Raw genomic sequence first — 121,896 nt, forward strand, 5'->3', positions numbered from 1 at the left:
TACATTTTTGAGGACAGTTAAAGCTTCATTGTAAGAATGGCATTGACTTGCGTATTCATATATGGTAGGTGATATGTAATTGATAAGAAGACAAAATTTCTCTTCCTCATTAGTATTTGTACTTCTAATAAAATTTTGGAATCTGTGTTGCCAGTGATTCCAAACTGTAGATGGATTGTTTGATTCTGGATTCAACTCTAGTATATTTGGACATAGAAGACGATCCATTCTTCTTGACCTAAGTATATTAAATTGTAATAGAAATAAAATTAGTTACCTGAACAGAACAAGGCTTTAATATACTTAGGAATGATACTTGAACATGTTAGAGGATTGTGTACAAACAGTCCATTAACAAAAACATAAATAACATTATGATTTAACACTTTAGACATAAAGTAAAGAAGGAAAGGCAGAGTATCAAATATTACAACACTCTAGTTCATATAAAATGCAAAGTCTACTTGCAGTATCCAAACTCAATTGTAGGCCTATATTTGGTTCACATAAATGGAATGGCTGCTATTTGGATTAATTAAAGTAAATTTTGCATCAGCCTTATTCCGGTGACCATAATTATTGGTTATTCATTTTGTAGTCAACTATGCTGAATTATATTAATTTAGATTGTTCATCCCTTTTCCTCTGTACGGTATGTGTATTGTGCTTTTTAGATGATTCGCTAACATATATTATGTTGCGTCTCTTGTTTACTATTTTATTGTTATCTTGCAAATAATGTCTTGGCAACCAATTAACCCATAAGGCCCATGTTAAATTTCCAAAATTTTAAATTCAGGTAGAGAAAAACCCTGTGGTCCGATTTGTACCATTTCAGATCTATACCTTTCCATGGTTGGTTACTATAATTGTGCTGAATTTGGTGCAGATCGCTTCTAGGAGGAGTATTTGTAAAACAAAAGGAGGAGTGTAGTATAAGAGCTTCGCTCCGCTCAATTATTATTACCTCTTGTATGTAGAATTTGCTTTGCTCTATTTTTCTTCTATGTCTTCTTTCTTCATTATTAAAAAAGAATCATTTGTTCAGAAGACTTATTTGCATTGAACATTCATAAAACTCGCCAATTCAATGACCTCAATAACTGTTTACCAGTATTATTGTTGTGAGGGGTTGGGGTCAACTACTGGGATCGTAGAAATAGTTTTAACATATGTGTAAAAGCATTGTTGGTTGCCGCGCCAGTACTGGGATTGCGGAACAGAAATATCGTGTCGACGCCGGCAGTTAAACAGTGTTGGTAGTGCAGTGATTAGAGCACCCGCCTGATGATCGTGAGGTCCCGGGTTCGAATCTCCTGGGGGCCTTAACTTTTTGCTTCTAATTTTGTTAGAATATGATTTTGTCTTAACTTCACTAAATAGTTTTTTTTATCTGAGCCATTTATAATTTTATTTTGGGATAAGAATGCATTTTTTATAAATATATTAACTTTTTGTTTGTTGTAATCATTTCCTAACAGCGGATAATTGAGATATGCTAATTGATTCTTAAAATTATCAATTTGTTTAAGTATAGGCCTATAACTTAGGTCTAGTTTTATTTTAGCGGTTAAAAGTAAGAAATATATTGTCGACCACTTTCAACATTTTCCTTTTGTGCAATAAAATGTAAGCCTATCAATACGACTATTAAGTGGACTAAAAAGAATAAGTGAAAACTTTAGGAACTGGTTTACGTTACATTACATTTATAATAAAACATCAAAATAAGCAGTTTGCTTAGCCCTTAACCTTATTTTTCCTAGTAGCTGGAACCTATATATTTTTTCAACTTAACTTTGGACTACTATGGCAATGTTAAACGACGTTGTTACGTATCTTCTCATGAATTTGACAGAGGAGCATATAGGCCTAATTTAATTAGTGATTAATTTTTGTCGAAGTGCACACAGCAATATTAGTGTCAATCCTTTGGGATTTCATTGTCTAAGTTTAGTCTTAAACCTTACCTGTAAACCAAGTGGTTGTGATTTCATTTCGTAAAATTATTTTGTATTTTTAGCAACAGCACATTATTTACAAAATTACTTGCAAATCAAGGGCGGTGTGATTTTTGTTGGTATAATTATGTTGTAGTGTTTTTTAATGACCTCGTTTTATCTTCTCCTTCTCCACACAACATAGGCTTAGGCCTAATTAGTTGACTATAGTAGAACCTCTTTAATCCGAACTAACTGGGACCGGGGATAGTTCGGACTATTGAATAATTCGGATTACAGAACATATTATTGTTTTTACATAATAATAGCTAGGGAAAAGTGAAAATTCCTAATAAAGTAAAATACAATGTTTATTAAATACAGTAGTAAACATAGGGAATAAACAGTACTGTCCATTACAATTGAAATAATTATGGTGCGTATATCACAAATACAGAATACAATAAAGAACTACTGTACTGTGTATAGAGTAAAGCAACGAGGCGTTCGGATTAGCGGACGTTCGGATTACAGGGGTTCGGATTAAAGAGGTTCTACTGTATTCATTGTTGTTAAAAAGAACCGAACGATTATAAAATTAAATATAAACGGCTTTAATTTAATCACTCAATATAGAACTGATTGTTAATCAATTCGTATTACATGCAATATACTAATATGCTCTTTAGTATTCATCCGATTTGTTCTTTTGTACTGTATTTACAATGTGGTAGATTTGTTGACTAACATATGTCGAGATTCTTGTTTACTTTTTAATGTTGACTCACTAATAATGTCATGGCAACCAATTAACCCATAAGGCCCACGTTAAATTTCTAAAAGTTTGCATTCATGTAGGGAAAAGTCTTATGGTCCGATTTGTACCATTTCAGATTTATACCTTCCCATGGTTGGTTACTATGACTGTGTTAAATTTCGTGCAGATCGCTTCAGCCGTTCAGGAGGAGTATTTGTAAAACAAAAGCAGGTGTGTAGTATAAGAGCTTCGCTCAATTAGCGAATTTCCCATATAGGGAATAAGCTATTACCGTATTGCTCTTGGTAAGACCTGGACCAGGGACCGATTTACTTTTTTGTTTTGAGGTCCCTAGAGGCCAAAAACACCATCCGTTCAAATTCATATATATATATATATATATAAGTAGATAGTAATGTACCAATCCTAGACCAAAAAAGGAAGACTTTAATAATTTAATGAAATTTGTTGTTTTTCAATACTAATATGTTAAATTTTTGCCTCTTTTAGGCCAATTTCTAACATTTTCATATTTTTCTAGAAAAAGTATACAATTTTGATGAAATTTTCATGAATATGTCTATATTTTATATAAAATTGACTACAAAACAAAAACTAGTGAACAATGTTTTATAAGAGTAAATGAAATGTGAGTATCTGCTGTTATCAAATCTGCTGATAGATAATGTTGCACTGTAAATAATCCTTCCGTTGTTCAATTATTGAAAACTTTTAACAAGTTTTATTCTCTTATTAATAATCTAATTATAATTATGAAAACATATTTGAATTTAGAAAAAAATTCTCTTTAATTTAATATCTCACAGTATATGGTTTGGATTTAAGGTTTAATTATCAAATAAACTATTAAATTTATGGAATTTATTAAGAAGTAATCAAGTCACTAAAATTGTGACTCGTTTAATTGATTAAAAAAACAAGTTTATAAAGGTTTATTTAAGGTTTAATTATCAAATAAACTATTAAATTTATGGAATTTATTAAGAAGGAATCGCGTCGCTAAAATTGCGACGCGTTTAATTGATTAAAAAAACAAGTTTATAAAGGTTTTAATTATCAAATAAACTATTGAATTTATGGAATTTATTAAGAAGTAATCGCGTCGCTAAAATTGCGACGCGTTTAAATGATTAAAAAAACAAGTTTATAAAGGTTTATTTAAGGTTTAATTATCAAATAAACTATTGAATTTATGGAATTTATTAAGAAGTAATCAAGTCACTAAAATTGTGACTCGTTTAATTGATTAAAAAAACAAGTTTATAAAGGTTTATTTAAGGTTTAATTATCAAATAAACTATTAAATTTATGGAATTTATTAAGAAGTAATCAAGTCGCTAAAATTGGGACGCGTTTAATTGATTAAAAAAACAAGTTTATAAAGGTTTATAAAGGTTTTAATTATCAAATAAACTATTGAATTTATGGAATTTATTAAGAAGTAATCAAGTCACTAAAATTGTGACTCGTTTAATTGATTAAAAAAAACAAGTTTATAAAGGTTTATTTAAGGTTTAATTATCAAATAAACTATTGAATTTATGGAATTTATTAAGAAGTAATCAAGTCGCTAAAATTGCGACGCGTTTAAATGATTAAAAAAACAAGTTTATAAAGGTTTATAAAGGTTTTAATTATCAAATAAACTATTGAATTTATGGAATTTATTAAGAAGTAATCAAGTCACTAAAATTGTGACTCGTTTAATTGATTAAAAAAACAAGTTTATAAAGGTTTATTTAAGGTTTAATTATCAAATAAACTATTGAATTTATGGAATTTATTAAGAAGTAATCAAGTCACTAAAATTGTGACTCGTTTAATTGATTAAAAAAACAAGTTTATAAAGGTTTATTTAAGGTTTAATTATTAAATAAACTATTGAATTTATGGAATTTATTAAGAAGTAATCAAGTCACTAAAATTGTGACTCGTTTAATTGATTAAAAAACAAGTTTATAAAGGTTTATTTAAGGTTTAATTATCAAATAAACTATTGAGTTTATGGAATTTATTAAGAAGTAATCAAGTCACTAAAATTGTGACTCGTTTAATTGATTAAAAAAACAAGTTTATAAAGGTTTATTTAAGGTTTAATTATCAAATAAACTATTGAATTTATGGAATTTATTAAGAAGTAATCAAGTCGCTAAAATTGCGACGCGTTTAAATGATTAAAAAAACAAGTTTATAAAGGTTTATAAAGGTTTTAATTATCAAATAAACTATTGAATTTATGGAATTTATTAAGAAGTAATCAAGTCACTAAAATTGTGACTCGTTTAATTGATTAAAAAAACAAGTTTATAAAGGTTTATTTAAGGTTTAATTATCAAATAAACTATTGAATTTATGGAATTTATTAAGAAGTAATCAAGTCACTAAAATTGTGACTCGTTTAATTGATTAAAAAAACAAGTTTATAAAGGTTTATTTAAGGTTTAATTATTAAATAAACTATTGAATTTATGGAATTTATTAAGAAGTAATCAAGTCACTAAAATTGTGACTCGTTTAATTGATTAAAAAACAAGTTTATAAAGGTTTATTTAAGGTTTAATTATCAAATAAACTATTGAGTTTATGGAATTTATTAAGAAGTAATCAAGTCACTAAAATTGTGACTCGTTTAATTGATTAAAAAACAAGTTTATAAAGGTTTATTTAAGGTTTAATTATCAAATAAACTATTGAATTTATGGAATTTATTAAGAAGTAATCAAGTCGCTAAAATTGTGACTCGTTTAATTGATTAAAAAAACAAGTTTATAAAGGTTTATTTAAGGTTTAATTATCAAATAAACTATTAAATTTATGGAATTTATTAAGAAGTAATCAAGTCACTAAAATTGTGACTCGTTTAAATGATTAAAAATATAAGTTTATAAAGGTTTATAAAGGTTTAATTATCAAAAAGAAAATTCTAATGATATTTGATGTATTACAAGTCCATATTTCATTTTAAATAATTTTAAACTTAAACATGAAATCATAAAAATGTTAACAAAATGATAATCTTAAGATAAAAAGATAAGTATTGATTTAAATTGAAAATAAATATCACCAATGAAAAGCTTGTTAAAAATTAATGCTATTTCATATATTATACAATTCTGTACGATTAAAGATAATGGAAAAATCTACAAAAACAAATTTGTAATATAATCGTTGTAAATATAATCTTATTGAAGGAATATTAGTCTATGGCCTATTTTGTTTGGTCGATCTTTTGATGAAAATAAGCAATTAAATAAAATAATAACCAATTGAATGTTAGTAAAATGCAGTGCGGATTCACATGATTATTTTGATTTATTTTAACTAGTTAAATTTTTTTTAAATATATACTTAAAATGTATAATCAATGCTTAGGTCCAAATAGAAGTAGAATGAAATCAACAAATGGATTGAACTACATAGTGTCAAGTCCACTAGACTAGATGACAACATAAAAGATCAGATAAATGGTACTATGATCGTCCCATCCTCAAGGTTTTCCGTTAGGAGCGCTAGTGTTTATCAAGCAGCCAACATTCTACAACTAAAATACTCTTGTTTCATGATATTTCCCCACTGTTTTTCTGATTTGAAATATGGTATGATTTATGGTAAAATTATTGTAAAACTATGGTATGGTACTGTATTATAGTATTAAAACTTTTAAGTGATATATCTTAGTTATTTTTTAATTAATTTTGATCAAATTTTGTATACATAATCTAAATGTATGAGTTAATGTTTTGACTTATGTTAAGGGTGGTTTCATCCCTTATTTTGTATTTTATTTATAAAAATTTTAAAAAATGATCAGATAATTCCGAAACTTAAAAATTATGTTTAAAATCAATGTTTTTATTAAAATTTTCCAATTTAGGGTGAACTACCCTTAAACTAAAAACCTTAATAACTTTTTCGTTTTTTAAGATATTTACATGAAATTTGGTATGGTATATCTATATGATAAGTAAAAATTTATTAAATAATGAAATAAAAAATATTCACATCCTGTGACCTTGAAAATAAAAAAAATTTTATTTATTAATATTTTTTAATGAAACAAATTTTAAATTATTAATATTAGTCTGTTTATTCATAAAATATAATAATACTTTGAAAAAAAATTATTAGTAGTTGATAAATGACAATTCTATAATAATCTTATTTTATTTCAGTAATATCATTTTACTTTCTCCCCTATACCATAGTATATGGAGAAAGTATTGTTTTCGTCCAAATTTTCGAGTTTGAGTTTTGAGTGGATATATTCATTTTGGGTCCCCCTGGACCCAAAAAAGTGGTTTTCGAAGTGATGTGTGTGTGTGTGTGTGTGTGTGTGTGTGTGTGTGTGTGTGTGTATTCACCGAATAGTGGCATCCTTCACAGGCACACGGTCGTACTGTGGCACCTTCAAAAATTGTGGCACCTTTTTCAGGGTGCCACAGCTAATTCGATCATTTTTGAGGTTTTCCAGCATTATTACGTCGTTTAAACATCACATGCCACAATTGAGTATTTTTGAACTCGTTGATGTGAGTTTAAGTAGCGCAGGTACACACCGAATTGTGGAACACGAAACCATACAGGTAGCTAGCGCGCCTCGCGCCGTCCGCCGGAACTATAACTTTCCTAATGCTACGTTGCCAATTCTCGCGCCAGCCTACACTCGAAATAGTGGCACCATGCCACAATTCAGTATATATCAACAGTGTGTGGACAGGATGCCACTTAATGAGTTGTAGAGCTTGAGCAGTGTGTAGAACAGTGCAACAAGCAACTAATAAACTAATAATACTATACTGCCACGTACTATAAAACAATTTAAGTACCATAAATAATATACTTTTGCTCCGAGTGGTGAACAATGTTTTACATTACAAATAATTTGTGTAGTAAATAATAATTTAAATTGATTAAACTCACTCGGTGATGTAAAGAAACCCTTTTAAAATAATAACATTGAGTGCTTAACTTAAAAATATAACTCTATGGAGCCAACGATGTTCAACGCTAGAAATCAGCTGTGCGCTTGAATGTTATTATTATGCTTTTAAAGTATTTTCCTACCTAACCTAGCTTTTGTTAGTAAAAGAACGTTACTGATAGGAGATGAGTGAAATGGATAATGAAAAATATTGTACGTAAACCCATGTTTATTGTCGGGTCAGGTAAAATCTTGTACGTTACACGTTACGCAAGAGCGTGCTGTTTACGTCACTTAGGTGAATTATGCAACTCGCTTCTGCTCGTTGCACAACATTCACCTGCGCGAAGTAAAAACGCTCTTACTACACTTGTAATGTAAATAGCTATTACGCAACCATTAAAAAATTGATTTTTGTTTACAAACATAAATTGGGAACGTAGTTATTTTGTATCAATTGAATTTGTACACTGAAACAATAACAATGTTTGAGGTTAGAACGCTATATAAGTTGTCCTAGACTGCTTTTTTTATCTTACAAACTATTTCGTGCTGATACATATATTTTTTTAACATTTTAGTCATGTTGACAAAATATTTTGCAATTACATTTCTGAATCAGTCAGTAAAGGTAGATTTCGATGCATCATTGCTGAAAGTTATGTTTTGCTTCTCACTCTCAGAGTATTCCAAAGACATCTAATGTTTCAATCCATGTTCAAATGTTATATGAGGTAAACATATAACCGAATCAATTAAAGTACTTAAATTAAAATACATATTATTATCAACACGCATAATCTAGTTCAGATTATAATATCATCTCACAATCATATTTGTAAAACCTACTGTGGTGTTTTAACCAGTCCCCACTAACAAAAGCATAAAATGAAAGGTCCTAAAGAGGTTAACATTGAGTCATAACAAAAGTAGTTTAAAAGTTGTAACCGTGATACTGTAAATAATTTGATATTGTTAAGATATTATACGATCGTTTTACAATTTTGTCAATCTATCTGTTACTTTCATACAAATATATTTTTATTATTCAATGTTTTGTTTTGTAGAACCTTTAGTATTCTCAACTTTATTAATAACTAGTAGAATACCCGTCCTTCGTACGGGGTTGGCATATAAGTAGAACATGATCATTGCAGTGATGGGAGAGGAAACGGTTTAAGAAAATATGGTCTTTTAATTTATACGGTATCCTATAGTGTAGCACACATATACCTATAATAAAAGAATGTGTTTAATGGTTTGCACTGTAAACGAAAACCTATCACAATAGTTCCAAACATGTTAATAGGGCAATTTTCTAACATATTTTAGTGAAATTATAATCAGGCAAACGGGAATTCGCTCAGTCTATAGGTTTGCTGGGGCAGGGGGATTATATTACTGTTTACAAACAAATAAATCAAAAGAATATACCTCAAAACTCAGGATAAGGACCTAGGTTGGTAAGGCAATATAGAATGTTGATTATTTCCTATATCCATCGAATGATTTCTTTTACAATGAATTATTATAAAAATAAATAAATATTATTACAACATTACACAAAATTAAGTATATTTAAGTATATTAACAAACAGACTCAGTATAGTTAGATCATAAACAAACGAAATACTGTTACCGAAACAATCCTATAATAATGAAATTACATTTACATATGGTTTGGCAGCTCTTTTAGGTAATGTTAAATAATGTTTACATTCAGGCTAGTGACATCATTATTTTAAATTTATAATCCTTACCCTCTCTGTTCTAATATTCGTGCAGTATTTAATAAGGTTTGAACCAGCTGTGTTGAATTGTGAAATCAAAATCAATTTGACAGTTAGTTAGTTCTGCTTTTTAAAAATTTTTTAAACTTACTAGGTTTGTTCTTTGTTACTATGGATACCATCAATCAATATTTACTTTTAAATCTCTCATCTCAGATTTTTGAAAGCACACGGGGCAAAGCCCTAGGTGAATATCGAAGCGGCAATAGTTCTATATGTATCCTCGGAGCTGTAGCTTCATTTTTGTGCAATTTGAGCATAGTCGGATCAGTATTTTTTGTGATTAGCCCATACAAACACACACACAGACACCCCCTCTTCTTTATAATAGTATAGAATATAGAATAGAATAGATAGATAGATAAACCTATTTCAACGTACAATATCAGTTTTAGGAAATTCCTAGTAAGGTTGTTAGAAGTATATTGGCATCCGTGAAGTTTGTGTAATGTTTTTTTTTTTTTTTTTTTAAATCCCTGTGGGATATATTTAACTTCATTTATTATTTATTTAATATGTTTCTACTTCTTGAAATTCTCAGTTAACTGGGAGGCGGAGCAAACAGTTTGTTCTAAAATGAACTTGAAAATTTTAAACAATCTTTTTCTGTTGGTTTACTTAAAGTATATAATGTTCTACTATGAATGCAAATCTTTAATATAGTCTAAATTTCCAGTCCCACCCTCAAAAACTATGATATTTAGTAGTTGAATCTTTATAACGTATAAACACATTATTTTTAATCGGTCATCAAACTGATTCTTGAATTAGTTGTTGCAAGAGTACGCAAAACTGCAGAGAGTCCTTGAAAATGCTTGTGCAATGATATAGTTTTCAATTATAAAAGAAACCCTTCAAAAAATTGTATTAACAGGACCAGAGGACCAATATGCACATGGTATTTCATTTGTATAAGGCAAAAAGTTCAAATCATATTAACTCATGATTGCCAATAGATTTTGGGTTTCCTTAAAACAATTATATAAAACTGTCTGCAAATGTCAATAAAACTAATTTTATAAGAGATTGTAGATTCTTCTGTTGCTCTGTAGGCGACCATTTTGGTCACACAAGGAAGTCCAAACTTATATCTTAGTTTGAACAACGTCATCTTGATTTTACATTGCTCAAGATACATAATCGACACATAGGCTTTAAAAAAAATAAGTAAAGAAAGTAACTAGTGATGGACCGCGCAGACATAGGAACAGTCTAGACTTGCCTCTTACTGACGTTTTCCAAACGAATATAGAAGTTAGATCTACATTCTTCATTTTAGGCTTAAAATAAATTTGTTTGTGGGTAAGAGCGAATGAGTAAGCATGAACAATAATTTTACCCTTCTCCCCGACACGCCACCATACCACAGCATCTTACTAGCAGAGCTCAAGGTCATTGACGTAATTGTAATGAACTAAATTTAGACTTCCACCCCCCAATGTCACCCATGGGCCCTAAAGGTTGGTATGTAACAATTCATGACGGTTGAACAATGGCCTTTAAAATACGCTTTTAATTTGTTTTCTAGCGTTTACCGTATCTTAGAAAAAGTTAGTTTACAATAATTACAAAAACTTGTTGGGCGAAAGAAAAATTCTGAAAAGCTACAAATTAATTTATAATATATGTATCTATATCGTATTAAAGTGTGTTAAAGGTTAAGCGTTTGGTTTAGGCCTACAATGTAAAAATTTTCAAAGTCACAAGATGGTTTCTGAAACTCTTTATACAACTCTCCTTTATAAAAATTTAAAACAATATTATCCAAGAAATTGAGCTCTTTAGCCAAAAAATCCACCGTTTTTTTACTTACCTGACGAAGAAATAAAAACAGTAGCAGCCGACGAACTTTGTTATGTCATATTTTAAAACTCATTTAAAAGTACCGACTTTATTTCAAGATTTAAAATAGAAAATATAAACTTTTGAGCTTTTAATTAGAACCAATAGTGTCCTAGACTAATTGACATCTTTCACACGAAGTGTCAACGATTTACCTTTAGTCTAAATGTCAAGTTATTTTGAAGCTGGACATTGAGTTTTGGTGCCGTTTTCATTGGCATCTACCACTTCTAACCTGCACTCTAATTGACATATTTCACACGAAGTGTCAACGATTTACCTTTAGTCTAAATGTCAAGTTATTTTGAAGCTGGACATTGAGTTTTGGTGCCGTTTTCATTGGCATCTACCACTTCTAACCTGCACTAAGATGGCGGACCTGGCTTCAACTGCTTGTATGTTAGTTATATAGACGTGCTCCATCTATTGGTCTTATGTGATCGTTGATTTAAACTAACGGAATTCTGATGAAAATTTGATCATGAATTATTAGCAGTTTTGCAGGGATGATTAACAATAGTTTCTTTTATTTTTATTTAAATTGCTTGTTAGTTGGCAACAAATCTTAGAGATGTGTATACATTTTTTAGGACAAAATTGAATTGGCAGATGCCATGGTAAAGAAGCGTAATAGAAAATGTTACTGTCGCCTCATCCAATTTTTACAGCAGTCAGCTGTTGACATGCTAGGCGAGCAACCGCGACATTGAGGACGGGGAACAGCTGATTTCATGTTCCTAGTTGGCAAATTGTCTGCTAGCTACTAACGTACACATGCATAAGCCATCAGCGGTAGCACCAGTAGCCTCAATGAATATATAAACACTTGTGTTAAGGTTTAAATACAGTAGTCAATGTTATTACTGAATTTGATACTATACATATTGTTACTAATATATGAAATGGAGAAAAACGTTACCTTAAAAATACAAAATTTCCTTAAAATACAAAAGGTTATTGGTAACAGGACAAATTCAAAAATTGTAAATTTAAAATTCCCTTGTTATTCATATAAAGAATATTGTAAAATGTTGTAGTTTGCTTGTTTATGGATATATTTTGATCAAACTTGGCAAATTTATTCAAACAATTACAAAACTATTTGGATCATGAACGGTACTCTAGTTTTCCCAAGGTAGGACACGTGAATTGGAATTTTGGCGTTGCAGGCACAATGACAGTAACAATCAAACAAACGTACAGATATTGACACAAGACTCGTTTCGGCTATCTTATTATATACAACGTAGAAATAACCAAACACTTCATGAGTCTACGCAATGTACAGACAAAACAGTAAATACTTTATAATCTTATAACTAACTATCTGCCCATGCTTCGCAACGGGGTGAGAATCTTTGGGTCTCTAAATTCACCGTAAAAAAAATAGTATATTTCGTACCTAGGGCCTACAGTGAGGTTTTGCCGACTCGATATCGGGTTTTAAGTTCGGGACGAAGTCGAGAACGTGAAACGATCGAGAGCTGCAAACCCATTTTGGCTCGTGGTACGAGCGCTATTTTTCACCCAAGCATGTTTTGCAATATAACGTCCCTCTTATTTATGTGAAATATTTTGAGGAATCAGCAAAATCAAAAATAACAATAAATAGTTGTCTAGGCAGCTGTGACAAAAAACAAGTCTATTGCAATGCCATGGATACAGCTTGTGCATTTAATATACATTAATGTTTTAAGTAAATAGGCGAACAAGTGATTTTGCGGCCCTAGGGATGTAAACCCCTGCTCGGTCCCCATATGACGATGACAGCTGGCATGGCCAGCAAAACGAAACTTTCAGCCACCAATATAAACCAGCTAAATGTATGTAAAACAGCTAAAAACATCATAGTGAGGGTGAAAAATTCGTTACGCATACTTTTACATTACCATGAATTAATTATTGCATACAGAAAAAACGGAGTCATACTTATTGCGTATTTTAATGTAAACTAGTGGCTTGTAGGGACATAGTCCCTAAAAAGCTACGGAAACAGGGCCGGACTTAGGACTTCAGAGGCCCCGGGCGAATTTGCCGATGGGGCCCCCAGTATGATTATACGAAAACAAATACAGTACACAATGTAACGCATATTACCTACATGCACACTAATTTTAAATAGGCAATTTCAAGGTGAATTAATATGTAAACCTGTTAGAATAGTACCTATGCTGTATTTTGCATAAACTAATTTTATGTAATATTTTAAGCCTGAAAATAGCTACAATGTACGGTGTTATGTTATGATTTGTTCTTGTTTTAATTGTATTTATAAAATTTTAACATACCTAGCAGGTACCTACACATTTTTTTGCAATACAATGTAATATCCTTTGCAACAAATAATGAAAACTATAGATAAAATAAAAATAAAATAACACGTACTTGTAAAAGGTTTAATTTAATTTTTTTACTGTAATACACATTCTATTTGGTGCTTGAATGAAAACACAAATAAAAAATAACTAACATTAATTAATGGAATAAGTTATATTTAAACACGTGATGTAAGTCAGAGATAATGCATAAACTTTTAAAGCTTTAATATATTTTACAACTTACTATAATTTTACTAACAAACCTTTTACTAAGTTTATAAGATACAAGTCAAAACAATTTTAAAGTTTACTTTTTATAGATTAATCATTATAAGGCTTAGAACATAGTATTTCCCCTATAAATAAATGTCACTTCCCACTCTGATACGTTGGTCACGTTTGCATGGCAATTAAAACCCCCTTTTCCTACATTTCTTGGCTGCACTAAAACTATAAAACCATAAACTATGATGACTTATGTTTATTTTCATAGTGGTTTTGGCATGGAATTCTCGTTTGTATAATATGTTAAAGTCCTAGCATGAAAAGTACCATTAAGAACTTTAACGAGTTTGAGTTTTTTCTTGACGAGTAAAATGTTACAATACAAGTCTAATAACCAATCACAAGCTAACCATTTATATAAGTAACTGAAAGATGTTTAAATGTATTCAATATATCAGATTAATACAACACAAACATAACATTCAATACAACATTAATTTGTTCTTTGTAGTGATTGCAGAATTATTAATAAAATACAACACAATACAACAGTACCACAATGTCAACCAAAAACACACTGGGAGTAAAGTGATTTAATTGTTTTGGATAGGCGATAAGGCATTGTATGTATGTGTATGCGCGTGTGTAAGACAGACAGGACTAGACAGGATCCCTTATCAGCTCATTATCATTTACTAGCAGAGTACCTGTCCTTCGTACGGGGTTGGAATATAAGTATAAAATGCTTATTGCAGTTATACTCAAGCTTTGCGTTTGCAATAAGGGAGGACACAGTTTGATAAAAATTTGCTTTTTTAAATTTACAGTATTCTATAGCATTACACATCTACCATAGCCTTAATGTTCTACCACTTCACCTAAACAATAGAAAAAAATAAATTACCGGTATCAACAATTCGCAAAATATCACAAATTATTCATGAAATGAAAAACATAAACATAACCGTAAACAATCCTACTTTGACAGTTCTCTTTCCGAATCACAGTTTTTTGTTGCTGCTTATTTCAAATTAGCTGTTTTCATAAATACAAAAAAAAATATAGTGCTGCACCCTGTTGGTAAATCTTATAACTTTTTAATGCTTTTCCATATCATAGAACCAACTTTTTTAGTTGAAACAGCTGACTAAATTTTCCCTTTAAATATGAATACTCATAAGGTTAACATGGGGATTTACAGAGCCACTGGGGCGGAGCCCGAAAGGATTTTTGAGATAAGAATACGCCTATATGTTAATCGGGAATGTAAACTATCATCATGCCAAATTTCAGCCCAATCCGTCCAGTGGTTTATGCGTGATTGAACTTCAAACAAACAAACAAACAAACAAACACACAAACTTTCACATTTATAATATTAGTAAGATTGTTGCAGCTGCTTGTTGCTTTTTTACGATTTCAGTCGACAACGCTCGCCCGCTCCCAAATAATGTAATTTTTGTTAACATCAGACGATAGTCCCCTGTCAAATGTACATATACAGGCTCCCGTGTGCTCCTTCATGAGGCAGGTGTGGGAGTAGTCTTAATCTCTTCGTTTGACCTTGGAGAAATACAATTTCGATGGTGGCACTCTTAAAAATTGTGCGTTTGAACGCCGAATGGTAAAAAACAAAATGGCCGCCATCGCAGACTTGTTTTCTTACTTATATCAGTAACCGTTAGGGTTACAAAAGAATTGTTGATACCAAAATGTAGCAATTTTAAATCTGCACAAAAAATATGATTACAGTTTTCATGTAGGATCAACCATTATTTCATAAAACAGATTTTATATTTTTCATAAATAAAATTAATCAGGGTGGATGTAATGTCCCAGGACAGTTAAATATTTCAAAAAGTAATAAAGGGTGTTTCAGTGAAGCGTTGTGGACTGTGCAGATTCAGATTCTATGTGCAAAAATAAGTCAAAAATGTTGTATAAATTTGTTTCGATTTCGGCTTAGTTTAGCCGTAATCCGCCATTTTGAATTTTTGAAAATAACTCATAACTCAATAGCCCTTGAAGATATTTTTATGAAACTTGGTATAAACTTTAAGTCTAAAACTATTAACATTCTCCGAAAAAATCTTTGATTAGGCTCATCGAATTTCAAAATGGCGGCCATTAAAAGTTTTTAAAGTCAAATTCCATGAAAACCAGCAATTAAAACAAAACTTTGAAACACAATATGTAAAGTCCTTTTTATTACAAATCGAACGACACTTTATTTGCGAAAATCGGATAATAAATCAAAAAGTTATGTAACTTTTATAACGTTTTTGTCACTAGTTTCTATGGAATTTAACTTTGTGGTGTTAAAATGACTGCCATTTTGATAATTAGCATTAATAACAAAAGTTACATAACTTTTTTATTTATTATCCGATTTTCGCAAATAAAGTGTCATTCGATTTGGAATAAAAAGGACTTTAAATAATGGGTTGCAAAACTTTATTTTAATAGCTGGTTTTCATGGAATTTGACTTTAAACATTTTAAATGGCGGCCATTTTGTTTTTGACCCACACCGTTCAAACGCACAATTTTCAAGAGTGCCACCATCGAAATTGTATTTCTCAAAGGTCAAACGAAGAGATTAAGACTACTCCCACACCTGCCTCATCAAGGAGCACACGGGTGTACATTTGAAAGTGGACTACGACCCTAGTTGTCATAAAATGTTTATATATATATTTTTATCCTACTGCCGCTGTATGATTTTGACTCTAACGACTAAATTGAAGACTAAAATTTTGGCGTATAACTTAATTACTATTTTACAACACCTTATAATTGAATGGTTAATATAATAGGCCCTACTTCTGCCCCTTAAAATCGTGATTGGCATATACTTAAAGGTAAAAGAATAACATCTAATAAAACATAATATTTTTCAAAAGTATTAGAACTCCATTGAATCTCCATTTAACCCAACACAATTGTACAAGTTACGTTCTACGTTAGGACAAGAATTTTCATATTATTTATTGTATTTTTGCCCCAAGCGCGGGACCCCCTTCAACTCGATCGCCGCGGCCGTACGTTTGTGTGAACGGCTTCATTGAAACTCAAACTGGTCCATTACAGCCTAGCAGCTATGCTCGTGTAAACTAGGTCTAAGCGCGGGGCCCAGTGCAACCCTGAGGAAAAGTCCCTTAGAGTCAAGAATTTTGGTCCTAGTAATACCTAAAAATTCACCTAACAATAACATTAATTATAGGATAACGACAATAAAGCTGTTAAAAAAGAAGGCCATTCGGTAAGTGTCTGATTAATTTTTGAAGATATTAATAAAAACTACTGTGCAAGGGCCCCTTTCGGGGCCCCCTAGGCCCGGGGGCCCCGGGCGCTCGCCCCGTCCGCCCCTATGTAAGTTCGGCCCTGTACGGAAAAGGAATTATTGTTGGAATATTTAAACAAACTCAGAATCAAATTATCTATATGTCAGGATAGGCCTAGATATCCCACTACAACATATCTTTTCTGCAAAAAAAAAAAACAAAACAGTTTGTTGTTTGTCTTTGTTTGCTTTTGATGATAACGTTATGTTCAATAAAGAATTTGAATGATTCCAGAGGTTTAACTGCTAAAGGCAGCAAACATGTTTATGAATAAATATTGGTTTATTAAGGTAGCTTTGGTTTTTTGGTTAATGCTGATAACAAGGCTTCCCCGATTGAAATACAGTATTGGAAATTGTCTTCGTCAAATAAGAAAAGGATAAAAATCGTGTGTTGAAATACCCTACCCAGTTATTATTTCTAAGTCTATGCTCATTTTGTAAAGGTTTAACAAAATTATTCTTAAGTAAAGGCATCCCATTGACAGAACTTGGACCTAAATTTGTTTGTGATCAACATTAAAAAAACCACTATTAGCCTAGTGTAAGTATATGGTGTTAATCCTCCTAAAGGTGCGATTGATTTACATATTCTACCAAAAAAGGGCCTAGTCAACGTCTAATTACTAACTATTTTGCGGCTAGTTAGGGTTCCATTACCTAGTTATCGAAACTAATCACGACATAAATATTTTTGGTTCGTTTAAATACCTGTACGAACCGACTTCATCTCCATTCCCAAATTGTTTTCTAAGAGTAACCGTTGAGGTTATTCCACTTCATACAAAATATTGATTAAACACTACAATAAATCTCAAATATAAATGTTAGTAAATTAAAAAAAAATGGAATAAATCTTTTACATATGTTTTGAAATAAAAACAAAGAAGATCTTCTTTTAATCTTGAAACGTTTCTTAAATCTTGAAAACAATTTATTTCAACTTTGACATAACTAAAAAGTCTTGATTATTAAAGGTAACGTTATCCCTTTATATAGTTGGTTTTATATAGTATACATTTCATTGCAGAATTGACTGGCAAATGAGTAATCCAAATGTAAGCTTACTTGCTAATGATAAAATCACGATCAGCTGGATTGAAGTAAACAAAAATCAGCAGTAAATGCCTTCTAATGCTATTCTTATGGAGAACATTGTACGTTATAATATCTAATTTCGTGTTAAGATTTTGGGAATTTCACTATTTTTCCCGCCGTCACGGGATAAAGACCTTTAATTTGAGCCCTCTCACGTCGTTCTACGACTTTCCAGTCGCCCACAATTTTGACGCAAAGAATCGGCTTACGTAATTAATATATAGATAGAATAGATTTCTTGTATATTCCCATGAAACTGATAATTTACCCAGCACATTAAGGCCTTTATTCCAAGTATCTCAGTTCGTAAACCATACATACAATGTGACGATAAAATATCAACAAAATAGCATGTAGTTTTATGTAATCCTCACGACATTTCATTTGGTCCATTGACTTTAAATCCAATAATTGTAAAAATTATTGGAGCTTTGAAAAAAAACTTCATATACAATCCTTACACTAATAAAAGACGACGTCATGAGTGCGGGAAATGAGCTACAGCGGCTAGGGCATTGCCACATGAATACAGAACGGAATGAAGGAACTAGAACGGAGAACTGGCAACAGCGCACGCGAGAAGTAGGGGGGGCGCACACACCGCTCAAGCACTACAACGCATTAGTGGCATCCTGTCCACACACTGTTGATATATACCGATTTGTGGCATGGTGCCACAATTTAAAAACTGGAATGTTAGATGTTAAAATGGAGTGTTCATTAAAAATATCGATGCAGACATGTTTCTACCACCTTCCTTCATCCACTGGTGGCCGCAGGTTGAAAGATGCCACAATTAGGTGTTTGCGAGTATTCGGTAAAACCCCGTATGTGTGTGTGTGTGTGTCTGGATGTGTACAGAGCTAGAGACTACACCTGTGGTCCGATTTCGATTAAATTTGGTATGTAGGTTCTAGTCCATGGTATCTCCAGGCGTTTTTTTTAATTTTTTTGAAATTTTGATTTTTAATGGGGATTTTCCCATAAAAAACCGGAAAAATCGGATTTTCTCAAAAATGGCCCGAACGATTTTGATAAAAATTTAGTATGTTGTGGCCCTTTAAATTCTGAACAAAATGGTACAAATCCCATTTCTGTAAAAATTACGGTTCAAAAGTTATGGTAAATTATGTTATTTTCCCATAAAACCCCATAAAAAACGAAAAATAGGATTTTAGACAAAAATCCGGTTTTGATTTAACATAGTACTTATGTTATGGTCCTTACAATTTTGATAGTTTTTCATTTTTTAGAAATTTTTATTTTTAATGGGGATTTTCCCATAAAACCCCATAAAATAACGGAAAAATAGGATTTTCCCAAAAATGGCCCGAACGATTTTGATAAAAATTTAGTATGTTATAGTCCTTTATATTCTGAACAAAATGGTACAAATCCCATTTCTGTATAAATTACGGTTCAAAAGTTATTGTAAATTATGATATTTTCCCATAAAAACCCCATAAAATAACGGAAAAATCTGATTTTCCCAAAATTGGCTCGAACGATTTTGATCAAAATTTAGTATGTTATAGTCCTTTAAATTCTGAACAAAATTGTACAAATCCCATTTCCTTATAGCCTATTTACTCTCACCGCTTACACATGATAAAGGTTTATTTTGAATGTACATACTATCAAATTTTGAAGTGTCATATAATTGATCATTAGTTCTACCTTTTTGAAAACCAATTATTATAAATTTTGGATTATAGATGTTTCGATAAATATTTGTTATATCAAAACTAACTGTTTTTCCAGTTATTGTCTTTTGTTCAATACATTGCCAATGATTAAAGTGAAATAGTATTTTTTCTTTTTTAGTTATTTCATTAATATATTGAATTTTACTTGTAGTTTTATACTCAATTATTGGAACTCTAATGAAAAAGTCATCAATAATTACTTTTCCAACACCTGGTAATGTAGTATCATCAAAAGTTCCATCAACTTTTTTAGTTTTCCATCTAAAAATTGCATCATTATCTTCAGATCTAACAAAACATATATTGAATCCTCCTTTGTATATAGGAACATTAACATTTTCAAAGAAACCTAATCCAAAATGTGATAGATTACCCACAGCTTCAAATGTTTTTTTGAAATCTGATTGAAATCCATTACAAATGTTAGATACTGCTTCTGTTTTGGAATAAGTAACAGTACCTTTTATCGTACTTAATTGTCCAGGATATTCGATTTCCTCAATTAATTTATTATGTTTTCTAATTTAAATTTTTGAAAATAAGAATGGTACAAAATTATTATTCAACTTTACATTATCTGTAGCACCATAGTCTTTATCATCAGATTTTTTTAATGATCCTGAAATATAAAATTGAAACTTAGATGAGCAAAATCCATCACCAAAATCAATATTAAATTCAGTTTTTTTGTTAGGTTCATTCAAATGTAGTTTAGATAATGGATAAAAATTTTTATATTCAGCTCTTTCAATTTCATAAGAATTAGCCATTTATTAAAGAAAAAAATTATAAACTCAAAGTTTTTTAAACCCAGTAAAATTTTTGTAATAAAGAATAGTTTTATAAATCTTTTTAGAATAATTTAATCAATCTCGTCATAATCCATTTTTTCTTTAAACTGTTCAATATTCAGTGCATGATCTATGATGAATTTTGCTGATATATTTTGATATTGTAACACTATTTCCCAATCCAAATCATTTTTATATTTATCAATAAAATCTTCATCTAAATTTTGATACTTACAAACCAAATTAATATAAGCATTAAGTTGATAATTAATAAACTCATCAATAAATTGTATACTTAATGTTTGACATTGTGCAATTTTTTCCCAATTTAGTTTATTTTGAAACAATCTGATCATATCTTCATTCAATTCATATTTTTCTGAAATAATATTCCAATCTTCATTGGTCAACATAAATTGGTTTCTGATAATAAAAAGATCAAATGAGTTATAGTTTGCCATTTATTAGGAAGAAATTTTTGCAAAACAACTTTTCTTTGAATTACATATACAACATTTTGCTTTAATCATATTTTTATTTTTTAATTTTATTTCTTGAATGTCTTTAGAATTGGTTTTTTGTTTACATTTAAGACAGTAAATAAACTCCATTTATATAGTAAAAATTATTCATCTTCTTGGTTTTCTGTATTAAGTTTATCTTCTAATGTAAAACTTGCTATTTGTGCTAATCCAGCAGTTACTAATCTTATCACTTCAGCAAGTTTACCTTCAAGTTGTTTTTCTAAATCTTCAACATATGTTTTTAGATTAAATAATGAATTAACCAATTCATTTAAATCTTGTTTAGTTTTTGAATGATCATTACCAACCTTAATAATAGAATTTAAAACTTCATTTAACTCAGATTTTATGACAACGTCATAGTCGTTAATGCTTGGTTTTACATTAACAATCCTTCTAGAATTAATACTTAAATAGTTTTTGGACAGACTAATAGCATTAACCAAATTATTAGTTTTCTTAATATGATTTTTTAAATCCTTATTTATATCATTAAAAATAGAATTTAATTTTGAACTAATATAATCATTTTTTACTTCAATTAAATCTTTTTTCTGTCTACCAAATAGATCAAATATATCTAATGAATCCATATTTATTAAGAATTAATTTATTGATTATGTTATCAAATCTTATATTTTTATTCAACTCATTCAATACAAAAACACACAAATGACCACATATAGGTGGATCATCATAATTTTGAATTTGTGAATCATTAAAAAATATATTGTCTTTTCCTAAATATTTAACAATTTCCTTAAAAGGTTTATTAACAATTTTTCCATAAGAATCAAAGTAATACTTAATTTTATCTTTTTTATAATAACATATCCAATGAGTTCCATTGCCAGAAAAAGAATCTAAATTAACTATACCACATTCAAATTTATTAACAGTTTCAGGAAGCATATCTCTCATAAAAACACCTCTAAAATACTTGATATTATTACATAATGTTTCTAAGTTAGCTAATGTTAATGGGTTGAAATTTTTTTCTTTATATATTTTAATGTTTTTTTATCTAATCCAGATCCTTGAACATTTTCTAATTCATGATCTAACCAATTAATAAAGTCTCTAAATTTAGGAATAACATTGTCTTTTACTACTTTAGCTCCTCTTCTAACTTTTGGTGTTAAACTATTTATGCCAGGAATATAATCAGCAACATTTAATGTTTCATTTAATAAACCACCATCTTTTATTTGTTTAAGTTGATTATAAGAAAATACAAGTCTTAATCCAGTATTTAATTTTTTATGTTTTTCTATTTTTTTAAATTGTTTTTTAGTTAATAATAATACATCATTACCATTTGAAAATTGATTTATATCAAACTGTAAGGTTAAATCTTTATTTTTATTAAAAGCAGATTTAATTTTAGATTTTTGATAATTAGTTAAACTTACATTTAATTTCTCCATTTATATATGTTAAAATTTTAATCCAACTTCTAATCCCATACCTAATTTTCTTTTCAACCACATAGCACCTGATGTTGGTAATGCAACTAATCTTTCACCAATACCATGATCACTAGATGTTGCTATATTCCAAGCTTTTTCTTGTAAAATTTTATCAGCAATTTTATTTCTAGATTCTGTATCCTTATGATCTCTATAAAATATATCATGTTCTTTAGCAGCTTTATCTAAATCATTTATTCCAGGATCACCTCTTTTTAATCTTTTTTGTAATTTAGTTCCAGGTCCTAGATATTGAAAACCAGGTACATGCAATTCAAATGGTAAATTATTTATAAAATCATTTAATAATCCTGAACCTATAATAGGTGATGTTATTGTTGACAAAATTCTTTTTAAATATTTTATACCATCTGGTTTTTCAATCAATTCATCTAATTTGGTTGAAATAAAATCCTTAATAGCCCTTTTTTCATTGATAAAGTTATTATTTCCAGCTTTTTCTTGAGCATATATATAATTGATTATACTTTCCAATTTGTTTAAAACATCAATATATCTGTATTCAATTTTATTTTCTGTATATTTTCTAATACCAGATCCTTATCAATTTAATATCAACTTTTGAATAACATTGTGAAAGATAAATACATGATATGTTTTTATGTCTACCCATTACAAAATACTCTTTTATTTTATTTTTATTTTCTAAAATACAATCATCAAAAACAATTAATGAATTTGGTTTACAATCATTTAATGAAATTATATCTTCACATGAACCAAAGAAATTTGCAACTTTTTTGTTAATGTTCATTTCAATATTTTTAAATCTATGTTGTAATTTTATATATGCAGGCTGCTCTAGTGATTTACTAAAAACATATAAATTTGTGTATGGTATCAATCTTTTATAGATAAAATTTAATAGTAATATTGTTTTACCAGAACCACTTGATCCTATTATTAACAATCTAATTGGTTGATTATTCTTGATTTTTTCATCATATGTATCAAATTTTATCTTAGTTTTTTCCTTTAAAAATTTTTCCATTTAAATAAGATGAAATTATTTAAAATTACAGGCAATTCTTCAAAGATTGAACTAAGATTAGAACATCCAATTCATTTAGATGGAAATTATAGTATTGGTCTTTGTGGATTTTATTCAGATAATTTTATGTTAAATGTACCAAATGATTATAAAAATGTATATGGTTTTACTATTAAGGATGGTAAAAAAGAAATAAATCAATATTTTAATTTAAACAGAGGATATCACACATTAGAAACTATAAAAGAAAACTTTAAAAATAGCTTAAAAGAATTCAAAAAGAAAGCAGATAATTTTGATGAAAATGAGTTTTTATTAGAAAATGATGGTCCTCTTATTGTGATAAAATCACCTGTTAAAATTATTGTAACAGCTATTATAACTGATTTATTAGGTTTAAAGGATGAAATGACAGACACTTTAATTAAAGGAATTAAGTTACCTAAATTAAGATCTTTTGATGTTTTAGAAATCCATTGTAATTTGGTTGAACCTAGCTTTGAAAATCATAATGATCACTCGCATTTACATAAAGAATCAGAAATTCTATATACTTTTTATCCAAATGTTAAATATGGTTCAAAAATAAGTGAAAAACCAAATCAAATAGACTATGTTCCTTTAAAAAATATTAATAAAATTCTAAATATTGTACTATACTATTCAAGATAATGAAGGAAATTTGATAAATAATAAAAATTGTAAGAATATTGTGTATTTAAGATTAAAACCAAATTTCTAACTTACAATTTTTATTAATGACAGGTTTATATTCACTAATTTTAAAATCTTAAATTAATTACATTTTGATCATTTTCCTTAAAACTTTCTTTAACATATTGTATTACTTTATATAAGAATGGTTTTATATTAAAATTAAAGGCATTGTGATAAACATAATATCCTTTATATTTAAAAAGATAAATTAAATATTTATTTGATAATTTAGTTTTAAACAAAAACAATTTTTGATCATATTCACTGTCTATTAATTCTTTTGGTATGATTATTATTTCCATTTATTTATGTTTAAATTATATTTTTATGTCCCCAAGGTAATGTATCAATTCTATTTTCACATACAAATCTTTTATCATCCTTATTACTCAAAGCTAATTTGTTTATTCTAATAGTATACAATTCATGTTTATAACTTCTAATACATGTCATTGTTCTATATTGTTCTATATCATCAAACAAGCATTTCTTAAAATCACTCATATTAATTGTCTTATTTACAACACTTTTCTTGATACCTTTACATTTTACAGGATTTTTATTGTTAAATTCATAACTATATAATTTTGATCTTAATCCACAATATTCTTCTAGTATTTCACCATTTAGCTCATCTTTAAATTTACCAATTACTTTTTTATTTTTTTCAGTGTAACACTCATGATCTTTTTTATAATCACTTGTATCAAACTCATTTATATTTTCTTTAATAATTTTATAAGGATCTTTCTTTAATTCCGCAAAATAACTATCAGTGTCCATATATAATAATTTTGCATTTGGATCATATTTCTTTAGCTTATCATAGTAAAATTCATACATTAATAATTTTGATAATTCTAAAACTGAAAATCCCACATATATGGGTTTATCAAATTTAACTTTTTCTTTAATCAAATGTGAAGCAATACAATTTTTATCAAATATACTAAAGGTTTTAAAGTTTGGTTTTTTAGCTTGTTTTAATGAATATTCTTCATCACCTAATTTTATATTACATCTATTCCTTACATTTTCCATTGTTTTACCAAATACAGAATTATTCATTAACTTAAAGAAGTCTTTTTCAAAGTCTGATTTTGATTGAGCTCTTAATTTTGTGTTCAGTTTTATATATTTTTCCATATAGTTATCTTGATCAAATGCTATTACTCGATTTACTCTTTTTAATTCTAGACCTTGTTTTAAGTAATATTTTAAGTTTCTTGAATGAACCACGTAGTCTTTTTTATCAAATAAAGTAGTACACAACTTGTTATTATAATGTTCAGGAGCCAAAGGTAAGTCTTTATGTTTATCATGCAATTCTTTTGGATATTCTAAATCAACATCTAATATATAACCATAATCAGCATTTTCATCTAATTCTAATATAGTTTCTCTCCATTCATCAGTTGTATATACATTTGGATTCATCCATTTAATATCTTTATATGGTAGTTTTTGACTTAAGGCCCATCCATATAAATTGTTTGCATCTACATATAACATGTAATTTTCAGGTTTATTAGGATCATAATTTTTAGTATATCTGTTATTTGCTTTACAATACCTTGTAACACATTGAGAAATGCCACCTCTTATACCTTTTTCAATCATCAAATACATATCATAATCGCTTATCAATTCTAATTCTATTTTTCTTAATTTTAACATAGAGTCCCATGCTAATAATGGTGATGTTAAATAATGTGCAGGATCTAATTGATAGTTCTTTAAACAAACTGATCTAAAATTTTCAAATATATCAGCTAATAACATCACATCTTGAATATTGTACAAATCAGAATAATTTCCAAATGTTTTAACTTTTAATTTGTTCCAAACTTTAAGATAGTATTTATAATCATCATCGCTAATATTTTCATCAGTTACAGAACTATAAAACTGTGCTTTATCTAATATTTTATCATAATTTAATTTTTTAATATCATCTATAAACTCATAAGGAAATATACCTTTAGAAGATAATATTTCAAATGTTTCATCATCTTTTTCAATGATATCAATGTTCTTTATAAATTTATTCAAGTGTTTAAATTCTTTCAGATTTTTAGCTAACTTGTCAATTGATGAGGTCATAAATCTAAACGTATCTACAAATGAGAATTTTACAAATTTTCTAGGTTTATCATCTTTAAATTCATAACCATATCCTGAATTAACTGAATAATTTATATATTTTTCATCAGTATTTGCTATTAAATCAATTTTACCATATTTTTTAGCTAATTCTTTAATAAACAAATGTGTATCATAGTTTCAACTATTATGACAAAACACAGGTATATTTTGTGGAAATTTTAGATTTAAATTACAACTTAAATGTGCTGCACCTCTAAATTTTCCTGTTAAATGACAGTGATCTCTTACCTTTCGTCTTGTGTCATTATCAAAACCACTAGTTTCACAAATATGACAAACACTTGCTTTATGATATTCAATTTCTTCATTTTTAGTTAAACTCATAGGCTTTTTGTTTTTTGAATTATATTTTTTAGCTATATACTTTGAAATCTCATCTAAGTATTCAAATAATTTATTTGGTACATTTTTCAACTCTTCATCTGTTTTTGCTCTATAACAAATTGGTTTATACATTTTATTAGCCACTCTAGAAACTAAATAAATTGTGAATCCATAAGGTATATGTTTCTGAATTTTATTTGTATATGAGTTGTTTGGATTATTTTCACAAGTATTAATCTTTTTCAGAATGCTTTCAAAATCCATATAAATTACATAAGGATGTTCGAGTTTTTTATAAAAATTATTAAATTTAACAGTTTCGCCAGGAAATGGCATGATTGGTCGACAAGGTTCAAGAGATTTACAAATAATTATTAAATGATAATTCAAATCACTATTTTTATAAAAATGTGTCAAACATCGTCTACAAATATATAGTTTATGACCATCTTTTGAAACTTGGTTAGAAACTAATTTACTTAAATCAGTTATTAGTATATAATGTGAGTTGTCACCATCTTTATAATACAACAAATCAATGTCTAGTTTTGCATCATAATTTTCAGATATTTGTAATGGAACAATCTTTTCATCTTCATCAATTCTATAAACATTAATTGACATGGATTGATAGTTATATTTAGGATCAAATGATCTTTTTTCAAACAATTTTATGTCTTTTAATGTTATTGGATAATCAAAACCTTTAAAAATTTCATCATTTATATAACTCTGATACTGTTTAACCCTATCTGGATGATCTAATTTTCTATTTTTATATTTATCAATCGCACATCTAAATGCATAAATGAAGCAATATTCATCTTTATTTTTAAAATTTATACAACACTTCTTGTTTTTGATTTTATTTGGTAGTTCAATATATGAACCAGCATTTAATGAATTAACTTTATACAATTTGAGATTTAATTCTAAACATCTACTTAATGACCAACCACTACCATTTGATGGTTGATTCAAATTTTCTCTTAATATTAATTTTGTAAACTGATCATTTATAAATTCATTAATATTAAAGATATCTATACTCCTAAGAGCAAAATACATTGTACTGGTTTGATTTTCACCACTAACCAATTTTCTTTGATATTCACATGTTAAAGCTAATTGTCCTTTTATATTTTTAAATTTTTGTTTTTCAATCAATTTTTGAATTTCACTTCTTTGTGATTCTAAATAATCAGATATATCCAAACCATCATTTGAATTTGTTAGAATATATTCTTGAAAATAACCTTTTAATGAAGAAGCTTCTTGAATATTTATTATATTTTCTTTTGGAATTGGTTTATTTTTAAGATGATCAGTCAATAATTCAGTCAATTCCTTTCTAGTTTTATTTACAATTTTAATATTATTTTTAACAGCTAAATCTTGAATAAATTTCAATGATCTATATTTTAAATTATTAGGATTTTGTTTAATTTTATTTAGTCTTTTAATCAGTTCATTTCTTACTAAATTTATATAGTTTCTAACAGATAGTTTGTTAGCAATTTCCTTTAATTTTTCTTCTTTAAATAAAGAATAGTTTGTTGGATCATATGCATTTTTTATTTCTTTTAATTGATCTAGATTTTTGTTTTTATAATCATTAATATAATTTTGTTTACACCATATTTTTAAATTATTAACTTCATTTTCATATTTTATTTTATTTTCTAAATGTTTCTTTGAGTTGTAATGTCTTGCATAGTTTTTAGAATATATATTTTTAATACAATAAGGACATAATATATTTTCATTTCGTCTTTCCATTTAGATGAGAAAAAATTCCATTATTTAATAAAAATAATTTTTACTTAGAAAATATGTTTTTATAAAATATAAGTAATATACCCAAATTAATGATTAATTTATTTTTTCTAGAGTATTTTTTTAAATAAAATTAGTAATCAACTAGTCAATTTATATTTTCTAGAGTATTTGTTTTCAATAAAACTTTTATAAACTAGTTTATTAATTCATCTTATTTGTTATATTTTCTTTATGAATTTTAGTTTCTAAATGTTTTGAATAGTTATTGACCCATTTAATACTTCTTCCACATTCACACATTTGTGGTTTTAAAAACATATGTCTAATACATTCAATACAAATTGCCAACTTTTTATCTTTACTATAGTAATTTTTATGAAAATTTGATATGTCTTTAATTTCTTTACAATTCAAACACTCTTTTTGATTTATTTCAATTACTTTAATATTATCAAATAATTCCTTTTTATAACTTTTATAACATTCTTTACAATAATAATATAAACCATCTTTTGCTGATTTCATTTTTGAAAATTCAGATACATCTTTATATAAATTACACCTTATACATTTTTTCTCCATTTATATAGTATTAAATTTTACAAATTAGTTTTCTTCAATTCATAATCATAAAAACTACCAATTATATCTTCATCATTCAAGTCTTTAATACTATATGTAACAGGATTTGTATTATTAATTCTAGAAACAGCAAATATTTCTCTTGACCAATTGTTTTTATATTTATTTGAAAAAGTTGATTTTTTGTTTCCTATTCTAACTCTATCATTTATTTTAAATTTAGATTTTGTAATTATTTTTGGTGGGATATATTTAAAAACTGTATCTAATAAATCATTTTCATTTTCTTTATTTACATCAATTGGTTTCATTTTAATTGTTGAATGATATGAATTATTATATTCTTTAACTATTTTTTGAAGAATATCAATCCATCTAAAATTTTTATTAATTTCAAATAGAACTTTCATTTTTTCATTTTGAGTCCTGTTATATCTTTCAATAATACTTGATTTTTCTTCATTTTCTGTATGATACAATTTAATATTATACTTCTTTAAAACTCCATTAAATTCTTTGTTTATAAATTCTAGTCCTTTATCTGTATGTAATAAGTTTGGTGATTTATGACCAATTTTTATTGCATCTTTTATTATTTGTTCAAATGCTATAGATACACATTTTGCATCTTTTTTCTTTAAAGGTTTTGACCAAACATATTTAGAAAATGTATCAATAACATTCAACATGTATTTATAACCATCATTTTCTTTTTCATAATTTTTCATAATGATTAAATCAGCTGCCCATAAATCATCAATACCTAATGTAACTATCTTTCTTTTTGGAAATTTTTTTCTTATTGGAGCATGAATTTCTTTAGCTTCAATTATTTGATCTTTTTTATTTAATTCCTTTTTTATTATTAGTTTAATTTCCTTTTTAATTATTTTACTTTTATTTGTTTTACATATTGAACACTTCGTAGCAATTCTAAACAAACCATTCTTCATTTCAACAATTTCTGGATTGTATGGTATTTTTGTTTTTTAGTTTAGAATATTTTTAGTTTTCTTCTTACATTTATGACACTGAATAAGTTCTTCCATTTAGATATAAAAATTTTATATATAAATGTATGTATGTTATAGATGTCATAATTTTAATAACTTTACAATTATTGAAAATTGTATAGGATGTAATATATGTAAAAGAATTATTTCTGAAAAAAAGATTAATAGACGAAAGAATAAGAACAAACATCTTATAAATATTTTAAGAGAATTTAATCATTTTCAACCATATCGTACACAACAATTAATCAATGAAATCTATACATTATGTATTTTAGACAATAGTTTTGAAATAACACCTAAAAATATAAAATTATTCTTAAAACAAAAAAATTATACAAACTGGATATTTTACTATCAATTCTTAAACAAAATATTCAATATTGATTTTGAATTAAGTTTTGGAGATAAAAGAAATATTACAGTAATTTTTAATGCATATTTCAGTTTTACAAAAAGAAATATATCATTTAAGAAACTATTACCAATGATTTTTAAACTTTTAGATATGGATTTTTATATAAAACCAGATTTTGATGATAATTTTTTTAAATTTTTAAAACATTTATCAATTTTAAATGATCCATGCATAATATATCAACATAATGGTTTTTCTGATAACATAAGTGATACATCAGATATTATTAAAAAAATAAAATATTCATCTATCACACAACAGCGACGCGTTTAAATGATTAAAAATATAAGCTTATAAAGGTTTATAAAGGTTTAATTATCAAATAAACTATTGAATTTATGGAATTTATTAAGAAGTAATCAAGTCGCTAAAATTGCGACTCGTTTAATTGATTAAAAATATAAGTTTATTAAAGGTTTATAAAGGTTTAATTATCAAATAAACTATTGAATTTATGGAATTTATTAAGAAGTAATCAAGTCGCTAAAATTGCGACTCGTTTAATTGATTAAAAATATAAGTTTATAAAGGTTTATAAAGGTTTATTTATCAAAAATATCTTTTCATATATTTCAATTATTAACTGTATAAGATTTTTATAATTAATTTTTTTGTAATAAATGGATCTACTAGAAGAGATTAATAATATTGGAGAATGTAAATTCAAAGAATATAAACCATTAAAAAGTTTAGAATTGAATACAAAATATAAAATTGAAAAATTTGAAAAAGTTAGAGATAAATATGGACCAACAATTATTGTTGAATTAGAAAAATATAAAGTTCATTTTCCTCATAGATTTATTGGTATATTTGATGAAAAAACAATTAAAGAATTAAATAAAAAAGATTTAAACTTAATTATTACTGAAATTAAAACATTCAAAGATAAAGAAACTGTTTTAGTTCAATTCGTATAAAAAATTTTAAAATTTTACTTGTTTTTAAAAACATTTCAGTTTGTAGTAAATTTTATGTAAAATATAGACATATTTATGAAAATTTCATCAAAATTGTATACTTTTTCTAGAAAAATATGAAAATGTTAGAAATTGGCCTAAAAGAGGCAAAAATTTAACATATTAGTATTGAAAAACAACAAATTTCATTAAATTATTAAAGTCTTCCTTTTTTGGTCTAGGATTGGTACATTACTATCTACTTATATATATATACTAGCTGCCCCGGCGAACTTCGTATCGCCTAAGTTATAGGTTTCCCCTAAGACAGACCGATGGAAAGAAAGTACCGTTACGTTTAATTTTCAAGATGATCTCGTTCGCATCGCTCAATCACGTCCTGGTTGAAGTTCGTTCGCTACGCTCATTCACCTTCACAGAACAGAACCAACTTGTTTAATTGAAACAGCTGTTAAGATTCATTAATTCCATTTCTCATAAAGTTAACATGGGAAACTCCAGAGCCACTGGGGCGGAGCCCTTTTAAGAATTTCGAAACGGGAAATAGTTTACGTCCGATTCGCATACCTACAGAATTTACACACCAAATTTCATAACGATCGGTGAAGTCGTTCCGGAGGAGTTTGCAGACAAACACTGTGACACGAGAATTTTATATATTAGATATATATACAGCAGAACCTCTTTAATCTGAACCCCCGTAATCCGAACGTCCATTAATCCGAACACCTCATTGAACTGTACTCTATACACAGTACAGTAGTTATTTATTGTATACCTACGCACTATAATTGTTTCTATTGTAGTTTACAGTACTGTTTATTTACTATGTTTACTACTGTATTAAATAAACACTGTAGTTTACTTTATAAAGCATTTTTTCACTCTTCCTGTAACAATTAAGAGCCATTTTAGCCACATTTTTGCTATTCTTATGTAAAAACAACAATATGTTCTGTAATCCGAACTATTCAATAATCCGAACTACCCCCGGTCCCAATTAGTTTGGATTAAAGATGTTCTACTATTTATTTATATATATGTGTCCGTTAGCACAATAACTCGAGCAAAAATGATCCGAATTTTGATGAAATTTGGTGCAAACGTGTAAACCTACATTTATTATAACGAATTCAAACCAGTATGATCGGACTATGGGTTTGGGGGTTTATGGGGGGTTTTATGGGGTAAAAATAGGGTTTTCCTACAGTTACCTAACAATGTACATGTTCTCTCACTGATTTGAGAAAGTAAAGTGGTCAATTCGCTCATCAGTGAGACAATGTTAACATTGTCTCACTCCAGATTTGCAACGTGAAGGCACAAAATAGTGAGCGTGTAATATGCAGACAAGGTCGTATGCGCGCGAAATACATTGGCAGCAATGGCTGTAATTCAGCTGGTCAGCTGTTGTACTGTTGTATCATTACATGTCATATTAAAAGTTCACTTCCGTGTAAAAATATGTTACGTTTCTTTACTAATTTATTTGTTTTATGGTAACTGTAGGAAAAATATAATGTGCAACTCGAGTGCAAAGTGCAATGCGATTGCCTCACTTGAGAAACCGTTCCTCACTCGCCCACGGCTCGTGAGTAAGGATTTCTCTCGAGTGAGGCAATTGCTCACTAGTTGCACAAATAACTATTTCCCATTTTTGACACAAAAAATACAAAATTTTACAATTTCTTTCCAAACCATTTTGTAGAGCTTAAAAAACAAATAATTTTGTATATTTAAGCGTTATTATGCGCCTAATGGTTACGGAGACAATTCCAAAAAACGTTACATTTAAAATTCCCATGTTATTCATATGGAGAATAAGTCAATTGTTTGTAGTTTGCTTGTTTATGAACATATTTTGATCAAATTTTGTAAATACCGTACATTCATGATTCATTTCTTACTAAACTACAGTATTAACATTTTACAACAAAAAACACTTTTTTACTCTCCCTGTTGCAGCAAGCCTAAGTACTCGTTAAACTAATTCTATTTAAATCTAGTACCTGGGGACCGAGCTTTGCTCGGGGAAAATCATTAGTTTACTCTGAATCAGTATTGCAGATACAAAAATCCATTCCCAAACAAACTCTACACTGCTCGCCTTTACTTATTCCTTCAGCACTCCCTACGTCGTGAACCTGATTTTCTCTTTCCCATTGCATGTTAGGATTGCAGATACATTAATATAATTGCCACGGACAGTTCCCACACTCTGCACTGCTAGCCTTACTACTTCCTTCACCACTTCCTACGAAGCGGAGCTGTTTTCCTCCCTTCCCATTGCATTTAAAGATTGCATATACCTTAATCTAATCGTCATAAACAGTTCCCCACTCCGGACAGCTCGGCTTGACTACTTCATTTAACACTTCCTACGTCACAGACCTGTTTCCCTCCCTTCTCATAGCATTTAAGGATTTGAAATACCTAAATCTAATCGTCATAAACAGTTCCCACACTCCGGACAGCTTGTCGTGACTACTTCCTTCACCACTTCCTACGTCGCGGACCTGTTTTCTTCCCACCCCATAGCATTTTAGGATTGCATATACCTTAATCTAATCGTCATAAACAGTTCCCACACTCCGGACTACTCGCCTTGACTACTTCCTTCACCACCTACGTCGCTGACCTGTTTCCCTCCCTTCCCAAGGAATTTTAGGATTGCAAATAACCTAATCTTATCGTAAAAACAGTTCCCACACTCCGGACAGCTTGCCTTTACTACTTCCATCATCACTTCCTACGTCACGGATCCGTTTCCCTCCCTTCCCAAAGCATTTTATAATTGCAAATACCTTAATCTAATCATCACAAACAGTTCCCACACTCCAGACAGCTCGCCTTGACTACTTCCTTCACCACATCCTACGTCGCGGGCCTGTTTCCCTCCCTTCCCATAGCATTTTATGATTGCAAGTACCTTAATCTAATTGTCATAAACAGATCCAACACTCCGGACAACTTACTTTCCTTTACTACTTCCTTCACCACTTCCTACGTCGCAGACCTGTTTTCTGTTTCTTTCCCTTCCTATAGCATTTTAGGATTGCAGATAACCTTAATCTAATCGTCATAAACAGATCCCGCACTTCATACTGCTTGCCTTTACTAGGCCTACAATGTATCGAGCAATCTTCAGTATAATCTTTGCTCAATAGTAACAAGTGATGATTTCCCTTTTGTACTGTATTTGTAATTTGCTAGTATACTGTGGGTAGTTGGCTTATAATGAACACATGCTACAACTTCAAGTCTTTTGTTTACTTTTTCCTTGTTATTTAATTCAACCGACATGGTTACTTAGCAACCCATGAGACTAATGTTAAAAAAAAAGACTTTCACTTTAGTTTTTCTACGTAATTAGATTTTTGTTGGCAGTTCTAACTGCATGAAACTCGTTTTTAGGCCAAAAATAAACTATTTACAAGATTTGAAGAAAATCGTCGGAGCCGTTTTTGAGATCTCTCTGCAAGCAAGCAAGCATACATACAAGCAAACATTGCTCGTATTAGAGTATAGGATATATATAAAATCCAATGTATGTTTGTTTGTCCTTTATGGACTCCGAAACCTCTCAACAGATTGTAATGAAACTTTCAGGCAAGCATTATTAAAGGATGGTTTGTGTGAAGTTTGGTGCAGATCCGTCAAAAGGGCTCCGCCCCAGTGGCTCTGGAGTTTCCCATGTTAACCCTATGAGTACTTATATTTAAATAAAATTAAAGAATCTTAACAGCTGGTTCAACTAAACAATTTGATTCTGTGATGTTCAATAGCATTAAAGAGTTAATAGGTTTACCAATAGGGTGCAGCACTATTATTTTTTTAAATTTATGACAACAGCTAATTTGCAACCAAAAGGTGAGTGAGCGTAGCGAACGAACTTCAACGCGTAGGCTAGTTAGCGTAGCGAACGAGCCAACCTGAAGGCGAGTGAGCGCAGCGAACGAGCTCCAACCTAAAGGTGAGTAAGCGTAGCAAATGAACTTTAACCGGGACGTGATTGAGCCATGCGAACGAACTCATCATGAAAATGAACGAGCATTGACATAAAACCACATTAGGACAGGACGACGTCTGTCGGGCCAGCTAGTAGGGAATAAATGTGATATTTTTAAGGAGACATTATAGTGTAAATCCAATCAGGCAAATGGAAATTCGTTAAGTCTGCAGGTTTGCTGCGGTGGGGGTATTTTTTTTAGTGTAATAGAAATCACAATATGGTTGGTTTGAATAGTATATTTCGTACCTAGGGCCAAAATTGAGGTTTTGCCGGCTCGAGATCATTTTTTCAGTGTGGGGTACAGACACAATTTTTCTCCACACTAACAGGCAACACAACGGCAACTTTAAGGTTATGTGAAGAAATATTTAGAGGAACCAGTAATAAAAATAATAATAAATAGTCGCTAAGCAGCGGTGACAATAAAACAAGTCTATTCCAATGCAATGCATGGATACAGGATACACCTTGTGTATTAAATATTATACATTAATGTTTGATGTAAATAAACAAAAAGCTGATTTTTGGCCCTAGAGCAGCAAAAACCTGCTCGGTCCCCAAATGACGATGACAGCTGGCATAGACAGCAATACGTTGCTTTCAGCCTCCAATTAACGTTTATAAAAGGGCTATAAACCTCGTAGTGTGGTGAAAAAAGTGTTTGGTCATAAATATATTGTGTTAAGTGCAACTTCAATTCTAACTTCAGCAAGTAAAACCAAGATATCTAAAAAACATTAGCCCCATATCTGGTGTTAATAATTTATCCACGCTCCAAGTTTTTGGGTAAAAAATTCAATGCAATCTATTCACCTAACCTGAAGCATTGTGGGCTATAAACGGTGTTCAAAAGATCCAAATTTTGGAATGATTAGATTAAAAAGGACTGTACAGTACAGTGTACACACCGGCGTCGGCAGATATCTTATTACATCTTTGGAAAACATTGCTGACATAGCTCTTAATGTTTTTTAAATGAGCATGTTCACACCGCATCTTAATACACGGGTGACATCGCTGCTGCTACACCAGCTAGCTACGCGTCTCTGAATACTTGCATGCATACCAGCTACCATCACCCTACAAGCTGTAATGTAAACTTAACTTTTCAACATCATTCATTAGGTTATCCATTAGATGGTTAAATCCACCAAATTAATTTATTTTTTAATTAATTGGATATAACCATATATATATATATACACATACATATGTTGATATGTTGAATATAACAGCAACAGTTTGTCATCAGTATCACTCTTCATCCATGGTAGAGTTAATGCAGGATCGCACCACGGTAGTTAATAGGACATCATTCCAGGTTCTCCTATGGGCGCAAGGTAAGTCTTGATCTGTGATCATTTGGAGTGTGGCACTGGCAGAGGGGGAAATAACAGCGGCGGTGGCTGGCCGACTCCGTAGCCAGGCGTAACAAGCAACGTATTAAAACACCGAAGACTTAGTAAGATGTCTGGCGACACGGGTGTCAACAAGCCTTAATTCTGATTCTGGTGTGTGTACAAGTTAACATCAATGTACTAGTACATACCAATGATCAGTCAACTTGTTGACAAGATACAGTAGAACCTCGCTAATTTGAATTTCAGAGGAAATCCAATATATTTTGATTTGAATCATAGGAAGTTTAAAATATAGAGAGTTTGAATTATAGAGGTCAGAATAAATAACATTTGAATTATGGAGGTCCCAGTTTTGAGTGTAGGGAGTTTGAGAGAACGGAGACTAATGAACACATCGTCGGAACATCAATAAGAGCGTCATTTCATGTTTGAACAGGTGTATTTTTTGTTCTAAATTCGAATTACAGAGGCTTACGGTAATGCAGTTCGAATTGTAGAGGTTGACTTCGAATTTTAGAGGTAACAATTCAAACTATGGCAACAAAAATAGAGGCTCAAGTATGTGCAAATTTGAATTGGAGAGGCTGCATTAAGCGTAAAAATCACTTTGAATTATCGGTATATTATTTTTTCAATTTTAGAGGTTTTCTGAGGGGAACAGACAAATATTTCTAATTATAGAGGTATTCAAATTATTGAGGTTCGAATTATCGAGGTTCTACTGTATTAATATTATTGTTTATACCAGTTGAAAATTTATTTTGATAAAAAAGGAAATGTATAAAAAGTCATTTTATCAAAACAAATATTATATTTTCTATGAATCTTCCAAAAGTGTTCAATCAACAATAGTGTTAAATCTATGAAAATGCAAATAGCCTAACTTTGTTGTTTTGAGATTGTTAGAATTCTTTTAAAGGTTACTCGATAATTTTTTTTTTCAACTTTTAAATTACAGACCATTTTAATTTTATTAAAAAAAACTGTATTTTGTATTCAATAAAATTCATCTAGATTGGTCAAGTTTAAGTTCTAACATAGAAAATCTTAAAATGTAAAATTGAAATTTATACCTAGGAACCTATAAATTATTATCTTCTAATAAAATGTATTACATCATGAACAAGGATTCAACCATTTCCTTCTAAAATATAAAGAAAATATCTAGCATGGAAATACAAAAACAATAAAAATAAACATAGACTTTTAAGTTCTGATATTTAATCCCTTTGACCTCTACTCCCTTCACCATTGGCAAACTAACACTGCAAGTCTTAGTTGTGGGGCATGTAATTTCATGGGATTTTGAATGAAGCAATTGTATCATTGGTGGCGATAGATAGGTAATGAATGACATGTAGAATCGTGTACTACCTGGTGTTCTGTGTGGCCAGCTGGTGTTTTTGGCCCTCATCTTGGATCCACCATAATAGATATTTATACATTTTTTTAAATGCAATGTTAGTGTTGTGAGTTGTGACACATCATTATGAACTAGATTTTCATGCTGATTTCAATGCCAAAACCCATTTTTAAATATCTTTTTTTGTTGGAAGATATATTAAAATAAAATCTCTCCCCCATACATTTTGTGATTTGACAATTTTTTAATATCTCGGGTTGTTATTACGTCACTAAGTTCTTTCTGGTCTCAAATTACTCAGTAAAAGTTTGGTTTTAAATTTTATTATTCACTAAATTAAATCAGACTATTTTAAAATGAGTCATAGACCTTCATTTAACATTAAATAGTTTTTATGTCAAAATTTGTCTTTGGTTAAAGACTATTTTGTGCTGGTTATCAATGTTACAACAATTTTTTGGTGAAGTACAAAGTAAATTAAGTAAATGCATCATGACACTTCATTTAATTTGTACTTACAACAATGAAATTTGTTTACACTGATGAACCGCCCTGTATGTCTTTAACTAAAGACACATTTAGACATAAAAAATAATTTAATAATAAATGAAGATCTATGACTCATTTTAAAGTAGTCAGATTTAATTTAGTGATTTAAAAAAATTAAAGCCAAACATTTACTGATTAATTTGAGACCAGAAAGAACTTTGTGACATAATAACAACCCCAAATATAAATCTTTTAATAAAAACTGATTTGTAAAAGGTTAAATTTAATATTGTGTTTGGGTTCATGGCTCGACTCTAACTCGTCCGATTCTAATGGTCAATAGCTCAAATTAAAGCCCTTACATCACTGAATATTTTAAGGCTAGAACAAACTGCAAACGTTTATAAGAACTGGAGATTTAAGAAAAATAATATAAAAAATGGTCAAAGTAGGAAATTTCCATAAAAAATGTATGGGGGAAAGTTTTCATTTAAATATATCATCCAAACGGAAAATGATATTTAAAAACAGGTTTCGGCATTGAAATCAGAGTGAAATTTTAGTTCATAATAATGTGTCAAAACACTATCATTGCATTAAAAAAATTGTATCAATAATATCCAATATGGCGGATCCAAGATGGGGGCCGAAACCAGCTAGGCCAAAAACTTTCAGACAAAACAACCGGTAGTACACGATTCTACATGTCATTACCTATCTATCGCCACCAATCATATAACTGCTTCATTCAAAATACCACGTACTTACAAATACCCCAATACAATACAATACGGATATTTACAAATGCCCCTATACTATATATAATAACAATAATTAACATGGTAATCAAAATATTTTTAAATTAATCCATACTGCTGTATATAGAATGGAAGGATTAAATAGAGTATGTTGTGGTGAACTTGAGGTATAGTTCGGCCGCTTAGAAAACGACCTGCGCGCTAATGCTAAACCAATGCTGGAGGAGGTCGCTTTCTAAGCGGCCGAACTATAGCTGTCAAACTAATATCATGAAATATGTAAACAGTAAAACTAATACAATTTATGGAAACATAAAATTAAAATACTTAAATAACCTTTTACAGTATCAAGGATCAGAGTCAGATAATAAGTTGTACCGGTACAACACGACGTAAATATAAAGCTTAAAATGTTGCCAAATCTTTTGTGTAGTTAAATAAATAATGGATAAAAGTAAAAATCAAGCATAATTCCAAGGTCAATGTGGTTTGATCCTGAGAATAATCAAAATACGTTTCCTACAGTTAAGTGACATAGAGGCCTTCCTTGCACTGATTATTAGCAGTTGCTAATTGCTGCAACTACTTTCTTTTGCTGCACACTAGTATTCCAACCAAACAACACAAAACAGCGTGCTTTTATTAGGCATGTAATACGTGTACGCTTGAAAATAAGTAGGCAACACTTAAAGATTTTACGGCTACGATCAGCTGGTGCAGCGTTTCCCATTTCGTTCAATGTTTGGATTCAATCTACTAACACTAAAACATGTTGTACAGTGTTTGAAAGACTAATTATTTATATGCTTTATAGAATCTGTAGGGAAAATATAATGTGTAACGTGAGTGCAAACTGCCTTTGCTGCACTCGAGAAACTTTCCACACTCGCCTACGGCTTGTGCGTAAACATTTCTCTTGTGTGCAGCAAAGTGCCACTTCGCCCACTAGTTACACAAAAATAACTATTTTTAATGGTTCAAAACTGGGCCCAGCTGTCCATGATTATTGGGTTTTTCACAAATCCACCTGGCTGAGTAAAGAACCAGCTGATCTTAGTCAGTAAGAAAGCTGCCATCTCATTAGTTTAACACTAATCCTTGCATTAATATACACACCATAAAAACCTAATCTAATTAGGTATTCAAAATTTGAGAATGTACCTACTTTTAAAGACCAGATGACAGCTTAAAGCTTTAATCATTTTTTTCCAAAAAGTAGGCTACTTTTTTATTTTTTTATTGAACGTATGTAAAAATATATAATTCTATTTTGACAATGACCCACATTTTAGGGACACAACACATTATTTTTACACACTTTTACAAGCATTCTGGTAAAAGCATATCAGATATGCTTGCATATCAGATATGCTTACCGAATCCATGAACTTGCATTAAAAAAGCACACTAACTAAAAGAAAATATGGACTATTATCAATAACATAAAATAGAAACCATTTGTAATGTCAGGAAGTAGAGGAGCTCCAGGGACATTCCTTGTTCTCTTTCCATGAAGGTTCTACACCTCCCTCATACTCCTCCTTCTTCCAGACAGGAACTGAAGCCTTGAGTGTCTCTATAGCGAACTGCACAGCTTGTAGACTGGCCTGACGATGAGGTGAAGACACGGCTATCACTACACTTGCCTCCATCACAGGACAGTCCCCCAGTCTGGCCAAAACATACAAATAGATATGAATCTAGTGTCTCTATAGCAAACTGCACAGCTTGTAGACTGGCCTGATGATGAGGTGAAGACACGGCTATCACTACACTTGCCTCCATCACAGGACAGTCCCCAAGTCTGGCCAAAACATACAAATAGATATAAATCTAGTGTCTCTATAGCAAACTGCACAGCTTGTAGACTGGCCTGATGATGAGGTGAAGACACGGCTATCACTACACTTGCCTCCATCACAGGACAGTCCCCAAGTCTGGCCAAAACATACAAATAGATATAAATCTAGTGTATCTATAGCAAACTGCACAGCTTGTAGACTGGCCTGACGATGAGGTGAAGACACGGCTATCACTACACTTGCCTCCATCACAGGAAAGTCCCCCAGTCTGGCCAAAACATACAAATAGATATAAAACTAGTGTCTCTATAGCAAACTGCACAGCTTGTGGACTGGCCTGATGATGAGGTGAAGACACGGCTATCACTACACTTGCCTCCATCACAAGACAGTCCCCCAGTCTGGCCAAAACATACAAATAGATATAAAACTAGTGTCTCTATAGCAAACTGCACAGCTTGTAGACTGGCCTGCAATGAGGTGAAGACACGGCTATCACTACACTTGCCTCCATCACAGGACAGTCCTCAAGTCTGGCCAAAACATACAAATAGATATAAATCTAGTGTCTCTATAGCAAACTGCACAGCTTGTAGACTGGCATGACGATGAGGTGAAGACACGGCTATCACTACACTTGCCTCCATCACAGGACAGTCCCCCAGTCTGGCAAAAACATACAAATAGATATAAAACTAGTGTCTCTATAGCAAACTGCACAGCTTGTAGACTGGCCTGACGATGAGGTGAAGACACGGCTATCACTACACTTGCCTCCATCACAGGACAGTCCCCCAGTCTGGCCAAAACATACAAATAGATATAAATCTAGTGTCTCTATAGCAAACTGCACAGCTTGTAGACTGGCCTGACGATGAGGTGAAGACACGGCTATCACTACACTTGCCTCCATCACAGGACAGTCCCCCAGTCTGGCCAAAACATACAAATAGATATAAATCTAGTGTCTCTATAGCAAACTGCACAGCTTGTAGACTGGCATGACGATGAGGTGAAGACACGGCTATCACTACACTTGCCTCCATCACAGGACAGTCCTCAAGTCTGGCCAAAACATACAAATAGATATAAATCTAGTGTCTCTATAGCAAACTGCACAGCTTGTAGACTGGCCTGACGATGAGGTGAAGACACGGCTATCATTACACTTGCCTCCATCACAGGACAGTCCTCAAGTCTGGCCAAAACATACAAATAGATATAAATCTAGTGTCTCTATAGCAAACTGCACAGCTTGTAGACTGGCCTGCAATGAGGTGAAGACACGGCTATCACTACACTTGCCTCCATCACAGGAAAGTCCTCAAGTCTGGCCAAAACATACAAATAGATATAAATCTAGTGTCTCTATAGCAAACTGCACAGCTTGTAGACTGGCCTGACGATGAGGTGAAGACACGGCTATCACTACACTTGCCTCCATCACAGGACAGTCCCCCAGTCTGGCCAAAACATACAAATAGATATAAATCTAGTGTCTCTATAGCAAACTGCACAGCTTGTAGACTGGCATGACGATGAGGTGAAGACACGGCTATCACTACACTTGCCTCCATCACAGGACAGTCCTCAAGTCTGGCCAAAACATACAAATAGATATAAATCTAGTGTCTCTATAGCAAACTGCACATCTTGTAGACTTGTAGAAGATGTGAAGACACGGCAATCACTAGGCCTACACTTGCCTCCATCACAGGACAGTCCTCAAGTCTGGCCAAAACATACAAATAGATATAAATCTAGTGTATCTATAGCAAACTGCACATCTTGTAGACTTGTAGAAGATGTGAGGACACGGCAATCACTAGGCCTACACTTGCCTCCATCACAGGACAGTCCTCAAGTCTGGCCAAAACATACAAATAGATATAAATCTAGTGTCTCTATAGCAAACTGCACATCTTGTAGACTTGTAGAAGATGTGAAGACACGGCAATCACTAGGCCTACACTTGCCTCCATCACAGGACAGTCCTCAAGTCTGGCCAAAACATACAAATAGATATAAATCTAGTGTCTCTATAGCAAACTGCACATCTTGTAGACTTGTAGAAGATGTGAAGACACGGCAATCACTAGGCCTACACTTGCCTCCATCACAGGACAGTCCTCAAGTCTGGCCAAAACATACAAATAGATATAAATCTAGTGTCTCTATAGCAAACTGCACATCTTGTAGACTGGCCTGACGATGAGGTGAAGACACGGCTATCACTACACTTGCCTCCATCACAGGACAGTCCTCAAGTCTGGCCAAAACATACAAATAGATATAAATCTAGTGTCTCTATAGCAAACTGCACATCTTGTAGACTTGTAGAAGATGTGAAGACACGGCAATCACTAGGCCTACACTTGCCTCCATCACAGGACAGTCCTCAAGTCTGGCCAAAACATACAAATAGATATAAATCTAGTGTCTCTATAGCAAACTGCACAGCTTGTAGACTGGCCTGCAATGAGGTGAAGACACGGCTATCACTACACTTGCCTCCATCACAGGAAAGTCCTCAAGTCTGGCCAAAACATACAAATAGATATAAATCTAGTGTCTCTATAGCAAACTGCACAGCTTGTAGACTGGCCTGACGATGAGGTGAAGACACGGCTATCACTACACTTGCCTCCATCACAGGACAGTCCCCCAGTCTGGCCAAAACATACAAATAGATATAAATCTAGTGTCTCTATAGCAAACTGCACAGCTTGTAGACTGGCATGACGATGAGGTGAAGACACGGCTATCACTACACTTGCCTCCATCACAGGACAGTCCTCAAGTCTGGCCAAAACATACAAATAGATATAAATCTAGTGTCTCTATAGCAAACTGCACATCTTGTAGACTTGTAGAAGATGTGAAGACACGGCAATCACTAGGCCTACACTTGCCTCCATCACAGGACAGTACCCTTTTCAAGGTTTTCATGGCTGGTGGAAACCCTGTTTTATGGGACCTCAAAACATGTAGTACCGAGGCCTACCTACTATATATTTTCATATAGTGGAATTAATTTACATTCATTTTACATAGTTGGTTTTAGGATTTTATGTATGTGTTTGCAAAATAATATGTAGGCTATGTTTGAAAAGAAAAAAATATTTTCTACAAAAAATATAAAAATTTATAAGTTATAAAAATTAATAGTACGTAATTCTTATTTTCCATGAACATCTCTTACTTTATTTGGTTTCCAATTTTATTGCCTTCACAAAACTTGTACTTTTCTTAGATTTCTTATTCTCGAGAAAAAAATTTATTTGGTTTTTGTGTGAAACTTGTAGCGCAAAATCATAGAACTTGCCATTTTTTCAATTTCGGTCACAAAAAAAAAATAGTAATTGATTATTTTAAATTTGTATGAAGGGAAATAAATTACAAACATTTTGCATAACTTGAACTTTACATTAAAAAATTGTGGTTCATGCGGCAGAGTTTTTCTTTCAAATTTTAAAAATTCAAAAAACTAAGAAATATTTTGTTCTACCTTATTTTAATAAATATTGTTCAAAATATTTATTCTGTTGCCATTTTCAAATGCTTCATTACATTTTATGCGGCCAGGGAATTTTATATTATTGGTCCTCCCGAAAATCTGTAAAAATCTACAGTTAACACGTTGAGTGCCACATGGGTCTAATTGGGCCGGCATAGATAGGTATAGATAGGCATAGATAGGGCCACATGTAGGGCGGAGCAACATGCCGAACTGATCGGGTTGGTGCCCAGGGTTGTGCAGTGTTTCACCAAATCGCCGATGGAGGTCAGTGGTGGACTACTAGCGGCAATCTGACAAACTATATCGACAAAGTACATCCTATACCTCATAGATGGTGTTACTGCCTCATTCTGATGCTCTCCCAGACTTCTGCATGTAGTTGTAAACAGGAGTGTCATGGTGCCGGAACGCTGTTCCGGCACTAGTTTTGGACGAAAGTGGAAATTTCATAAAAACTGTTATAACAAAATTAATTATAAAAAAAATATGTGGGTATCCGTTCAAACAAAACAATGTGGTACAAAAAAGAGCTAAAAATAATTTTAGTATGTAATAAAAATGTATACTTTGTGGTTGGCTGACCAGGATTTGCTTTTTAAATAATATAATATATAAGACTTAACGTCTTGAAGCAATCCAGTTTTTGTACTCAGTGTACAGATGTTTCGGCTTCATAAAGCCATCTTCAGCACATTCTTCTAGAGGTCAATTCATTATAAATATGCGAACATTCTAGTTCTTGTCAACTTTTTACAACACATTTTACACAACACGACATTGTTGTAAAAAGTTGACAAGAACCAGAATGTTCGCATATTTATAATGAATTGACTTCTAGAAGAATGTGCTGAAGATGGCTTTATGAAGCCGAAACAGCTGTACACTGAGTACAAAAACTGGATTGCTTCAAGACGGTAAGTCTTATATATTATATTATAAAAATGTAGTTACTGTAGGCCTAAGAATGAATACAACATAATTAATGTTGCCAAAATCTGGCAAACTACGCCACTTCGACATGAGTAACAGAAGCTCATACCCCGCATTTTAGCGGAAGCTGAACGATGGATCAGCTTAATGAATAAAAATCATAAGGAACTGATCTACGATCGAGATTGTTGGCAAAACATGTGTCAAATCTCATGTTAACACCATGGACCACCTATTAATGGAATTTTGAACTCTACGTAAAGACATGGTTAAGACTGTGGCTATACCATGCCTTTACCTCAGTTCTGGGCCAGATCATAGATCTCTATATAATACAACGATGCACCGTTCCGCCACTGCAAAAATTACCATGACACCACTGGTTGTAAACTTACCCTAAAAATACCAACCCACTCGGGTCTGCGTGGTTTCACTTCATGTTACACCGTTATCATACTTGGGAATAATGAATAGAAATTCTATCGAATAGCACTATTCATTAGTTTTTTTGGCTAACTTCTATTTTATTCGTTTGTTTTTAAATTAACTAACTAATAACTTCTATCAGTTACTTTTTACGGGACTAACTAATAACTTCTAACTAGTTAGAATTTTCAACTAACTTTCCCAATTATGCGGAAGCATCTCAAATACTGGTTATTTATTTCACGTGATCAGTGAGGGTTGCGTGCGGCCGTGAGAGGTCAGTGCCCTTGTAGACAAACAACGCGGGGGGTGGGGAAAGAGAAAGTCAAAGTCCAGTTGCTTTGGAATGCAGTGGGCCTGTGGAAGGGTAGTGACGGCCATTATCAACACCCCAAGCACTGATGGGTGGGAAGGGGAAATGTTTGTTTGGTGATTGATATATCATCTCAAGTGTCAAAACATTGTCTTTAGTTGATGTTCATTATCTGACAAGTTTTATGTCATTTGTTTATGTTGTAGTAATGTAAAATGTGACAATGTTTGATTAAAACACAAGTACCAGGGGACCGATCTTGCTCGAGGTGTTTGATTTGTTCAAGAGGTAAAAAATAGAGCTTATAAGCCTACAAATATTTTCAGTCTTACTACGATTAATTAAGTAGTAAAGTCAATTCGTTTTTGTTAGACATCCACTTATCCTCAATTTAGTCTACAAAACTTTTTAATTTGGACGATCAATCTATAAAATGTCCACAGTAAGCTTCAATCAATATAAAACTCATGATACATAACATCTGTTATCTGACGACCATTATTGCATTAAGTCACTAGGATCGTGGAACGTTGCAACTATAATTATGGGATGGTGTAATAACGCATCAATTCGTGCGGTGCATCGTCGAAAAATACAAATCTCCTTGGCCTTTCCTTTAGATTTTTAGTTCAATGTCAGTGTATATTGTTTTGCAGTAAAACACTTAATGTTTTTGAACAGTTGTAATTATCCCTTTGGTTAGTAAGGCATCATACAATGCAAATGTATTATACAAGCAATTTTCAATAGCATTGAAATTGGAGGAAATCGTAGGAGCCATTTTTAAAATCATATCTTGCGCAATCTTTACTCATATTATAGTATATATTAGTAACCAAGATGTGACATTAAAAAATACTTTAAAACAACTGCCCAACGAACAACTAATTTCTACTAAAACTAACTTTATTTTCTATCAGTTAGTTTTTCAACTAACTAATAACTTCTATCAAATACTTTTTAAACTAACTAACTTATAACTTCTATCAGTTACTTTTTACGGGACTAACTTATAACTTCTAACTAGTTAGAATTTTTGACTAACTTTCCCAACTATATACTTTTGATTAGAAATACAACTTGAAATGGACTACAAATACATAAAAAAAACTATATTATTAATTTATCAAAGCAACATTTCTATTTTGTTATTTTACCTCAAACATCACTGTCGTAATATTTTTTAAACATCAACTCCAAACTAATCAGTCAAATGATACTCTCAATAATTTTTTGTTGCTACTTAAAGCACGGGTCACACTAGGCTGGCATCAGCGGCGAATTGAAAGAAGCCGCTACTGTCAGCTTAATGTGACCACAAAATTCGCAGCTGGCACCGCCAGCCAGCGAGTATTTGTCAGCGGCTGGCAAAATCGGACATTTTCAACTTTTGGTAGCAAGGCAGCGGCCACTAGAGGTCAAGTGACCACTCGCACTTGCTGACGCCAGCAAGCAGCGTAGTCTGACCACCTCTAGAAGCGTTCCAGCGGCGACCAAAGATAATTTTCAACTAGATTTTACCATTGACGTATATTCATTATACACCTACGATTACAATAGGTATATATTCAATGGTTTTACACAAAAGCAACTGTCTCAATTTTTCTATTAGAGGTCTAACTAACTTAATTCTAGTAATTCCTGGAATGTATGATGTGACATTCGTAAACAATTTTTTTATGTTTCTGATTCATAATTTAATTTTAGCAACCGGCTTGAATAATCTCCCAACTGTTCTTTTTTTGTATCCAAGGTCTGGTCCACTAAACGCCTCTTCTTGTGGTTAAGCATATTTTAATAAAATTATTTCTCTTTCACAAAAATCCTCTAAATTATATTAATTGCTGGTTTATGAGGACAAAATGGCGACAAGAACTGAGTTTTAAACTAGGCTATTAAAAGTAGTAATTTGTAGCGTAGAAATTACTGAGCTTAGGTTGTCGAGGAAGCAGTTAATTGATTTTTTAAATTTATTCCAAAACTATACTATGCGTGCTTGTGGGACGTTTCTTTAAAGAAGAAGGAACGTCAAATAAGCAGCTTACAGTGAGTTGTTACAAAACCTCACAGCTTCTCCTTCTCAACATCGTCAATATCACGATCACCAGTGGCTGACAAGCAGCCTAGTGTGACCCGTGCAAAAGCCGCTGCTTGGTAATGCTGGTGCCAGCTGCTGATCACCAGCGGCTGGCGAGCAGCCTAGTGTGACTCGTGCTTAAGAGGGTTCCACTCGCCGCTGTTTACCACGTAAACATGGTCCTACAAAAAAGAACCTCGTGACATTATTAAAGTGTTTATCAAGTTGAAAAAACTGTAAAATATTCACAAAGATACAAACTATGAACTGGATGAACTGAAACTTCGTAATTGGTTCTTTAACACGTTCGCTACTGCAATAGTACGAAATTTTCCATTCACATGGACCAGCGACGCACATATGCAACGGCCGGTTTCAACCCATAGACTGCCGTCGCATATATGCGACGGCTAGTCACATTAAAATAGACTGCCGACGCATATTTGCGTCGGGGTTCTAATGTTATTAAAATGCTTAAATCTTTGTAGTGGTCTATTTGAAGGCACTGAATTCCCTGCAGTGGTCTACAGAGATGTCTGACGCAGAACTGCGTTGCTTGGTCTGTGGATATGATGATTGGTGACGTCATATAATAGTTGGAAAAACTGGTCTTTACTTTTCTGCATCACTGTATATATGTATGCAGTATTTATGCTGCATTGTCCTATGTAGCTTTTATATTTGTTCAGTTATAAACTGTTCTTGAATAATCTGTTTATTTTTTTACTTACTTTCACCTTAAAACACAAAAAAATGAACTGTCGCATATATGCGACGTTTAGTCTATTTCAAGAAAACTATAATAATTTTCACTATTGTCTTCGCTGTAGACCGGGCGTCGCAAATATGCGACATTACAAAAGGTTTTAAAAAATACAAAAAAACAAGAATAATTTATTTACAAACACGATTGTAGCGTATTACAATGTAAATGATCACTGTTTTACAGGTTTTTGCCCGTGGTCTGTGTGTACTGTTATCCAAGTGACAGCCGGTCTATGTGTAAGATTCAAATGTATACCTCGGTCTGTGGCAATGACCACGGCGTCGCATATATGCGACGCTCAGTAGCGAACGTGTTAAGTTTTATAAAATCATTTTGAAAATCCGAAAGTTAGTCTTTTTCACATGTGATTTTAGCTTTTAAATAATAGTTAAACATTAATTTATCCCCATCCATTGCAAGCTCAGATATGTTAAGAGCACAAAAATCCCACAATCATTGGAAACAAATTAGTTTTAGAGTGTTGAGAGCTTGTACCGTAGAGGCATGTTTAGAAACATTAGCATGTTTAGCCGCCATCTTGAATTGACTGGGTAGAACCAAGGCCCCACTAGAAAAAACAGGCCATGCTGCAGCGCGGGTAGCGCAACACTACGTCACAGTGGTGGATAGTTGTACTAAACTCTTACCATTAAAATATTACAAACAGCCAGCTTGTTTATTTACCTAAAACATATGGGAATGGTGATGGCAATGAATTTATCAATGAAATCTATCCACTAGTGTGACGTCATGGATCCTGCAGCATGGCCTGCTTTTTCTAGTGGGGCCTTGGTAGAACCCTCTTAAAAAATGGCGATGTAAAATGTAAATACAAAAACGTGTAAAAATGAAATGGTAATAGGCTACATGTTTTTTTTTTTATCAGTCTGCTATTGAAAAAATATAAGATACAAAAGAGTAAAACATTTAGGTAAAAAGAACTCAAAAAGAATTTACATTTTATTTCTTCTGTCTATCTCACTTCCATTTAGTTAACTCAGTGACATGACAACTAACTATAAACTCACTGATACACAACGTACACACCTTGGGTGACTAGAACTAACTATAAATGAATGTGAATGTCACTTGGTAAGGGTGGGTGAGCGTCAAAATTGTTGAATCAAAAAACTTTTAATTTCCAATGGCACCGATCACCTACATTCTCAACTTAAAATTGGTCTGTGGTCAACTCCTCAATGATGCTGATGAGAAAGTCTCTATGATTTTTCTGTGGTTCTTTATCTGTATTCACTTTGTACAAGATAAATGCATTGTGCAACGCCATATCGATGAAATATGGTACATGGTTTTATCTTATCCTTTACATCCACACCTCCCATATAAGCATTGTAGTTTGCTATGAGAACTGGTTTTATTGCTTCTCTTCCTCCTTTACTTCGCACTTGTTTATCTTCTGCATGACAGGCGGTCGTCAGACAGTAAACAGGATTCCGCTTCTTTTTTTCTTTTAGCCTACAAGAAGGCCATTTTCCTTCCTAAAATAAACCGTTCCACCAACTCCAAGATTTCTCTTTAGTAGACTTTTTGACAAAACTTTTGAGCTCTTCCTCACTGTGCCTGTAAGGTAAGTTTTTTCTTTTAGCTGGGCTTCAGCGAGAGGAATCTTGGTATACCAATTGTATGTGAACAAGTGATAAACCTTTCCCAGTAAATTACATTTAGTCAATAAATCAAAAACTACTTTTTGGGCCAAAGGTTCATCTCCATCTGAAAGTAAATCTTTTCCACTATACAGTTCAGAATGGAGCACATAATAGGTCTCACTGTCACACTTTTTTTTTAGAATTTTTTGATACCAAAACGGTTGTGCCTTTATTTGGTATGTATTGAATACAACAATTCTTAATTCCCACCATACTCTCATCTATACAAATAGGTTGTTTGGAACAAAAAATGGTTTGAATTTAGAATTAATTTCATCAATAAAGGGCCGAATTTTGTGGCATGCATCATATCCTTGTTGACCGTGAGGAATCGCAGGCTCGCAGTTACAATGGAGCATGGAACTGATCGACTGCAGTCTTTTTAATCCCAGTATGATTTAATAGTTTAAGTTTAATAGTTGGAGTTAATTCCTAGGTCTTCTTGTTATAAAATTGATGTGTTTAACTGATGTACTGACTTAAGACCATATGTGTATATCAATTAATGATCACCTGTTATTTTGTATTTGTTTTGTTTGTATTAGTTTTTCTGTTTACAAAAAAAGTATGAGTTTGATTCTACTGAACTAATTTAGTTATTATTTGAAAATGTAACATTGGCGACGAGGAAAACGAAGAATGGACGGACAAGAGTTAAATAATCTAAAGAAAGCACGAGCTGTAGTAAAAGGACAGTTGAAGAAGGCAGAAAGATTCCAGTCTCAAGGTAGTCTTACAGTGACAGAGGTGAGTGTTAAACTCAAAGCAATTGCTGACCAGTGGGAACGTTACAAAAGTATTCAGGACCAAATTGATACATTAACCGATGAAGAAAACTTGCACCATGAAATAGAATGTAGATGTAATGTTGAGGATAAGTATTTAAACCTTACAACAAAACTGCAAGAGTTAATTAAGAATGAATGTTCCAACACTAGGTCTACACCACTTCACCCAATTAGCAATCCATCTGAGGCGACACATAGTTCAATTCCCGGGTCCTCATTGTCGGGTAGTATAAATTTTACACCTTTTCACCCAGATGAAACGGTTACAAATTTCATAAAGAGACTTGAAATATTCCTACATCTTAAAAATCTAAGTACAGATGGTAATGCTAAAGTTTACATGCTACTACACGCTCTTACACCCCAGTTACACCAACAACTTTATGATTTATGTGCACCTGAAAACCCACTTACAAAAGACTACAGTGAGTTGGTTCAGATACTAAAGGATTTTGTAGAACCACAGCCAAGTCAATGGGCTTTACAACACAAGTTTATTTCACGTACTCAACAAGAACATGAATCCATAAATGAATTCTCAATAGCACTTAAGAAATTAACTAGCAACTGTGACTTTAATTGTGATTGTGGAAAGTCGGTTGCAGAGATGTTTCTTAAACTTCAGTTTATTCGTGGTTTGAATGACATAGATATTCGAGCCAAACTTCTTCAAGGACGAGAGAAACGCACGTACAAAGACATTGTTAACGAAGCATTGGCAATGGAACTAGCTAAATCTGAGAGCAAAACTGTATGTCACAAAACAATGGAACACCTTGATTTGAACAGGGTGGATTCCAATAGTAGCGATAGGAACAAGCCAAAGAAAATGTTGTATCGACAAACATTTCAAGAAACCGGCACGAGACCCAACACAAAATTTGACAATCTAAAAGGGAAATGTTACAGATGCGGTTCACCTTCTCATCGAGCTAACAAATGTAAATTTATAGATGCTGAGTGCAGAAAATGTACTAAAATTGGACACATAGCAAGTGTATGCTTACAGAAAAAGAACCAGACTAACAGAAATTTGGAGCAATACCAGACTCAAGATGACTCAGAGAAAGGCAGTGAGTATGAACATGAAATTAATGTACTAAGTGACAGACAAAAAGGTAAATTCATTTTTGACATATCGATTGAAGGAAAAACTGTACCAATGGAATTGGATACAGGCGCAGCCCTTAGTACAATGTCCTATGATGATTTTAAAAAACTGAAGGTACGTACAAAAGTATTTAAAACCAACATCGAACTTAGAACATACACAGGTGAACCTATCAAACCCAAGGGTATGACATTTGTACAATGCTCATACAAGATGCAAAAATTTGTTGGAAAACTCTACCTTATTGAACAAAATGTAGATGCTATATTTGGAAGAGAATGGCTCAGAGAAGTGACAATAGATTGGGCTGAGATAAAAAATGTGAAAGCAATACAACCTGAAAGTCTTGATACCATCCTCAGTGAGTTTGAGGAAGTTTTTGATGGTAAAATTGGAGAGATACCTGAGTATCTGGGACACTATAGACTTATAGACGATGCTACACCTATATTTGTAAAACCAAGACAAATACCCTTTTCCCTTAAAAGTAAAGTTGAAAATGAATTGAAAAGACTTGAAGACTGTAACATTATAACAAAGATTGACCATTCTGACTGGGGAACTCCCATTGTACCAGTGGTGAAGCCAAACGGACAAGTACGAATTTGTGCCGATTACAAAGTAACACTGAACAGAGTAATAAAAGATGAGAACCACCCTATTCCAAGAATTGAAGAAATCCACTCTCAAATGAACGGAGGAAAAGTATTTTGCACGCTAGATATTTCCAACGCATATCTTCACATGAAAATGGATGAGGACAGCGCACACATGCAAACATTGAGTACACATAAAGGTATGTACAAAGTTAACCGTTTGATGTTTGGTGTCAAAGTTGCTCCTTCACTTTGGCAACAGTTCATGGACAAAACTTTACAAGGTATTTGCGGAGTGCAATGCTTTTTTGATGACATTATTATACAAGGTAAGACATCTGAAGAACTCTTGAAAAGATTAAAGGTTGTTCTAGAAAGATTAAAAAGTAAAAACTTAAAATTGAAAAGAGAAAAATGTAAGTTTTTTCAAACTAGCCTGCAATATCTTGGACATATAATTGATGCTCAAGGTATTCATAAAACAAAGGAAAAAGTCTCATCCATCTTAAACAGCAAAAGACCAGAAAACGTAACAGAACTTCGCAAATTTCTTGGATTAATAAACTACTACAACAAATTCATAAAAGATTTAGCTACAATCCTACACCCACTCAACCAACTACTTAAGAAAGACGCACGCTACGATTGGACCTCAAAATGCGAGAATAGTTTTCAAAAGGTCAAATCAGAATTAGCAAGTGATCGCGTACTTGTACATTATAATCCTGATTTGCCTCTGGTACTAGCAACGGATGCCTCTCCGGTGGGTCTTGGTGCTATTCTTTCACATCGTTACAGCGATGGAAGTGAGAGACCGATAAGTTTTGCCTCACGCAGTTTGACAAAATGTGAACAGCACTACAGCCAAATTGACAAGGAAGCCACTGGCATCTACTGGGGGCTTAAGAAGTTTTTCCCGTACTGTTATGGACGGAAATTTACTCTGATTACTGACCACAAGCCACTCGTATCCATATTCAGCCCCACAAAAACACTACCATCAATATCTGCAACTAGATTATTTAATTATGCACACTTTCTATCTGGATTCGACTACAAAATTGAATACAGAAGAACATCGGATCATGCTAACGTAGATTTTTTATCTCGGTTCCCAACCGAGCATGCTTCAACTAAAGGCAGGGACAACTGTGACCTTTTTCAACTTAGTCAGCTCGATTCTTTTCAAATTAGTAGTTCTACAATTTCTAAGTCAACAGCCCACGACAAAGACCTTCAACCAATACTACATGCACTTGAAGAAGGTAAATCAGTGGAAGCTTTTGGGTACCATGACAATGAATTAACACTTCAAGACGGATGTATATTCAAAGGATGTCGAGTTCTAATACCACAATCCCTTCGTAGGACGGTTCTTGATGAACTTCATATTGGGCATTTAGGCATGGAGAAAATGAAATCCCTAGCCAGAAGCTATTGTGCATGGAAGAATATTGACCGAGATATAGAGCAATTGGCAAAATCGTGCAAACAATGCCGTTCGAAACAAAATGAACCAAGAAAGGAACAAAATCATCCCTGGCTTGCTCCCCAGGGACCATGGGAAAGGTTACATATAGACTTTGCTGGTCCAATGCAAGGACAGTGGTACTTTATAATTGAGGTAATACCTACTAAGAATACTTCTACAGAATTTTGCACAAGAGAACTTAGAAAACTATTTGCTACATTTGGTCTTCCCATGATTTTGGTTTCTGACAATGGAAGTCAATTTACGTCTAGCGACTTCAAACAGTTCCTATCAGATAACGGGGTGGTACACAAAACAACTGCTCCTTACCACCCTTCGTCAAACGGGCAGGCTGAGCGTTATGTTCAGACTGTGAAGAAGTCCCTAAGAGCAATGGAAGACGAGGGAGGGAGACTAGACTTCAAACTCTTCAGAATGCTTATGCAGTTACGTCAAACCTCAAATTCATCTGGCTGTGATGCATACTCCTTGATGTTTGGCAGGAAGATTCGAACACACATAGCTCTTTTACATCCTACACGTAAACTAGAAACTGAACATGTGAAGCAAGCAACAAGATATTTTAAGGAGGGAGACAGAGTACAAGCTAGAAATTATTCAAACTCAAAAGACAAGTGGAGTTTTGGAAGAATATTGGAAAGGGAAAGCAACCTTCTGTATAAAGTACAAATGGACGATGGAACTGTCTGGAGGCGTCATGTTGACCAACTACTCAAATGCGAAATAACGTTACCAAAACATTTCAGAGGGGAGAATTGATGTGTTTAACTGATGTACTGACTTAAGACCATATGTGTATATCAATTAATGATCACCTGTTATTTTGTATTTGTTTTGTTTGTATTAGTTTTTCTGTTTACAAAAAAAGTATGAGTTTGATTCTACTGAACTAATTTAGTTATTATTTGAAAATGTAACAAAAATAAAAAGCAAAAAGTGTTGACTACCCATACCAGCCTTTTTTTTATGTTTTTACTAGAAACAGGTTGTGGTTATTTTATGTGTCTAAGGAATGTTGGCCTTAGTCACTAACAAGACTACAAGATCGCGCCACTCATCCTACACTCATCTCCATTCATACTTGGCTTAAAATACCTACTATGTATGGTTGCCATTTCATTGAACAGTATTAACAGTATTAACAGTTAAATACAATGGTCTCTAGTAAAATAATGGTTATGAACTCCAAACACAACATTACTCACTAATATTAATGGTACAGATTAAGCACATAACGGACGAGGGCGGTCCCAGGGGGGGGGGGGGTCAGGGGGGTCATGACCCCCCCAAAATATTTTTTATATATATAAACTATTAGGCCTATACCAGGGGAACTTTAATAATTTTTATTGCAAATCGTTCTGCCAAATTGAAATTTATTGTAGTCTTTAACTCTTTACACTTGTGGCGAATGAGAGGACTAATTACAAACTCTAACGTAAAACTCATCGCTCGAGTCTGACTGTTTTTTTGTACGTTATGAAAAGTAGGGAAGATCGGCAGACGACGGATGCTTTCAGCCATATACAGCAACGGCAGTGTCCGATGCTGACACTCGACGTTCGGCCGCATTCTTCTTCTTTTTTTCGGCATTTAATGTTATCATTCATTTTAACCTAGATGATTGAAAACTTGAATTGGGTTTGGGTATTGGATAAAGAAAAGAAGTTGTATCAATAGTCAAAACTTGAAAGGTAGTTGAATATTAATTTATCTGAGTTGAGCGTTAGGAATTAAATATTAAATAGTATTCATATTTAGAGCACCTGATATCATATTTAAGAATACCACAACCCAATTGGCATGTTGCTAGCCATAAAACAACAACAAAATGGTAGTGTCTCAGACTTAGATGTGGAAGGGACAGATTTAATTCCCAGCACAACCACAAAATCGTTGCACAAAAACTTTATTCTCACGTTGACTCCTTGTAAAATGCCACTGGCACTGGCATAGGAAAAATTATAACACTGAGAACCAATTCCCCAGGCGGTAGCAGTGACGGGACGCCGACAGCAACGTTAGTTGGGTAGTGTACTTTGTAGGTTAACTGTTGCTTACTGGGCAGGTATAATGCAGTCGTTTTGGGTCCAAGTTCTTAAACACTTCTTAGATAAAATAAGTTCTCTGGTTCGAAATCTTGGTCTGATTTTGAACATTTTCCGTTTAGCATGCACATTGGCACCAGTTGAAAGCGTGGTGGAAGGAAAAAACATCCACCATGAGTTGAAAGGGTGTTTTCGTAAATCAATAATGCTTGAATTGTGTTGTCGTTTGCTCTTCTACCCGATCGATTTTCATAATTTTGGCCTTAAACTAAAGGTATGGACGCATCATAGATTTTCCATCAAGCATCGGCAGTCATTTTGACGTATATTTCTAGCTATAGGCAAACTGCCTCCCTGTACATTTCTTATGGGAGTTAAATTTTTTTTTTTTCGAGTTCGTTTGGCTCTACCTGACCGATTTTCATAATTGTGGTCTTAAAAAAAGCTATGCAAGCACATATTTGTGATCAAGCATAATCATTCATTCATCTAATGTATTACTCAACGAAAAATATAAATTTGATTTTTTTGAATTTTTACTTCAATTAAAGATGTATTCCAGCAATTCTAATTGCATTACCCTATATGTTGTGGTCTAAAAATCTTTAGTGAAATACCAGCTTTCATTTGAGCTATTGATTATTTAGATCGGACTACCTACAACCCACTGCTGAATCACGAATCAACAATAATTATAATCGTTTTAGTACTTATCTGCAATAAATGATAGGTTATATTTTTATTTAAGTTATTTTATATATCTTGGTCTTAAAATACTTCTAGAAATAAAGGCTTTCATTTGAGATATTGATAGTTTTAATCATTTAAGTTCAAGATACTGTATCGCTTAATCAGAAAACACAAATTTAAGTATATCTTGGATATGGAATTTCGTTTTAGATATATTTACTCAATTCTAACTACAGTACGTTATCCTATTTGTTTTGACCTAAGAACCTTCAGTGAAATACCAGCTTCCATTTGAATGATTGATTATTAAGATCGGACGTATCTAAGGCACACTGCTAAATCACGAACAACCCAAATTGTTCAACAAAGTTAGTTATTTATCATCGATTTATAGTTGAACGATATTGCTTGAAACCTGTAGTATTCTTTATACTGTATATTATCAGCTGTTGTCATTAATTACAAAACAATGTTTACCTTTTCAATTTGCAGTTGTAAATATTACTTTTCAATAAAAGAGTTTCTTCAAATGCGTGCTTATTATAAACTCTAATTCAAAGTCACAACAATTGGCGACAAGAAAAAGTTTTTCAAAATTTCTACTCATTATTTGGATCTAAAACCTTTTCTAAATTTCGATTTTGTACATTATGGATGCAGAACAATTTACAGCACTACTGAAAGCATTCACTGAGAGCCAAGTCACACTTGCAGCTACACTTGCAACGAAGATCACAGAAAAACTTCAACTTCAACCTCCAGTACAGCAGAGTAATACGTTAGTAAGTATTCAACCATTTGAAAATTTCGATCAGAAAAAGGAAAAATTTAAAAACTATTTGGAACGCTTTGAAAATTATCTTGCTGTCAAAAACATCTCAGATGAAAGGAAAAAAGCACAACTTCTTTGCGCTTCAATTGGCTCTGTTCACTACAATAATCTTTCATCATTAATTGGACCTGAAAAACCTATCAAAGACCTAGATTTTGCTACTTTGGTCAAATCACTACGTGACATGCTTTCACCACACAGAAACGTTGTAGTTTCACAACATTACTTTTTAAACACTTATCAAAAAGCAAATCAATCAATTCCTGAATACATAGCTTCACTACAAAAAGACCTGTCTGAATGTGAATTTACAGTCCAGTGTGAATGTTCAAAACAAGTTTCAGTCTCAGATACATTTTTAAGAGCTCAATTCATAAGAGGCTTAAAAGATGACTGGATTCGAGAACAGTTATTACAATCAGACACTACTTCATTCAAAGACATTGTAACCAAAGCTACTGCTTTGGAAGCTTCCCGAATAGAGACCCAGGCTTTGAACAAACATCAGCATTCAATTCCAACTGATGTAGATATCAATAAACTTTCAAATGTAGGTACAAAACATCAGAGAAGTCGTTCAAACTACCGTAAGAATCCAAATTCTGGTCATACTTATCGTTCTCAATCAAAAGTAGATTTCAATCGCCTAGGTTTTGGAGATCTTTGCTTTCGATGCGGTAGAAATAATCACCGCGCAACTGAGTGTCGCACTAGCAAGTCATCACTTCATTGCACTTCCTGTTCGAAACAAGGCCATGTAGCCAAAGTTTGCATTTCAACCCAAATGAAAAATAAGTCTTCTACCAATCAATCTAAGTTCAATTCAACAAAGTACATTTCTTCAACCTCTGATGACATTCCGCTAGGCTTAAATCAAATCACTGAAGTTCATCCAGTTACCAAACCTAATATCATAGACATATTTGACCAGAACGAACGATCAAATTTACCCGATTCACAAAAGTATTTTGCTACAGTTTCAATTGATAACAAGCCAATGCGTTTTGAGATAGATTCTGGAGCAGGATTTACATTAATACCAGAAAAGGCTTTCAATGAGTTAAATCTCAACGTCAAACTTGACCCAACTAATGTGTATTTCCGTGCTTATACAAACAATGTATTTAAACCATTGGGCAAAGTTACAGTTGAGGTTACTTACAAAAACCATAAATCAATTGAAGATATGTATATAGTTCCTGATAATTGTCCAGCAGTCCTAGGAAGAGTGTGGATTCGACACTTACATATAAGTCTACAAGAAATAGATGATGGTTCAAATCAACCTAACTTTTTCAATGTCTCCGAAACCTTCCATTCGATTGATGACATATTTTCTGAATTTTCCACAGTTTTTGACCAAAGAATTGGATGCTTGCCCAACCACAAAGTTACACTTCAATTACGTGAAAACGCTAAACCTGTGTATACCAAAGAACGTAGTGTTCCGTTTGCCCTTAGATCTCAGGTTGAGGAAGAACTCAACAGTCTTGAATTATCCGGCATAATATCTAAAGTCGATGCTAGCGATTGGGGTTCGCCTTTGGTTGTTATTCCTAAAGAAAATGGCACAGTGATATTATGTGTCGATTACAAAACAGGCGTAAATGATCGTCTTGTTTCATCTAATTTCCCGATCAAACACATTCCAGATGTTTTACACTGTTTGCGAGACTCAAAATATTTTTGCAAGCATGATATTTACAAGGCTTATTTGCACATTCCAGTTGATGCCCCAAGCAGCAAAATTCAAACTACAGTCAAACCTCAGTATAACGAATCTGATGGGACCGAACTGAATATTCGTTATATCAAGGATTTCGTTAAAACGAGGTTCGTTATATAGATTTTAGGTTTGCAGGAATTTCGCTAAGTCGAGGTTCAGAACCAGCGTCTGTCAATATAGGTCGGGATTAGACATCATTAAAACACAATTAAAGTAGCATAGGCTACAATCATAGACCAAGCAACACTAGTAGACTTCTCATCCCATTGTAAATTTTGAAGCTTGTTTTTTGTGTCTAGTTCATGTACGTCCACACAGATCGCTAGTGTAGACAACATTTTGTTTCTATTATTTTAGGGTAATTTTCATGATTTGTGCTTTACTATTTGGTTATATAACTAGGAGATCAGTTATTGTTTATGATTATATCGTTTAATTAGGTTAAACGAGGTTTTAAATGACTGCGATAACAAGAAACAAATTGTAAACAAAACATAACCTCTATAGTTGGACGTACAGAACTAACAATAAAATTGGCTCCAGCTGTTCCATTAGGATGACTAATCTACTAAGGGAGTATGCTTTATCTATGCTACAATACTTTACAGTACACTGTTTTCACAGTGTTTGTACAGTGTTTACACTGTACAGTAGAACCTAAATTATCCGGCATAATAAAGGGGAGGGATCTTGAATATTGCGCAATCATGACAATGGCATTGACCTTGGTACAGGTTAAAAAACTGTAAGTTTAAAATCACAGCTTGTTCTAACCCTCCTAAAACCTAGCCAAACACTGTATTGCGTAGTCATAAACCATGTAAAGAACAAAACAAAACAGTAGTATGTAGAAAGTTTTGTAAGCTACTGCTCGTGATAGGCCGGTAGGCTACTTACAGTACAGTACCGGTACTGATTTATCACAACAGAGGAATGTCAATAATAATCATTAACTATAGCATTGGTGTTGCTAGTTGAAACAAATCGTATTGAAAACAATACAGTAAATTATTAGATAAGTCATTATAAAAGTGTATAATCAATAGCCAACTTAAAGATAATAATAACACTCGAAAAAGGAATGTTAAAATAACGATGTTGCTATTCTTTCTCTTTGGTTTTGTGTTTTTATATTCTTTCTTAGGTTTCTCTTTATCCAAAAATTGTACGATTCACCATAGTTACTTATCGCCCAATCACAGCTTAGTAAGCTGAGCTTACTAAACATTGTCATCAGTCGTCAGGGAATGAAATCAGTTCTCAGTTGCAACATAGCGCGTGCAGCGGCAGCAGACAAAGATGTGTAAAACGGAGCAGACGAATGTTAGCGCAAGCGATGACGTCACCTTTCCATTTCATTTGATAAAGAAACAGATTTTTCAAAAACAATAATGGGGTGGGGGATTTGTTATATCGAGGGAAAGACGTAGACAATTCGTTATGCAGAGGTGAAATTCGTAATGTAGAGGTTCTGACAATGATGAATTCGCTATATTGAGGTGTCTTATTTTAGCCGAAATCACGAAAAATTCGTTAAATCAAGGTCGTTGTTATGGTTTTTAGCGAATTTCCCATATAGGGAATAAGCTATTACCGTAGTACTCATGGTAAGACCTGGACGCGGGACCGATTTTTTTTTTCGTTTCGAGGTCCCTAGAGACCAAAAACACCATCCGTTCAAATTCATATATATATATATATTTATATATTTATATATTTATATATATATATATATATATATATGTGTGTCCGTTAGCACGATAACTCGAGCAAAAATTATCCGAGTTTGATGAAATTCGGTACAAACTTGTGAACCTACGTTTATTCGAACGAGTTCGCGATCCAGCATGATCGGACCATGGGAACGGGGGTTTACGGGGGGTTTTATGGGGTAAAAATAGGTTTTTCGCATTTTTGACCCAAAAAACATAAAATTTAGCAATTTCTTTCCAAACCATTTTGTAGAGCTTAAAAAAACAAATAATTTAGTATATTGAAGCGTTATTATGCGCCTAATGGTTACGGAGAAAATTCCAAAAAATTGTAAATTTAAAATTCCCATGTTATTCTTATGGAGAATAAGTAAACTGTTGTAGTTTGCTTGTTTATGAACATATTTTGATAAAAATTTGAAAAATGTTTTTATTTCTTACTAACTATTAAAAAAAAAAACAGTTTTACCTCCCTGATGCAGCAAACCTAAGTACTTGTTAAACTAATTCTATTTAAATCGGGAATAAATGTTATATTTTTAAGTAGACATTTCAGTGTAAATCAAATGGAAATTCGCTTAGTCTGCAGGTTTGCTGCGGCGGGGGTATTTCGTTATGTAGAGGTAAAATATAGATTGTGTCTTATGGAGAGTTCTAGGGGATTTAAAAAAATTCGTTATATCAAGGAATTCGTTGTATCGAGGTTCGTTATATTGAGGTTAGACTGTATTACTACACACCGCGGTACATACTTGATGCACAGACTTAGTTTCGGAATCAAGACCGCGCCTGCCGAATTCAATCGCATTCTAAGCCAAATTCTAAACGGGTTACCAAAGACTGAAGTTTATTTTGACGACATAATCGTGCACGGTACAACAAAAGATGAATGCTACAATAATTTACGGTTGTGTCTATTCCGTCTACATGCGAACGACTTGGATACTTACTTGGATACTTGGATACTTGGAGAATTCCCACTGGTATCGCATCAGCGACGTGGTCGTCAGGTTTTTATACTTTTCTTGCTTTTAATTAATATAAAATTGATTCATTTCCTCTTCATGCGCATGGCCTAGACATATATTTCATCAACACTGTAGTAGGCCGCTTGACTTAAAAATGTTTTAAGCAGGTTCTTGAATTTGTTGATAGAAGGCTCTTGCGTAATGTACTGAGGCAATTTATTGTAAATCTTTATACTATTGAAGTAAGGGCTCTTGCTTGCAAGGGTGGAATTTACTTGTGGTACATGAGGATTTGTTGCTCTTCTTGTATTGTAATTGTGGACCATGCTGTTAGTTACAAAAATATTAGGATTCTTCTTAACGAGCAATGCAGATTCCAATATAAAGAGAGACGGAAGTGTGAGAATGTTCAGTTCTTGGAACAGAGGTCTACAGTGTGTCCGTCTATGGACTCCACATATTCTTCTAATCGCACGTTTTTGAAGGATGAAGATACGTTTTGCCTCACTACAACTTCCCCAAAATACCAAACCATATGAAACTATGCTATGAAAGCAGCCATAGTAAACCTTAAGGAGAATCTCGATGTCAACCAGCTTTTGTAGTCTAAACAGCAGGTAGGTGACAGATGACAGTCTGGGCGCTATTGCATCGACATGTGTTCCCCAATTTAGGTTCTCCGTAATGTGTAGACCCAAGTATTTGGTTTCACTACAGGTTTCAAGAGGCACCCCGTCCAAGGTCAATATCGGAGGTGGTTCAGGCTTCTTCCTGTTATAAAACTCCATTAATTTGGTTTTACTTGAATTTAGGACCAGATGATTTTTGCTACACCAAGTTGACATTTCAAGTAAGCCAGTTTGGGTGTTTTCAATTGTGACGTTTCGATTTGGGCTTGGGACTAGGTGACAGGCGTCATCAGCAAAAAGCCATAAATTTCCAGAAGATATGGAGCCGGGCAAGTCATTCACGTATAACAGGAATAGGATGGGCCCAAGGTTTGATCCCTGGGGGACACCGATGTTCAGAGCTGGTGATGGAGACGATTTATATGTCCGGAAGATGTTGTCAGGGCCTCTGTGCTTCAAGGATACAATCATGTGTCGATCTTTAAGATAGGATGAAATCCATCGCAGTGGGTTTCCAGAAATTCCAAGTATTCGCAGCTTATCCAGAAGGATCCCATGGTCAAGAAGATCGAAAGCCTTTGTCATGTCGTAAAAGAGACATAGTAAGCTGTCAGATATGTCAAGGTGGTTATATACTTCCTTTAAAAGGGCGAAAATGGCATCACAGGTAGACATGTTTTTTCTGAACCCAAATTGGTTTTTTGACAAGATGTTATTTGCTTCAATAAAGCTTAGCAGTCTTTTAAGAAAAATAATCTCAAAGATTTTACCAAAACAAGGCTGGACAGAAATAGGCCGGTAGTTACTTGCATTAAGAGGATCATTCTTCTTAAATACAGGGACAACTTTTGAAGTTTTCAACGAATCAGGAAAGCAACCAGTTTCAAACGACTTGTTAATAGCGCAGGCCAATGCTTCAAAGATATTTTCATTGCAAAGTTTGAGAAGGCTGCATGGGACTTCATCAATGCCAGAACTTTTTTTTGATCCTATTAATAAGACAACTTCACGAACCTCAGAGGCAGAAGTAAGAGACAGTACAAAGCGACTCGCTTCGAGATCAGTGGGCAACACAGGGGCTACATTATCTTTAGCCAATGTACATATTTCCTGGTGAAAAGATTTACAGAAATAGTCTACTATTGTCTGAGGATTTTTGACTTCCACGTCATCGATCATGAGAATCAGGTTTGATTGGGTCTGATACTTTTCATCGCATAGTGTACGGACCACTGCCAAAGATTCTTTGCTTGTGTTTTTGGAATTAAGTATTTTGTTACCAAAAAAGGCCTTTTTTGTTTTGTTGACAAGTGCAGAGTGGCGTCGTTTAGCTGTGCGATAAGCATTTTTCCCATCTACAGAACAGTGAGGCGACCTAGTATTCCAGTACAGGTCCAAGAGTGCTTCATGCGACTGCGATACTTCATGACTGACCCAAGAAGAGCTATGTTCATTCTTTGTCTTTGAAGTAGACACAGGGAAACTAACATTAAAAACATACATGAACGAGTCGTAGAAGTGGTCAAATAAATCATTAGAGGTAATATTTCTTAAATTAGGTTCTGGCATCCAAGCTTCACTGCTAGTTAAAATTTGGAAGGCTTCAAAAGTTGAGGCTGTAAATTTCCTCTTCACTGTTTTATTTGCATTTCCCTCACCAAAACGTTCACACAACAAGTGCACTGATAGCAAATGGTGGTCTGAAAAGAAAACAGGTTTGGCACTGGGGGCACGAAACAGATGTGCAACACACGAGTCAACAATAAAATAATCAAGCTGAGTTATACAGTCAGGTGTTACTCTTGTTGGTCCTTTAAATATAATGTTCAGGTTATTACATTCCAACAAATCCTGAAGCAGCTGACTTTCCCAGGAAAGTCTACTTGCATCTAAACAAAGACAAATGCAAATTCTTTTGCGAACAGATTGACTATCTTGGTCATGTGATTAAGTACAATCAAATTTCAAAAAGTCCAGAAAAGATTAAAGCTGTTTGTAATATGCCTCAACTGAGCCGTGACTAATTCCACCGGGCGAATGTCACGACTCATATTCAATGGTTCAAGTGTTTTTTTTTTTATAGTAGGCTAGTTCAGTGTTTCGTTTGTTACTTCCACGACCCCGAACAAGGCTGTGAGTCTTGTTCTTCTTACTCGGACCGCCTAGCGTCAGAGGCTCCGAGACATTGCTCCTGTCGACAACGAGTTGATAATTCATCCCCTTACATCTTTATTTTGTGGCATGTTTAAATTGCAGTTTGCCTTTATTTTATTCAGGGTGTTATTAACGTCGACTATGGATTAAATTTTAGTACGCCTTGCGCGCCTTTTGGGGTCCAGGAGGACTACCGTCAACCCAGGACGTGGAGCATCAACCTGAGGCGGAGACCATTTACCACCCTATGGCCTCCATTTGGACACTGTATGGCCTCCTCTCCGCCCAGCTTCACCAGCCCTCTAGCGACCTGGATCTGTGCCGCCTAATATAACTGTTACCGCCGTACCGCAAGTTACCTGTTTCTTGTTATACATTTATTATTTATCATTGCTGTTGCCGAATGGACTTGAAGATTTTTAATATTTGTTGACTATTTATAAGCACAGCATTCTATTGTTATTTATTTCAAATTTTATTCTACAGTTTTTGCCTAATCATCCAATTCCTAAGATTTTTGTCTACAGTATTTATTTTTGGGGCCCCTAGTAAATTGTTAACTATTCAGATTTTTATTAAAAGAGTCATCATATATTATTATTGTTATAATTTGTTAATTTGGGTAAATTTTTATTAAATGTTAAATTTTTATTAAATCTTTCTGATAGTTGTTGATTAAAAGAAAAGACTGTAAGTCAGCAGATTAAATGGGTATCCAAATTTATTTAAAGTTTAATTGAGAGTATTTAATTCATGTTTTGTTGTTGATTATTGTTGTTGTGTTTATTTATTTAGTTAATTACAGCTCGTTTCTCTCAAATGGCGTGTTGTTCTTGAACCTCCATCCATGGTTCTCATTTTGTCAAGTAAGGTTTTGTGAGCCGCTCCTCGGGCCTGCGCATGGATCACGCTTCCATTTCGTTAGTCTGGGTGCAGGCACGAGGGCATGGTTCATCTGGTAGCAGAGCGTGGTTATGCTGGTTGCGTCCTGGGTGCCTTGTCGTGAAATTTGGTTTCACGACTTGGATACTTAGAGACCCGATCACTGTCCACGTTCTGATTTTTTTTGAAGAGCCATGGATGGATTGGTTTCTTGGAAATGTTCTGGCCTGGCAGTTTTGGAAAAGGTCTTGTTGTTGTTGTGGTGGGGCGTAAACACATTTTATTAGGAGCTCGCCCTTTGGCCGAGGCACCGGGTGGAATTGGTAGTAATGACTTGCATCCTTAGGGAGCAAGGGTGTCTAAAGCATGGTCATGTCAAAAAAAAAAAAAAAAAAAGGTTTGTGTGTACACCCCATCACACAAGTGTTAGGTGTTGTCTAGTGTATGTATCGGTGTATGTTTGTGTGTGTGTACGTTCGTGGGTCATTTGTTGTTTTTTCTTGCGGTACTTGCGGTATGAATGGGCAGGTTCTTCTTTTGGGCCCCATCAGGTGCGTAGGCATCAACGTCCAGAAGCCTTAGGAATTAAATTTCTGTGTTTGTTTTGTAAAAAAATTTTGTTGGCTGTTGTTTTGAGTCAAGTACTGGTTGAGACTCGGTATGGCGTCAATTGTGCCGGAATATTTGAGGAAGCCGGAGCTGGTGTACGAGGTGCGGTCCCGGGGGGAGACTCCTAGCACTGATGTACGCACTTTGCGTACACAGTTCAGACAAATTGCTAGCATGCCTCAAGCTTGGGTTGAGTCTCTCAGTTTGGATGAGGAACTGGAGGCATGTAAAGAGAGGATGGAAGAGCTAAGTGGGGAAATTAATAGTTGGAGTAGTTTGCCTATGGGCTCAGCTAAGGGTTCGGCCATCACACAGCTGACGCACTGGCGTAAGCGTCTACTCTTGGTTTCAGGGCAACCTGAAATCCAGGATGAAGACAAGAGTTGGGTGGAGGCCAGAATCCTTGAGCTGGAAGGTATTTTGGAGAGTATTAAGGCAGGAAAGTCTGTCAAAGAGAAAGTTGAAGTTTTTGAAGACAACCGTTCTTCGGAAATTTCAAATGAAGTACCAAGGTCAGTTGATGATGTGACTCCAGTGGGTACCCCCCAGGCTCCGCCTACGCCAAGTACACTGCTCCAGTTGCCTGCAAATGTTCAAATGTCAAATGCAAATGTCACACCATCCCCCTCTCACACGTCCACCTTGGCTGCGGCTACGCTGAATGTCCAGTCCCCATCTCCCTTTCCTTCTCAAGTCCATAGTTCCCCTTCCATCTCTAACTCCTTTGGCAAACTCCCCCATCCCCTTGCTTCTGTCCTGAGTGGTTTCCAGCCGGTGGACGGGTTAGATGTGAATGGTCTTTGTTTTTTTCTGGAGAGTGTTTTGCGCATGCGTGAATACCCTGGCATGTCAGACGCAACTTTGATGGAACTCATTGCTCCATACTGTCTGAAACCGTTGGGGGACAGATTGCTTGATTGTTTGCGCAGAGGCGTCACTTTTGATGTTTTTCATAAAGAAGTTTTGGAGCTTTTCATGCCCCGTCGGGTCATGGAAAAGCTGAAAGTTGAGAGAGTTTTTTGTCCTCAGCAGCCAGCCGAGTCTCTCAGCCAGTACGTGGGGGACATTCGCACGGTGGAAAGGGTCTTGCGTTTGGGGATCAGTGAGCTTGAGCTCATTGACATTGTGCTTTAGGGGTTGAAGCCTGAGGAACGCTCCCGTTTGGTTTTTGCGCCACGACCTTCATCTTTTGCGGATCTGGACAGACTCTCCATCCTTTCGAGATCTGTCCAGGACGCTGATTTCCAGAGAGACCAAGCGGCGGGGCATCTTCCCCTAGCTGGTCATCATGCTGTCGTAGCACCCGTGGGGTTGGGTCCCGAACCGCCGCAGTGGCAGAGGCAGCCCGTTGTTTGTTTTGGTTGTGGGCAACCAGGTCACATTCGGCGGCATTGCCGTCAAGGTGGAAATTTTGGACGTACCCCAAAAAACTAGTTTGCTCACAGGAGGAAAATCTGCCCAATCCTTCCTGTGAGGTTGTTGGTGTTAAAGTAAAGGGCAATAATTTGAAAGTTTTTTCAAGTAAGTCAAAGTCAAAGTCTGTTAATGTTTCTGTTGCCTCCCCTTCTGGGAGTGTTGTGCCTGTGACTGAGCCTCTGCTGCGGGGGATTGCGGGCCTTGCTTCCATGGGCGTGAAAGCGGCGCGCTCAACTTGCCCACGTCTCAACATCTTCATAGGTTCCACGGTGCAGAAGGCCCTAGTGGATTCTGGGTCAGCCCGTTGCCTCATTTCCCTGTCCCTTTTTGAAAAACTTGAATCGTCTGGGCTTATCAAGCAAGTTGAGCGAAAAACCCCTATCTGCTGGACTGCGTCAAATTCACCCCTTCCCATCATCTATGAAACCCGTTTCAAGTTCAAAATTGAACATTTTTCTTGGGTTTGGAGTTTTTGGGTGGCTAAGGACCTTTGTTTCCCTGTCATTTTGGGAGCGGATTTTATCAAGCACACTGGCCTAATTTTGGATTTAGGCAGAGGTCAGTGTTTTTTCCGATTTGCGAGATGGGTATTGATATCTTTTGCTGATGAAATTGGTGGTGGTGCTGCGGTAGTTGAGCCTGAGATACCCAGCAAGCCAACAATTGATCCGTTGTTAGGGCATCTGACTACTTGCGAGGCTGAAGCCATCAGAACCTTGTGTTCTCGTTTCCCAGATGTGCTGACGCCAAGGCTCGGAGTCACTAACCTGTTAGAGTACGAGATTCGTCTGACAGATACTCGTCCCGTTCGCTCTCACCCATACAAATTAGCTCCACCCAAAATGGAAACTCTCAGAAAAATCATTGACGAACTTCTGGAAAATGGTGTCATTGAACCTTCCCGTTCGAGCTATGCTAGTCCAGCTTTTCTTGTCCCAAAACCCAATGGCAAGTCCCGAATGGTTCTGGACTATCGCAAATTGAATGCGCAAATTGAAATCGACTCTGTGCCTCTCCCCGATTTGCATTCTGCTTTTGATTGGTTCGGTAAGGCCAAGTATTTTTCTGTTTTTGATCTGAATCAGGCCTATCATCAGATTCCTTTGAAACCTGAGTCTCGACCTCTCACTGCTTTCTGCGTTCCGTGGAATCTGTATCAGTTCACAAGAGTTCTGATGGGTCTTGCTGTGGGGGCCCAGACTCTCACCAGACTCCTTGATTCCATCTTTCATGATGTCAAGTTCAAGTTTGTGTTCAATTACCTCGACGATCTCTTGGTGTACAGTGAGAGTTTTGAAGATCACCTGATTCATCTTGAAGAAGTCATGAGTAGATTGAATAGGGCTGGCCTTACCGTGAATCCTGACAAGATTAGTTTTGCCAAGCCGGAAATTTCGTTCCTTGGTCATCTTATTTCTCATAGAGGCGTCTGCATCGACCCCGCTAGAACCCAGGCTATCAGGGAGTTTCCTCCTCCCAGAGATGTCAAGGGTATTGCTAGGTTCATCGGCATGGTAGGTTTTTACCGACGCTTCATCCCCAATGTTGCTGAATTGGCGGCTCCTCTCAATGAGCTTCGGAAGAAGGGCGCCAAGTTTGTCTGGGGTGAAGCGCAGCAGACGTCTTTTGACCTTCTCAAGGAGGCTATCATGCAGCCCCCTGTTTTGGCGATGCCGGATTTCTATCAAAACTTTGTCTTGCAAACAGATGCTTCCTCCGTCGCAATTGCGGCTGTGTTGTCACAAGAGGTGGATGGTGTTAGGCAGCCAATTGCGTACGCCTCACGCACTTTGAGTCCCTGCGAAAAGAAAAGCTCTTCTGTGTATGAACTCGAGTGTTTGGCTGTCGTGTTTGGAGTCAATAAATTCAGACGCTTTTTGGAGCACAAAGAGTTTTTATTGGAAACCGACAACCAGGCACTCTCGTGGCTTCTCGCACATCCACGCCAGCTTGGGAAAATTGGTCGTTGGGTTGTCCAAATATCGTCCCTTAAGTTCCAAGTGCAACACGTTCGAGGCACTCAGAATGTGATTGCGGACACACTATCTAGGATGTACCATTCACCCGACGATCATCCTTCTGACCAAGAGCAACCGGGTTGTGCCGTGCTCTTGGAGTTTCCACTCGCCTTTTCTGATTTCATTCCCCATCAGCTGAAGGATCCTGAGCTGGCAAATATCATTGGTGAGCTTCAAAATGGGGGAGCCCACCCCCCATATTTTCTGTCCCAGGGTGCCCTTTGCTGTCGCGCTCGGCAGCGAGGTAAACCTAAAGTTGTGCTGCCTAGTCTTCTAATCCCTATGGTCTTTGAGTATTTTCATTCTTCTCCTGTGGGTGGGCATCTAGGTATCCACAAGACCATTGCGAAGGTTAGGGAAATGTTCATCTGGAAGGGTATGGATCGGGATCTTGCTGCTAGGGTGCGTTCTTGTCAAACGTGCTCACTGAGCAAGCCCGCTCAAAACACTAAGTTTGGTTTGTTGTCATCTGAGGTGGCGGAAAGACCTTTGGAGAAGGTTTTCATTGACTATGTAGGGCCTCTCCCGCGTAGCTAGTCAGGAAATAAGTTCCTACTTGTTTGTGTGGATGCCTTCTCCAAGTTTTGTTGGCTTTTTCCCTTAAGGAATGCCACTGCACAGCTCACCGTGCAGGTACTTCGAACTCACCTCTTCCAACATTTTGGAATACCCGCCACCATTGTTTCCGACAACGGAACACAGTTTGTTTCCCATCTGTTCAAAAGAATGTGCTTTGGGCACGGAATCCGCCATGTGACTACTTCCCCTTACTATCCACAGCCTTCTCATGCTGAAAGGTTCAATCGCAATCTTCGCTCCGCTCTCATAGCTTTCCATGCTGACAAGCATACCACCTGGGATCAGGAACTCCCTTGGCTTCAGTTTGCTTTCAATACTGCTCACCATGAGAGTCACAAGGCGGTCCCTTTCGAGCTGTTTCTAGGCTATCCGCCTAACAACCCGTTAGCGAATGTGTGGGGAATTGGCGACCTTCTGCCACCTCCTGGTGCGGCTGATGTCAAGGCAACTTGGCAAGCGGCCAGGAGAAACTTGATCAGAGCTAGGGAATTGGTCCGGAGGAAGCACAATCGTGGCAGAGTAGACAACCCTTTCCAGGCGGGGGATTTGGTGTTTTGTAAAGCTCATCCGGCCAGTTCGGCTGTGGACAAGAGAGCTGCCAAGTTGTGTCATCGGTGGTCAGGTCCCCACCGCATCCTGAGGTTTTTGACGCCTGTCACGGCGGAGCTTGGAGATCCGCGGTCTGGAAAAGTGTTCCGGAGGGCGCACATTTCTCATCTCAAGCCCTTCCGCGGAACTCTTCCGTAGGCAATTTTCTTTCCTCTTGTGTCTGGGTGGGAAGTGCACTGGGCCAGAGAACCTGATCACTTCTCCTGTCCCCTGTGTTCTGCGAAGGAATTTCCCTTTACAAAATTTTCCAGCTCTGGCCAGAGCAAACCCTGGGGGTGAGTTTTCCCCTCAGTTTGGAAGTCCCTTGGCGTTCCCCACCACAGACACTTGAGTTGTCTTTCAGGTCAATCTCTTTTCAGGAAGTGGGGGAGAGGCTTGTTTGTTTGTCCCTTTTGGAGAGGAGTGTCCTCTTTTGGGGAGGGAGGTTGAGCCGTGACTAATTCCACCGGGCGAATGTCACGACTCATATTCAATGGTTCAAGTGTTTTTTTTTATAGTAGGCTAGTTCAGTGTTTCGTTTGTTACTTCCACGACCCCGAACAAGGATGTGAGTCTTGTTCTTCTTACTCGGACCGCCTAGCGTCAGAGGCTCCGAGACATTGCTCCTGTCGACAACGAGTTGATAATTCATCCCCTTACATCTTTATTTTGTGGCATGTTTAAATTGCAGTTTGCCTTTATTTTATTCAGGGTGTTATTAACGTCGACTATGGATTAAATTTTAGTACGCCTTGCGCGCCTTTTGGGGTCCAGGAGAACTACCGTCAACCCAGGACGTGGAGCATCAACCTGAGGCGGAGACCATTTACCACCCTATGGCCTCCATTTGGACACTGTATGGCCTCCTCTCCGCCCAGCTTCACCAGCCCTCTAGCGACCTGGATCTGTGCCGCCTAATATAACTGTTACCGCCGTACCGCAAGTTACCTGTTTCTTGTTATACATTTATTATTTATCATTGCTGTTGCCGAATGGACTTGAAGATTTTTAATATTTGTTGACTATTTATAAGCACAGCATTCTATTGTTATTTATTTCAAATTTTATTCTACAGTTTTTGCCTAATCATCCAATTTCTAAGATTTTTGTCTACAGTATTTATTTTTGGGGCCCCTAGTAAATTGTTAACTATTCAGATTTTTATTAAAAGAGTCATCATATATTATTATTGTTATAATTTGTTAATTTGGGTAAATTTTTATTAAATGTTAAATTTTTATTAAATCTTTCTGATAGTTGTTGATTAAAAGTAAAGACTGTAAGTCAGCAGATTAAATGGGTATCCAAATTTATTTAAAGTTTAATTGAGAGTATTTAATTCATGTATTGTTGTTGATTATTGTTGTTGTGTTTATTTATTTAGTTAATTACAGCTCGTTTCTCTCAAATGGCGTGTTGTTCTTGAACCTCCATCCATGGTTCTCATTTTGTCAAGTAAGGTTTTGTGAGCCGCTCCTCGGGCCTGCGCATGGATCACGCTTCCATTTCGTTAGTCTGGGTGCAGGCACGAGGGCATGGTTCACAACCAAGGAATATTGATGAGGTCCGGAAATTTCTTGGAATGGTTACCTACTACGCTCGGTTCATCCCAGACCTATCTACAAAAACAACACCTCTTCGACAGCTTCTACAGAAAAATAGAAGATTTCATTGGTCAATAGATTGTCAAACTGCATTTGATTGTCTCAAGGAGGAAATAACTTCTAAAAGAGTTCTAGTACCATATGACCCCCATCGTCCAATCGTTCTAACATGTGATGCCAGTCCTACCGGAATTGCAGCTGTAATGAGTCACATAATTGATGATGAATAGAAACCGATCGCTTACGCATCCAGATCCTTAACTCCATCAGAGCGAAATTACAGTCAGCTCGATCGAGAAGCTCTTGCGATCGTGTTTGGAGTGAGTCATTTTTACAATTATCTGTATGGACTTCACTTCACCTTAATTACAGATAATGCCCCTCTTTCAAGAATTTTCCATGAAAGCAAATCCTTACCACCCATGACTTCCAGCCGTCTACTCCGTTATGCATCTTTTCTATCAGGGTTTAACTATTCAATACGTTTCAAGAAAGGGGAAGCAAATGCTAATGTTGATTGTTTATCCAGAGCTCCAGTGACTCAACATTCTGAAACCTTAGACATTTTCCTAAACAATGAAGTTACCTTGCTACATTCAGAAACAATTTTTGAAATATCTTCTGAACATTTAAATGCAACTATTCTAGCCCGGGAAACTGAAGCTGACCAAAATCTTAGAGAAATTAAAAGGAAACTTTTGTCTTCTTCTGCTGACCTACCATACACATTGGACAACGGAGTACTTTTCAAGGAAACTCGTGCTGTCATTCCTAACAGCCTTCAACCTCAAGTCTTACAGCAACTACATGCTACTCACATTGGTATTACAAAGATGAAACAATTAGCCCGAAGATACGTTTATTGGCAAGGGATTGACAAGGACATAGAGAAATTAGTCCAATCGTGTGAAATTTGCGCCCACATAAAATTCAATCCTCCCAAAGCACCCCTTCATCCATGGGTAGAGCCAGAAGAAAACTGGGAGCGTATTCATATAGATTACGCGGGGCCTTTTCAAAACCACTACTTTCTTGTTTGTGTGTGTGCCAAGTCAAAGTGGGTAGAAGTTAAAGTATTGAGAAATGCTCCTACAACTTCTAATACTATTATTCTTCTCGACAACATTTTCTCATCTAATGGCTATCCTCAAGTGATGGTATCAGACAATGCCACAATTTTCACCAGCGCAGAATTCAAGAAATACTGTTCATCCAATGGAATTTTCCAGAAACTGATTGCACCTGGACATGCAGCTACAAATGGTCTTGCTGAAAGAACTATCCAGACTTTGAAGCAAAGATTAAAAGCATTGGAAGATGACCATCGTCAAATACATACAAAGGTTCAAGAGATTCTTCAACAATATCGTGCCACTCCTCTCTCAAATGGACAATCACCTGCAGAACGATATCTTCATCGTAGGATCCGCATCAAGCTGGATGCTCTTCAACCTTACCATCCGACAAAGAATCCTCCTTCGATAATAAGAGTTCGAACATTCAATGTGGGGGAGAGAGTTCTCATTAGGGAGTATTCACAAAATAATAAATATATATGGACATTTGGTGAGATTATACAGAAACTAGGGACTCTTCACTATATTGTAAGGTTAGATTCTGGAAGAACACTGAAACGTCATCTAGACCAACTCCGGAAAACTCAAGTAAAGAAGGTTCGTTTCAACGAATGTGAAGAAGTACCTAATCAAATTCCACAAGTTCCAATGCAAGTACCCATACTCCCGCAACAGCAAGTCCCTATGCAAGTTCCCGTATTACCAAGACAAGTTACAGAATTAGTCAGATTACCAGCTGAAGAGAACTTACAACCAACATCACCACGACCAGGAATACGATGTTCAACCCGCACTCATAAAGCTCCAGATTACCTTAAAGACTATGTTACAAAATGAGTTCAAAATAAGTGGGGGAGATTGTAGTATTCTTTATACTGTATATTATCAGCTGTTGTCATTAATTACAAAACAATGTTTACCTTTTCAATTTGCAGTTGTAAATATTACTTTTCAATAAAAGAGTTTCTTCAAATGCGTGCTTATTATAAACTCTAATTCAAAGTCACAACAAAACCTCAGCAGTAAAACTGTCTACTTTGACAGGTTTCACCTAGTAAATCTTAAATACCCCCGCCGCAGCAAACCTGCAGACTAAGCGAATTTCCATTTGATTTACACTGAAATGTCTACTTAAAAATATAACATTTATTCCCGATTTAAATAGAATTAGTTTAACAAGTACTTAGGTTTGCTGCATCAGGGAGGTAAAACTGTTTTTTTTTTTTAATAGTTAGTAAGAAATAAAAACATTTTTCAAATTTTTATCAAAATATGTTCATAAACAAGCAAACTACAACAGTTTACTTATTCTCCATAAGAATAACATGGGAATTTTAAATTTACAATTTTTTGGAATTTTCTCCGTAACCATTAGGCGCATAATAACGCTTCAATATACTAAATTATTTGTTTTTTTAAGCTCTACAAAATGGTTTGGAAAGAAATTGCTAAATTTGATGTTTTTTGGGTCAAAAATGCGAAAAACCTATTTTTACCCCATAAAACCCCCCGTAAACCCCCGTTCCCATGGTCCGATCATGCTGGATCGCGAACTCGTTCGAATAAACGTAGGTTCACAAGTTTGTACCGAATTTCATCAAACTCGGATAATTTTTGCTCGAGTTATCGTGCTAACGGACACATATATATACATATATATATATAAATATATAAATATATAAATATATATATATATGAATTTGAACGGATGGTGTTTTTGGTCTCTAGGGACCTCGAAACGAAAAAAAAATCGGTCCCGCGTCCAGGTCTTACCATGAGTACTACGGTAATAGCTTATTCCCTATATGGGAAATTCGCTAAAAAATTAAACCTTCATAATCATTTGAAAATCGACACGCATTAAGCTTTCCAACGACCCATTAATTAATATAATCGGTCCAGTAGAACTCTAGATTTAGTTGTACAAAGATTTTTAAAACTGAATTATTATATATAGAATAGATAACAAAAACAAAGTCCTAAAAACAACTACATAATCCTACACATTACATTATCTTTCCAGATCAGGTCCTTCAAAGTGAAAAGTATCTCACCCTCACCTGTGATATACAGCAATGTTTTCAACTTCTGGCCATTTTTGTCGAATCTCAACACAAACTCTTTTCATGGATTTCAAAGCCATTTGCTCATAGGCTTCATACACCAACTTAGCGACCTAAGACACAATAAATACCAACATTTTAAGTTAATTGTACAGATACATTACTTAGCAAATTGCAAAATGTTTCCTTTAGGAACACTACATGAGGAATCAGTCTAAAGTGTAGACACTTAAGTTGAGTGGCTTGATTTATTTTAAACCAAGTAAAAAATAGGCAATACAAATTTACAACCAGAACCATAACTGAGCCTTATTGGGACTGGACTGACAGCCTTCAAATGTTAAGAAGTGAACTTGATAATCAATGGACTCAGCAGTATTATTTACATCTAAGTGTCATAAAACCTCCCGATGGTATCCCTGTCTTGCCGGGGCGGTGGGGCTTGCATGCTCTGAAAACTTTGAGAGCTATGCCGGCGGTAGCCTAGCTACTGGTAGGGCCTTCCTTGCCGGACAGGTCTTCGTGAGGTAGGAGGCAGACTAAAAAGGATACCCTGGTCCTCCAGGTTGGGGGTTGGGCATAAGGCTGACAACCTTACCCCTGAAAAGACTGAAAAGTCACTTGTTCAGAAATGCCAACATTTTTCCTCGGACCCGGATGGAAGTACGGATTTAGAACCCAAGCTTTGCTCAACGGACTTATGATTTGGAACTTGGAATGTTAGAACCTCAGCTTTAACTGGAAAAGTAGATACTCTTGTAAACTCGGATGCTCAACATTTCAAAGATCTAGGACTTCGGTGGTCTCCAGCAACTGGTTTTAAGGTGTTTCCCAGCAAAGATGGTATAGGTTGAAAAGAGAAGTAGAAAAATGCAAACAGGTGCTATAGCCGGCCTACAACAAACTTTTGTGTTAAGTAATGTGTTTTGTTCTAAACTAACTGTTGAAGTGAGGACACTTCAAGGCCGGGAGTATATCCAGTTCTTTTATCTAATAATTTTCTTTAGCCTTTACTTAGAACAGCTGATGATTTAAAAAATGATTCCTACTGTACAAATAAACAAGATTCATTTCTGTTCTTCTTGAAAACATGACTTATTTTATTTCTCTCTAATAATTCATTTTTATTCACAAACACTCCACATTAATTAATTGGTCCTTCGATCCAAGATATTACTTAAGCGATTTGGAATTACTTTCTTCCACAAAAACTCTTAATACATCAATATTTCCTCATTTTACCCATCGTTTTCTGTGCCTTTGAACTCTTACCTAACTGAACTCTTATTTCCATATTGAAACTGTTAACTCTCTCATTTATACTTCGTGAATGTTTTACATTTATCTCATCATCTTTGTACAATGGCATCTCCAAATAGTGATTTTAAAATTGAAACTTATACACGACTCACATCTTTTATTAAAACTCGTCTCAACGAAATAAGAAACATCGTAGATCAACATGTTGAACAAGAAGAAACATTAACAGTTGTGCAACACGAAGCCTTAAAGACTCTCATGCAAGAAACCCAGAAGAAGAAAGAAGACTTTGATTCTTATTTTTATCGAATTGTAAGTACATCAAGTGAAGATGATTTGAACATTGAAACTTTAGTTGTAGATGAAGACCAAATCAGTGAACTATTCATCCACATCACCAGCTACATTAAAGTGCTGCTTTCAAAAATTGGTTCTAACCCTTATTTGGCCAAGGTTAATTGCAGTTCAGCTCAACCTCATAAAACTACTGCAGTGCATGTAATCAACCCGAACTCATCAAGTCCAGCTCAACCTCAGAGAACAACTGCAATGAGTGTAACCAAACCGAACTCATCAAGTCCAGCTCAACCTCAGAGAACCACTACAATGAATGTAACCAACCCGAACTCATCAAGTCCAGCTCAACCTCCGAGAACAACTGCAATGAATGTAATCAACCCGAACTCATCAAGTCCAGCTCAACCTCCGAGAACCACTGCAACGAATGTAACCAAACCAAACCCATCAAGTGAGTTTCAAACAAAAGACATCCAGCTTATACAACCTGAAACAAAACTTATCACGAGGTTGGTGGCAAACACTACGCCTAAGTTCGCAAACTCGAAAATTAGAAATACCACAGTGACAGTGACAAAACCTCAACCCATGACACAACAATACAGACACAACAGTGAGCTCAACTACCTTGACAAGTGACAGTGCTGATCAACCAACGAATACAGGTACAACAGTGAGCTCAACTACCTTGACAAGTGACAGTGCTGATCAACCAACGAATACAGATACAACAGTGAGCTCAACTACCTTGACAAGTGACAGTGCTGATCAACCAACGAATACAGGTACAACAGTGAGCTCAACTACCTTGACAAGTGATAGTGCTGCCATCCAACCTACCAACATTGCTGTCATCCCAAGAGACAGTACTGTTATCCATCCTACCGATAATGATACCACCACCCATCCTACCGATCGTGTTGCTGTTAAACCAATAGACAGTGCCGTCGCTAACACAACCGAGAGTGAAACCACTACAGCAAAGACAGTCAAGCAATCCAGTCAAGTGGTTGTATCTTCCGATGAAGATCTGGACAAAGGCTACTCTTCATCACAAACTACAGAGGAAGCGGTCATCCTCCAATCTCAACTTGTTGAATTATTGAAACAAGAGTGCTTTGAATTGAAGAAATGTGTTATGAACTGTCAAGACTTGCTCACTTCTGTTACTCAATCTCATCATAAAACACCAAAGTTCCTTCAAAACTCGGATGCTCAACATTTCAAAGATCTAGGACTTCGGTGGTCTCCAGCAACTGGTTTTAAGGTGTTTCCCAGCAAAGATGGTATAGGTTGAAAAGAGAAGTAGAAAAATGCAAACAGGTGCTATAGCCGGCCTACAACAAACTTTTGTGTTAAGTAATGTGTTTTGTTCTAAACTAACTGTTGAAGTGAGGACACTTCAAGGCCGGGAGTATATCCAGTTCTTTTATCTAATAATTTTCTTTAGCCTTTACTTAGAACAGCTGATGATTTAAAAAAATGATTCCTACTGTACAAATAAACAAGATTCATTTCTGTTCTTCTTGAAAACATGACTTATTTTATTTCTCTCTAATAATTCATTTTTATTCACAAACACTCCACATTAATTAATTGTTTTCAAGAAGAACAGAAAGGAATATTTATTTTTACAATATTATTAATCATTTTTAAATCATCAGCTGTTCTAAACAGGCTAAAGAAAAAAATATTAGGTGAAAGAACTGAACAGTTACCAAAGAGTTAGAAAATTATAAGTTAGATATAGTTGGTATGTAGTTGGTCATGTAGGGTATTAATAATATAGAAGATAGATGTGCTATATCAGATTGAGAGTAAAATTTAAAAATATTTCTATTGTTGTCTTCTATGCTCTGACTGAAGATGATGAAGATGAAGTCATGAACTTATTTTATGATAGACTAGCTTAGATAAACTAATGACAAACATGATTTATCATTATTAATGGGAGATGCTAATGCATAAGTGGGACAGGAAGAGACAAATAGTTTACATAAAGCATAGATAAAACATACTCCCTTAGTAGATTTCTCATCCTTATGGAACAGCTGAAGACAATTTTATTGTTAGTTCTGTACGGTTTATGTAAGAGGTCGTGTTTTGTTTACAATTTGTTTCCCGTTATTACAGCCATTTAAAACCTCGTTTAGCCAAATAATACGATACAAATATTTAGAAAATATTAATGTATGCAATACAGTCCGAAAGTGGAACCTTTTCTTCGATGGGGATAAGGATGTAGTTCTCTTTTTAGAACGAGTTAACGAAATGAGGGAAGCCTACAATATCGAGGAAGACGAATTGTTACCTGCTCTCCCTGAGTTACTCAAAGGAAAGGCGCTTCTCTGGTACCGGAACTACAAAACATATTGGAAAACGTGGGGTGAATTTTTAGTCCATCTAGAAAATCAATTCCTGCCAAAGCGCTATAGGGAAAAATTGGATTCCGAAATAAGAGCTCGTACTCAAGGTCAAAATGAACTATTTAATGACTACGCAATCAGTGTTCAGACCCTGATGCGGCGACACGGAAAATATTCTTCCGAGCAACAATTTCATCAGATTTACGAAAACATGCTCCCAGAGTATAAGCTATATGGTCTCGGATGGGACATGAAAACTATGGAGGAACTAATGACAGCTGCAAAGGAGTACGAGTCCATCAAACAATCAGCCAACAATTTTCGCCCTCCCATGAACGCTGCACAATCCATGTATCCGGACATAGCATATAAGAGAAGAGACAAACTACCATGGCCCACGAGCAGTCGACCTCAAAAACAGGGTGACGGGTACCGTCCTCAAAGTTATGAGCACAGAGACAACCGCCATGGCTATGGAAAACGAGATTCAAGGCTTAGGTGCTATAATTGCGATAAACCAGGTCAGTTATTCAGGGATTGTCATCTCCCTAAGAAACCGTCCCCATGCAGGTTTTGTGGAGCCGAGGGCAGATCAGGGAACTGTAGCTGTTCTAGAGCAATAAACTACAGAAGAGACCCAGAGAGACAAATGCCACCCAGTCCTCGACAGTAGGTAATATGAGTGACCAATTACGAAAAAGGATATTTTGTTTGTATTTCTTCTGTTTAAAAACAAAGAGACATTTTTAAGTTTTGTAGGAAGAGTTTTCATTTCGCTTCAAGAGTCAGTTTTTTAGTGTTAATTTTAATTTTGTGGCCACTCCTTGAAACTGGCTAATGCCTTAAGACTTTTTTTTAGATGAATGCCATTTTGAAAAAACTTATTTTGTTTATGACAGTGTGATGAAAAAAAAAGATGGATTTTTTTCCTCGTTGGGAAGAAAAGGGAGAGTGTAAGGAAGTGTTTTTGACTCCCAAGAGAATTTTTAGGTTAAAGATACAGAGGAACTCGGAGACATCAAAGTGACTCCAAAGGAGGGGAAAGATGCTCCGAAGGGGAGGTAAGGTACTCACCCCCCACCACTTGGGTACCATTCGGCGGGTACTTAACCAGGGTGTTTGGCACCGAGAAGTCAGTTGGGCCTTCGGGCCCGACCCCGCCGGATGGGCGTGCTGAGCCACCGGTGTGGGGCCTGATGGGCGTGTTGAGCCCCGGGCACCGTCGGACGGGCGTGTTGAGCCCCCGACACCCTCGCATGGGCGTGTTGAGCCCGCGAGACACCTGATGGGCGTGCTGAGCCACAGGTACGCTGGACGGGCGTGTTGAGCCCCCGGCACCGTCGGACGGGCGTGTTGAGCCCGCGAGTTACCTGATGGGCGTGCTGAGCCCCGGGTACGCTGGACGGGCGTGTTGAGCCCCCGGCACCGTCGGACGGGCGTGTTGAGCCCCCGACACCCTCGCATGGGCGTGTTGAGCCCGCGAGACACCTGATGGGCGTGCTGAGCCACAGGTACGCTGGACGGGCGTGTTGAGCCCCCGGCACCGTCGGACGGGCGTGTTGAGCCCCCAGCACCCTCGCATGGGCGTGTTGAGCCCGCGAGACACCTGATGGGCATGCTGAGCCACAGGTACGCTGGACGGGCGTGTTGAGCCCCCGGCACCGTCGGACGGGCGTGTTGAGCCCCCGGCACCCTCGCATGGGCGTGTTGAGCCCGCGAGACACCTGATGGGCGTGCTGAGCCACAGGTACGCTGGACGGGCGTGTTGAGCCCCCGGCACCGTCGGACGGGCGTGTTGAGCCCCCGGCACCCTCGCATGGGCGTGTTGAGCCCGCGAGTTACCTGATGGGCGTGCTGAGCCCCGGGTACGCTGGACGGGCGTGTTGAGCCCCCGGCACCGTCGGACGGGCGTGTTGAGCCCCCGGCACCCTCGCATGGGCGTGTTGAGCTTGCGAGTTACCTGATGGGCGTGTTGAGCCACAGGTACGCTGGACGGGCGTGTTGAGCCCCCGGCACCGTCGGACGGGCGTGTTGAGCCCCCGGCACCCTCGCATGGGCGTGTTGAGCCCGCGAGACACCTGATGGGCGTGTTGAGCCACGGGTACGCTGGACGGGCGTGTTGAGCCCCCGGCACCGTCGGACGGGCGTGTTGAGCCCCCGACACCCTCGCATGGGCGTGTTGAGCCCGCGAGTTACCTGATGGGCGTGTTGAGCCACGGGTACCGCTGGATGGGCGTGTTGAGCCACCAGCACCGTCGGATGGGCGTGTTGAGCCCCCGACACCCCGCATGGGCGTGTTGAGCCCGCGGGACACCTGATGGGCGTGTTGAGCCACGGGTACCGCTGGACGGGCGTGTTGAGCCACCTGCACTGTCGGACGGGCGTGTTGAGCCACCGACACCCTCGCATGGGCGTGTTGAGCCCGCGGGTCCGTAGTCGTAGGTGGAGGGGAGGACTTTGGAGTCCCCCACCACCTTTAAAGCATATACATAGGTATACGCTAAGTGTTGAAGGAGTTTACGTCGGACTGCAGACCGAGTAGACTGCCTAGAGAGTGCTAACTTCTGAGCAAGTGACGCCAGAACCGTCTCCAGTGGAGAGCAGTAGCACATTAAACCGGCCCAGCTTGACTTCTGTGCTTGGAAAGCCAGAACCGTCTCCAGTGGAGAGCAGCAGCTAGGGGACCGAGGATTCCGGGGTGAAGGTGCCAAGGATCTAGACCGCGGACCCACACGGAGATCTTTTAGGAGTGTCGTAGACCACCGGGCCAGTAAGGGCGCAAGCAAGACTTGATCCAACCTCTGCCCAACCCCTGAATACGAGCCCGGAGACACTGCCTGGTAGGAGGACTACGGACCCAGGATCAAGACTGTATATAATATTGTATATATAAACATATGTGTTAGGATAAGGATATCAGGGAATAAAATGGAAGTTTGAGATACCCAGAGTCTTTCACTTATCGACCCTTACCACCCTTGATAAGGCCTAGTGCTCTGGAGGAAACTTCCTCACAATTTATCTAGTGTTTGGAACGTATTTAATATTTATTTAACTGCTACTAAGTAGCTCAATATTTTAATAGTGCAATTGCCATTTAGTTTTGCTTGTTTGGCTTGGTATTTATTGAGACCAGCTGTTAGAGGTGTAGTCACTCTGCTTATAGTGCACTGGTATTATTATATGGTATTATTATTGAGTAAATTGTCTGATTCTTAGCTTGGGCATTAGAGTTGTGTATTGGATTATAGTGGCCTAGTAGACCCCGCCTGGTGATAACTCGCGTTGTGGGTTTTATTGGCAAGTCGTCGTGTAACTCACTGTGTTTTAGGCACTCTGGGCTTAACTATTGGATTGTTAGGACGAAGCCCGAGTTGCGTAGTTAGCAACGACCCCCTAGGAGTGTGGAGAATCGGCGTATGCCTGGTAGTGATTATTGCACGCTTGTTTTGGTGACTTGTTTTTGACTTGTTCACAGTGCCCGTGTATGAGCCAGTCCTATACCGGTTAGACCCGGCTATTGGCCTAGTGGTTTCCCTGACCTTATCGCAGACCCTGGAATTTTACCCAGCCATTGTAGGCTGAGCTATCCCCGGCAAACGGTTGCGACGACTGCACTTTTAATATTATTTTTCCAGTGCAGAAAGCAGCGTCGCAAATAAAACTAAGTATGTAATAGTAAGTAGAAACCCGCCACTGGATTTTTCCCTTCTAAGAGTGGATTCATTTTCTTTTGAAAGATGCACTGATTTCTAAATACCTACAGTAGGCATATCATAGACCAAAGCAATACAGAAGAAACTGAAATTGAATCATGGATTCTCAGTGGCAACCGATGCTACTGGTCTCTACAAAACATCCTAAAAAGCATAATTCTCTTCAAGAAAACTTAAATGAAGGTTTATTAAACTATAATATTACTTATAGCTACGTATGGATCAGAAACCTGGGTATTGTCCAAACATGATGAAAAGAGATTGATAACTTTTGAAAATAAAACACTTAAAAGGATATTGGAACCGATAGTAGAGGATCGACTATGGAGGATAAGAACAAACAAAGAATTGAGAGACATCTATAAGGACCCAGACATTAACTTTAATCAAAAGCCAAAAACTAAGATGGGCAGGACACATCTATAGAAGACCAAGGGAGTCAAATTTAAGAGTGGTTTTAGACGCAGTTCCACTGGGCAGACCGAGACTGCGGTGGTGGGACCAAGTCCGAAGGCGAAAAGACATGAGAAAAATTAATGTTACGGAAGAACTGATGGAAGACCGAGGAAGATGGCGAAAAGCTGTTGACGAGGCCAAAAACCTGCTTAGGTGTGAGTGGTACTGATACTGATAGTCAAGCGACCTTAAAAGCATTAAACTCTTACGAATTCAACTCCAGGCTCGTGTGGGACTGCCTTGCTTCTGTGTCTGAGTTGGGTAGGAGAAATGACCTTACGCTTTGCTGGGTGCCAGGACACTCAGGCATTAAAGGTAATGAAGCTGCAGACAGATTGGCAAATACTGCCTCTGCGACAACAATGATAGGCCCACAACCCTTCTGTGGCATCTCACGAAACAGTGCATGTTCTGCGATTGCGTCATGGGCCAAGGAAAAGCATCGCAAACGCTGGGTCGATGTTCCCCTTCTTAGGGCCAGCAAGCTTACTCTGTTTAGGCCTTCTAAAAAGGTCGCCTCTGACCTCTTGAGACTAGACAGACGAAGAATTAAATTAACTGTTGAACTGATAACTGGTCATGGAAGATTCAGGAAACATTTACAACGGATGGGCTTATATGATGGTGAAAAGATCTGTAGGTACTGTGATAGGTCAGAAGAGACAGCTGATCACTTACTCTTTGATTGTAACGAGCTCTCTGACGCTAGATTGATAACTCTTGGAAATATAGCTAGAGGTAGATACCTTCCTGAGGATGAACTAATTGGGAAGCTACAGGCATTCATTGGGCGCCTTAACTTGTAGGTCAACAAGAAAGCAATTGTCTGGGGTGCGCAATAATTCGATTTCGGATGAAGTGCTTTAAGGTCTCGACCTGCCCCTGTTAGATAAGATAAGGTTTGAGTGGCCAACTATAGGTAAGGTAAGGTAAGTATCTTAAAACTGTGGAAAATAGACAACAGAAAAATATTCTTTAGTAACATGTTTATTGGGAACAACCGTACAAGCATCATTAGACATACTGTAACTTATTCAAACATTTGTTGGTTGCATTTTTACTTTCTCCCCCTATACCATAAGTATATGGAGAAAGTATTGTTTTCGCCAAAATTTTCGAGTTTGAGTTTTGAGTGGATATATTCGTTTTGGGTCCCCCTGGACCTAAAAAAGTGGTTTTCGAAGTGATGTCTGTGTGTGTGTGTGTGTGTGTGTGTGTGTGTGTGTGTCTGTGTGTTGGGGAATGATACATTGTGAGATCCGACGTATGGTTACACACCAACAACGTGAGCTCCGTTTTCAATGTGAGCTCCGACCCCCCGGAGCTCGGATTGAGAAAGCCTCTGATTCGTTGTCCTAGTGACTTCGGCATCACGGAAATACCCGAAATAGCTCGAACTAGGTCGGAGCTCATTTTACTGCTTTTTACCAAAGTGTGCGAGTGTATAGCTTCATAAAATCGACACCACGTCGCGCTACGATCGCGTTTACACTCTTCGATGCACACCAACATGGTTCCACACAGTCAATGTGAGTTCCGCTATTGTTCTGACTTCCGCTCCGCATTTAGTTGTTTTCAGCGCGTTATTCTCGAATTTCTAGTGCCAGAACGCGATCCAGACTACTGTATATCCATGTCGTGTTTATAGGCACTGAGGAGGGGGGAGGTAGCTTCGCCGTCAGCATAGCATTGTTGTAGTCTGTTGCGTTCTCCAGCTGTGTTTACCGCTGAAAATAAAATATTCTTTAATTTATGATAAGGATAAATTGCATAAACCAAAGCCTTCTCTGAGGGTATAGTAATGATTTCCCCGAGCAAAGCTTAGTACCCTGGTACTTATTTATTTTTTTCAAGTCGATCTACCAATTCTCCAAATCAGTAATCAATAGTCAGCTATCTTGAAACAGCTGTTCCGTCGTATGTTCTTTAAAATGCTTAATTGTATCCACAACTAACTGTTTACATTTCATTTCAGTATTAAGTTTTTTTTTTTAATTTTATTTCGGGACGTGATTTTTATTTCCTTCCCGATTGTTTGGGGTAAAACAACTAGGTTAAATATTATTGCAGATAGCAATAATATTGAAAACAAGCATCGTACTAAAAACAATTCTGTATAAAAATTAAACAAGTACAGTAACAAGATCTGTTGTTGACTAAACAAATTTAATTTTTGGTTCAATTAACTATGAAACATAAATATAATTATAAAACACCAAATGCTAACCTTATATAGACATTTAACGTGAATACGACACGAATACAACTACATAAAAAAACTTGAGTAAAGTCTTAAGGCCTGATATATGGTTACTTGTAAAACAGCAGTAGAGTTTAATCAGGCAGGCCCAATCCTAAATATTTTAACATGTGCCTATCACAATGTCATTATTTTTGCATGACTTTAATCCTCAATTGTGACATCATTGTGAAGATCTCCCGTGATGACGGAGCCACCGTGACCATGTTCGCGGCGCTATATTCAGTTGTCCAGGCGTCTCAGCAGTCAACACATCTCGTAATCTCGGCGCCTGATCCACAACCATAGATCTCTATATAATACAACAAATCTGTATTATATATATGTCCACAACACGCCCCACGCTCGCGGCCGGATCGTCAACGTGTCCCCGAATGTCCCGCGGTCAGAGCACCATCGCTTGTGAGCACGGTGCCATCATCAACATTACCCGCGTTCACGGCACCATCGCAAACACTTCCCTCGCTGCCCACGCTCATGGCGCGATCGTCAACATGTCTCATGGTTGTGGTACCATCGTCAAAATTTCTCACGGTCGTGGCGTAATCATTGACATGTTTTGCGGTTACGATGCCAATGGGTGAGGTGAATAAAAGGTAGTATTTGGTAGTACGTACTTCTTTTCGAAGTATTTACTCGGTTTTCGGTGAATAAACATGCTAGTTGGTACTAGCCCCTAGTACAAACTACGACTTGCAGGTGAATAAAATGCTAGTTCGTACTACCCCTAGTACATACTACATCACTTAGGGAAAGTAGTATCTACTAGGCTTTTTCGGTGAATAAAAACCAGTCGGCGTAGTAGTTACTTCATTTTTATGTAGTACGCTCAAGGGCATGCTTCAGTTTGATCGTTTGCGAATATGGCGATGTTTTTACAAGTCCGTAACAGGAAAACATACCTTGAACGAAGAAATATTGGTAACTGTAAGCAATTACTGTGATTCGAGAATGATAGTGTTGATTTTTTTGACCAACGAGTTTTTGCCTGGCAATGGTGAAGTTGAGAGAAGAGGAGGGGCACTGTCATCTCGACAGAAAATTGAAGTTTTATTTTGTTATTTTGGTGATCCGGGTAAGTTGAGCTATTTTTAGTACAAATTAAAATACCTTCTTATCGGTCGTAAATAAGATTTAATTATCTAATAACAAAGTGATTTAAATAAACGATATTTTTTTATTGGATAGAATATTAATTGCATATTAGGAATTATGTAAAATTGCAAATTCATTGTTTATTTTTTATCTCGATAGGATTGTTGCGTTTTGTTATTTTCTCTTTTTAGCGAATTTCCCTATAAGGAAGTAGCTATTATTACTGTAGGTGGCATCGTAAGACCTAGGCCCGGGACCGATTTACTTTTTCATTTTGATGACCCCAGAGGCCAAAAACACCACCAATCGTACAGATTAGTCACTCAACACGTCTGATACAACTGCAGGCGCTGTCAGGAATGACCAACGGAATGACGACACACAGCTGATTATCGCCGCGCGCCTGTTTTGGCTTGTTTATTAGTGAATCACTCTAGTAGGTACTAGGGGGTAGTACGTACTAGGCAGGTAGTACTTACTACATCACATAGGGAACCCCTAGTACTTACTACCTAGTTCTAGCTAATTCTTATTCACTTCGATTTGAGCAAGTGCTAGAACTATGTAGTACGAACTATGTAGTATGTACTACATTTTATTCACCTCACCCATTGTCAACACGTCTCGATTATGTCTCCGGTCACGGCATTATCGTCAACATGTTTTGAGGTCATGGTACCAACGTCAACATGTCTCATGGTTCCAGTGTTATCGTCAACGTTTTTGCGGTCATGACGTTAACCGTCAACGTATCTTGCACTCACGGTGCCATCGTTGACATGTCTCGTGGTCACGGTGCTAACTTCAACATACCTCGTGCCACAGAAAACATATTAAGAACGTTTTCTGTGCTCGAGGTTACTTTGCCAGGATAAATATCTCCCGCGATTACGGATACATCATCGTCTCCTAGGTCCGCCGAACCATATCGTGAAATTCTCTCGCAATCACGGAAGTGTCATCATCGTCACTCGCGACGCAGCGAATCCTTATTTTATCAAAATATACTTGACTATTTTAAAAACAATAGCTTCAACTTCGTGTGGACTTTATAGCCTCCGATTTATTTTATACAACCTTGAATATGGGCGAATTTCTCTCGTTTGTATTATAACGCAATAACACAATATGTTTTATTCTTAATTCGGGAACAAACCACGACTAGCTACCTCTAGTAAGATATAATCGTAGGCACCTGGTACAAAGTGTTCCACATATTGTTTAATCTAAGCAAACTCATAAACATTCAGTACTTGGAAAGGTAAAGGAAATATGAGTGAGCAGAATACAGGAATGTCCCGTTAACACGTTATTCACACGTTACTCCAAATGGACTTCATAAGCAATTTCTTAGATTTTCCTTTTGCAACAGGTCATCCCAGTTATTGGAGTGTCGGGTCACTCGGGTCAGTTCACTTTTGTGATATTGCGAGAGTGTGATTGACCTCCAATTTCCAACCTATAAATATTGTTTAGGTTTTACGTGGTAATAAATCGCAAAAAGGACAACTCTCCTATTTGTCCCTAACTTTCTTTTCTTGTCCGCATCTTTCCTACGCTCGAAAATCTCGATTGAACATAGCAAAAAGCGATGGAAACCGAAGATTTTTGGAGCTTGATTTTTTACCCTACTTTTAATGTGTTTTTATTATTATTAAACCCATCTAAAAAAAAAATTGCTGCTAACAGTTTTCCAGCAAACGCCATTTTTACCCAGAAACCCAGGTTTTAAAATTCGTAAAAAATAGCAAAGTGCCGAAAATTACCAATTTGTGGGTAAACCAAAGTAATCCAACCTAGCTTACTCTAACCTAACCTAACCTAACCCATGCTTAGATCAGCAAAGTGCCGAAAATTACCGATTTTGGGTAAACGCAGCTTAGGTTAGGTTAAGCTGAGGAGCTCAGCTAAAGGTTATATTAGGGAGTCCTTGGAGGCTAGTGGCCATCTTGGATAATTTCAAACAGCTGCTGAAGAGAGATTTATCGTCCAAAAATATTTTTTTCAAACACCAAAGTGATAATAATTTAACATCGAGTATACTGTGAGATTAGAAATGTTCTTTGTAGTTTTTTATTGTTCTCCAAGGGAGTCAATGAAAGCTAACAGCCATCTTGGATTTGTCCCCCATTAGAGCAATGTTAATTACGTTAATTTCAAACAGCAGCTGGAGAGTTATTTACAGTCCAAAAATATTTCTTCAAACACCAGAGTGATTGTAATTTAAATATCTAGTTTATTGTGAGATTATAAAAGTATATTGTGTCTTTGTAGTTCTTTCATTGTTTTATGAGTTAGAACGTCTAGGCTCCAAGGACTCTTTTGCACTCTTTTATTGACACTTACCAGTCAAATGTGGCGATATTAATGATTTATAACGCTTTTCACGATTTTCAAACGTGTTTTTCGTGGTGAAATATGTGTTTGCTGCAAAAAGTGCAAAAGGAAAAGAAGTTTGAAATGATTCGAATAATAAGAAAAATAGGCTACCATTAAAAGGAAAAAAGATTTTTCGAGCGCTTATAATCGCCGATTTCTAAAGCTTTTCTCGACTTTCAAACGTGATTTTCAGGGTGAAATAGTCGTTTCCCCCTAAAGCTCCAAAGGAAAAAGTGCTTAAAATAGCAAAATTTTGGTAGATAAGGTAAAAAATGCTATATAACATAAGTAGTGCAAGTTCAGTATTGCCTCCTGGATTTCACCAATCACGTATTCAGACCCTAATTCCAAAATTTAGTTAACCTTGCGCTGGATTTTGAGATAAATATTGCAAACCCACAACGGACCGTTCCAGTTCTCCCTTATCTTTACCGCATATCTCTCTTATCTCCAAGACTACAGACTGCGCAATGAAGGAGGGTCTCGTGCCTATGCCTAATCTGATGAAGAATGAGCAAGAGCAATCGTACATTTGTTTTTTAATTGTGGTGTAAAACTTTTTAATTTATGTTTATATGTTATTTAATTTCTTGTTATGTGAGTTTGAATTTAGTATGGTAGCCATTTCAGAAGAAAGTATTAAAATAATTTGAGATGTTAAGATTATGAAGAAATGTCATTTCTTTAACAGAAATACTTAGATAACTTCTCAAAATGACTTCTAAATTGTTATTTATTTTGCTAATGCAAACAAGCATCTGTTTCGTAAATATAATTAAATTATTTCGTTTATTACGATTGTGTTGGTGTACATTACTACCGATATGTCGAACTATTGACAAGAATGCCACATTTAGCTACCCCATTCAGTTTTTCATATTTAAAAATCATATCTTACAAACAGAACTTTCCAAATTAAACATCAAAATTATTTAACTGACCTTTACCCTATAGAATCAGGAATCCCCAAAGGAAGCGTGCTTGAACCATACTTGTATATTCCCTATACATCGGACCTACCAGAAATTGTAAACACTATGGTTGCCACATTTGCGGATGATATGACCATTTTATCTGTCCACGACAAACTGGTTCAAACTACAGCAAATTTACAGTTAAACTTGGATGAAATTTCACATTGGTTTAAAACACAGAGGTTCAAAATTAATGAAAATAAATCAGAAAACATTACTTTTACCCTAAATCTGGCTACATGTCCTCCGGACATTGTTCCATGAACAATATTCACCACCCTAAAGTAACAGAAATAAAATACTTGGGCATGCACTTAGATGCAAAGCTTAATTTGAAGGCACATATCTGGACTAAAAGACAATATCTAAATTTAAAAATAACGAAGCTTAATTGTCTTCTTGGATCTAAATCAAAACTTAGTACACAAAATAATGTTACTTTGCAGAAAAGTTATGAAACCAATTTGGACTTATGGGATCCAACTTTGGGGATCATCAAGTACATCAAAACATTGAAATTTTTCAACGATACCAATCAAAATTGCTACGTAAAATTGTCAACGCAACTCACCTTGGTTTGTTACCAACAGAACACTTCATAATAATCTTAGAATTTGAAAAGTCAAAGAAGAAATTACAAAATCTAGTGAAAAAAGATTATCAAATTGGAAAATCATTCAAAATCGTCTTATACAAAACAACTTTTGCAAAACTTGACAGCTAGCCTGACCATACTACTGGAACGAATTTCACGCGGTTGGTAGGCCTACCAAATGAAAGATATTTTCCTGTAGATGTGATGAATCCCTTTATAAATTAAAATAGGCTCAAAAATAAACACAAGAAACGAATTTAAAATTAAAAAAATAACTTGGGCCGTATGGGTTGCCATGTAGGTAACGAAATAACAACTAAATGTAAACAGAAAATAAAACCAAATAGAAGAAATTCCATTTACATGTCTTATTTATAGCATAGGGTAAATATAGATAAGTTGGAAAAATACATACTTTTGGTCAAGTTTCCGACCACAGGGCGAGCTCTCATCTTGCACTAAATTTATTGGACAATCACAACACCATTTACAGACTGAAGCGACTTACGATATTAAACCTCCCATTCAGATTCGGCTGTGTTATCAAAATTATCTTTGTTAGCTAGTGTTGAGAGTGGTAAATCACTATACTTTTAATGTTGTATTATTGTTAATGTATTTGCTTATTTGTCTACTTTTGAAACAGACTGTAAATTAAATAAAGTTGAAACCCGATTAAGCTACAACCCATTTAATAGTATATTTCGTCCCTAGGGCCAAAAATAAGGTTTTGCCGGCTCGAGATAGTTTTTAAGTTCTCGACTTCGTCTCGATCGAGAGCTGCAAAACCATTTAGGTCCGTGGTACGAACGCTATTTTGCACCACAGTATACCCTATTGCCACTATTCACCTCTATAATAAATTCACACTGATGGTCAACACAACTACAACTTTAAGGTTATGTGAAGAAATAATTCGAGGAATCAGCAAAAATAAAAATAAATAGTTGCTAGGCAACGGTGACAATAAAATAATTCTATTGCAATGCTATGGATACTGATTGTGCATTTAATATGCATTCATGTTTTAAGTAAGTAAGCGGGCAGCTAATTTTGCGGCCCTAGGGACCTGCTCGGTCCCCAAATAACGATGACAGCTGGCATGGCCGTCAAAACGTAACTTTCAGCCACCAATTAACGTATGTAGAACCACTAAAACATTATAGTGTGGTGAAAAAAAATTATACATACTTTCGATACATGCGATTGCATACAATCGAAGCTCATTACTGAGTTTAAATCAGCTCATTTTCACTTCCTAGGGAGAAAAGAGTGAAAAGACCTACTTTAAGCTCTTTAAATACGGCTGTTTTTGCTGCAGTATGACTCAGCGTTTGCAGTATGCCTCAGTGTTTTAATAAATATTTGATAGTTAATTTGTCGATAGTGTAATGCAGGTTTATCTTATATAATTCATTACAATGACCAACCACCAAACCACATATACTTCAGATTCAGTTAAGCCCAAAATTATTCAAAGATCCCGTGGGTGATAACATAGGTACCAAAAAGATATTTTTTAGATTTTAAGATGAAAAATTAACTGATGAAGAAGCGGATGAAGCAACAGTCTGATCTAGAGTTAAGTTCACAAGAACAGTGGGAATGAAGCTAGTAATGCCTCTCACATTGAACAGATCCAAAACTGGGTTCCTAGGCAAGACTAGTAACTTTCCGTAGAACGAAGACGAGTATTGGTGTTACCTTCGAACTTACCATTCCCGGAGCTCACATTGAGCATACACCATACCGGAGCTCACAATGAGCATACACACTTCCGGAGCTCACATTGTGCATACACACTGCCGGAGCTCACATTGAGCATACACACTGCCGGAGCTCACATTGACCATACACACTTCCGGAGCTCAGGTCGACTTACATACCGGAGCTCACATTGCATTACAAAATCCAAGTTGTGAATTTTAATCAAACCTTGAGTTTTAAGTGTCCACAGTTAAGTACAAGACATCTTTTAAAAAAGTGACATATATTTTCTTTAAATAACCTCTCCTTCTACCGGAGCTCACATTACTGTGTAATACCATGGAGCTCACATTGGTTGCCAAACGCGTATGTGTGTGTCTGGATGTGTACAGAGCTAGAGACCACACCTGTGGTCCGATTTCGATGAAATTTGGTATGTAGGTTCTAATCCATGGTATCTCCAGGCGTTTTTTTCATTTTTTTGAAATTTTAATTTTTAATGGGAATTTTCCCATAAAAACCCATAAAAAACCGGAAAAAACAGATTTTCTCGAAAACGGCCCGAACGATTTTGATAAAAATTTAGTATGTTGTAGCCCTTTAAATTCTGAATAAAATGGTACAAACCCCATATCTGTAAAAATTACGGTTCAAAAGTTATGGTCAAATATGTTATTTCCCCATAAAAACCCCATAAAACAACAAAAAATAGGATTTTAGAAAAACATCCGGTTTTGATTTAACATAGTATGTTATACTCCTTACAGTTTTGATAGTTTTTTTTAAATTTTTTGGAAATTTTTATTTTTAATGGGGATTTTCCTATAAAAACCCCATAAAATAACGAAAAAATATGATTTTCCCAAAAATGGCCCGAACGATTTTGATAAAAATTTAGTATGTTATAGTCATTTATATTCTGAACAAAATGGTACAAATCACATTTCTGTAAACATTACGGTTCAAAAGTTATTGTAAATTATGTCATTTTACCATAAAACCCCCTTAAAATAACAGAAAAATCGGATTACCTCAAAATTGGCCCGAACGATTTTGAAAAAAAATTTAGCATGTTATAATCCTTTAAATTCTGAACAAAATTTTACAAATCTCATTTGCGTATACAGTTATCTACTCTCACCACTTACACATGATAAAGGTTTTTGACAATTTCATGATGTTTCATAAGTTTTTGACAAACTTATGGGAGAAAGTATGTGTCAGAATGCTGATACCGTTTATTTTATTGAACCTGCAAGTCGTGGTCACGTTTGGGTTTAAACTCAATTTTGTGTATAGGCCTAGAAAGGTCTTTTCAGAACCCAGTCAGTCTATAAGTTTGCTTTTGAAGGGGGTTGAGTTGGTATCTTGCTTGAGGTGACTCGGGAAAGAGGATTAGGCTTAAATGTGCAGCTTTATTCTACGAGTGTTCGCTTATGGGTGTGGGGGTGAAATCTGATGCATGTCTGTTGATGTAGGGTGTAGATCCCTATGTCAGGTTTATTGGGAAGCTATTGCATGAAGAATGGTTTGACGGATGTAATAATACGGTTAGGTTTTTTGTTCCATGAAAAGTCCATTAGTGGGGTCGTATAGCTGCATATAGTGGTAGAATATTTCAGTTCTGGCAGACAGGCTGCAATTTTAGGTGGTTATAGTATACAAGTTTCTGAACCTAAAACCGCCCAGACCCCAATTTTTAAGGACCTCGGTCGTCCGTAATGACGTCATCAAAATGGCGGCCGTAAGAGGATGCTGGGTCCCCATGAATTGGCTATAACAACCGAATGCCTGAACCGATTTTCATGAAATTTGGCACACAAGTGCTTGAATACATTATCTCGGCCTGGATTAAAAATGGTCAAGTTTCATCAAGTCATTTCAAAATGGCGGCCATTCAAAACTAAAAACATTATGAGGAAAATAATTTGAGTGATTTTTAAAAGAGTTCCCCCCTACTTTTTTATACATTTCTTAAGATATTAACTCCGAACTACGGTACGTCAGATCATTGTAGAGTAGCAAGTACTTCATTTGGACTGGGTTTAAATTATTGGCCGCCATCTTGGATCCGCCATTTTGAAATGTGATAAATTATTTTAAATATGAAGGTGGTGTTGTGACCCATCATTTTGAACTAATTTTTTATGCTGAATTTAATGCCGCAATCCGTTTTTCATTGTCATATTTGGTTTTTGAAACATTGACATTTTAAATAAAAATAATTGTAATATTTTATCAAGAAAGCTTGATAACCAAAAACGGATAAAATAATTTATCACATTTTAAAATGGCGGCCGTAAGAGGATGCTGGGTCCCCATGAATTGGCTATAACGACCGAATGCCTGAACCGATTTTCATGAAATTTGGCACACAAGTGCTTGAACACATTATCTCGGCCTGGGTTGAAAATGGCCAAGTTTCATCAAGTCATTTCAAAATGGCAGCTGTTCAAAACTAAAAAAATTATGAGGAAAATAATTGTGAATTGTTTTATATAAACATAACCATGAGGTATGTAATTAAAATAATAGTATGTACAATCAGAAAAGAAATGTTTTAATGCGAGAAATGAAAATACAATTGTTTACAAACAACGAAGCTTCTTTAAACAATGAGTAAATAAAACATTAAGGTTTTCCAACCTCCGACTGAAAAATAACAATATGCCTAATATAACATTACGAGTACGCAAATATAAAGTGATCTCTTTTACACATCTTTTTGCGAACAATGGCCCTCACATGAGCATAACATGGTACACAATAATCCTTTTGATACACAGACGCACAAAGAGCATTGTTTCTTACAGACACAGGAATGGAGTTCTTCACAACCTTTTGAAGCCTCAGGTATGGTTGACTACACTGGTGAATAAATTTTCTCATCTTCTTTCCATCCCCATTGTGTAAAGTTGTTTTCCAAACAATGCATCCACATCGTAGCTTGCAGAGTAGCTCGCTTCACATGCTGACATAGTGCATTCTCAGTGGGCGGAATGTTCTCAATGGCTCTGTTCTTGTTGATAAAAAGTACACGTCTACAGTAATTAATGCTGTTAAGGTGTGATGTTATGTCATATAGAAGTACAATAAATCTTTGGATTGGCGCCATAACAGACTCATCATCGGAATTGTTACCAGCCAAAAACTGTTCAAAAGCTCTGTTAACATTTGGGAAGGCCATCCATACTTTCCAAGCTCTCTTCTTGCCTATTCCATGAAATGCAGATACGGTATCACAACCTGTTATTGCATGGAAAATGGGAAGGTTGCTGCAGATCTCTGGAGAGAGTTGAGAACACAGAACATGTACTGGAATCATCCTTCGATGTTTCCCGGTACCGAAATCCATCCAAAGTTCTTTTATGTTCACTATTTGTTTGAAGATGGATACAGCTATCACGACAACATCTGAATCCACAGTATGTATGCTGATGTATTCATGACCATTATCAGCTGCATGTTTCACGTGAAGGAGGATGCGGCCATCTGCTTCTTCGTGCCACGAGGGTGATATTTCAGATACATCGAACCCTGCTACTGATGTAATCACATTTTCTTCAAGCGTACATACGACGGTCTTTCCATCGTATCTTTCACTTGTAAGCTGTTCAGACAAGAACTTAAATAACTGCACTTTGTTCTCGTCTACTCGCAGAAACTCGTAGAAATTTCTTGGTATTGCAGTAGATGACGTTACTTTTAGTCGAGTTCCTGTCCCCCTTGAATTGCGGGTATCAGACTTAAGCGATTCAGGACAATACCTGTCGAAAACCACATCTACTCGTGTCAGGTTCTTCAATAAGTTAAAGATGTATGGCTTAAAAATGTTTGTAGTAACCTAAAAAGGGGTTTTCTTTCATCGGAGGAAGTAAATGTACTATTACTGCACCATCCAGTACTGCTGCCGTAACTTGTTTGTTACTCACGATTGGGTTTGTACTTACTTCTGTCAAGTTGTTTTCCATACAGTGCACGATGTCAGCTTTGTTACTTGGTTTTCTTAGTCGTCCACCTTCAGAAATGGAAGGAGGATATGCCTGGTTTTCATGAGAAAAAAATATTCCAACATCCGTTTCTCTGTGTTGAGCAGCTACGTACATCTTACAGAAAAGACTGGAATCCCTTCTCAAATCACATATTTTGTCTTTTAATTTTGACTTAGCCTTCACTGGCACATTGAAGATCTTACAATTATTTCGGCGTATGATACCATGAATGGATTTCTCTGTTTTGGTCAAGCGAACATCTATGTATTGATTGTACTGATCCAACCCCTCTGAAAAAGCTTTCTCCACATTAACAACGGATCCTCTTACGGCCGCCATTTTAAAATGTGATAAATTATTTTATCCGTTTTTGGTTATCAAGCTTTCTTGATAAAATATTACAATTATTTTTATTTAAAATGTCAATGTTTCAAAAGACAAATATGACAATGAAAAACGGATTGCGGCATTAAATTCAGCATAAAAAATTAGTACAAAATGATGGGTCACAACACCACCTTCATATTTAAAATAATTTATCACATTTCAAAATGGCGGATCCAAGATGGCGGCCAATAATTTAAACCCAGTCAAAATGAAGTACTTGCTACTCTACAATGATCTGACGTAGTTTGGAGTTAATATCTTAAGAAATGTATAAAAAAGTAGGGGGGAACTCTTTTAAAAATCACTCAAATTATTTTCCTCATAATTTTTTTAGTTTTGATCGGCCGCCATTTTGAAATGACTTGATGAAACTTGACCATTTTCAACCCAGGCCGAGATAATGTATTCAAGCACTTGTGTGCCAAATTTCATGAAAATCGGTTCAGGCATTCGGTTGTTATAGCCAATTCATGGGGACTCAACATCCTCTTACGACCGCCATTTTGATGACGTCATTACGGACGACCGAGGGCCTTAAAAATTGGGGTCTGGGCGGTTTTAGGTTCAGAAACTTGTATACTATAACCACCTAAAATTGCAGCCTGTCTGCCAGAACTGAAATATTTTCCTGCTACCCAACCTGACTACATGGCAAAGCTGTCTAGTTGACCAAAGCCAACTAGGTGACTGCTGTCTTTTGTTGATTGAGAACTCACTCTAGGTTGAATGTGTTATTTCCCCCAGGTCCACAGTTTTCATGAGACATGCTATGGGCCGAAGAGGTACCTATTTGCGCTCCCTCCCCTTTTCCTTGCAGGGAATTGTTCTCATCCTCGCATCCCCAACTAATCTAAAACCTATTAACCCGGGCCCATTTAATGAAATGGCCCTGGGTTTCCCAGACCTAGCCTGTATATCATATCCCAAGATTCAAAAATGGAAAAATAAACGGGTGACGAAAAAGTTTTTTTTATTTTTTTTGTGGCTGAATAAACTGATAAGAAAGGAAAAAATATTAGACCTAGTTTATTTATGAAACATTTTTCTTACCTTATAACCATCACAGTTATCTCTTGTAGTACCAATAAAAAGCGAGACTGCTCCACACTTGGGAGATTTGACTAACTCTGATATCTCATCTATGTTGAGACGATCTTCAAGTAGTTTAACAAAGTCCATTACAACCAATCAAGTTACCCTGAAAAAATTTAGGCCTAATTTAAAAGAGAATTTATACTAGCCTACCTATTTCAATGATTGTGAAAAGAGTAATTGTCTTAACACTAAAATTTAGTAGTAAATTAGTCTACCTATATTTAATATAGGTAGACTAGTGCACTTGTTGCTCGATTTCGAGCAATTGCAAAGTATTAAATGCGTTATTTCAAAACTAATAACAGTCACAATTTCCGATGACTTAAAAGAGTCAACTCAAAGATAATGTAATCAATTACTTTCCAGTTATCGAACCTGAAAACGAACTCACTCTGAAAACGGACGCTCTTGGGTGTATCATAGGTTTACTATAAACAGCTGTAATTAATACAAATCATTCGTCTGTTTAAGTAAACAAAATCTTTTCTTCATAAGAAATACATTGGGATTTTGATGGCCTGTGGGGCAAAGCCCGAGGACTTTTATTACAGGAATTGGTGAAAGGGGGCGTCTACACAAAAAATACCTAATTTTGACACATAGTTTGTAAAAATACGTCCATTATTAACGGAGGAGTAGTGTTTCGTAGAAATCGCCTTCACGTATTATATACAGGGTGGTAATAAAGTCTGAAGACAGTTAAATATTTTAAAAAATAATGTAGATAGAGCTAAAATACTTGGTACAAAGTTACAGAGCATAAAACTTTATTTGAACACATATTCAGTGATCCAATAACTCTTCAGGGGGACGGCCCACAAGGAGTCAGTTGAAAATCTTAAATGGAAGCATAGGTCAATATGCACATCAAATGAAAGGTATTTTTTTGTAGAATACAATGCCGCAAACCGCACTTCAAAAGGTTAATCCTGCGCAAAATGGCAGCCGTTTGAAAATTTCTTGAATCTGCCATTTTGTAGCTTTGAACGAGCTCTTTTGAGCTTGAATTTACAGCATTGTAATCTACTAGTGAAGACCTTTAATTTGATGTGTATATCAACCTATGCTTACGTTAACAATTTTCTTCCGAATCCTAGGGGGCTGTGCTCCCTGAGGAGTAAGCGTATAATAGCAATGCAAATTAAATGAATCTTTGAACAACTGTCATTCTTGGCTCGGTTGTCCGTTTCAGTTCAAATTTGCGGCAGTATATATTCTGCTAGTAAAGACCTTTAATTTGATGTGTATATCAACCTCTGCTTCTATTTAAGATTTCCTCCTGACTCCTTGCGGAACGTCCCCATCATATGACAGAAAAAATTGATATTTCTTAAAAAAAGTAGATTTTTAGGTGTTGTGTTGACGTACCAAATCTTATTGATTTATCTGTTGTCGTTTCGAAAATATTTAACTGTCTTCGGACTTTATTACCACCCTGTAAAAGGATTTGCAAATGTACATGGATGAAAATTTCCTAGTAGGAAAAAGTAGAAGTCTAGATTTAGTTGTAGCGAGTTTAAAAAAAACATCTCTAATTCGGTATTTTCTAACAACTACAAATTCAGAGGTTGCTTAGCCCTTCTGTAAATAACAGATGGATAATAATATTTCCTACAAATTAATACTATGTATTTCTTGAAAATACTCAATAAAGGCAACCTAGTTGGCTACAAATAGAAGTTTGGAAAAAAAACTTGTAAAAAGCAGTTTTTAATGTATTCTTGTTATTATTGTATTTTTTTGACCTCAAATATTTAGTAAAATCAAACGTTCATAATTATTTGCAAATCTACAAAAATTAGGCTTTCCAACGAACTATTGATCGACAAAATCGGTCCAGTATAAGTCTAGATTTAGTTACACAAAGTTTAACAAAAATATCTCTAATTCAGTATTTTATAACAACTAGCCTATAAATTTGGATTCGCTTGGCTTATTTGCCAATAACTTTGAAATTGTCGGAAAATCAACCAAAGTGGATACAATGTATATATATATATATATATAATATGCTAAGCCAATTTTTGTGAACAGAGCTCCTCCCTCATTTTTAGACAGATTTTGATGATTAAAGTGCCAAAGAAATGGCCCTGATCTGTAGTTTTGCAAAGTGGTTTTCATTTTTTTGAAATCTTTATTAGTTTGGGCAGGATATTTAATCAAATTTCGGTTTTCTCCCATAAGGTTAACCTTTATAAATCTATTTTTTGATTGGAAACTTTGTCACCAATAGTTTGAGAGAACTGCTGGGCGTAGAAGCTTTGTAGAGGTGTCTAAGGAAAGGTCTTGTTCTATAGATGAGCCATCAAAAGAAGAACGAAGTAAATTCTCTTTGGGCTCTGCCCCAGTGGCCTTTATAGTTCCCTCACCAGATTTGTTTACATTATGGCCATATGGATAATTTTTCACTAATTTTTAATGAAACAGCTGTTAATATTTAAATTGTATTTTAAATATCACACATTAATAGGGAGTTATTGAATTACTAAAAAAGAAGTGTTTGCTAAGTTATTTTCCGATTTTATTACGAAATCAGTGAAAAAATCTTATTATCACAGTACATCTTAAAAGTCATTAAGGATGGAAAATTGCAGTTTACTGCAGAATTATAATTATTATAACAAAATTATAACAACATTATAATTAATACAGTCGACTGTTGACTTCAATTAACATGTACCGTACTAAACATTTTCTATCTTTTGGTTTATAATTCAAATACGTTTTACTTCACATTTTGATAAAAAACGAGCCGGATATAAATCCAGTATGATTCATCACAGTTTTTATTATTTTCAGTAAAATATTGTAAGTTTTCAATCAACAAACTGACAAAAGTACATAGCTTCCAAGACAAAAATGGATGCATTAGTAAAGAAAAGAAGCACAATCAAGGCACAACTAACAAGATTTGGACAGTTCTTTGACAATTCCATTAATTCTCCCGGATTTTTGAATGAACTATACGTCAGACTTCCCAAGGCAGAGCAACTTCTTGACAAATTCGACCTCATCCAACATGACATTGAACTGGAGGATGACGAGGATGCCCAACAGGTAGAAAGGGAAACCTTTGAATCGACTTTGAAAATAATAGGTAAGGCCAAATCATTCACAACAAACAATCAGGAGAATACTTCAATTCAAATGAAAACTTCAGATAGGGTTTCAGGGCCTAAACTAAACCTACCGGTATTAAATCAGCCATCCTTTGATGGATCTTTTGACGATTGGTTTCCGTTTTCTGATATGTTTTGGGTGGTGATCCATAACAATGAATCTCTAACAGACATTGAAAAATTGCACTACCTTAAATCTTGTTTGAAAAAGGAAGCGTTTGACGTAATTTCATCTTTGGAGTTGACTTCCACTAACTATGCAGTAGCTCGGAACCTCATTCAAGAGACAACAACAAAACATTAATACAGTAGTTCAAAAACATGTTCATTCTCTGTTCAATCTACCTAGGTTAGAAAAAAGAATCTGTTCAATCTTTAAGAGAGCTGATCAATATTTCCAACAAGCACATTCGTGCATTGAATGCACTTTGAGAACCCACTGAGAAATGGGATACTACTTATTCATTTGATATCTTCAAAATTTGATCCTATCACATTTAGGAATTGGCAAGATAATCTTAAGCCTAATAGCTTTCCAACAATGCAAGACCTAAATGATTTCTTAAATCATAGGTTTCATATACTTGACTCAATTCATTACAATAACAGTAAGCCTTAAGTTACTCCATTGCCTAAACATAACGATGTTAACTTTGTCAAACATAAACCTACTTCTGGGTTTCAAAACAAGTCATGGTCATCACGACAGCCATGCTTGTCATCTTCAGAACCTAAATGGGAATTATGTCAGTCCTCATATTTTTTATTTCAATGTGAACAATTTCACAACCTAGCAATACCTGATAGAATAAACAAGGTAAGAAGCTTAAATTTGTGTAAAAACTGTCTGAAATTTCACAAAACTAATCAGTGTAAAAGTAAGAGTGTTTGCAAATCTTGTGGAAGAAGACACAACACTTTACTTTGCCTTAAGTCAGTATCAAATCCTAGAGACAGTTGTGGTAACAACAGTCAACCACACTCAGATAACAAATACTTATCCACTGCGGATAATAAACAGGATATTTCTGTAGGCGCATCAGCCAATGATCAATCCTCTAGCAGATCCTTTCTACAGATATTGTGAATGTCATCAGTCCTAGAGGTAAGATTGTTCCATGTAAGGCATTACTTGTGATAATGATCTCATTGAACTGCTATCCAAGGGTGATTTTCATTTAAGAAAGTGGTCATCAAATCATGTTGATTTACTAAAAAACGTTCTTGAATCAGATATTGAAGCTCATCCTGAACACAATTTAGACATAAACAACTCAATAGTCAAAACGTTGAATCTAATGTGGGATACCGCTCATGATGTATTCAAATATATTCACTATCACAAGATACTCAACCACAAAACATTACAAAACGTCAAGTTCTGTCGGAAATAGCCAAGATATTTGATAATTTGGGATTAATTGGACCTGTCATTCTCTTAGCTAAACTTGTAATGCAACAACTGTGGAAGGAAAACTTAGATTGGAATGACACACTTCCCTCGCATTTGAATAATCAATGGCTTGATTTTTATGCATCATTAACTAATTTGAAAAAACTATCAATAAACAGATATGTATTGTCATCCAATGAACCTGCAAATGTAGAATTTCATGGATTTTGTGATGGATCCATGGCTGCTTATGGAGCTTGTGTTTATCTTAGGTGTAAAGGCGTAAAAGGAGAAACAAATGTGACGTTAATTTCATCAAAGTCTCGTGTTGCTCCATTGAAGGTGACTTCAATTTCAAGATTGGAGCTTTGTGGCGTTATGCTACTTAGTCAATTAGCCCAAGTTCTCATCAAAGCATTGAACATTGATGCTAATAATGTTTACTATAATTCTGACTCAACTGTTGTTCTTTCTTGGATCAATTCCCCATCATCTCATTACAGTACATTTGTTGCAAACAGAATCTCAACAATTCAATCCCTAACAAACATAAGCCACAGTAGCGTAGCCAGGATTACGTTAAGGGGGGGGGTTATTTAACGTGACCATGCCGGGGGGCCTGGGGGTAAGTGGTAGTGTACGCCTTTTACCGTGACATGAAAAGTGTTGTAAAACACTTAATATATTTCTAAGACTAGGTAAATTGCTTGGCACTTTCTTTATTTACTGGTTAGCATAAAAGTATACTACGAAAACATATTTACTTCAACAGTAAAATATATATATATAGGGACACCCAAGGGGGGGGTTTGTAACCCCCAAACCCCCCCCCCCTTAGCTACGCCACTGATAAGCCATATTTGGGACATAGCAGTAACGGACACACGAATAAAGGGTTTTGCCTCCATACTTTCATTGAAAAGATTACAGATTTTTTTACCACAACACACTAAACTACATTTTGATCAAATCACTTGTACTACCCCACTTCAGTTACTGCAACTCATTGATCAATGACTTGACTGCGACTCAGACGGGTATGCTCCAGCGGTCACAGAATTATTGTTTGAGATTTGTCTATGGTCTGCGACGTATGGAGCATAACACGCCATACTACCTTGAGGCACACATCCTGAAATTAAATGATCAAAGATTCATTAAAATTTTTTCATTGGTTTTTTTTTCAATTTTGAAAACAGGCTCCCCAAAATATTTCAAATCCGATTTTAAATTTGTGTCTCAGGGTAGTTCAAGAATGTCTCGTTATTCTTCCATCACATTGCGTATACCTCATCATGTGACCACAGCTTATGGCAGGGCTTTTGTTGTTACCCCTTGTCGTCTGTGGAACGGCCTACCCCTGCACATTAAGACACTTGAAAAACGTTCCCAGTTTGTGGCGGCACTGAAAAAGCTCTATTTTGAGGAGATGGTCTCGGCTGGCGTGTCCTAGGGCTACTGTTACTTTGCCCGTTTGCTGATGCGTGTATGCAAGAGTGAGTAAATGTGTTTTTTGTATTTGTTAAATTTGTATGTTTTTTTTCTGAGATATGTAGATACTTGAATTGTTAAATATTTTATGTTTAATTAGATTAAGTTAACCCAATGTAACATTATTTTTGTTATTTTTTGAATGTCAGGTTAAGTGTAAGAAAGGGCCATGTGGCCCTAACTTTCCCTGAAAAAATAAACGATTTTTCATTTCATTTTATTTCAAAGCCATTGGAATCATGTTGTTGGCACTGAAAATCCTGCAGACCTAATATCTCGTGGCTCTATGGTTCAACTGCTCTTATCGTCATCTCTCTGGTGGAATGGGCCACAATGGCTATCTGGAAAACATCAATTTTGGAAGGAAGGCTCAAACTTTTGACTTGATATGAGTGTCAACTCACTCCTAGAATTGTGTAAGGCATATAATGTAACAGCCGTCTATTTTCATGTCCATGGTCATGATATATTTAGCAAGTATTTGTCAATGCAGAAACTTTTACGAGTTGTAGCATATTGTACCTAAGGTTTTATAAAAATACAAAATCCAAAGATTGTCTAACAGGTTCCCTTACATGTTCAGAAATAAATTATTCAAGACTTTCTCTTATAAAACTAGCTCAATCTCAATCATTCTCCCAAGAACTGAAAACATTGAAGGAAAACAATACAAACTCTTGCTGCTAAATCATTTTCTTGATCACCAAGGGCTGAACAGAGTAGGTGGTTGACTGAAACATTCAACTTTAAGTGTTGATAATAAACAGCTGATTATTCTCGATCACAAACATAGGCTAACACGGTTAATTGCAGAAGATCTACATGTTCAAATACTTCATGCAGGACCACAACTTTTATTGAGTTCTCTTCGAGAAACTTATTGGCCATTAAATGGCACAGGCCTGTTTTTGACCCTGTCAGCGCCCTAGGCACAACTAAAAGTAGCGCCCCTTTGCAATGTATATATAACAGGGTGTGCACCAACCGGGAAATTTGGGAATAACGCGTGACTTTTTTTTACCAAAAATTATGCGTGAATTTTGTATTTCTACCTGGAATTTTCAATTTATTGCGATGGCGCATTACAAAATAGACGTTTCCGTGACCGCAGCAGGCTGGCAACTAGAAGACAGGAACCTGGAGAAAATATTGATCAGTATCTTCGAAAACTCAATGAACTTAGTAAAGCATGCAACTTTAAATCTGTCACTGCTAATGAAAATCGCAACGAGTACATAAGAGACGCTTTCATTCGAGGATTAATATCACAGTCCATTCGACAAAGACTTCTTGAAAATCTAACTTTGACTCTTGAAGAAGCTTATAATCCAAGCCATTACCTTGGAATCAGCTGAAAATCAGGCAGTTTCATATATTTCAAGCCCTTGTAACTCTATATCTCAGTCAACTCCTAAAAATGTTGATGTTACTGATACATTTGATACATATGTTACTGATACAAATGTTTCTCAGGCAGCTTCTGATTCGTCTTCACACCAATTATCCTCGATAAGGAGAGAAAAATGTTTCTTTTGTGGATGGTCACGACACTCTCGAGCCAACTGTCCTGCCAAAGACTCAGTTTGTATATTTGTGACAAGAAAGGCCATTGGGTAACAGTTTGCAATTCTCACAACCAAAGTAGGACATTTAAGGGTAAAACAACTCAAAGTGAAAAGACAGAAATAAACTCAATGTCTTCCTCTCTTGTTGCTGCCTCACAAAAATGTCTTTCAAAAGCTACTGTGATAGAATAAATATACCCCCGCCGCAGCAAACCTGCTGACTAAGCGAATTTCCATTTGAATTGGTTTAACGAGTACCTAGGTTTGCTGCTACAAGGAAACTAATAAAGTGTGTTTTTGAGTAAAATATTGATAGCTTAGTACAAAATAAATAAATTTGCCAAGTTTGATCAAAATATATCCATAAAAAACAAACTACAACATTTGACAATATTCTCCATAAGAATAACATGGGAATTTTAAATTTACAATTTTTTTTTATTTTCTCCATTACTAACAATTGAACAAAAATACTTTTATATACTAAATTATTTTTTTTTTAAGCTCTTTAAAAAGGTCTAAAGAGAAATCGGGAAATTTTGTGTTTTGAGGGTCAAAAGTGAGAAAAACCAATTTTTACCCCATAAAACCCCCCAAAGGGTTTCATACCCCCGTAAAGCCCCGTTCCCATGGTCCGATCGTGCTGGTTCGCAACTCATTCAAGTTTATCCCGCTTTACACCTTTAAACCAAATTTCATCAAAATCGGACAAAAATTACTCAAGTTATCGCGTTCACGGACGTATATATATATATAGGTATACATATATACAAATTTGTACGAATGGTGTTTTTGGCCTCTGGGAACATCAAAATGAAAAAGTAAATCGGTCCCGGGTCTAGGTCTTACCGTGCCACCTACGGTAATAGCTACTTCCCTATAGGGAAATTCGCTAAAACGTGAGCAATGAGCTCTTAGGCCTACCCAGCAATAATTAGCTTATTTTCAAAAGATGGTTTTATATTAAATGAGATTAAAAATAGTTCAATTTTATAATGACTGACTTCAGCTTCTATTATATTTAAAATAGATTTCCACCGACCTTGTAGTTGTAGAAAGGTATTCACGGCTGGGGTACCCCACCTGCTGGCGTCATGTCGTCCTGTCCGGGATTACACTGCACACTTTTTAAAGTCTTTAGAAATAGTTTATGTACACGATAAAATAAACTTAAAATTCAGTTCTTGTTATAAAGCAAAACAAAAACGATCTTTTATGGCCTAATGAGGGTTGAATTTGATTTGTAATGAAATATGAAAGTGAAAGGTTATAGCGGTGAGCGTATTGCTGCATGAAAAAGTGACTTATTGTCGAGAGAAGTAGTAGCGGACTGTGCCGCGGCCGAACATCGTACGATGGAAAAGTACAAAGGTTGGGAAAATCCTTTCTTATCGGCCGGACATGGGTTGAAAGATAAACGGTGAAACCAAAGCTCAGGGCAATGGAAAGTATACGTTGAAATAAAAATAATATGCTATACTAAACGAAATTGATATCTAACAGCTACAGTGTCACTGATGTTAAATGGCAAACCAGTAGATGCACTCATTGATACTGGGAGTTCCGACAGTTTTATATCCGAAGCTACTATGAAAAGATTCAATATTTCTAAATACCCAACAAAGCATGAAATATCGATGGCATCAACAAGCCATGTTTCATCAACTCTTGGCCACTGTATTGTTGACATGGTGTGCGATGGCCACGAATACCCACAGACAAAGCTGCTCGTCTTAACTGATTTATGTGCCGATGTTGTAATTGGACATGACATCCTTCGGCAACATTCTGCTGTGGAGCTGAATTTCGGTGGTAAACGCCCACCCTTCAACGTTTGCAATCTACTTAGAGCTAAAGTATCACCACCACCACTGTTTGATAATCTAACTAATGACGTTAAGCCTGTAGCCATCAAGTCCCGCCGCTACTCTGAAGATGATAGTAAGTTCATCAAAAGTGAAGTAAGTAGGCTTATATCAGAAGGAATAATTGAACCGAGTAAATCACCTTGGAGAGCCCAAGTGATTGTGGTCAACAATGGGCACAAGAGATGACTGTGTATTGACTACTCTCAAACCATCAACAAATTCACACAGCTTGATGCCTACCCTCTACCTCACATTGATCATTTGTCTCTAAGCTTGCTCAATATAAAGTGTTCAGTACAATAGATCTGAAGGAGGCATGTCACCAAATACCTATTCGGAATGAAGATAAACCATTCACTGCATTTGAAGCTAATGGGAGACTTTACCAATACACTCGAATTCCTTTCGGCGTAACTAATGGTGTGGCGTGTTTTCAAAGAACTATTGACCAGATTATAGAAACTGAAAATCTACTAGACACGTTTGCTTATCTGGACGATGTAACTATTTGTGGTGGTAGCCAAGCAGAACACGATTAAAACCTACAGAGATTCATGGAAGCAACTAAAAAGTATAATCTTACCCTGAACAAAGAAAAATCTAAGTTTTCGTTGACCAGCATTCCAGTTCTGGGGTACATTGTAGAAAACATGTCCATGCGTCCTGATCCTGACCGCTTGCAATCACTCTTGAATTTCCCCGTTCCAACTGATAATGCAAGCCTTAAAAGAGCTCTTGGCATGTTGTCCTATTACGCAAAGTGGATTCCTAAATTCTCTGAGAAGGTTCATTGCCTTACTACAGTCAAATCATTCCCAGTAGGCAGTAAAGAAATATTGGCTTTTAAGACATTAAAAGAAGAAATAGCAAACTCCAGTATGTCTGCAGTTGAAGAAAATATTCCATTTACTGTAGAAACAGATGCATCTGAATCAGCTATAGCGGCTACCCTTTCACAAGCTGGAAGGCCAATATGTTTCTTTTCAAGAACCCTAACTAAGAGTGAACATCTACCTGCTGTGGAAAGAGAGGCCCTCGCAATATTCGATTCAATACAGAAATGGAGGCATTTCCTGATTGGAAGACGATTTAAATTAATTACAGACCAGAAATCTGTGTCCTATATGTTCAATCAGAAACACGCGGGAAAGGTTAAGAACAACAATATTTTAAAGTGGCGATTGGAACTAGCACCTTTCTCTTACGACATAGTGTACCGTTCTGGCAAGGAAAACGTAGTAGCAGATGCATTTTCACGACTTTCATCTTCCATCTCTTGTAGAGATTTTGAAAAACTCCGTAGAATTCATTGTGACATTGGACATCCTGGAATAGTACGGATGGTTCATTTCTTAAAAAGTAAAAATCTCCCTTACTCTATCGAAGATGTCAGGCGAATGACCGCTTTATGCTCTGTTTGTGCGGAAGTGAAACCTCGGTTCTACCAAAAAACCCCATCAACACTCATCCATGCAATGGCTCCTTTCGAGAGACTTAACATTGATTTTAAGGGGCCAATATCATCTGTGACAAGGAATAAATATATACTGACGGTTGTTGATGAGTTTTCAAGATAACCATTTGCTATTCCTTGCTCGGACACATCAGCATCTTCTGTCATCAAAGCACTTACATCAATCTTCACCATCTTTGGTATGCCTGCTTTTGTCCACTCCGACCAAGGTTCTGCTTTCATGTCAAAAGAACTGAGTGATTTCTTACCTAAAGGAATCGCCACTAGCCGATCTTCACCTTATAACCCTCGAGGTAATTCTCAAGCTGAGCGATATAATGGAAGGATTTGGAAGACTGTATCTCTTGTTCTGAGAAACAAGGGACTGAAGACAGAACAGTGGGAGTATGTTTTGCCAGAAGCTTTGCATTGTATACGCTCGTTACTATGCACAGCTACGAATGAGACCCCACATGAACGTCTTTTCAAACACCAGAGACGATCATTTTATGGCACCTCTCAACCTCAATGGCTCATGAATCCAGGACCAGTATTAGTGAGAAGTCAGAAGGCATGTAAGAAATAACAAATATGAACCTTTAGTGGAACAAGCTCAACTGATAGAGGCTAATCCAGACTATGCTCGCATCAAGTATAGAGATGGTAGAGAGGCTCTGGTATCGGCGCGACATCTCGCTGTTCCCCCTGAAGCTATCCAACAAGAGGATGAGCCAGTGACTTGGGAAAATCCCAGTCAAGAAGTAGATCCTGTTCTTCAAGACCTGAGACGTGAATCAAACCTGCTTCAACCTGAAATTGGGAACTCTATTCAATCTGAAATCGAAACATCCCCTCTGCATGGGACCGTGACCCCTACTTCTATGAGGGACAACAAAGAAACAAACCTGCGTCGTTCCACTAGAGTCCGAAGACCTCCCACCTATCTAAGGGATTACATTTTTAAAAAAAGATGGGGTGAATGTTATATAGGCCTAATATGATTTCTATTGTACTGCCAAACATTTCTTCAGCTGTTTTATTTAAGACTGTTTTGTTTATATATGTAATGTTTACAGTTTTGTGCAATTCTCTCATGTAAAATGTAGCTGATTATTAAGTTGAATAAAACCATATCAATTTGGTGTCTAAACATTTCTTTTCATAACACCGCGTTTACATCAAAGTCTTACACGGCAAATATTTACTGTACTTACACTGGGATATGATGTAATTTTTATATGTCTACTTACAGTATTTTTAACGCTGAATCCAAAAATGCACTCAGTTTTTGTTGGAGAGATTCCTAAGTGGCCGTAAAACGAAGGTTAGGATTACAAATCTAAGGATAATTGAGCAGTACTGAAGGTAATGGTAATATGGCGTGGTCTGGACGGGTCCGTACTGAGTGAGGAGTGAGGACTGAGTGAGAAGAGCAAACAACTGTTTATACTTGATCTAATGCGGAATTAAATCAAATCAATTCGTTTTGAATTAAACCAAATAATCAGTTCTTATTTAGGCATGTGAGGAAGGTAGGTCGGGTTTTATGCGGATTCGTGACTGTATTAAGTGTTTTGAAGTGAGGTTAGATTAGGAAGGTAAAGGTTAGGTTATAATGAACCGACTCATTAATTTATGCAACTTCCAGACTGTTTTTGCACAATTAAATAGTGGGTGAAACACAATGAAATAACGATATCAAAAATGCGCAAGCACTGTTTTTGCACAATTTAATAGCTTGCGCATTTTTGGTATCGTTATTTTATTGTGTTTCACCCACTATTTAATTGTGCAAAAACAGTCTGGAAGTTGCATAAATTAATGAGTCTGTTCATTATAACCTAACTTTTAACTTACCTAATCTAACCTCACTTCAAAGGACTTAATATAGTCACGAATCTGCATAAAGTCCGACCTATCTTCCTCACATGCCTTTTCTGACATAAAATGTGATTTAAACATTAATATTAAGGTTGGGTTGGGTTAGGTTAGATTAGATTAGATTATGTAACATCATTTATTAGTTGCTGATACATTAAATTATGCACTGTGGCACGTTTTCAGTTTTAGACACAATGGGATTATGTACTATGGGATTAACAGACGTTGAGGCATTAGTCAATGGTTGAGGATTGGAATGAGGACGATGATCACGTCGGCAGTGGCCTAGCTTCTATTACTGATATTTAACGTGAATAAATTCTATTTTGTTTTATAAGTTATGTTCATGTGATTAATAGTTTATGTATCGTAGTTGATTTATTATTTATTATTTATAGCACCAAAGTCCATTTTCTTTTAAAAATCTAGTTATTGCATATTGTAACTCTGATTTTGCTCTCATGGCGTCGTGTGTGGTTTTGTCTGTTTAGTATCGAATGTAAACAACTGACAGCTGTTTCCACTCCACAAACCTTCCACCCCTATTATTGTTAGTCGCCACTAGAACTTGGACTCGTCCATACCACAAATATGTTAAGAAATCAACAAAACTGAAGCTTAATATTAATTATTTAACTGTACAGCCACTTAGGAATCTCTCCGACCATAACCGATTGCATTTTTGGATTCAGCGTTAAAAATACTGTAAGTAGACATATCAAAATTACATCATATCCCAGTGTAAGTACGGTAAAAAATTACCTCTTCCACTAGTTTTGGAAACTAAGTTAGTTGCTTTTCCTACAAAATACAATGACTTTTTCTGTCATCCACTAGTGGAGAGACAAGTTTTCAACTAAATTTTGGTTTCCCGCGGAGAGTCGGTAAAGAGCAAAGAAAGTTTACAACAAAAAGTGGAAGACTAGTTGCTACACGCTTTGTGCAAGCAACTTGTAGAAAACTAGTGGAGAACTGTTCCTCCTGGCCCCTCCACGCATCCCGGGTGTGACGTCGGGCGGTAGCCAATTCTTGGGCCACAAGTTTTCCACTAGTTGCTCTAAATTTGTGAGGAGCAACTTTTGGTTTTCAACAAAAAATCTTTCACTAGTTTCTCAAATTTGTTCAGAGCAACATTTAGTTGTATACTTTTATCTTAGTTGTAAACTTTTGGTTGTAACTTGTAACTTACACTTTTGTTGTCAACTTTTGGTTGTCAACTTTGGTGTAAACGCAGCTTTAGTGAGAAAGCTCTCATGCTCTTCTTTGCACTTCTAAAATAAAACTACCAGTGTGGTTTTTAACCGTACAGAGAAAAGCGTAAAGGCTAGTATGAAAGGAGCCTAAAATAATAACTTAAGAACAGAACCACTTTGCAACTAAGTAGGCTTAAGTTAAACAACTTTCCAGGAGAAGTGAATTGCCTTGATAACTAGAGAGTTAACCATTTCAATTGTTTTTAAGTATTAAAAGAGTTAACTTACTGGTACTGGTGACATAAGGTACCGGTAGTCTATAACTTAATAAAATAATTTACCTCCACTCAATGGTGGTATAACAGCAATTATATCTTGAGCATCAATTGTTATATTTTGATCAGAAGGTAGATATTCTTCGTTGATTGAAAGTATTATGTTATTTTTTAAAGCTTGAAGGGCAAATTCATTAACAATCTTGTCTAATAGATCGTTATAACATATTACCGAGTTAACAGTAATGAAACTCTCGCGCTTCCCACTAAGCTCTTTGGCTTTAGCGAAAAATAATACTTTTACTGTAACCTTGTTCATTGTTTACCTCAAATTTCATTTTAAATTAAATAGGCCTAGGCTATGTTTCACATGTTACCTGAAGAGTGATATTGTAACTAAGACTTCCTAAAAACAACTATAGGGCTAAAATAACATATAATTAACTCCCGTTTATTGCTGATTCTTATATAACTTTAACTGTTCTAGTGTTCTATCCTAATTATCCCACATTGACATTGACAATTGACATGAGACATGACATAAGAGTATTACATTACGGGTCTGACTCAGGGGAGGTACAAATGAGGCATTTAGTTCAAAATTCCTCCGTGAACAGCGCTGTAGTAGAGAGCACTTTGGCAATGAAGGTTTACTAATCGCAAAAATAGTTCTGTTCATAAAATAAAATTATAAAATTATAAATGCCTCAAATTCAATTTTACTATTATTTAATTATAAAATTAAACTATCATAACCTAACCGAACTAACCAAACTTGCTGATAAAGAAATAATATAATAAAAGCTTAGTAATCGGAAAAATAATTCTGTTTATTAAATAAAACTAGAAATTGCTCAATTAAAATTTTATAATGACTTAATAATAAAATTAAACTGTAATAACCAAACCAACCAAACTTGCTGATAATAAAAAAATCTTGGACAAAAAGTTAATGCTCCCAGCGGGATTCGAACCCGGGACCTTCAGTAAATCAGCCCGGCACGCTAACCAATAGACCACCGAGGCCGATGGCTGTTGAACGTTTTGTTACGGTAATGGCGTTCCCTCAGCTAATAAGAAGCCCTCAGCTGTCATCGTAGCCTCTTCTATACCTCCCCTGAGTAAATACCTTACATTACACTAAACACTTTCACGTTGACGTTTTACACTTTACGTTTTTTGATGTTGTTTGTTTAGCCCCCCACACACTACCAGACCAGACCTCCAGACCAGACCGTCTGGCTGCAACCAGACCGTCTGTGGTCTGAGGGTTCAACCATCAGACACGCAGACAGTCTGGTCCGAGAAAATCGGTCTGCAGACAGCCCCACACACGATAAGACAAGTGCCAGACGCCAGACCAGACGGTCTGGTCTGGAGGTCTGGTCTGGTAGTGTGTGGGGGGCTTTAGTTTTGCATTTGCTTTCATTTGATTTTGTATCCTCGTCAGTCGTCATTTACAAGCTAGCAGGTTGGTCTAACTGTCATGTAGTTGTTTCATGCATTCCATCTATATTATTCAACTGTAGCTAAATTCTGAATTAAAAAAAAAGTTGAATGTGTCTGTCACTGGCAGGGTTAGGAATGCGAAAGCTTGGTTACCGAGCTATGTAAATATTGACTCCATTTTTAATGTACAATTTATATTTTTGTCAGTGTTATGAAAAAGATTTATGGAAACCAAATTTATATGGTTTTGGTTTTATCCAACTTAAAAATCTGCTACAATTTAGATGAGAGAATTAACACACTGTAAAATGCATATAAAGTTGTTCATTTTATCATGGGAGAGAGGATGTAATGGAATGACATGTGATTTAGTAATTATTTGTATGTTTACTCATATGACTATGGTTACCAGGGGTTACTATGTTGTTGACTTGTTTTGAAGTGAGTTGTTAAGTTAGTTGAATGTTGAATAAAAGTTCTTAGAAGAATTCCTTTTAATCTATCTTTACATGGTGGCAGCGTTTAGACTGAAGAAGAATATTTTAAAATGGAATTGACACCAGAATTACTGAAAGATATATTAAACTCTGTTCTAAATACTAAAATGAGTGAATAAGAGGCTAAATCTAGGCAAGAACCTATGTACCAAGTCAAACCTCCTGATCCTTTCAACTTCCAAGATCCAGCAACATGGTCAAACTGGATAAAGGTATTTGGAATGTTCCGTAAAGCTACTGGGTTGGCTTTAAAATCTGAAGATCAGCAGGTGAACATGTTATTGTACTGCATGAGCCAAGAAGCTGAGGAACTCCTAACGTCACTAGGAATGTCTGAGGAAAAAAGGGTTTCATTTGATGTGGTAGTGAAAACTTTTTATGATTATTTTTCTACCAAGAAAAATATATTTTACCATCGAGCTATGTTTCTACAGAAAGACCAATGTCCAGGCGAGAAGGTTGACTCTTACATTAATGATTTACATAAAATGTCAGAGAAATGTGAATGGTCATGCAGCAATTGTAAGAGTAGACATTTTAATGATGAAATGATACTTCTTAAGCTTGTTACAGGGATGTCTAATAAGAGTTTATCCAAACACCTACAATTAAAAGATGGGATAACGTTGACTGGGGCAGTTCAAGCAGCAAGGCAAGCAGAAGCGATGGAACAACAGGCTGCTAACTCGGAAGAGATAAGCGAAACATCAGTCATGGAAACAAGAAAGACGTTTTCATCAAGGTTTGGTAAAACCAGCGACACACAGCAGTTTGGTAAGGCCTCAGAATTTAATCAAAATAGTCAGAAATGTAGTCGGTGTGGTTCAAATCAGTTTCATTCCAAGGAAAAGTGTCCGGCAGTTGATAAAGTTTGTTTCAACTGCGGAAAGTGATATACTAGATGAAGATGTTGAGGTGTTTGTTAATTCAGTTGTGTCTACATTACCTTGCTCAGACAGTAGATTAGAAATAATTCGTCAAAGTGTGAAAGAAGATGTTATATGTAACATGTTGAGGAAAGCAATAGAATCAGGTGAGTGGACGGACTTAAAGAATACAGAATTTTTCAGAGAACGAGGGAATTTGTCTTTTGTTAATGGACTGATTTTAAAAGGATTAAGGATATTTATTCCAAAACCTTTAAGAAATGAGATTTTATCCCAGATACATAGTGGACATCTAGGAGTAAATAAGTGTCTGGCTCGTTCAAGGGACACAGTTTGGTGGCCTGGACTATCGGTGGATATAAAGAGAATGGTTGAGAACTGCTCTAGTTGCTTGGAGAATCGGGTTAATCCTGCCGAACCATTGATCACGTCTGTGGTTCCTAATCAACCCTGGGAATTTGTTGGGACAGATTTATTCGTGTATAATCAAAAAGTATATATTTGCATGCAAGACTATTTTTCAAAATATATTGAATTGTTGTCATTAGCCAGTATTAATACGGTTGCTATAAAACAAGCTTATTTGTCCATATTTTCCAGACATGGGATTCCACGTGTTGTAAGGTCTGATAATGGAACTGCTTTAGTCTCTTCAGATATGAGAGCGTTTGCAAAAGAATTGGGTTTCGCTATAGAGACCTCAAGCCCTCACTTCCCTCAGTCTAATGGGCAAGCTGAGAGAGCGGTTGAGACATGTAAAGGGATATTAAAGAGAAATAAAGATCCATATCTTGGTCTTTTAGCACATCGCTCTTCTCCTCTTGCATGTGGAGTATCACCTGCAGAATTGATTTTTGGACGGAAAATACGCACAACTCTTCCGTCAGTTCCAGAGCAGCTTCAACCTCGTTGGCCTGATCTAGATCAGTATCGAAATAACCAAGAAAAACAGAATCAAAAGAACAAAATTTACTATGATCGTAGGCACAGAGCTAGAAATCTCGACATATTGGAAAAGGGGGTTAATGTATGGATAACTGATTTGAAGCGGTACGGGACTATAGTAGATAGAGGTTCCAATGATAGAGAATACATGGTGAAGTCTAATGGAAATTGTTTAAGAAGAAACAGGAGGCTTCTTATCCCGACATGTAAACAATCATATATCAACATGTATGATTCATGGGATCGTTACCCGGATCACAGACAAGGGAAACAAAGCAGACAGCCAACGGTCATTCTCCAATAGCTCACCAGAGTGCAGGCGCGTGTCGTCTGCCACGCTCCGCTATTGACTCCTCTCTACGTTACCGACCTTCGCGACGCAAAGGAAGTGACTTACCGTACGCACGCGCTTCGCCAACACTCGCGTGGCTGTACTATCACGATCACGTGTATTCACCTACCGCGGCGGCTCCCTTCGTTGACGGATTTGTAACAATCTATTGTACTGTTAATATTTAGTAGTATTTTTTAGTTTTATAGTAAATTTTTATATTGTAACTAGCTGGCCCGACAGACGTCGTCCTGTCCTATTGTGGTTTTATGTCACATGCTCGTTCATTTTCAAGATGACCTCGTTCGCATGGCTCAATCACGTCCTGGTTGAAGTTCGTTCGCTACGCTCACTCACCTTTAGGTTGGAGCTCGTTCGCTGCGCTCACTTGCCTTCAGGTTAGCTCGTTTGCTACGCTAACTCGTCTCCAGGTTGAAGTTCGTTCGCTACGCTCACTCACTTTTTGGTTGCAAATTAGCTGTTCTCATAAATTAAAAAAAAATATAGTGCTGCACCCTGTTGGTAAACCTATTAACTTTTTAATGCTATTGAACATCACAGAATCAAATTGTTTAGCTGCACCAGCTGTTAAGATTCTTTAATTCCATTTAAATATGAGTACTCATAAGGTTAACATGGGAAACTCCAGAGCCACTGGGGCGGAGCCCTATTGACGGATCTGCACCAAACTTCACACAAACCATCCTTGAATAATGCTTAATAATGCCTAAAAGTTTCATTACAATCTGTCGAGCGGTTTCGGAGTCCATAAAGGACAAACATACAAATATACAAACATACAAATATACAAACATACATTGGATTTTATATATATAGATTTAATATGTAAATTAGTAGTATTTTTATTTTTAACATGTCCGGTAATTTGTGCGCCTACGCAAAATGTACAAACAGCAGAGCCAAAGTGAGGGGGCTAAGAATGTTCTCCATCCCTCATCACAACACAGACATTTGGGTCCGGAACTCTGGTAAGTAAATTTATATAATTTTTATTACTTACATTTTAATTATAAATTTTGTAACATTTTAAATTTACATAAGAGTTGCTTAGATTAAAAGTATGTTCTAAACTATTTCTAAGAGACGCTTAGAGATGTTTAAATGTGTATGTGCAGCAAAACTGCAGACTAAGCAGACTGTGGCTGGTATGTTTACGAAAATATTACGGCTGGTATAAATATACTATAAAAATGTTCCCTAAAAATTGTCAGATTTACTTCCTATCTAAACAACATTAATGTTAGTGAGCATTTAGGTTTGCTACTACGGGGAATATATTGAGGTGTGTTTTAGATTAATTAAAAAATGGCCAAATTGTATTTATTCTCCATAAGAATAACATGGAAATTTTTAATTTAAATTTTTTTATTATCTTCGTAACTGAACATGTCTCCGTTGTGCATAGAACAATGCTTCAATATTCTAAATGATTTAGTGTGGTTTTGAGAGAAATTAATTATGACATTTTGTGAATTCAGGGTAGAAAATGGGAAAATCTACTTGTACTCCATAAACCCCCCATAAACCCCGGTCCCCATAGTCTGATTATGCTGGTTTTCCAAATCGTTCGAATAAACGTAGTTTTACACGTTTGTACCAAATTCCATCAAAATCTGAAGAATAATAGAAAACGAAGGAGGATCAACAGTAAAAACCCCCATTGTAAAGATTTCCATTTCATAAGATTTCCAACCATATGCTACACTATTGAGCTTTTCTTTTGTTTGTTTTAGTGGTTTGCATACTAGGAAATAGGGAACTGTTTTACTTGTTTACTTCAAACAGGAAAAAATACAAGTTTTGTATTTTTTGTACACATGCTGACTTTCTATGTTTTTTTTTATGTTAAAGACACTACGTTCTACAATAATTGGCTAAAACCTTATCTAATTAATCAATCGATGCATAATTTTGATCGATACGATTGAAACAATTGAAATTTAGTACTGTTTACAACAGCTGATTTCTACTCCCTAGAGACTAAAAATGATTATTGCTCTCCCTGTTTTTATTAAGAAACTAATTATTCTGTAATATAGCGAAAAGTAATGTTACTATTACTTGATTGTATTTCCACTTCATTATTTCGTTAAAAATAGCATATTTATTTCTTATTTATATAACATTAGATTCTTAAGTTTGCTACTACGGGGAGGGTAGTAAAGAGTGTAATTTTAGTAAATTGTTAACGGCTGAGTAAAAAAAATAATCAGGCTATAGCTCAGTCAATAAAGGTTGTGTTTCGGAACTTTTAGTGAGAATACGTTTTTTTATGGATGCTTGTTAATGACTGTACATAAGAAACATTATCTGAAAATACTCATCCCATCTACATTGTTGAATTTGCCAACTTCTAATTCACTAAAGGAAAATTTCTCTAAACTTCATTGCTTTCTGTAGCCAAGACAAGAGAGACAAAGTGAAACCTCCCTAACGCAGGCTCAGAGCGAAGGGCGAAACAATAAGACCATAAACCGACCTAACGGTATCTACAGCTGGCACTGCATTGTCACCCCATTCCTGACAGCAGGGCGAGGCTACTGTCGTAGACTAAGGAAACTAAACGAAAGACTTTTATTTCCTTAGTCTATGATACTGTACAGAAAAGAAAAAAATATTCTCGCTATCTTGCTATTCATCTAGTGTGTATTTGGAAGCAGTTTTTCGATGTTTACAACACAAATTTTGCTTCAAATAAGAAGTCGGTAAAGATCAAAGAGTGCTCGTTAAAACTGTTGAATTTATAATTATAATAACATGGAACCTAAATTTATCGCATTTTATGTACATTTCGGTAATAGATCTTACTTCTATATGATTAACAGATAAGTTCGTTTTTTACGCACACATGACCATTTTTCCAATACTACAATGCTAATACTCCTTCTACGCTCTTTAAACCCTTTACTTAAATCAAGTCATACTTCAATAAGCTGTTAACATTTTTAACTGTTAAAAGTTTCTAAATAAATTCAGTTAAAAAGGTTAATAAGATGAACATTTTGATTTTCTGTTTATATTCTGTTGATATTTCGTCACCAACGTGGAAACCCATAAGGCCTATGTTAATTTATTTGCCCATTCTACGTACGGGAATCTTGTAGTAGAACAGGAGTTGGTTTGCATATTTAGTGTGCATTTTTCCAGATATGCTGCCAAAACTACTACTGTATAGGAATGCATATAAACCTTCGCAAATACAATATCTGACAGTTTCAAAGCCAAAACGAATGCTTCGCAATTAAATGTCACCCGATCGTGTTAGTCCATATTTTATATCTAATGATAAAAGGACTTGCTTTATAGATATATGAGGCATAGCCCTAAGGTAGGCGTGTAATTGAAAGTTACCTTTCACAGTGAAAATACCACGTCAACCGCACAACTGCACACTTTGTTCGGGTTAAAATTTTCATTAACAAAGGTGATCTTGTCTTTTCCACGAAACACTGAGAATTAATGACATTAATGCGTTACCAACAAACATACACACACAAATACAGAATTGAATTAAGGGATTTGCTACGCTTTAACCAAAGCAAAGCAGTCTACAAACAAAATAATTATTTGAAAGTTTTTGTTATTGTCATCAAATTTTATGATAATCGATTTTTCAAACTGTAAAATTTGTGTAAATCCTTTGGCAAATATATAAATAAGTAAATAAATACACAGTCTAAAAAACATTTATACGTTAACAACGCCAAGCTTTAAAAAATCATGTTGGTTTCCTAAAAAATCATTCACTAATGTTTGATCATTTTAATAGGATAAACTAACATTTTGGAGTCCAGACAGAAAACGCAAAAAAATATACAGTAAGACATCAATTAAATTTAACAAGAAATAAGGTGCAGCACTAACAATAACTAACTATAGTTGTAAATAGTGATGTGTTTGTACGTAAAAATGATTCTTACTGCTACCACCGGTTCTAAGGAAAAGTAGCAGTACCATAAACCAACGTTTACATTTATGAAAATAACTATAGTACTTAAGAACAATTCAAACTGTCCATGTAATCAACCTGTATTATTTGTGTTAATCCGTTGGCAAATATATAAATACACAGGCCACAAAACATGTAACATGTATGTTAATAACGTAAAGCTTTAAAAACTCCCTATGGTTTTCTCAAAAAAACATTCACTTGATGTGGTGCAGTACCGTAGTTATTATTTATATATTTCTCAATAAATTTGGTTTTTA

At 35.4% G+C, this 121,896-nt stretch overlaps 2 protein-coding genes across 2 annotated transcripts; one reads left to right on the forward strand and one right to left on the reverse strand.

Annotated features, from left to right (window-relative positions):
• Positions 1 to 40,879: 40,879 nt before the first annotated feature.
• On the reverse strand, positions 40,880 to 114,075 carry LOC128983141 (molybdopterin synthase catalytic subunit-like). Its single transcript, XM_054402314.1, has 4 exons — positions 113,935 to 114,075; positions 99,275 to 99,422; positions 76,738 to 76,853; positions 40,880 to 41,329 (listed from the first exon to the last, which is right to left on the reverse strand). The coding sequence occupies exons 2-4, from the start codon at positions 99,401 to 99,403 to the stop codon at positions 41,125 to 41,127; spliced, it is 450 nt and encodes a 149-aa protein (XP_054258289.1). The 5' UTR covers positions 99,404 to 99,422; positions 113,935 to 114,075; the 3' UTR covers positions 40,880 to 41,124.
• On the forward strand, positions 102,179 to 102,742 carry LOC128997196 (uncharacterized). The gene has a single exon (XM_054422796.1). The coding sequence runs from the start codon at positions 102,179 to 102,181 to the stop codon at positions 102,740 to 102,742; it is 564 nt and encodes a 187-aa protein (XP_054278771.1).
• Positions 114,076 to 121,896: the final 7,821 nt, after the last annotated feature.

The sequence above is a fragment of the Macrosteles quadrilineatus genome, unplaced genomic scaffold (genome assembly GCF_028750875.1).
Source record: "Macrosteles quadrilineatus isolate MER2022 unplaced genomic scaffold, UCM_ALF_1.0 Scaffold_1__1_contigs__length_201487025, whole genome shotgun sequence".
In the NCBI taxonomy this organism is placed as follows: domain Eukaryota; kingdom Metazoa; phylum Arthropoda; class Insecta; order Hemiptera; family Cicadellidae; genus Macrosteles; species Macrosteles quadrilineatus.

Bases quoted from the DNA above. Each gene is read 5' to 3' on its own strand.
- LOC128983141 (XM_054402314.1), bottom strand. From the start codon at position 99,403: ATGGACTTTGTTAAACTACTTGAAGATCGTCTCAACATAGATGAGATA. The intron at 76,854-99,274 runs GTAAGAAAAATG...ATTGTGTCTTAG, and splicing joins ATAACTGTGATGGTTATAAG to GTCGCTAAGTTGGTGTATGA. The intron at 41,330-76,737 runs GTGAGGGTGAGA...TGTTTTGGCCAG, and splicing joins AACATTGCTGTATATCACAG to ACTGGGGGACTGTCCTGTGA.
- LOC128997196 (XM_054422796.1), top strand. From the start codon at position 102,179: ATGGATGCATTAGTAAAGAAAAGAAGCACAATCAAGGCACAACTAACA.